Here is a 144,179-nt window from a genome sequence, read left to right on the forward strand (position 1 = left end):
CCCTTAGACCACCATGGTTACCTTAAGATGGTCATGTACGAGCATGTGCAGGTTGTCATCAGGTAAGAGGGTAGGTAGCAGGATTGGTAGTGATGGGTTTCTCAAACTAGACTTGAAGATAGTCCAGGAGTAGAGCCTGTTATGGGTCACAGAGCAATAGATAGCCAGCAGTTTGGTATTCCTTAGAGGTGGGCCTCAACTGTGTAAGGTGCTGTGAGTATAAGATTCTAACGCAGAGTTAACTTGTTTGCGTCTTTCACTAGGATATCAATAGGTACCACAGCTCTTAGACAAGTGGGCCATCCTGAGGCCAGAGGGTCCAATCATTTGGACAGGTATGTCACAGGGCATTTTCAATGGCTCCAAAGTTTGGATTAAGATCCCCTTTGCAATGCCTTTTGTTTTGTTAAAACAAAACAAAAATAGATTAAAAAAAAAAAAAGGTTTGAGACATCAGAAGTACTAGGGCTGGAGGCAAGGTCAGGGCTGTTTTTAAAGCATCAAATACTTTTTGTTCAGTTTTAGTCCAGATTAGCAGCTGGGTGCCCCCTGTGTGCTGGTATACAGAGGCTTTGCTATTTTTGTAAACTCTGGTATTCAGAGGCAGCAATGCTCAACCACAGCTAAGAATTCTCAAACCTGTCTCTTAGATTTTGGGGGTTGGGATCTGAAGGATGGCAGCAATCATACTCTGAGGCAAGATCCTTTTTGCCTCCCTTCATTTGGTAACCAAGAAAGGTAGCCTCTGAACTACAAAGTTGGGTTTCCTTAGCCTATACACTGTAGCCCAAGGTCTCTAACTTTTGCAGCAGTCCCTCAGTGACTCCTTTATGAGCTATTTTGGCCTCAGAGGCTAAGAGGAGGTCATCTACATACTATAAGAGTATGGTCCTGGGAAACTTCTGATGGAAGGGCAAAAGTTCAGAGCTTAGTGCCTCATCAAATAGGGCTGGAGAGTTTTTAAATCCTTGGGGCAACTTGGTCCAAGAAAGTTGCCCACTACAGCCTCTCAATGGGTCTGTCCTTTCCGAAGCAAGTTTGGGTTGACCAGCATCTCATTTCTCAGGTCCAAGGCAGCGTACATCTGTTTCTCTGGAGGAATCAGGTTTGTGAGTGTATAGGTTGAGGACCGAGTGGATGCTCTTGACCCTCTTACTCACTTCCCTCAGGTCTTGGACTGGTGTATAATCAGAGGTCAGAGGTTAAATCACAGGCAGGAGAGGTATATTCCAGGGTGACAGGTTTCAGGTTAAATCACAGGATGTCTGTCTTTACAAGTTGGGCAAAATTCCCCTTTTTGTTTCTAGAGTCACTGGGTATGATTTGAATATGGACCATGGTAGCTGAACTAGTGAACAACTGTGGGAATTTGGAGTTGGGGCAAGCCCAGGGTTAATTTTTGCCCATACTTCCAGGAGTCTGTTGTAAATCTGAGAGCTAGTCAAGCTATTTGATTGTTGGTAGGGCTTTCAGCTAGAGGATTTTTTTCTCACAAAGTACAAGACACCAACATTTTGCTGGGTATTTATATGTCTGGGTTTGATCAGAGGTGATAGTGATTTTCAGTTTATGTAAGAGATCTTATCTCAAAAGGGGGCTGGGGAAATCAGGCATGACCAAGAATGAGTGGGTTATTGTAGAGAGAAACTCTTGTGCTCTGTAGGGATGCAGAGCCTGTTAATAAAATGCTGATTGACCTATAAGCTTAGGCAGGAAATAGAAGATGGGACATCCAGTGGAGAGATTGAATTTTGTGGGGGTGGGGTGGGGGGAAGAAGCACAGGGGACTTGTCTTGGGACATGAAGGAAGACAGACACATGAAAGCTGAGCAGCAGTAATGAGTCACATGGCAGAACTTAGATTAGAAGAAATGGGATATTAAGTTATGAGCTAGTCAGAGAACTACCCAAAACGTATGGCCAAGGTGTTTGTAAATATAGTAAAGCCTCAAGTCATTTTTTCCTGGGAACAGGGGCACAGCAAACAACCACAAGAGGTTACTATCCCCTTTCCTAGTGTTAGGGGAATAGGGTTGTCCAGAGATTCACTGGTGAGACCACGAGCACATTTTAACAAAGAGGAGGCTTTATTTAGATATGGGCACCAGAACTACATGTATGTTTGGGTTTCTCAAGATGTAGGTAGCCCTGAGCCATATTAGTCAGGAGTTTATAAAGGTAAAAACTATATGGTTACATTCTGGTTACCTGTTAGCACATATCTTGCCTATGTGCTAGAATTCTGTGTGTGTAAGCAGGAGCTCAATTTATTAAACAGTTGTCCTGCAACTTTGATTATCTTGAGCAAGGAAAGCTGGTTTACAGAGATGGAAAATATGGTTAGCATTGTGGCCTGTTACAAGAACAATAGTTTCTGTTAAATTATACAAGACCAAGCAATTACAGGAATACTTAACATTCCAGGAAGTTATTTGTTTTTGAGCATAGCTTCTTCAGGCTAGAGGTATTTTTATTTTCGAATCCCTTATAGATAGTAAACTTTAAGCATAATGTAAGCATCACACTTCTCGAGTCAAACTCTCGACTCTGTGTGGGTACCTGTTTATATTGGGATCTAATATACCCAGTTAAGGCAATAATTAGCCTGAGCAGAAGGGCTATAGGCACTGCTATGGCTGGCAGTATACTTATTAGCTAGGAGGATCCTGAAAATGAGAAGCGGAATCATTCTTTGTTTTCCCCGATTTTGGGTTCTTTCTCTTTCTGCAATGTTTTTATGTTTTTGTTTTTTTTTTCCTTTGGAGTGTAACCAAATTATCTCTAATGATTCCCGAGTGGTTTGCGTAGAAATGACACTTTTCTCTTAACCTCCTTGTTCTGCAGTTGGTTGAGCCCCCTGCCATACTGCAAAACCACATCAGCGAATGATTCCTCCTGTTCTTCCACTGTGTTAATAGATTTTCTAATGTGGATAGACCCTGTTCTATTTGATGTCCTAGGCTTTTGAGAGAGGTTTTGCAACTGCAGAATCAGTTATACAGATTAGTAGTGGAGAACAGAACATAAATTATCACAGACTGAGGGAGTCTCCTGCCTTTCCTATCCTGGAAGAGCCCCATACTAGAAGCCTCCCTCAAGGTGAGAGTGGCAAAAGATGAGGCTCCTGGGAAGGATCATGAAAGGGAGGGTCGGGGTGTCCTGCAGCTGGCAGCCCAAGGAGGCCTGGTGTGCCTTTAAAAGAAGAGCAGGTGGGGAGGAGGCCTCCAAACGGGAGTCAGGAGGGGACTGGGGGGTCAGAGTCAGAAATAGGAGAATGATCGGGTGGTTGGGGTTGATAAGAGGATCCGCTTCAGGTGTGAGCTGGGCTCAGCAGTGGATCTGGTGACATGTATTTTTGCCTGGCTGGTGTTCTAGGTGTAGAGGGTGGCAGCATAACTCCCTTGACGGTGCTGCTAGGACCAGAGGCCAACACTTGTCCTGCACCTTAGTTTCATTTACTTTCTCTGAAACAAAAATGGTGGTGTTGGGGGAGAGATCTGGTCAGTAAGTTTTTAAATTCTGGGATTTGGGACTCCTTCAGGCCAGAATGTGGGATACTGGTCCAGGTGTCCTGGTTTATTAGAGACCACACGTTGCCCTTTGTGCATAAGAGGAAGGCTGAAGTAGCCTTCAGCAGGCCAGCCCACCTGAAGTGAAGACCAATCAAGGGTACACAAAGTAGTTAATTTTCCCGTTGAGATCTGTTCTCCAGACTCGTGAGCTTTCCTCTGGAGACTCTTAAAATGAGAGTTCATCAGATTCAAGGGGTTTTCTGGGTAGAAGAATTTTGACCCATGATTTTAAATTTCTCAAGAACAATGAACAGCACAAGCAATCTACACAATACAAAAATAGGACAAAGTTCTCAAATCTGGTAGCCCCCCCACCCCCACAATCCTGACCTAACAGCGTCCTGGAGGCCCCACCGACTCAGAAACTGACACTGCATTTAGCTTTTCCACAAGTCCCTAGGATTATTAGCTACAGATAGAGAAACCTTACCTGAGGTATTCAATGCTTTCCCCCACCCCACAATCTAGGCATCCCCAGTTCCCAGCCTTTCTGATTGCTCTCTCAGCTCCCAGGTCACTAGGTACTGTCAGTATCCCAAGTTTCACCTTGTGCAGTTTAGTCATCTAGAACCTGGCAGAGGCCTCCCAAGCACTGGAATTGCCTGGGAGAGAAACACTTATAACAGAGCAACCCCGAATGCACATTACAGAGAGTTTCTAGAGACAAAGAACACAGAAAACTCACATCCTAGCTGGCAGTTGAAGGAGGAAGCAAGCAAGTGGTTAAACAGAAGCCAAGGACACGAAGTTAGCTGGGGTATTTCTACCCCTTGCTTTTAGAACATAGTTAGGTGCTTTCCCACGGAAGGGCTAGTAAAAGTGTGTGTGTTTCAGCTTAAAACAAGGATGGCTCCAGCTGAAATAAGATGAAGAAACCTTTGCCCTGTCACAAAAGGATAAACCCAAACTTCTCTAGTTAATCCCAAACCCAGCCTCCTCCCATGTTTTATTGTTGCTCTGATTGCAATCAGAAGCAGGAAGGAAGCGGGTAACCTGGGTATGGAAAAGCAGGGGGAAGCCCAACACAGTTAAGTAAGCCTTGGTTTCTCGGGTCCACAATGGCTTGGAGTTTAGAGGTCGAATCAGCCTTTCCAGCCAAGAGGAGGATCCGGCTCGGGGTTGCTGCACTAAGAGCGCTAGCAAACTTCCATCCTAGGCTGGGGCTCAGCTGAAGTTAGCTCTAAAACCTGTTCTTCCATCCCCGTGTGGGGGACACCTCCAGGCGGGACCCGTGAGGTCCCCACGCATCTTCTCCATCAGAACACCAGGCAACCCTCAACATTCCCGAGCAGGGTCCGGCACCCAAGGTCCAAGCTCTCGGCGGAAGAAGCCAAGGCACCAGCTTCCTGTGGCCTGTCTCTCACACTAGCCCCGCTTCCGATTGGTCGAAGCCTCGGGCCGGCCCTCCCTCCGGCCCCGCCCTCCCCGCGGATGGACAGGCCGAGGAGGCGGGGCTGCAGCGGCTCCGCCCCTCGGCCCCGGGCGGGCGGGCCCGCCCAGCTGTCAGTTACGGGGGCGGCCCGGCAGGCGGGCGCTCGCTGGCTCCCTCCTCGCTGGCTCGTGCTCGTGAGCCTCTCGCCGCCTGTGGGGAAGTCGGGGCCGCCAAAGCCGCGTCCACCGCCGCCTCTTCCCCGCCCTCCTCCCTCCCGGCTCGGCTGCCGGCCCCTCGCGCCCTCCAGTCGTGAGTAACCCGCATAAGGGCGCGGAGAGTCCCCGCGGCGGCGGCGGCGGTGACGGCGGCGGCGGCGGCCGGCCAAACCATGTTTCGAAGGATCTTGCAGAGGGTAAGAGTGAAACCGTCCTTCCGGCAGCACGTGAGCGCGAGCGTCCGAGCCCGGCCGCGGGGCAGCCCGGGCTGGAGGGCGGGGGCGCTCAGAGCTCCGCTAGGCCCGGTGACAGCGTGCGCCGAGGCCTGCTGGTCCTGCCGGAGCCGGGCTGCGGGTGGGGCGGGGCGCAGGCCGGAGCCCGGAGGGCCTCCAGCCTCGGCTCCCGCGCTCGGGGCTGTCACCACGGGCTGGAGGGTGTGGTGCCCGCGCGCGCCCCTCCCCGCTCCCCGCTCCCGGCTCCGCGCCCGTGGGTGCTCGGCTGCGGGCGGCTGCGGGGCCCTTCCCTGCCCCAGCGTGCCACCACCTTCCCACGACACGCACCTGCCTGTCTGCCTCCTTACTCATCTATCTGCACGGTACAGGAGGGTCATGGGAGACCCGGCCTAGTCCTGGGACTTGAAGACGCTGAACTGCCAAAGTCGGTGGAGAAGGAAGATATTACTCACTGTTGGAAAGTTTCTTTTAAGAATTACAAGTGCATTTTCCTCTCCAAGACCCAGAACCTCATTTTAGTTATCCAGGACTAAATGGCTCAAACGGCAGATACACTCCAGTTTAGTTTCCACCAGGGCTATCTCAATGTAAAATCTGGGAAATCTTGAGGGTAAAAAGGTAAGAGCGTTGGAAAGCCGTAGATGTTTTGTTTAGGTACCAGTTCCTAGAATAACATAATTAAAATCGCTTCTAATAAGAGTTGCCTACTCAAGTGTTTTGGATAGCTTCCATTCGCTCCCTTCTGCAGCTGGTTAATGTAAAGAGATGTTACCTAGAGAGTAGGAGAATTAGTTCAAAGGACAAGAACTTACTGAATGTGTAGCATTTAGTTAAGAAATGTGCCAAGGAGGGTTGAGTCAGCCAGTACACAGGAAGGGAAGATTCTGTTTAGACAGCTTCTGTGAAACATTGAAGTCATCTGGTCATACATCAGAGGAAACATAGTTAACGTCTGCTCTGGCCCTCTGTGGGGACATTGGATTTTTTTTTTTTTCCTTTTGCAATCGTTTTTGGTAGTTTTTTTGAAACTTTGATAGAGCTGAACCTTGGTAGCAAGCAAGGGCATACCCTTTACTCTCCCCATCAGCTGCTTTGTTCAACAGCAAAGGCTTCTGTGCATGATTGATGGCTTGATTTGCTTAAGAGAACTGATTACCTTAACCTCAGGTTACACACGCACACGTGAGTGCACCCCCTCCCCCCCCATACAGTTACCCAAGAGAAAAGGAGTTTGTGGTTTGCTTTTAAGTTTATCAACAATGTTTTCTGATTTGGGAGTTGCTTCTGGTGGCAACAGTTTGGCTTTCAAAAAACATGGGTTTTTCAGTTCTGAAGACCTGGGATTGTATGACGATCATTCTTCGTATTGTTGTTTGTTTATCTGATCTAGAAGTTTCTGTCAAAATGGAAACATGGTATTTACTGTGGTTATTGCTGAAATATATTATTGAATCATCATATTTGAATACATCAGATTGACAAATGGGCTTCCCAGCCTTGGAACTAGAGATACTTGTGAGTAAGTCGTTCTATCGTAGGGGTGGCTTTGTGCATTTGTCAGTAGCTAAAGTCATCCATCCCTTCTATTGAGTAAATGATAAGCTACATTCCTTCTAATATTGTACCTGCTTCAGGCAAGCAAAACTATCTCCAGACCAAATGTTCTCTAGGGGCTAAATTGCCCCTAGTTGAGATCCACCATGGTATGTATATGTATATACATATACACATATATATGGATATATGGATATATCTATCCTTCAATAGGAAAGTTTGAAATGTCTCTCATAGTTAATGTTCTCGTCTACAGTGGAGAGCTTCAGTAGGATCCATGTATAATGCTAGGAGCTATGAAATGGTTTTTAATAAGATGTAGCCCTCCCTTTAGAACTCGGAACTTGGTTGGCGGGGTGAACATGAAAAAGTAATTACAGTGCTGTGAACTGGAAGAATGAGGAGTGCTCTGGGAGCTACTTTGGAGGAGGTTGTTAGGCAGTTATGATAAGCTTTGGGAAGGAGGACATAGTTATAGCTTGAGAGGGAAGGACATGCCAGGAAGAGGGAATAGCATTTATAAAAGTATGGGGTCATAAAAGGAGCAAGGGATCCTTGGGGGGGATGAAGGGTTAAGTTTAAGAGGTGAGACAGTATTCAGGGATGGGTGGGAGATGAGGCTACTCTAGTGGGGAGTGACTAAGTTAGGAGAGGACCTTGCATCTCTTTGAAGTGTTCAAGTTTGTCTTGTCCATGTGTCTGTTTTGAATGCTTAGCATTTAATAAGAGTATTTTGATGATGCTAAGACTTGTGATTTATATTACTAATTTAGATCCTATAATGTGTGTTTTTATTAACTCAACAGGTGGTTTTTGCTAACAGGCATAACGTGAGTCTTTATTTTGTAACTGTCAATCCTTTTTTTTTTTTTTTTTTAACCTTACCCTGTCAACCTTATTTCTCAGCAGTGGAACTATGATACAAGATTAAAAGTACACATACTGATTTGGAGGGTTGCTTGAAGGGTCCATGCTTTTAACTGTACTTCACTTCTCTTAACATTCTGTTTTTAGATGATCTTTCATTTTGACTATTATAATTTTCTTCTGATTAGTATTTTTTAGATAACATTTTGAAAGAAGAAAAGGACATTGCATGTATAATCAATTCTGACTTCATCTTTGAACATTACTAATAAGTCCTTATGGTACTTCACAGATATTTTATTCTTCCTCTTCTTTTGTTAGCTTACTAAAAGAAAGGTGTTATTGAGGGTTAGAAATGCCTGGAAAATGGTAAAGGTGATTAAGACACCCTGATATGTATGTAAGGAATATTTTGATTAAGGTATAGCCTCATTGCATTTCTATTCTGTGGTAAACATCATGAACAAGGCAACTTATAAAAGAAGGTGTTTACTTTGTGTCTTATGGTTTCAGAAGTTAGAGTCCATGATGGTGGAACAAAGGCATGGCAGCAGGAACAGCTGAGAGCTCGCATCTTAGTGCATAGTTTGGAGGCATAGAGGGAGACACTGGGAATGGCTTGAGACTTTTAAAACCTCAAAACCTGCTCTCCACGCCCCATACCTCCTCCAAAAAGGTCCTACCTCCTAATCCTTCCTAAACAGTTCTATCAACCAGGGGCCAAGCATTCAAACCTATAGCTCTGTGGGGCTCATTCTTTCTTCATAGATCCTTTGAGAAATACTTGAACTTAAGGCTCTCAGTGGTCAGAAAGATGATCAGCATTACTACAGTAGGCAGTTTGCAAACTTTGTGAGATTTCTTTCTTAAAGAATATGGTATAATTTAAGAATATTACATTTTCTTTTGCTGATAAATATAAAATATTTCTAAGAAAGAATGTATTTAATTCAGAATGTAAATGGAAGGATTGTTTTGCTGGTCACTTGATTTATCTCTGGTCTTACAAATCAGAAAGAAGAAGGTAAATGAGATACCTTGATTATTTATCTACATCTGTGAAGTTAGTCGATTCCAAAGACCACTAGAGACTAGAGCCAAATTAAAAAAAAATACTTATTTTACTTATTTTGGTTCAACTTGCATGTATGTATGTGTACCATGTTCATACCTGGTGCCAGTGAAGGCCAAATGAAGGAATTAGAGTTACAGGCAGTTGTAAACTGCCATGTAGGTTTAGCAATTGAACCCTGGTCCTCTCAAGATCAGCAAGTGCTTTTAACTACCGAACAATCTCTCCAGTTCCTATGGCCAAATTCCCAGTCTGTTCTGTTTTCAAGAACTTTGCTTCTGCCTTCTCCTTACTGATCATTTTGTGTGGTTAGCACTATGGAAGAGGCAGGAGAAATGTGAGACCCAGTTTCTCTTTCAGGGACTGTCTTTGTGAAATGCTAAAGTAAATTATAGAGTCATTAAAGAATAATGTAGTATAGAGGAAAGGTCACCTTGGAAATACTGTCTTTTAGAGGGGGAAGTGAAAAAGGCTCATGGTCAGGGAGAAAAAGTTTTATGGCAGGAGAGGCGTTATTATGATCTAAGCAATGATTTAGAAAGGGTGGTATTTCTCTCTCCTGCTGTTATTCTTCCTTAGAAGAATACCTTTAACATGAAAACAATAAGTAGCAGTACTTATAACACTTGTTATGTGCTAGATACTCAAGACAGCAGTGAATGGGCACATAAGTTGCTTAAAACCAAATGTCTTAGAGATAGAGGTGTATTTAAAGCAGAAAGATACTGAGACAGAAGCTTGTAAAGTAATGTGAAATCCAACCCTGAGGGTTGATGTCTGGGTCAGCGTTGTCCAATGCAAACATGAGTCATTTGTAAGCCAAGAGTGGAAGTAGTCATATTTTAAAAAAGAGTTAAACAGATTTCTGTAAGAAGTTGGAAGCATTCTTTTAAGCTAGTATATTTAAAATATTTAGATGTGAACCATATAAAATTATTAAGACTTTGCATTTTTTGTTTTTAAATCTTTGGAGTGTGCTTAACTCTAATGGTACACCTTAACTTGAACTAACTGCATTTCAGCCATTCAGGGATCTTGTGTAATTAGGGGCACTGTTTTGAAGAGAATGGGTAGTTGCATATCAGTATACTAGATTTTTAACTTTTGATTTGGGACAAATTTTGAACTTAAAAGAACTTGTGAGAATAAAGTAATATGAAGAGCACCTTTGTATTCTTTACTTTGTGATGGCTTGAATGAGAATGATTTCCATAGGCTAATACTTTTGAATGTTTGGTTCCCAGTTGGTGGACTGTTTGGGAAGGACTAGAAGGCGTGGCCTTGGGGCTGTGGCACTGGGGGTGGGACTTGAGGTTTCAAAAGCCAACACCAGTCTTAGTTTCTCTGCCTCCAGCTTGCTGATAAGATGTAATCTCAGCTATTGCTGAGTGACATGCCTACTTGGCTGCCCTTGTGCCCTTACTGTGATGGTCATGGACTCACCCTCTAAAATTCTAAGCAAGCCCTGGATTAAATGCTTCTTTTAAAAGAAGAAATTGTCTTGCTGTGGTGGCTCTTTAAAGCAATGCAATAGTAGCTAAGACAACCCATATCTGACTATTGCTAATATTTAACTTGATTTGCTTTAACATTTGTTACTTCTCTTACTTTTGTCTCCTCTAGTTTTTTCTTCTATTTTTTTTCCCTCGAGTCAGATGAGGCCTGGCTTATCAACTCTGCTTCAATGAAGAAAAGAAATATTTCCTAATATTGATAATGTCTTTTGTAGTAATTCCCCTACTCTTGTTACAGATCTGGAGTAAGATTTTATGTCTTGATGGTTTAAAATGTTTCATTGTTGCATAACTTTGACCTCTTTCATTTAATTTTTACACTTACTTATTTATAGGCCAGAGGTCAACTTGTGGGAATTGGTTCTCCCCTTCCACCCATGTGGGTCCCAGGGATTGAACTCAGGTCATCAGGGTTGGTGGCAAGTGTCTTTACTACCAAGCCATCTTTGCTGGCTCTACTTTGATTTCTTTTAGTCTGGGTTATTACCCCCTCCCCATCTTAGTTGTAACAAAATAGTTTATAAAGAGAAATTTAGTGAAAGAATCCAGGTGGAGGGACATCTGATGAAGGCTTTAGCTTTGTGCTGTCCCATGGCTGAAGTGAAGAAAGAATGAAAGAGTGAGGGAGGAAGGGGGAGACCATACCTTTTGTAACAACTCATTCTTTTGCAATAATGACATCAATTCTGTTGATGAGGACAGAGCCCTCATGATGTATTGGCTTCACCTTCAGGTATTGTACTGTAGTTGAAGTTTCTATGTGAACTTTGGTGAACACATTCAAGCCTTAGTACCTTCCTGCATGTATTTCTTTTTCGCTTTTCTTCTTTTTTTTTTTTTTTGTTTTTTTTTTTGTTTTTTCGAGACAGGGTTTCTCTGTATAGCCCTGGCTGTCCTGGAGCTCACTTTGTAGACCAGGCTGGCCTCGAACTCAGAAATCCGCCTGCCTCTGCCTCCGGAGTGCTGGGATTAAAGGCGTGTGCCACCACGCCCGGCTGCTTTTCTTCTTTTTAAATTGGGTTGTCTTCATGTTTACTTTACTGTTTGTGTTTAGATTACATTTTCGCATTGATTACATCTTGGAAAGGGGACTGTTGTGCTCAGGAATGTTGTGTCCCCAGGTTATCACGTTGGAGGTTCATGGTCTCTCTGTCATTCATAGGTAATCCTAATTTTAAAAAGTACTTATTTGCTATTAAGGCTCTAACTTAGGGGCAAGTGCGCTACATTTCAAGCCTCAGGTGATTTTTAATTTAGATTATGTGTCCAAAATGTTGCTAGTTGTTTCTACTATATGACACTAATTATTCTTATTTTAAAACCAATAGGTAGTTTGGAGGAGACACTTTAAGACTTTGAAAGTATTATCCTAGTCAAAAGTTTCCCCTAGACTTAGCATATATTGCTGGTTCTTGTATGATCTAGTCAAGTATGATGCTTACAAAATAATAGTTTTTCTCCTCCCCAGCTTTCCCCACGTTTGTCAGCTCTCCTTGCATTTTGCCTCCTTTATGCTTCCTTTTCTTTTCCTTTCTCTGTCTCCACCCTTGCTCCTCCTTTCTTTTTGACATGAACTACTGAGCCCAGGTCTGTAGCAGTCTCCCTCTCATCCGTGTACTGGTTATTTTGATGCTTTGAAACATTTGGAGTGACCTAGCCTGCATAACACTTGTTTACTTTCTGGCATAGAAAAGTATTCCAGGTTGTTCCAGTCCCTATCCTTTCCTAGTCCTGAAATTAGTACTACCTCTGAGGATACATGTTTCTTGTAATGGGGAATTTTCTCTGAGTTCAAAGTCTTGAGTTTCTTTGCTTGTTTTTCTCAGTATACAATTCTAACTGAAATGATCAGTTTAATTCTCTAAGAAGAGGAAGTCAATATTTTATTAAATGGGAAAAATATACTTGGGATATAGTAGCAAATTAATATTTGTTGAATAAGCACTAAGAGGATTCTTTTAGGAACTTGACTTTGCTGGTGTTGTATGCACATTAAAGTTATAGGAAGATAGCAGCAGAAAGGACAGAGTGATTCCTAGCAGTTTAGGCAGGATTTATCATTGCTTTAGGATGGTCACAGTGTGAGGAGAAAAGAGGTGATGCACTGGAGAGGCCGTCTTCCGGACGAAGCTGTTCTCTCTCCTCCTGTAGCCTGCCGTATATGGCAGGTAGAGATGGCGACAACAGATACGAACCTGTGTGGAATTTGTTGTGTATTGGAGGAGAGAGGAATTTCTTAAAGAATCACTAACTGATGTTGCATACTTGGATAAGCACAAGGAAGGACGGCGTAGGGAACCTCAGCATACACATTTAGGGCACCATATTTAAAGTAAGCATATTTAAAGCCAGCTGGAGTTTCTCAGATCAGCTGGGGGCTTAAGTTTGATGAGGTTATTACTAATTTATTGAAGTGAATTTTAAAGAGTAGTAACTATGGAATAGTTTTCTTTTTGTGTAGTTTTTGTTATATGTATGTGTACCAGATAGTTGAGTTTTTGTTTGTTTGTTGTTTGTTTGTTTTGAGACAGGCTCTTGGTCTGTAGTTCAGGGTGGTCTAAATCCTTCCTTCCATGTTCTTCTTTTTCTCCTCTTCCTCTGCATGTTTAGAATATAGAAGATATTAATATCTTCTTATATATTAATACGTTTTCTTATTAATATAGGAACAAAGCCTTCTCTTCTAATCCCAAATTAATCTCTTCTAATCTAGTCTATTTGAATTAAAGGTGCAGTATGATTCAGTGATCAGAATGTGAACTCTGAGACTGAATCACCAACCAAAGAGTGAGCATGGGCTCGCTTAGGTTCCCTGCCATATGTAACAGATGAGCATCTTTGTCTTCATGGCGTCCTCCAACAACAGGAATAGGGACTGTCCCCAAATCTGTTGCCTGTCTGTGAGTCCTGTTCCCCTAACTGGGCTACCTTGTTAGGCCTCAGTGGGAGAGGATGCACCTAGTCTTGCAGAGACTTGATATGCCACTGTGGTGTGTGTGTGTGTGTGTGTGTGTGTGTGTGTGTATGTGTATGTATATGTGTGTGATACCTAGATGTCCCCTTCTCAAAGGAGAAGGGGAGGAAAGAATGGAGGAGGATCTTCATGAGGGGACACTGGAAGGAGAGAGGGTGCTGATATTGGGATGTCAAGTGAAAAAATAAATAAATTTAATAATTAAAAAAGAATGTGAACTCTGAACCAGGACTTTGTGTGCAGTCTAGACAACATAGACAACATCTCAAGTATAATAAAAAAGCGTGTGTTGGGTGGTGAGAGGGGATACTATGAGCTCTGATGTCAGCCTGCCTGGGTTGATATCTACCCTACACCTTAACTGCATGGTTTGGGGCAGGTTAACTGGATTCTTCTGAAATGTTTTGTACATATTAGCTGTTGCTAAAATATTGTTTTGTTGTTATAATTATACATTCCACAATTTTTTAGAGAACAGTAAACAATTGTTTTGTCTTGTAGCTTGCTTTGCCCCTACCAACATTAATTCTTTTAAATTGTGTTGGATTTGGGAGGCTCGGTTCTAGGGAAGTGATGTGGTAACAGGAGCACTGCCATCATGAATTGGCTAATGCCTTTCTCAAGAGGCTAGGCTGGGCGAAGCTTGTAGGCCCAGGCAGGAGGACTGTGTGTCAGCTCAGCCTGTGCAACAAAGTAAGTTAGAGAGTAGCTCTGTGTTGCATAGTGTGAGCCTATATCAGAAACAGAAACAAAAGCAGGAGCGTGGGGTTGGGATGTCAAGTGAATGAATGAATGAATGAATGAATGAATACATACATACATACATACATACATTTAATAATAATAAAAAGAATGTGAACTCTGAATCAGGACTTAGGGTGAGCCTGGAGTTTCCCTGGCTGGAGTGTTCTCATGTGGTCTTTCTGCAGGCAGGTGGGCCCTTCTGCTGTTCTGGTACATGCTGGAATAGCAGGGGCGCTGACATTTTGTTCTTGGACTTACAGAATCTCAAGACAGATCCCAACCTCACTCTTTTTATTAAAGTATTTAGTGTGTGTGTGTGTTATGAAGCATCACAACACATGTGGAGGTAACTTTGGGGAGTAGATTCTCTTTCTACCATGTGGGTTCCAGGATTGAACTCAGGTAATCAGACTTGGTAGCAGGCACACTTTCTCTAGCCTCTGAGACATCTCTTTGCAACCCCAAACCCCTTTAAAAACAAATTACCCATACTCAAGTACATTAACAGAACATAGACTAAGATAGTGTCTTTTTTTTTTTTTAATTTTAGATGATCAGTCAGGCCATTGGCGTTTGCGTAACATACTGTTAAATATTCACTCTTTGCTCTAACAACTATGCCAAGGCTTACTGATAAAGCCTGAGATGAAGAAATTGATTTTTAGTGGAGGAGAACGGCAGTTTAGTAGTAACAAAGCAATGTGTGATAAGGGAGGGTACTCAGAGGAAGGATTGGAAGCATGAGAGACAAAGTAATGACACGGTGCAGGGGTTAAGGTGGCAGGGAGAGCAGTGGAGGTTGTTGAATCTTCCCGGAGATTTCTCTGAAGGGAGAGAATCAGGCATTTCCAAGAGTCTAATATAGCCTAGCACAGAGTAGGAGTGTGTTCCTGCATGCAGATGGAAGTAGTGACAACAGTTAGCCTGGGAACATGAATGAAGGGGTTTTAGTCTTAGACTAGTGTCTTAGTTAGGATTTTATTGCTGTGAAGAGACACCATGGCCAAGGCAACTCTCATAGAGGCTAACATTTAATTGGGTCTGGCTTACAGTTTCAGAGGTTCAGTCCATTGTCTGAGGTGGGAAGCATGGCAGTGTGCAGGCAGACATGGGGCTAGAGAGCTAAGAGTTCTACATCTTGATAAGAAGGCCGCCAGAAGGAGACTGTCTTCTGCTGGCAGCCATGAAGAGACTCTTCTGCACTGGGCAGAGCTTGAACACTAGGAGACCTCAAAACCTACCCCGACTGTGACACACTTCCTCTAACAAGGCTACAATTCCTCCAATGAGGCCACACCCCCTAATAGTGCCACTTCTCATGGGCGAAGCATATTCAAACTGCCACATTCCACTCCCTGGCACCCCATAGGATTGCTCAAACATGTGAGTCTATGGGGGCCATACCTACGATAGCATAATGCAAAAAACAATTACTCCAACTTCACAAGCTCTCATATAATCTATAGTGTCAACAATGTTTAGAACTCCAAAGTTCAAAGTCTTTTCTGAGATTCATGCCGTCTCTTAACTGTAATCCCCTATAAAATCAAACTCAAAAAGCAGATCATATACTTCCAGCATCACAGAATATACATTACCATTCCAAAATGTCATAGTAAGGAAATACTGGACCAAAGCAGAAAAGTACCTATGCAAATTCTGAACTCCGCATCTCCAGATCAGATGTCAAAGCACCTTTCAGATATCCAACTTCTTTCATCTTTGATGACCGTAACAAACTTCTTTCTCTTAAGCTGGTTTCACTCTCTGTTAGCAGTGTTCCTTGGCAGGTATCCCATTGCTCTGGCATCTCTGACATCTTTGGGGTATCCAAGACAACTGGTGGCAAAATGCCTAAGAAAATTAACATAAAGGAGGAAAGATTTGTTTTGGCCCACAATTTCAGAGGTGTAGGTCTTGTCAGTTGGCTCCATCACTGTGCATCATGGCAGACATGGCTTATTGGAGCAGAGCTGCTTGTTTCATAGTGGCCAGTATGCAGAGAAAAAGAGAGAAAGAGTCAGAGACAGAAAAAGTCCAAGGCTAAGACATACCTGTCAAAGTATACCCTCAGCAACATATTTTCTTCAGTTAGGCTCTACTTCCTCATAAACCCTTCAGCTGTCAGTTAATCCATTGATAAAGTTAGTGAGTGAGACTTGATCTAATCACTTCTAAATACCACCACCAACTGAGGACAAAACAGTCTTTGCAAGACTGTCACATGAGTCGTTTTGCAAGACACTTCATATCCTGATCCATAAGTATGTCTATAGGAGATGTCTGTAAAATAATAAGTTTTTTTTTCCTCCTGACCACTCAGTACCCAACAATAATGATGCTGAGATTAATTATTTATTATTAATTGCCTAGGCCATAGCTTTGACTCATTTCCGGACTAACTCATACTTTTTTAACCCGTTCAAACTATTCTGTATCTAGTTACCTCTCCTTCACTCTTGGCATGCTTCTTCCTTAGCATCTTCCTCAGCAATTCTCTCTGAGTCTCACTTGAATCTCTCCTTTATAGCTTTCCTATTTCCCAGAATCCTCTCTTCTTGACAATGCCCCACCTCCTGTTTCCTGCCTCAGCTCATTGGCCATCAGCTTGTTTTATTGACAGGTGATGCTTTTAAGAGATTCTCGATACAGATGTCTAGCCTTTTAATTTTGCATACAGGACCTTAGTGCTCTGGCCCTTCATATCACTTTGGATGCTCTCTCTGCTTACCTTTCTACACACAGAGGCCTGACCATTTCTCACTAATTATTTTTCTCACAACCCAGATGATTTCTCAGATATCCTTCCCCCTTTTTTTCCAGTCAGGTAATACAAGGAGTTAGTTTTAGTTTTATTCTCCAAAAGCATCTCATAGTACTTAACTGTTATAATAGAACAGTAATAATTTAACTTTTGGGTTGCTACTTATGAGGGTAAACTTGGTATAAACGGTCAGACTTCCTGATAGCCAGTTGGTGTATCTGGAACTTGAACATAGTACCTACTTCACATTCTTACATAGCACCAAGTGAAGTAATGTTTGTGATGTGCTCACCATGCTATCCAACATTTTGACAAATATTATGTAATTTTGGTTATATTATGCATCTTTAGTGAATACATTTCTCCTTTGCTTCCCGTCCCTCATTTTCTTCTCTCCAACTTTATTCTTTTCTTCTTCTTTCCTTCATGGTTACATAGCCCAGTCTGGCTTTGTTCTTGAGGTCTTCCTGCTGTATCTACCTAAGTGCTAGATTGCAGATCACGCCAAGAATTACTGCACTGTTTTTGCAGTTTATTTATTCCATTTCTCCCCTCCTAAATTTTGGAGTGCCTTAGTCTGGAGATTTTTGAATAGCTGAGATGATAGTTGAATAGGCAAAGGTTAGAAAGCAGGTTGAAGTATATTTGAGAGGAAGATGATCTGTGAACAGCTGGAATACATATATATTTTGGAGAGAAGTGGATAGAAGTATTAGATGTATATGAATGTTGAAGGGAAGTCAAGCTCCATAAGGACTGAGAAATGCTACTGAGATACTTATATTCAGACACTTTCAAAAGAATCTTAAAGTTGGCTAATAAATGAATAAGGAAATAGAAACAAGCAGCACAGACTAGTAGTCCTCTAAGTATGGAGGAAAGGAAGTGCAGAGTAATGACGTATTACATTCATGGTAATTACCTGTCATCTTTAAAGCATGTTTTAGCATCTTTTATTTGATATTTATTAAAAAGCTTTAATTTCAAAGAATTTTAGAATGGGTTTTATATGTGTGTGTGTCTGTCTGTGTATGTCTCTGTGTGTATTTGTCTGTGTGAATGCATGGGCTCATATGTGCATGTGTGGCTGTGGGATCCAGAGGAGGGTTTTGGATCTCTTGGAGCTCGAGTTGCAACTGTTTGTGAGCTGCTCAGCTTGAGTGCTGGGATATGAACTCTAGTCTTCATGATTGAGCGACTAGTGCTTTTAACTGCTGAGTCATTTCTTTAGCTGTTCTATTTCGTTTTTATTTTTTAAATCTGTCTTTATCTACTATCTGTCTATCCACCTATCTATCTATCTATTAATCTATCTATCTATCTACCTACCTATCTATCTATCTATCTATCTATGAATGAGAGGGAGAGCAAGTGCATGCATGTGAATGAGCTGTGGTATGCATATGGAGGTCAGAGGACAACTTGGAGTCAGTGATCTTCTACCATGTGTTCTAGGGATCAAACTCAGATTGGCAGGCTTGGCAGTGACTACTCACTGAGCCATACTTCTGGCCCACCTTGTTTTAAAAAATTATTAACTATGATGGTTAGTATTGTCAACTGGGCACATAGGAGGAAAGCCTTCTAGAACAGCTTTGAGGAATTGTTTGGATTAAGGTTAGCCTTTGAGGATGTCTACAGGGGATTGTCTTGATTAAGTAAATTGATGTGTAAAGACCCATTTTAATTGTGGGTGGGATCATTCACACGGTAGGGGATCCTAGACTGTATAAAATGAAGAGGGCAAGTGGAGCTCTAGTGTGCATGGCTAATTTTACACCATTCATACCAGGAAATGTAAGGTGCAATTCAGTAAAAAGTCAGATACCTTTCTCATTGCAGTTTTTAATATCAAGTCATGCTTGAGTATTATATAAGTGCAAATGTGTAAGTTTTCCAGGTCTCCAGTGGTACTTTATTTGAGCTCTCATAAGTAAATAATATTTTAAAGTATTTTAAGGATTTATAGCTTTATACCATTCTACAGGTTGGTTTTGTATGTCAACTTGACACAACCTAGGCTCATCAGAGAGGAAGTAGTCTCAGGCGAGGAAATGCCTCTGTGAGATCCAGCTGTAGGGCATTTTTTCAATTAGTTGTCAATGGGGAGGGCCCAGCCCTTGGTGGGTGGGGCCATCTCTGGGCTGGTAGTCCTGGGTTCTATAAGAAAGCAGGCTGAGCAAGCCCTGATGAACTAGTCAGTAAGCAGCTCTCTTCCATGGCTTCTGCAGTGCTCTTGCCTCCCAGGATCCTGCCCTGTTTGAGTTCCTGTCCTGACTTCCTTCAATAGAAGTATAAGTCAAATAAATCTCTTTCTCCCCAACTTGTGTTTTGGTTATGGTGTTTTTGTTGAAGCAGTAGAAACCCTAATTAAGGTAGCCATTCTGTGCCAAAATACATTTAAGTGTTAGCTCTTATTATTAACTAAAAACAAATATTAAAACAAAATAAAAACAAATCCCAGACTCTCACTTTGTAGCCTAAGGTGGTTTGGAACTCACCATGTTGTCCAAAGTAGCTTCAAATTCCCAGCAACTCTGAGTCCTGGGATTATAGCTGTGAGCCCTCATACTGGTTGCTAAAATTATTTTAAATAATAAATCTGTACTTTTCATTTTGAGAATAAGTGATAGGAATCAAGAAAAATTGAAAACTTCAAAAACTTTAGAAGTAGTACAGGGATGTGATATAGAGCATGCTTAATATTTAAGACACAAATATTGAAGCCAACTGGAGGCTCAGCCCTGCTTATTATTGTGTTTGCAATTTTCATTTTCTTTGGGGAGTCAATACTTTGCTTCTACTGTGTTTCAGGGATTTAACTCAGGTCAGCAAGCATCTTTAACAACTGAATTATCATCCCTTTGGCCCTGTATTTGTGATCTTAACAACTAAACATTTCCCCACTGATGAAGTGAGACCCGCCCTTTGTTTTTACTCAGCATTGTGAGAATGCAGTGATTTAAGAGTATTTGAAGCTGCGATGTTAGAACTGTAGTACATTAGCTGTTGTTAGCTTAATACAAAATACCCCGTTGGGTCAAGTATCCCTGACATTTATTAAGTATAAAACAGTTTTTTATGTAAATAATTTTTTAAAATGCAAATGATCATAAAGGAAGTTGATATTCTGTGCAATGTAATAAAAATCTTGCTTCCAAGTTATTTTAATTTCATTAAGCTTTGATTTTAAGCTCAGAGAAAGCAGAGCCATCACTTAGTTCTGGTTCTACCTCTGCTACCAATATGGTATTAGAAAATTGCTCATCTTCTTTTCCCCTGTCTGTCCAGTGAAGGTACTGCCTGGCAAATCTCTTAAGTAGTTTTCAGGATAAAGTTTTAGTTAAAAACAAGGAAGAACTGCAATTTTTGCTGACCATTTGCAAATCTACAACATAGAAATTTTGATATGTCATATATAAAAATTTTGAAATGTTTTGTTCTTTTTTGTCACCTTTGTTAAGAAAAAGCTACTGTCTTCGAAAAGCATGGATTCAGTGAGAAAATCTGATAGCTCATATCAGATGACTGTTGTAGCATCTGCCCTGTAGTAAGTTTCAGAGATGTGGGCCTTCTTTTCTAACTGAGACTCCCCTTTTCCCCCCCGTACAGCTTCCTATGGTGTCCCATAGTAGTGTAACACCTGCCTCTCCATTTAGTTGCCCAGAGTAAAGGCTGTGAATGACTCCTAACGTCTCTCCCCTCCCTCCCTCGCCCCCCCTTAGTTCTTGGGTCTCTCAGAGCAAACAAAAGCAGCCCTCCAACCCCACAAGATTATATCCTATTTCCGGGAGCAGCCTACATTTTGTTATTGGCAGATGTGAAGGATACAGAGAAATAGCCCTTTGCTTTATTTAGTGAGGGACTGATCTGAAGGACTGTCCCAGCTTCAGAATGTAGAAGGACTATATGCTCCAGCTGCCAATGCAGATCTGTCACTATTCAATACTCTTCAGCCTCTCCCTTTACCCAGTCATACTTCTTTGCTGGTGTACACAGGTGTTGCCCTTGAGATCACATCCTGATGAAGTTCTTGCATGGAGAGTTCACTCCAAGTGCAGCTCCTTGGGAACAGGAATTATGACAGCCACCTACAATTCTGGTAGATATTGATTTTATGAGTTTTGTGTTCTATTTTTTGAATTTCATCTTTTTTTTAATACTAAGGATTAAACCCAGGGCCTCATGTAACTGAAGAAGGTGTCCACTGAGCATTGCACTCTTACATTGAAACTGACAGTCTATATATCTTTTATACAGGTGTCTGTAGCCAGTAGATTAGAATGTGTTAGGTTATAAAGTATTGTGTAATAGTCTTCAGTTTCACAAGCTGAACTTTGAGTAGACACATACATGTCATATTCTGAAAATTTTTGTGTGTGTGTGTGTGTGTGTGTGAACATGTGCATATGCATGGGTGCCGTGGTGTGCATGTACAGGTCAGAGGACAACTTGTAGGTGTTGGTTCTCATCTTCCATACCATTATGTGGATCTCAAGTATTGAACTCGGGTTGTTAGGTTTGGTGCAAGTGCTTTTACTCTCTGAGCCATCTTGCTGGCTTCTTTAATCTTTTTTTTTTTTAATTTTTAATTTTTTACTCCAGATTTTATTCCCCTCCTGGTTCACTCTCTGACTTTTCCACATCCCATACCTCCTCCCCACACCCCTGTCTCCACAAGGATGTCCCCACCCCCACCCCACCAGATCTCTAAACTCCCTAGGGCCTCCAGTCTCTTGAGGGTTAGGTGCATCTTCTCTGAGTGACCTGGCAGTCCTCTGCTGTATGTGTGTTGGGGGCCTCATTTCAGCTGGTGTATGCTGCCTGGTTGATGGTCCAGTGTATGAGAAATCTCGGGGGTCCAGGTTAATTGAGACTGCTGGTGCTTCTACAGGGTCACCTCCTCCTCAGCTTCTTCTAACTTTTCCCTAATTCAACCACAGGGTCAGCAGCTTCTGTTCATTAGTTGGGTGATAAATGAAAGCAGGTCTTGGAGTCTGGAAGCAGTTGAAAGTATGGATTTCCTTCTGCAGCCCAGTGAGTGCAGAGACATGGAGGCTGAAGCCATAATGGAACCCTCTGCCCCTAGCCACTGAAGGGAGCTCCCTAACCAGGTCAGAAGCTTTAGGCTCAGGATCTTCCTGCCTGGCCAGGCTGTAAGAGAGTTCTTTCCTCTGAGGAGCAGGAGTGCTGGAAGCTGAACTCTGCTTCTCCTGAGGAGTGGAGAAGTGTCTAGGGTGGGGCTTCCTGCTGTAGCAGAGAGCTTGGCTTTCCTCCTTTTTCTCTCTTGGCCCCTGAATCAGTTCTGGCTCTGTAACTCTAGAAGGTCCAAATTTATGGCAGTACCAGGGTGCCTGCCAGGCCTTGTTTAGTTGAATGTGGGCATGCAAATGTGAAAAAGTAGGATCAAACGGGAAAGAATTGTCAAACATGATGGGGGAGGGAAGAACCCTGAGTTGTCCCAGAGTTTCTGAAAATTCACAAGCAAGCCCTGTGATTTTTGTCTGCAGAGGTAGAGACACCTGTTAGAAAGTTTTAAACTGGTTAGTTCATAATGTTGTCCCACCTATAGGGTTGCAGATCCCTTCAGCTCCTTGGATACTTTCTCTAGCTCCTCCATTGGGGGCCGTGTGATCCATCCAATAGCTGACTGTGAGCATCCACTTATGAACTAACCAGTACCCCTAGAGCTCTTGACTCTAGCTGCATATGTATCAAAAGATGGCCTAGTCGGCCATCACTGGAAAGAGAGGCCCATTGGACATGCAAACTTTATATGCCCCAGTACAGGGGAACACCAGGGCCAAAAAGTGGGAGTGGGTGGGTAGGGGAGTAGGGGGGAGGGTATGGGGGACTTTTGGGATAGCATTGGAAATGTAAATGAGGAAAATACCTAATAAAAAATATATATATATAATATATATATATAAAGAAAGTTTTGAACTGTTCTTAGTTGCTACAATGACTTTTGCTAGCTGTCTGTTGCTTCCCTGCAGGGAGAGGGAGAGGGAGAGGGAGGAAAGAGAGGTAAGAGGAGAAGGGAGAGGAGATGAGGGGAGGGGAAGGGGGAAAGAAGGGAGGGGAGGGGAGAGGAGGGGGAGGGAGGATTGCACATGCACACATGTGTCTGTGCTTTGTGTGGTTGCTGTGACTGCACTGACATTTATCAGCACTCGGCTCTCTCTGGCTCATTTGCCCTCAGAACTTCAGCCTGCTAGTTATCAGAAAACTATATGAGGGCGCTCGAGCACACATACACACACACACTCACACACACACACACACACACACACACACACACACACACACACACACATACACACACACATATACACCAGTCCTTGAATGCATATTTGTAGTCTTCTTGTGTCTCATTGGCTGTTAAACTGTTAGCTGAAGCAAATTGCATAGACAGCCTAGAATTAATGAGAGAAAGGCTTATATATAAGAGAATTACAAGAACATTAAAACACAGATGAGAGGCTGGGTGTGGTGGCACACACCTTTAATCCCAGCACTCGGGAGGCAGAGGCAGGCAGATTTCTGAGTTCAAGGCCAGCCTGGTCTACAAAGTGAGTTCCAGGATAGCCAGAGCTATACAGAGAAACCCTGTCTCAAAAAAAAAAAAAAAAAAAAACAAAAAAAAAAAAAACAAAAAAAAAAACCAAAAACCAAAACCAAAACAAAACAAGAACACCGATGAGATCCATATTCTAACACCACTCTCAGGTTAGTATTTTAAGTATATCTACAGAGAAATATAAATAAAGTACATATTGGAATTTACAGAATGGAAGTGTTTCTTAAAAAAAATATGTGCCTAAGTGTATTGTTTGCATATGTTTGTGCAACACATGTATGTATGGTTCTGTGAAGGCTAAAAGAAATCATCAGGTCCTATGCAAATGAAATTAAAGATGGTTTTGAGCTGCCCTGTGAGCCCTCTTGAAGAGGTGCTTTTAACCACTGAGCCATTTCTCCACCCATGGAAGTATTTTCTCTAATGGGGGAGAGACAGAGGTTTTTTGATGTCATTTGAGTCAGAAAGACTAATTTCACCATCAATTGCATTTTAGAAATTTTCATCCCTTCTATATCTATCAAATGAAAACTTTATTTATATAAAGAAACTTGTATTGGGAAGCTGAGGAAGGAGTATCATGAATTTAAGGCCAATCTGGAATATGTAGTGAGATCGGCCTCAAAAAGGAACAAACAGAAATCCTTAAACCAAAAGCCAAACCAAAACAATGAAAACCACCTTTTACCAAATGTTAGAGCTGATTTTTATCCCGAGTTTCACTGTATCCCAGGAAGACAGAACAAATAATTTTTCTTCATTAATTAATGTATTCACTTTACAACTCAGTCACAGCCCCCTTCCTTCCAGCCCCCCCCCACAGTCCCCTGCCCCTCCCAGCTCTCCTCCCCATCTCTGAGAAGACAGAGCTCCCCCACCATACCAACCCACACTGACACATCAACTCACAGCCCAGTTAGGGAAACAGGATCCACAGGCAGGTAACAGAGTCAGGGACAGCACTCACTCTAGTTGCTGGGGGACCCGCCTGAAGACCAAGCTGAACATCTGCTACATATGTACAGGGGCAGGCCAAGGTCCAGCCCATGTATGCTCTTTGGTTGGTAATTCAGTCTCTGGGAGCCCAAGGATAGAAAAAATAATTCTTAATTATTAAATTTTGGATAAGAATTGGTATACTAACTTCTTGGTGCTGATCACTTATTTTGTTTTTCTATCCTTAAGAGAATACTTTTTTGTTGTTGTTGTTGTTAAGTACTCTATTTTTTATTATATTTTTATTATATTTTTTTAATTAGGTATTTATTTCATTTACATTTCCAATGCTATCCCAAAAGTCCCCCACACGCTTCCCCACCCACTCCCACTTCTTGGCCCTGACATTCCCCAGTACTGAGGCACTGAGGCAGATAAAGTTTGCACAACCAATGGGCCTCTCTTTCCAGTGATGGCCAACTAGGCTATCTTCTGATACATATGAAGCAAGAGACATGAGCTCTGGGGGGGGGGGGGGTAACTGGGTAGTTCATATTGTTGTTCTACCTATAGGGTTGCAGATCCCTTTAGCTCCTTGGTTACTTTATCTAGCTCCTCTACTGGGAGCCCTGTGATCCATCCAATAGATGACTGTGAGCATCCACTTCTTGTTTCCTAGGCCCTGGCATAGTCTCACAAGAGACAGCCTATCTGGGTCCTTTCAGCAAAATCTTGCTAGTGTATGCAATGGTGTCAACGTTTGGAGGCTGATTATGGGATGGATCCCTGGATATGGCAGTCTCTAGATGGTCCATCCTTTTGTCTCAGCTCCAAACTGTGTCTCTGTAACTCCTTCCATGGGTGTTTTGTTCCCAATTCTAAGAAGGGACAAAGTATCCACACTTTGGTCTTTGTTCTTCTTGAGTTTCATGTGTTTTGCAAATTGTATCTTATATCTTGGGTATTCTAAGTTTCTGGGCTTATATCCACTTATCAGTGAGTACATATTGTGTGAGTTCTTTTGTGATTGGGTTACCTCACTCAGGATGATGCCCTCCAGGTCCATCCATTTGCCTAGGAATTTCATAAATTCATTCTTTTTAGTAGCTGAGTAGTACTCCATTGTGTAAATGTACCACATTTTCTGTATCCATTCCTCTGTTGAGGGACATCTGGGTTCTTTCTAGCTTCTGGCTATTATAAATAAGGCTGCTATGAACATAGTGGAGCATGTGTCCTTTTTACCGGTTGGAACATCTTCTGGATATATGCCCAGGAGAGGTATTGCGGGATCCTCTGGCAGTACTATGTCCAATTTTCTGAGGAACCGCCAGACTGATTTCCAGAGTGGTTGTATAAGCTTGCAATCCCACCAACAATGGAGGAGTGTTCTTTCCCCACATCCTTGCCAGCATCTGCTGTTACCTGAATTTTTGATCTTAGCCATTCTGACTGGTGTGAAGTGGAATCTCAGGGTTGTTTTGATTAGCATTTCCCTGATGATTAAGGATGTTAAACATTTTTTCAGGTGCTTCTCAGCCATTCGGTATTCCTCAGGTGAGAATTCTTTGTTTAGCTCTGAGCCCCATTTTTTAATGGGGTTATTTGATTTTCTGGAGTCCACCTTCTTGAGTTCTTTATATATATTGGATATTAGTCCTCTGTCTGATTTAGGATAGGTAAAGATCCTTTCCCAATCTGTTGGTGGCCTTTTTGTCTTATTGACACTGTCTTTTGCCTTGCAGAAACTTTGCAATTTTATGAGGTCCTATTTGTCAATTCTTGATCTTACAGCACAAGCTATTGCTGTTCTATTCAGGAATTTTTTCCCTTGTTCCCATATCTTCGAGGCTTTTTCCCACTTTCTCCTCTATGAGTTTCACTGTCTCTGGTTTTATGTGGAGTTCCTTAATCCACTTAGATTTGACCTTAGTACAAGGAGCTAGGAATGGATCAATTTGCATTCTTCTACATGATAACAGCCAGTTGTGCCAGCTCCATTTGTTGAAAATGCTGTCTTTCTTCCACTGGATGCTTTTAGCTCCCTTGTCAAAGATCAAGTGACCATAGGTGTGTGGGTTCATTTCTGGGTCTTCAATTCTATTCCATTGGTCTACTTGTCAGTCACTATACCAGTACCATGCAGTTTTATCGCAATTGCTCAGTAGTACAGCTTTAGGTCAGAACCAGAGGTTCTTTTATCCTTGAAAGAGTTTTCGCTATTCTAGGTTTTTTGTTATTCCAGATGAATTTGCAGATTGCTCTTTCTAATTCGTTGAAGAATTGAATTGGAATTTTGATGGGGATTTCATTGAATCTGTAGATAGCTTTTGGCAAGATAGCCATTTTTACTATATTGATCCTGCCAATCCATGAGCATGGTAGATCTTTCCATCTTCTGAGATCTTCTTTAATTTCTTTCTTCAGAGACTTGAAGTTCTTATCATACAGATCTTTCACTTCCTTAGTTAGAGTCACTCCAAGGTATTTTATAGTATTTGTGACTATTGAGAAGGGTGTTGTTTCCCTAATTTCTTTCTCAGCCTGTTTATTCTTTGTGTAGAGAAAGGCCATTGACTTGTTTGAGTTAATTTTATATCCAGCTACTTCAATGAAGCTGTTTATCAGGCTTAGGAGTTCTCTGGTGGAATTTTTAGGGTCACTTATATATACTATCATATTATCTGCAAAAAGTGATATTTTGACTTCTTCCTTTCCAATTTGTATTCCATTGATCTCCTTTTGTTGTCGAATTGCTCTGGCTAGGACTTCAAGTACAATGTTGAATAGGTAGGGAGAAAGTGGGCAGCCTTGTCTAGTCCCTGATTTTAGTGGGATTGATTCCAGCTTCTCACCATTTACTTTGATGTTGGCTACTGGTTTGCTGTAGATTGCTTTTATCATATTTAGGTATGGGCCCTGAATTCCTGATCTTTCCAAGACTTTTATCATGAATGGGTGTTGGATTTTGTCAAATGCTTTCTCCACATTTAAGGAGATGATCATGTGGTTTTTGTCTTTGAGTTTGTTTATATAATGGATTACATTGATGGATTTTTGTATATTGAACCATCCCTGCATCCCTGGGATGAAACCTACTTGGTCAGGATGGATGATTGTTTTGATGTGTTCTTGGATTCGGTTATCGAGAACTTTATTGAGGATTTTTGCATCAATATTCATAAGGGAAATTGGTCTGAAGTCCTCTATCTTTGCTGGGTCTTTCTGTGGTTTAGGTATCAGAGTAATTGTGGCTTCATAGAATGAGTTGGGTTGAGTACCTTCCGTTTCTATTTTGTGGAATAGTTTGTGAAGAACTGGGATTAGATCTTCTTTGAAGGTCTGATAGAACTCTGCACTAAACCCATCTGGTCCTGGGCTTATTTTGGTTGGGAGACTATTAATGACTGCTTCTATTTTTTTAGGGGCTATAGGATTGTTTAGATCATTAACCTGATCTTGATTTAACTTTGGTACCTGGTATCTGTCTAGAAACTTGTCCATTTTATCCAGGTTTTCCAGTTTTGTTGAGTATAGCCTTTTGTAGAAGGATCTGATGGTGTTTTGGATTTCTTCAGGATCTGTTATGTCTCCCTTTTCATTTCTGATTTTGTTAATTAGGATGCTGTCCCTGTGTCCTCTAGTGAGTCTGGCTAAGGGTTTATCTATCTTGTTGATTTTCTCAAAGAACCAGCTCCTCGTTTGGTTGATTCTTTGAATAGTTCTTCTTGTTTCCACTTGGTTGATTTCACCCCTGAGTTTGATTATTTCGTGCCGTCTACTCCTCTTGGGTGAATTTGCTTCCTTTTGTTCTAGAGCATTTAGATGTGTTGTCTCCAGGGACACACTTCCTCCAACAAGGCCACACCAACCCAACAAGGCCATACTTCCCAATTCTTTCAAATAACGCCACTCTCATAGTGCATAACAGTGAACTTATGGGGACCATTTTCATTCAGACTACCACACTGTGTATAGTACATGTCTTTTCAAGCTTTTGAATTTGTGAAATAATTCTTAATTAGTTTTTTCTTTTTATTGATTTCTTTCATTTTCTATTTCTTTCTTGATTTCTTTCCTTCTCCCAATCTCAACCCTTTTTGAGTCAGGGTCTCACTGTGTAGCCCCGGCTGGCCTGTATGTGAACACCAGGATGGACTTGAAGCCACAGAGATCTGTTTGCCTTTGCCTCCATAGTGTTGGTATTAGAGGCATGTGCCACTGTGCCTAGCCTAATTAGTTTTTATGGTGGAATGATGAAGAAATTTAAGTAGCAAGATTATTGTTAAAAGTTTCATTTTCTAAGAGATCCTTATGTCATTTAATTTATTTTTTTTAAAGATTTACTTACTTTATGTGTGGGAGTGTTTTGTTTGCATATATATGTGTGCACTGTGTGTGTGTCTGGTGCTTGATGGTGTCAGAGGTGTTGTCCAATCCCCTGAAACTAGTTACAGGCAGTGGTGAGCTGCCATGTGGCTGCTTGGAATTACACCTCGGTCCTGTGAAGGAGCAGAGGACTTGAGCTGTAAGTTTCTGATCTTTATAGAACACTCAACCTCAGATGTGTTGCTACAGCCTAGGTTACTAATTCAATCATAAAGGCGACCATCATGGCTTAGTCAGCCCCTAAAGATACTAAATTTTAACCCTATTATAAATTTTGACATACACATTTTCAGCATACTATTTAGACCACAGCAATATCTGTGTTTTTCTAAGATTTTGAGCATGCTTACCTTTTTGTGAGGTTTGTCTTTCATTAGCTTGGCTTCTGTGGGGTTTACTTGGTTCTTTAAGATGACAGGATGTGAATTTGCTGAATTAATGTTTTCTGCATGATAAACAGTGTTGTAGTTACCATCCATTAGTTTCTTTGCTTCTAGAGTAGGCAAGACCTTACTTAGGCAGTTCTGCATCAGGCAGTTCTGAATCTTTTCTAGAAATTGAGACTGTAACATGAGTTAAGGATTTTCCACTCAAGAGCGTGCTTTCCTCTGCTTGCTATTCTCTAATGTAGAATCATGTGCAGAGTTAGGGGTATTGTATGGGGACCTAGGGAAATGTGACTCAGAATCACCAGCTACTAGAAAATCTTTTTATATATACATAAAATATTTGTATCACATACCCACATACTATGAGATGTTTGTTCCACTTCTGTCAGCTCTTTGTTATTAGATGGAGATTTTCAGCTGTGTTTGGAAGCTGTAGCTATTGGTTTATTTTTTATTTTTTATGATAACTGCCAACTACACAACAGTCAGAGGAAGTCTCCATAGAATCTTGATTATTTCTCTGGGGGTAGAATAATATTGCAGTGCCAAAAATTTGCTGTAGTAAACTATAAACATGTTCAAAGAGGTTGAGATAAAGGAAGAATTTTAAAGGCAAAAAAAGCACTAGGAAGATTACACAAGATATTTTGAAACAAGAGTTATTGGCTACAAAGATTATTAACAAATGTAATTTCAGACAAAGTTGCTGGGCAGATGTTCATGCAGAGGCATTTTTGCTTGTTTGTTTGTATATATAAAGTTGTGCTGATCTTTGTGTAGTAGTTCTTGAAACCTTTTGCGATAGTTACCACTAGTTGTGTGAGAATTTTTCTCACAGCTTTATTTTTCCTTAGGGTTTATATAAGTGATTCCATTTTGATTCTGATGACTTTCTCATAGCAGTGCTAGTATGATTCTGTCATGTAGATGATGTATTTGTATTTTTCAATGCTTGGTCCTTAAATATGCTTAGGCAAGCACTCTACTGTTAAGGTCTAGATAAAATATGAAGGCCTCGATGACATGTTAAGGTCTAGGTAAAAATGTTAAGACCTAGGTAACTCCTACCTGACTAGCCTGCCATTTTGTGCGTCTACTAGTAATTATAAGGAAACTTTCTTCATGTTGTATTTTCTATTTCTAGGAGACTTTCTTATGGCCAAGTTGATTACATACTCTGTTATGTTCTGTGCCCTTGGAAATCAGTCAGGAGAGAAGTCAGAAGAATTGTTTTGTATAGTTACCTTCGATAGGCTTGGATCCAACCCCCCCCACCCCCAGCACTTCCTGTGCCTGTGTATACGCTTTTACAGGATTTGCCTTTGTAAGCTGCCCCTGGGATAGACCCCGACATAAGAGAGATAGCTGCATCAATATAAGAAACTATTTCGAGAAAGACTTCCATTTTGAGTAGGGGTTGAGTAAAGTTTAAGTTTTCCTGGGAACTGACATGCTACTTGGCAGAAAGAGACGTGTATGTAGGTAATTGACATCCTGGTTGGCAAGTTAAGACATGAATGTTAGACAAGTGTCTTCCTGGTTGACAAGACAAGATATGAGTGTTAGACAAGGCAAGTCCTCTGCTACAGTTGAGCACCCCAACCAACGGGATCAGGATGAGTGACAACAAAGACATGCTCCTAAGGAAGTCCCCTATCCCTAAATCCTGGTTGGTGGAATAACTTGGCACAGATGTTTGTAGATTTTAGGTTTAAAAACCCTGTAGGATCTTAACTCAGTGTCATGGTTCAGCTCCTAACCTGAATTGTAGCCCTGATTGATCAGTCCTGGAGCATGTACTCAATAAACTATCCCTGTCCGACTGAGATCCGTGTTCATGTGGGTTGTGAGATGACTGCTGAACCCCAACCCTACCATTGATTGATATCTTCAGCTCAGATTATCTAAATTTCATTCAGTAAACAACTAGGCTGAACTAGATCAACATTTGTTTCAAAGAAAACCTCTGCTTTAACCTTTCAGGACAGCAGTTCCTTTTAGGTGTTATGTACAGAGGATAATGATAGCAGCACTGTTTCTTTTTGGCCAACAAAGTGCTGATTTTTGTTTTGTTTTGTTTGTTTTTGTTTTTCAAGTTTGTGTTTAACTTAAACCTGTTTTGCAGGGACTAATGGTGCATTATCTTAATTTTTAGTAATACCAGCCAATTGTATATTATTAATAATGTAGGATAGTCTATATATTATACTTGTTATTTGTTTAGATATCATAAATGTTTTTGTTTCCTAATTGCAGTTATTGATGTTATTTGTAAGAAATGTATGGTTGAGTCCTTCTTATTTGTGTCCTTATTTGGCACAGACTATTAAAGCCTTTGGGATTTCCAGGAAGAGGAGTGAGAGCAGCTTGGTTCTTGATTTGTAGTAACCCCCCCCCCGCCCCCCCCCCCCCAATTGAACCTAAGGCCTTGCACATGCCAGGCAAGTGTTCTACTACTGATCTCAAACCCTGCCCTCCTCCTTTTTAAAAGTTTTATTTTGAGACAAGATCTTGCCTGACAACTCAAGTTGGCCTTGAATTTTCTCTGTTGGTAAAGCAGGCCTTGAACTTGGGGCAGTCCTACCTTACCAGGTCCAGCATGAGGTGATAATTGATGCTTCTCTAATCGTCTCAGATTAGGGACTAGATGTATTACTGGAATGAGTCTGGCTGCTAGCATGACAGGCTGGGCGGTAAAGTGAAAAGGTGTTGAAAGGAAGGGAACTTTAATGGGAAAGCTGCTCAATGAGAAGATAGAGCTCTGGTTACTAAAGTCTTGCTACGGAATTAGCCGCGGAGCTGGTTTAAGGGTGGTGTGCATGGGGTAGTTAATTGCTTTTTCCTAGCAGGTGGGCCAGATGAGGCATATTTGATTCATATTACGTAGTCATGAGATAAGTTTCAGTCTTTCAGGTTTTTGGAACAGAGATCATTTCCCCAGGCTATTCCTGTCACGTGTTAGTATGCCCACTGTGCAGTTGCATATTATACAAGGGGTAGGCTAGAGTGGGTGGCTACCCTGAGGCTCTCTTGCTGATCGCCACATTAACAAAAACACCCATAATTCTCTGTGTCAATTGCCAGAAAAGCTGACCAAAGACTCCCGTTTGGAACTTTGAGCTACACCTTCAATCTCAGGATGAAGAGGGGCTAGAGGTTGAGTTAATCACCAATGTCAGTGATTTAATCAGCCATGCTTAAATAATGGAAGTTTGGAGAGTGTCTGAGTTATTGAACACCTCCATTACTTGGTAAGGAGGCATATTCCATATTCCCCTGGGGCAAGAATGCCTTAAACCTCTCTTCATGTGGCTGTTCCTTTGTATCCTTTATAGTAAAAATAAATCAAATGTTTCTCTGGGTTCTTTGAGCTCTTATGACAAGTTACTGAACCAGAGTCTGGGTTGTAGGAGCCCTTACTTATGGTCAATAGACAGAAGTTTGGATAACTTCAGGATTTGTTCCTTGGAGAAAGGGATGGGAAATCTTATGAAACAGACCCTTTAATCTGTGCAGTTAGCAGAATGCCCCAGCAGTGCCAGATTTTAATAAGTGGTAGGATGTGGCATTGGTACCCAGAGAGAACTGAAGCTTGGTTATAAAAAGCCTACCCATTTGGCTACGATCAATAGTGAATAGGAAAACAGTTTTATTTTTTTCTTAGTCTATTTGTTATTAATGATAGATGTTTGCCAACTATAATTATCTGAATTTTTTTATCAGGCTCATTTTGGAAGGAATTATCTTTAAAAGGCTTTCAAAAGTATTACAACAGTACTAGTAACATGTTGGAAAGAGGGAAATGGTTTGTAAAAGCATATTAACTCAGTCTTTAGGTAAAATGGAAGAAAAAAAGAACACCTTAACATGAAGATCATCATCTTACATGATCACCTTTTAATTTCTGTGTGTTTGCATTTTTATATCATTGAAGCTATGACATATAGACATGGTACTTTATGCCTTTTATAAACTCACAACAGTATCATCCATTCTTGTTTTTATATAATCTTTATATTAGTTTAAAAATCTTAATCATATCTGTGTTTTGAATATAACGATAAAAAACATAAAAGTTTTCACTTTATAGATAATTCACTGTATGGAATGTACTTTCTCTGGATCCTAGAAAAGTTTTAATCAAACTTCAAGCACAAACATTGACTGGACTTACAGTGTTTTCAAAAGTTTCTGTTTATGGCAAAGAACAGCAGCATTGTCCACTTTCTCAGGTCCCAGTGGGTCGATCTTCTTTATCTACCATCTTGTGTCTACCATCTTGTGTGACACTTTTAGTCCCCAGTGAAGAATGTGATTGCAGTTATCTGTTTTTGGTCACAGAACCCTGTATAATTTCTGTTTGTTTTTTATTTTTGATGATCTGAATTCTTACTTTGAAAACAGTTTTTCCTTTTTAATATTTCAAAGTCTTTGCATTACTGACCTGTGTTTGGGACAGAATTGTCTGGTTTCCTCTTTTTACTCTTAAGTGCTGTTTGGATCAGAGCTCTTAACATGCTTCTTTTCATGACACCTCTGCTGGCTTTGACCTTTTTATTCCTTTCCTCAGCCTCCCAACATAGTAGCATGACAGGCATGTGTGCATCACCAAACCTGGTTTTTTGGGTATATCATTGTGGGAAAAAATTTTTAATTACTTTTTGGATGAGTCATTAACAAAACATAAAATAGAAAATTAAAAGCTTGAAAATTATACTTCAAATGTAAATATTTCATGGGCAGTCAATGAATACAGTAAAGACATACTCTGAATAAGTTTAGACAGTTTTGGAAAGTTAGGTTTTAACATTTTTAAAAAGGAGATCAAAGTCTATTCCTTCATTGTACTAGGAAATCAGAGATCTCGAGAGCAAGTCCCACTAAGTGAAAATAAGACCATTACCATAATTTCTGAGCCAAATTTAAAACAAGCTTTAGTAAATACTGTTCAGGATGATGGACACCAGTCAGGTCCATACCCAGGATTTCCAGAGAATGGCTGCAAGTCATATTAGTCTGGTACTTATAAAGGCAAACCCCACAAGGCCTTTCCTGCCTTTGTCCAATCAGAGGCAGGCATACATCCTGATGTACTTCCTGTCAATACACCTCCAGCCTATGTGTGACCAGGCGCATCCTGTACAGCTGTGGCAGCCAGCCATACTTACAGAAGTGCAAACATGGGCCTTGTTACCTTCTAGGATCAGTAGCCCCTGGCATTCCTGGAAGTTTTCTGTCCTTGGGCAAGCAGGGCTACCAGGTTAGAGACATTTTTTTTAAAATAGGTGTCTTAAATGTAAAGCACCACCACTTTAGCCCTCATACAAGGAGAGCAATCTGAGGCTTCTACTTCTGAAAAATTTCTACCTCTTTCTCATAAGTCCAGAATAGAAGAAACCTTAGATCAATATACCATCAGTGGTATAGGTCAGTGACAATCTCTTTCCCAATACTTATCGCTGAATACTTGAACCTGTTACCAACTATTCAAGATATAGAGGAGAAACTCCATCATTGGGAGAACAATCCTTTGAAGAGAAGTTAGGCATCATCATTAGAGCCATTTGGAAAATCACCCGTCATATGGCTGAGGTTTCAGAAGAATCTGCTCTGTCTTGGTCCAGACAAACCCACAGATGCCTCAGAAAGGTCATAAAGACAAAAAGAAGGAGACAAGCGAGGAGAGAGAATGAGTGCAGACCTACGGCCACCCTCCCCCCACTACTCCAGTGCTGCCTTAACTATGCAGAATGAAGACCCTAGATCAAAATCTGACCCTGCTCTCTACTCAGGAAGATGAGCCCAACTTTTGCCCAAGGACAGATCTTGAGCATCTGAAGTGTCAGTGAGACATATCAGAAATATCAGATGGAGTCCTAAGGGCTTTCAAGAGTCCTAGGCGCTCTCTCTCTCTCTTCTCTCTCTCTCTCTCTCTCTCTCTCTCTCTCTCTCTCTCTCTCTCTCTCTCTCTCTCTCTTCTTTGAAGTGACATCATTGTCATCAGCACCACTCTATTTTGGTCATTCCCTAAACTATATTTAGCTGACTTTGTCAGGGTAATTTCTCAGTAGAAAGGTAGCCTTCACACTGGGGACAAAGATTTAAGGCCCAGTCTGCTGAGCCCTGTGGGCAGAAAGAAACTGGAGATGTCAAGTGGAATAGATACAGATGTCCTTTATTGTGTCTACTAGTTGAATTTAATTTTATAGTTTTTCAGTGTGCTATTGTTTCTACTAGCTGAGTAATTTTGTCAGAGATAGTTGTGTTTATTCTGAGAACTAGCCTGAGGAGAAAGTGAAAGCACCGTGGTTGTTATCTCGGCCCTACCCTGCAGTGGAGTCGGCTCCCTACCTCCTTTCTCTATGTTTTCCTTGCCATTTGCCTGGCTTATTGGGAATGGAAAGTACACAAATAGCCATCATTTTGGATAGTGTGTCTTGGTACTAATAACTAAATGGATACACCTTATATAGCTCCTCTCATTTTCTTTTATCTTTGGCCAGAGATTAGCTTTTAAATATTTTGTCTTTAACATTTTTTTTTTTTTCAAAATTCTGTGTTTTCTCAATTGGTTGGATAGGCCTCAGGGTACAGTAGCAACTCTTCTCGTATGGCCCACTCCTGCCCTCTGCTTTATCCTTCATGCCACCGTTAGGGTGTTCTTCTGAATTGGGTTGGTATCTTCCTGCTCTCTGTGTTAAAACAATAGTTAAACACAAGACGATGACTCTTCCTTGTCATTCCTTAGCCAGACTGTCCCAGAACCTGGAATAGGTTCTGAGGATGCTAACAGAGGTAAGTACAGGGTGAATGTCTCCTTTTGAAAAGGCTTGAGATTGAAAATGTTTGGGGTTTCAGATTTGCTTATATGTAAATGAAGTGTCTCGGAGAGAAGGACAAAGCCTAAGCATGAATTATAGTTTATGTACACAGTATACTGTTAAACTGAGGGCAGTTCTGTATATCATTTTAAATAATTTTGTGTGTGGAATAGTTTTGTGAAATTTTATACTTTTCCCTTGCTATTCTTTTAAATTTCTCTTTGAATAGAATCTAATATAGCCTAAGTATGCTCCTGCCTCAGCCTTCCCATTGCTGGAATTGCAGGCTTGTACCACCATAGGATTTTAGAACATCCAGATTTTAACATTAGGAATGTTCCTCTTGTATTTTTTTTTTAATTCAAGCCATTCAGTTTCCTCATTGTTTATTATACTTATTTTATGTGTATGAATGTCTGCATGTATCTATGTGGACTGCATATGTGTTAGAAGCCTGTGGAGTTACACATGGCTGAGAGCTACCATGTAGGTGCTGGGAACTGAACCCTCGTTCTCTTCGAGAGTAGCAAGTGCTCTTATCTGCTGAGCTATCTCTCCAGCTCCAGTTTCCCCACTGTTATCCAGGTACATTTGATTAATCTCTTCCCAGCATAGAAAAGAAAAATTTAATGTCATGTACTACTTTGAGTGACAGTGTTTAAGAAGAGAGTGGGGATTTCCTTATGACTTTAATTACCTTTTGTCATTTCCTGCGTGTCTCAATTTATATAAGAACAAAAACTATAAATAAACATGTGAAGTATAAAAATAAGGAAATAAAAAGGAATGTAGACTGTCTGATTAGTTTTAAGTATAATACTATTAAATATAAAAGTAAGTGTGATTAGAATTGTGAGAAACAATAGCAAAAACAAAAGTTGAGGAAACTAAAACCTAAAACCCTTGCAATTGTGTCTTGTTATGGTAATCGTTATTTGCATTTTGAAATATTTTTAACATTGTTATGTAGATCTTATATAATTATAATGCATATGAATAAGCATATTTATAAAATAAGAATATATATTTATATATATGTACACACATACACACACATGCACACTCATGGAGAGGGAATGTGAAAATGTAACTGAGGCTGACCTGTACGTTGCAGTAACCCTGCCTCAGCCTCTTGTGTGCTGTGATTTTAGTTATGTGCCACCATACCTGCTATCTTATGCTATCTCATTTAATTTTCAGGTTGACAGGAGTTTACTTCTGATTGGTATTTAGGTCAAATATATACTGATCATGTACAATAGACAAGAAAGGAAATAAAAAGTAATGTGGACTATTTGGTTTGTCTTATTTTAAGTATAATATTTTTATTTTTGTGTATTGAAGCAAACATGTAGTTAATCTTGGGTACTTGTACATTTCCATAGAGGTTTCTAAGAAAGAAGCAAAGCAGTATTAATCAGTGATTCAGAACCTCATGGTTCCAATGAAAACCTTTCCCTCTATTTATTAGTCAACTGACTTTGGCAGGATTCTTAGCCTCTGTGCCTTCTTTTAGGCTTGGGTAAAGTGGGAAGCATGTATTATATAGTGTGTGTGTGTGTGTGTGTGTGTGTGTGTGTGTGTGTGTGTGCATATATATATATATATATATATATATATATATATATATATATGAGGGCAATTATCAAGTAGGTCTTGTGCTTTGAATCTTGTTTTAAAGCGTTTTACTAAATTTTAAGTCCATTTACAAGTAGGTATTAATAGATAACAATGTTAGAGGGTAAATGCTGCTGGAATTATGAAGTGTGTGCTTTGTGGTATCATAGTACGTGTCAGAGGCATCTACCTTTGGCCTGAATAGTAGATGAATATAGTGGGTGACTAGATGATGTGGGTCACATTTTCCTTCACTCCTGTACTTTCCAGTTCATGCAGGAAACAGCAATGTAAGAGCAATCAGAAGATCAGCATTTTAGTTCTGCATCTGTTTTGCTTTTTGTGTTTCTTTATTTCCTTTTTTTTTTGTTGTTGTTATTTTGGTGGTGGCTGTTAACATTACAAGTCATTTAGCTGCTTTAAATGTTTTCTCTATAGGGACAAAATGTTTTACCTGTCTCAGAGGTATCATTGTGATTAAATATGTTTCATGAAAGTTGATTAAAGGTTATAAAGTATTATATTTATAAGCTTTATTTAAAAAGAGTAAGAATTGAAAATGCTTATAGTGATCCTAATATGTACAGAATGATCGTCAGTATCCTGTAAGGGTCACTGTTGGTACTACTGGCTGTTGTGAAGACACTTACTTTTCTTGTGTGACATTGTTTATGTTGTTGTACAGCTTATGAATATATCAACACATTATATTAATATAATATATTAACTTTGATTTTTCTTTCCTCTCTGTTTCAGACTCCTGGGCGAGTTGGCTCTCAAGGTTCTGATTTAGATTCATCAGCAACTCCTATAAATACGGTGGATGTCAATAATGAAAGTTCTTCAGAGGTATGAAAATTTAATAGAGAATAAAATTCACTGTGATTTAATAGAAATTAGAAAATATAGTAATGTTTGGAAACATTATGCTCATAGGGAAAGTGTGACTTTTGAGTTATCTTTATAGAAGCATACCAATGTTTGGTTGTAAGATTGAAAAACTGTATAGTAAGATTGAAAATTAATACTACCAGTTTGTCTTTTTTGTCATCATCTGAGTTTAATGAAGAATATATTAATCTTTTGTATATGTATGTACTGTTATAAACTATTAATTAACTATTATATATCACATTTTTCTGGTATTTTCTGATTTTACTTTGGACCTGTTAAATAGTAGAAATGTAAATAAGCTTAAAATTTCAATTACAAAGCCTTTTAAGTTGTATTACTACACTTATTTTAAGAAGTATTTGTTCATTATAGAAAAAGAAGACATAAAGAAATCCTATGTCTATGTCACTTAGTGGTAAAACCCTAAATGCTAGGATAATCTTCTAAGTCTAGGAACATAGCAGTTGCCTGCTGTCCGCAGTTGCACTAAATATCACTACAGTGCATATCACTACAGTGCATATCACTACAGTGCATATCACTACAGTGCATATCACTACAGTGCATACGCTGCCTCGCTGTCTGCTCTCTCCTTTCTCCTCCCCTTCCCCTCAAATGGATCTTGCCATTGCTGAGTGCTTTTTCTACATGCATTGACATGTTGATATGACTTTTCTCTTGTGTTCTGTGATAAATTACATGCACTTAAAACAATATTGTTATACCTTTGTATTCTTAGGGCAAATTCACTTGATAATGATGTGTCGTTACCACTATTTTAATGTGTTGCTAGGTTTTACTTGTTAATATTTTGAGGATGTTCACCTATGTTCACAATACTGATTCACTTTTGTTGGAGACAAATCTTACTTTCTGCCCCTGGCTGGCCTTGTATTTGCTATGTAAGCAGTCAAAACACAAAACATTCTCAGAATGTACCAGGGTAGATATGCGTGTTACTAAGAGAAATCAGCAGGAAAGAGTGAGTAGCGCAACTTCATGTAGCTGCAGTTGTAGGTAGTTGTGGTGGTTTGAGTATGCTGGGCCCATGGGAGGAACCACTAGTAGGAGGTGTGGCTTTGTGGTAGGTGTGGCTTTGTTGGGGAAAGTGTGTCACTGGTGGGGTGGGCTTTGAGGTCCTATGCTTAAGCTTTACCCTTTGTGGAAGAGTTTCTTCCCGGTTCTTTTGGATCAAGATCTAGAATTCTCAGCCCCATGTCTGCCTGGACAGTCCCATACTTCCCACCATGATGATAATGGACTGAACCTCTGAAACTGTAAGCCAGCCCTAATTAGATGTTGGTCATTATAAAAGTTGCCTTAGTCATGGTGTCTCTTCACAGCAATGAAACCCTAACTAAGACAGTACTTATCACCGAAGATTTTTTTTCCCCCAGTGCAAAGGATGGTTATGGCATATCTTAGAACTGAAGAGGGTGAAGAAATGAGCCAAGGCAGTTTCTGAGGCAAGTGATGTAGAACACTGGAAATGTTTGAGCAAAGAGCATGTCTGGCATGGTGACAACAAGCTAGGAGGCTAGTGAGCTCTAGAAGGATGAGCTGAGTTCTGTCACCAGAGTGTTAAATGAAATGGTTGTGACGTGTGCTTGTAATGCCAATATTAGGGAGGTAGAGAGAGACCCCTGGAATATGCTAAACAGACAGCATTGTCTGAGTCTGCATGGTGTGGTCTAGGTTGGTGAGAGACCTTGTCTCAAACAAACAAAACAAAACATGACATGCACTTAAACATATATGTATGTGGACCACCCACATATCTATCACACATGCACCCTTCCACTTAGATTTATGCACCCTTTCTTTCACACATGTTCTCTCTCTCTCTCTCTCTCTCTCTCTCTCTCTCTCTCTCTCTCTCTCTCTCTCACACACACACACACACACACACACACACACACACACACACACAGCATGAGTAAATAAATAACTAGGAAGTGTTCATAAATGCCTCCTTTGTACTGGGCATTTTGTGTGTTTTACACGTTGTGTTAGCTTTTCAGCACCTGAAACTAACAAAAGAGGGATGTCTTAGTCAGTGTTGTATTGCCTTTAATTGGGGCTTCCTTCATTAACATCATGGCAGGGAGTGTGATGGCATACAGGCAACGTGGTAGCTAAGCATTCTATATCCAGATCCACAGGCAGCAATAAGTGAGAAACACTGGCCTGACTTTAGCCTTTGAAACCTCAAAGCCCACCCCTAATGACGTACTTCCTTCAACAAGGCCAAAGGTCATACCTCCTCATTTCTCTCAAGTGCTGCTATTCCCTGATGACCAAATATATGAGCCCATGGGAGCCATTATTGTTCAAACCACTACAAAGAAGAAGGGTTTATTTTGGCTTATATTTTAGTGGTCTCGCTCCATGAGACCTTTAATGGGGCTTGTGTAAGGTATAACATTGTGTCATGGAGGGGGTTACTCAGGAAAGCTGATTACTGCATGGCATTTAGAATAAGAGACAGAGACAGAGAAACAGGAAGGTACCAAGGACAAGACATACCCTCTCAGTCTTGCCCGAAGTAACCTACTATGACTTTGATCAGGTCCCAGGGATCCAAGTCTACATTTGTTTTTACAAAAACCTAAGTTCTAAACCTTTGTTCCTACTGTTGTGTTTTATCTACTTTGTCCATCATATTCCCAGCTCCTGTAAGTTCTTATCCTTTCATCGTTCTTATCTGACATGATCTCAAGCCATACATCAGTTCAATAGCCCACTTTTTAAAATGTAGACATTTTTAGACAATTCTTTTGTCTTAGTTACTTTCTATTGTTGTGAAAATTACCATGATTGAGGCAATTCTTAGAACAGTTTGAGTTTCCATTGTTATGGCAGTGGCCATGGCAGCATCGGGCAGGCACTGGAACTGTAGCTGAGAGCTGCAATCTGATACTTAGGCAAAGACATAGTGACTGAGCCTGCCATGGGCTTTTGAAATCTCCTAGCCCACCACCAATGGCACACTTCATCCAACAAGGCCACACCTCTTAATCATTCTAATCCTTCTCAAATAGTGCCATTCCCTGATGGCTAAGCATTCAAATCTATGAGCCTATGGTGGCCAGAGGATCAGAAAGAAGCATCAGGAATTGGGGATTACAGATATGGGAAGAGTGATCTTCACTGAGTGGAACATAGTAAAGGCTAAAGATTACTTTGATTAAGACAGCTTGTTTGTTGAGAACATAATTCACGTAAAGATTACCTGTCTTACCTGTCAGAAATAAAACCTAACTTGCCAATACTGGGTTTCAGATAACTATGGACAAAGTACCATAAACAAAAAATAGTTTAAAGTGCATAAAAAGAGAATTTGAGCCAAAGCGGCTACCATACGAACAAGTAAACCAAAGAAAGTTTATTATGTGAAGATGGGGACTAAATTTTAAAGTTCTGCTTCAGTTTATACCTGTTGGAGATTGGTTCTAATGCTTTAATTAAATCAGGAACCTGTGTGCCCAAACACTAAAGGGCTTTGTCTTCAGTTGGTTTTTGATCGATCAATAAAGATGCCAGTGGCTGGGCATAGGGCAGAGCAAGGACGCCGAGAGGAAAGGGAATGGGAGAGAACCACCATGACTTGGGGTAGAAGTGTGGGACACTGGAGGGGCAGGAAATAAAGCCAGCCAGCCATGTGAGACTTCAGGTAAGCGGTCACTGACCACTTTCCAGATTGGGCCAGGGATAGCAGGGGAGGTTTAGGAGTGCCTAGCTTTTGAGGTAGCCAAGACACTCGAAAAACAAAAACAAAAACCAAAAAAAAAGCTGATGTATGTCTTTCATTGGTGGATCCAAAGATAGCTTCTGGGCAGGTGTACATGTGCAATCTGCCGGGAGCCGAAGAGGTATAGCAAAAATTCACCACTACATATACCTTTCACCGTTTCCAGATATACCTTGAAATTTCCCTGACCCATACCAAAAAGAGATTGGTTAATTTCTTCCTATAAATGTTTGCATGCTCATGTTTTATTTTATTAAAACAAAAACTAAAAGTTGTTATTTCACAGGGTTTCATCTGCCCATTGTGTATGAAAAACTGTGTATCTGCTCTTGACTTGTCGGAACATTACCAGGAAGTGCACACTGAGCAGGAGACAAGAGGACAGGAGCTCGTTAGTGGCTCCAGTGTGACTGTGGGTCCTCTATATTTTGTTTTGGAAGCTTGGTTATGGGTCGCCCAGAATAGCTTTGTTTTCCCATCTTGGTGTTGGTTCCCTTCTATGCTCTAAGGGAATATGGATTGCTTTAATTATGCATGCTTAAGGGAAAGAATCAATAAAGAAAAAGGCTCTTGGGTAGTCTGCTTGGTTTCTCCTAGTGTTTCCAGCTGTCTTTTTATGAATTTGTAAATAAATATAAATGCCTTAATATGTTTACTTACATTTTGCCATGAAATTTGAAATATAAAGTGTTATTTCAATATCATAGGATTATCTATTTATGCTTTATTAATGAATTATTAAAGCATTTAGGTGAAAATGATTCTTGCACAGAAGGGTTTTGTATGTTAACAGTGTTAGAGCCTGACTCTCAGACTGTTTCCATCTTCGCTTTGGCTCTCCAGATCCACTGGAGGTGGTGAATGCACATCAGCAGCCATGTGGACTGTGCAGCCTGTCTCTGGGGCAGTGCTTCTCAGCCTTCCCAGGGCTGCCACTCTCTAACACAGCTCCTCAGGCGGTGACCCCACCAGAAGATTATTTCACTGCTACTTCATAACTATAATTCTACTACAGTTATGAGGCTTAATGTAAATATCCGTGTTTTCTGATGGTCTTAGGCAATCCCTGTGAAAGGGTTGTTTGGCTCCAAGAGGGTTGTGACCCACAAGTTGGGAACTGTCGCTCTGCAGGGCATGCTGGTACCTAAGGCTGGTACATACCTAAGGCTGGGTGGGCAGAGTGTTAGGGCAAATGATTCCTAGGCTGGAAAGAATCTTCCCAATGATTTTGTAATGTGTTTCTTCTTAAAATTTGCTTTTATAAAAAAGTTAGGAAATCCTAACTTTTTAAATTCCTTTAAAAATATCATAAAAGAATGAAACTTGGTGCTGTGAGATGCTAAAAGTATTACTATTTTTCTATGATGTAGTCATACATAAGAAAATAGCCCAGCAAACTCACTTGATGTGTTTATGTAATGCTTTACCTAGAGCAGATGCTTAAGTTATAAAGGAGGGAGGAGATGAAGCAGGAACACTGGGAAGTCCCTGTGATAGATGTTATCTGTGTAGAGGACAGATGGCCAATTCAGGTGGGGTAATCTAACAAGAACAGCTAGACTGTACAGTAGTGTGACACTGGCTGAGCCAGTTGAAGCAGGACAAGCAAAGATGGAGGCAAAAAGGTCTTAGAGATGTGTTTAGTATGTTTTTTGTTGTCCAGTAGATGTCCAGTCAGTTTTTCTTCTTTGTATTTAAGTGACAGTGACAATCGTAGGCACTTGCCACATAAGAGTTTTCCTTACGACTAAAAGGACCCTTGGTTCCACAGGAGTACCTTAAGTTAGGGTAAGTCTTGGCTGCACTGGATCCAGAAAGGATTGTAGATAACAACCCTTGAGCAAAGAACGTATTGCTTTTAACCTTAAATAAGTCTATTTTTGCTAGTGAATATTTCTCTGCAGTTTTATCTGTCTAGCACCCTTGGTTCCTTGAGTGTAAATTAGAAAAAAATAGTCTCTTGTATTTAGATTTAATATCAAACTCAGGTTCATTTTTGGTTCATTCATGGACAATTAGTAGAAGCTAATTATATTTTAAAGTGGGTATGTAGTTTTAATAACCTTTTTATTACTTTATTTCTATATATGTCATATTAATAATTTTTAGAAATGACATTTGAAATATAAAACAAGGTAAAAAAGTAGGTTACAAGAATGAAAGAATCTTGCTAGAATTAAGAGCAGAAGATACTAGTTGACTTAGGCTTATGCTGTTAAGTCATCATGCAGAGATTTAATGCGAGTTAAGAAAGTGGGCAAATATATTTACAAAGATTTATTTTTCTTGCAGCTATGCCTTAAATTTTATTTAAATATTCAAGATAAAACCACAAGGAGAATTCATGAATTTGGAGTACTGCTTCTAAGGATTTCTCTTAGGAACGAATCAGTTCTTTTCCGAGGGACTGGCCTGGAATAGAAGTTGTAGGTGCATGATGGCGTGCATCAGGTCGTCGCTACTCTTCTGGGGCTTCCGGTTGCTAGAACTCGTAAATAGTCAAACATCTATGGTTCACGCAATGTAATCCTAGCATTCAGGATGCTGACTGTGAGTTTAATGCCAGCCTGAGTACAGTGTGAGAATTTGCCTCAATAATAACACAAAGCAACAACAACAACAACAACAACAACAATAAAACTGAAGTTGTAAAGGGTAAATAATGTAATTGGAATTTAAGTTTTCAAGGAACACTATACTAGCTAACAGTGGAAGTTATGGTCCAAATAAGAAATGACAGGCTAAATATTATTGTTATTCATGTGCTATTTTATACCTCAGGCATGTAAGCCAGTGTCATATAACAGTTATTGGACAGGCTATAAGCATGCTAACTTAATCATAAAGTAGATCCAGTGTGAAATATGGTGGTAGACAATAGGTAGTTTTGAAGAAAGAGTAATCTCAGCTACATTATCATAAAAGGTTCTTTTAGAGTTCAAAATTAAAAACCTAAATACATTTGGAGCCTAACTGCATTATTCGTTTTCATTCTTATTCTGTCTTCTCTGTCTCTCAGTGTGTGTGTGTGATGCCAGGGATTGAACCGAGTATTCTGCATATGCTAGATGAGTGTTCTTCACCCATGCCATTTGGCTACTAATAGTGTTAATTCAGTGTCCAGAAAGAGTATACTCGCACTACCACTTTAACTTTTTGTTCATTTCAGTAGTTTCACAGGATCACTGCCTTATTCACCTGCTCAGCCCCTGCCCTTTACTAGAGCACACTGAAAGCCCTGCTTCCTCCACCAGTGTGCTTCTCCACCAGTGCTTCCTCCATCAGTGTGCTTCTCGCCATGGCCCTTCCTACGTCTTTGTTAGGGCTTATGCATTTCCTCAGAGGGTCTGTCTTTTATTTTTGTCAGGGAACACTCATTCACTTTTAAGAACCTGATCCAAAAATCTCATGTGAGCGATATTTTTGTTTGTTTGTTTTTTTAAACAAAATCTTAATTGTTAAATTTTACCAATGAAGACTCAGGAGCCAAATGCTGGGGTAAAAGCTAGCTGTATGGTTCAGAGAGGCAGAGAAGGCACCCAGCTGACCTCCCCTCTCAGCCCACATCCCAGCAGCAATGCCCCTCTCTCACACAGGCTCAGAAAACCTCCTCCAAACTGAATGTCCCTCCCTTCTACTTCCTGTACGCTTCTCTGTCCGTCCTCCTGACTCCTTCTTACTCGCTCTTTCTTTTTCTTAACAATCCATTGTTCACTCCTGTGAACTGATTGCTTGCTCCTCCTCTTGACCTATGGTTGATTTTATTTAATCCTGTTTTCAATAGTCAAGCAGAAAGCTCTTGGATTAAAGGTGTGTGCTAAGGCTTAGCCACATCACAACTAGAAACAGTTTTTTTTCCAGTAAACAACACAATCTCAGGGTTCAACACAATATTTACATGAATATATTAATACATATTGGATGAAGCTTCAATAAGATAGAGATACACATGTTACATTTGTCTTCCTATCAGTGAGCTTTGGTTTTGCCATGTTTTACATTATATATATATATATATATATATATATATATATATATATATATATATATATATATATATATATACATATACATATACATATATATATGTACATATATATATATATCCATATATATACACACACACATATATGCATATATATATATATATATACACACACACACACACACATACATACATACATACATACACACACACACACACATACACACAGACAGAAGTGACAAGGTCTTGTAACCTAAACTGGGTTTGAACTCAAATTTCCCTTTGTCTGCCTCTCAAGTGCTGGGATAATAGGTATATGCTATAATAGGTATATGCTATTGTATTTGACTAGGTGATACATTGTTTTACATCAATACCCAAGAAAAAGAGAAGTTTTAAAAAATATTTTTAGTTTTCACATGTTGAGAGACTATTATTTTACTCATTCCGCTTTTGGAAGCTTTTATTATTTGAAAGCTATTAATGGCCTACTGTTAAACCAATTTCTTTATTGTTAACCTTATAATTTAATTATTATAAGTGTGTGTGAGTTTGTCTATCTATCTATCTATCTATCTATCTATCTATCTATCTATCTATCTATCATGAATGAACCACATTGTCCATATAGGAGCATAGAGTTAAAAAGATCTAATATATTGTTAGAGTCAAAGAACTTGACAAGTTAATGGTGTTGTTGGAGGACATAAAAGTATATGTAAAGGCACAGAGGGCATTTGTGCTCAGGGACACAGGAATGCTACTATTGTTGAAGTATGTGGGATAGATTTAGAGGGGTTTGAACATCAGATCTTATGAGTCATTAGCAGAATGGCCATGGAGAACTTGCGGGTCATGTGGATGATAAAGATTGGTGAAGAGTATTGAAGAGTCTGTTTTAGGAAGATGCTTCTGGCAGCTGTGTGGAACATCCATTGGTTAGAAGAAAGTAGGCTAGGTATAGGTACACTGTTTGGAATATTACTACATTTGTCAGTACAATAGATAGTAACTGAACAAGAGATGCTGCAGAGAGGGTGAGAGGAAAACGTAGAAGGGAAGAGTGCTTAGGTGTGTTGACTTAATGACCAATGAGGTAGAAGAGCTGTTCATAATTCTTAAGTTTATAGTTCGTGTTGAAAGGTGAAAGTTAATGAAAAGAACTTTGGAAAACAAGTCAAGGCTTGGATTTACTGTTTGTGAAATGCCTGTGGAATGTAGGTAGGGATATATGTTCCGGCACGTATGTATCCATAACTGCCCTGCATAGTATTGGCTTGATATTTGGATTACATGTAAGAGGTAGCTGAAACCATTTGCATTATTATATACTAGGGAACAAATGTCAAGGAGAGCATACTTGGACAGCTGCATGTGTGCCTCACTGCTTGGGTGCCAGAGTGCTGCCAGCAGCTACTCGGGAAGGAGAACAGTCTGTAATAGGAGCCCCAGCCTGTGAGATCTGGGGTGGATGCTGTGATTCTCAGCTTCCTGTGGACCAGAACACTGCTGTGGACTGCAGGGAGTTGAGAATGGAGTTCCTATGCGCCATGTTGGAAGGGGATGACTAAGCCTGGGACTGGGAGGCATCCCGTTCGGTTCCAAGTAAAGGAGATGCTCATTGCTTGTCCAAACTGCATTGTTTTTATGGTGGATGTGAACACATGTGTTTCACTCAGGGTAAATCAGGGGTTAAATACCTTTTGCAGTCCTGGGCTTTTTGTTATTACAGATGAATGTGAGAATTGCTCCTTCTATCTCTGTGAAGAATTGAGTTAGAATTTTGATGGGGATTGCATTGAACCTGTAGATTGCTTTTGGTAGGATGGCCATTTTTTACTATGTTAATCCTGGTGATCCATGAGCATGGGAGATCTTTCCATCTTCGGAGGTCTTCTTTGAGTTCTTTCTTCAGAGACTTGAGGTTCTTGTCATACAGATCTTTCACTTGCTTAGTTAGAATCACACCAAGATATTTGATATTTGTGACTATTGTGAAGGGTGTTATTTCCTTAATTTTTTTCTCAGCCCATTTCCCCTTTGAGTAGAGGAAGTCTACTGATTTGTTAGAGTTAATTTTATATCCAGCCACTTTGCTGAAGTTATTTATCAGCTGTAGGAGTTCTCGGCTAGAATTTTTTTGGTTGCTTATGTATATTATTATATTATCCACAAATAGTGATATCTTGACTTCCTCCTTCTCAATTTGTATCCCTTTGATCTCCTTTTGTTGTCTAATTGCTCTGGCTAGGACTTTGAGTATTCTATTGAATAGGTAGGGAGAGAGTGGGCAGCCTTGTCTAGTCCTTGATTTTAGTGGGATTACTTCAAGTTTCTCTCCATTGAGTTTGATATTGGCTACTGGTTTGCTGTATATTGCTTTTATTATGTTTAGGTATGGACCTTGAATTCCTGATCTTTCTAATAATTTTAATATGAAGGGCTGTTGTATTTTGTCAAAGGCTTTTTCAGCATCTAATGAGATAATCATGTGGGATTTTTTTCTTTGAATTTGTTTATTTAGTGGATTACATTGATGGATTTTTCACATGTTGAACCATCCCTGCATCCCTAGGATGAAGCCTACCTGATCATGGTGTATGATGGTTTTGATGTGTTCTTGGACTTGGTTTTCAAAATCTTTATTTAATATTTTTGCATCAATATTCATAAGGAAAATTGGTTTGAAGTTCTCTTACTATTCTCAACAGTAAACGAACTTGTGGGAGAATCTCACCAACCTCAAGCTGTACTACAGAGCAATAGTGATATAAAGTGCATGGCATTGGTACAGAGACAGGCAGGTAGATCAGTAGAATAGAATTGAAGACCCAGAAATAAACTCTCACACCTTAAACACATCAGCACAGGGGAAGATTTCCTGAACAGAACATCAGTGACCCATGCTCTAAGATCAACTGTTGACAAATGAGATTTCATGAAATTGCAAAGCTTCTGTAAGGCAAAAGACGCTGTCAATAGAACAATGGCAACCAACAGATTGGGAAAAGATCTTTACCAATCCTACATCCAATAGAGGGCTAGTATCTGATATATACAAAGAACTCAAGAAGTTAGAGTCCAGAGAATCAAATAACCCTATTAAAAAATGGGGTACAGAGCTAAAAAAAGAATTTTCAACTGAGGAATATTAAATGGCCAAGAAGCACCTAAAGAAATGTTCAACATCCTTAGTCATCAGGGAAATGCAAATCAAACTGACCCTGAAATTCCACCTCAGACCAGCCAGAATGGCTAAGATCAAAAACTCAGGTGACAGCAGATGCTGGCAAGGATGTGGAGAAAGAGGAACACTCCTCCATTGCTGGTGGGATTGCAAGCTTGTACAACCACTCTGGAAATCAGTTTGGCAGATCCTCAGAAAATTAGACATAGTACTACTTGAGGACCCAGCTATACCACTCCTGGGCATATATCCAGAAGATGTTCCAACTTGTAATAAGGACACATGCTCCACTATGTTCATAGCAGCCTTATTTATAATAGCCAGAAGCTGGAAAGAACCCAGATATCCTTCAACAGAGGATACAGAAAATGTGGTACATTTTCACATTGGAGTACTACTCAGCAATTAAAAACAATGACTTCATGAAATCTGCAAGCAAATGGATGGAACTAGAAAATATCATCCTGATTGAGGTAACCCAGACACAAAAGAACACACATGGTATGTACTCAGTGATAAGTGGATAGTAGCTTAAAAAGCCCAGAACACCCACAGTACAACCCACAAACCATAAGGAACTTAAGAAGAAGGAAGACCAAAGTGTGGATGCTTCAATCCTACATAGAAGGGGGAACAAAATAATCACAGCAGGTAAAGGGACGGAAGGATCTGGGAGGGAGAGAAGGAGGGAAAAAATTGGGGCAAGATCAAGTATTGGAAGGAACAGGAGAGAAGTACAGAGGGTCAGGAAATCAAATAGAATTATGAAGCAGTGGGTTTGGGGAACTGGGGGTAGCCACTAGAAAGTCCCAGATGCTAGGGAAGTGAGACTCTCCCATGTCCCAACAGGGATGACATTAGCTGAAATACCCAACAAAGGGGAGGTACAGCCTGTCGAGACCACCTCCAGTAGATAAGTCCCTAGTTGAGGGATGGGGCTTCCCACCCATCTCAAAATTTTAAACCCAGAAATGTTCCTGTCCAAAGGAAAGACAGGGACAGAAAATGGAACATAGACTGCACGAAAGGCCATCCAGAGACCGCCTTACCTAGGGATCCATTCCATTCGCAGACACCAAACCCCCACACTATTGCTGATGCCAAGAAGTTCTTGCTGACAGGAGCCTGGTATGGCTGTCTCCTGAAAGGTTCTACTAGCACCTGACCAATACAGATACAGATACTCACAGCCAGCCATTGTACTGACCCAGGGGACTGCAATGAAGAGCTAGGGGAAGAACTGAAGGAGCTGAAGGGGATTGCAACCCCATAGGAAGAATGACTTCAACTAACGGGACCACCCAGAGCTCCCAGAGGCTAAACCAACAACCAAGGAGTACACATGGAGGGATCCATGCATGGTTCCAGATACATATGTAGCAGAGAATGGCCTTATCTGACATCAGTGGGAGGAGAGACCCTTGGTCCTGTGAAGGCTTGATATCCCAGTGTAGGGGGATGGTAGAGTGGTGAAGCAGGAGTTGGGAAGTGGGTGGAAGAGCACCCTCATAGAGGCAAAGGGGACAGGGGGAGAGAAGGTGGGATGGGGGGATTTATGGAGGGGTAACCGGGAAGGAGAATATCATTTGAAATGTAAACAGATAAAATGAGTAATAAAAAAATACCTTTGCAGGAAGGGGTACCCAGGAAGGGAAGCTCATTGGTTAAATACTTGGGGCCTATCTGGAGCACTAGCATGGAGCACCCCAGGTTTTTATGCTGTCTGATTGGTTGTCATGGTCCTTTCAGTACCTGTTCTTGGATACGTAGAGCAGGCAGGGAGCTGGGTCTATGCCTGCTGTTCACTACTCTGAAGTTTTCTGGGGCTTTGAACCTGTTTCGACCTTACCAGTTCTTCTGTCTGGTGGCACGGTCTTCTTCCTCCACAATTACATTTTTGTTGTTGTTGTTGTCACTGTTGTTGTTGTTGCAATATGGCAAGGACATTTTCTTCAAAAAGAAAGTGATAGTTTCGATTAGATATTGTGCAAGACACCAGTGCACTGCTTGAGTGAACATATTCATGGACAACAGTGATTTTTAGAGGGAATTGTCCTAGTGTTTATAGAGTGAAGAAAAGATGGCATTCCTACATCCCTATGAAACAAACCTTAGTTTTCATAGATGTTTCAAAGTCAGCACGTACTTATTTGTTGCTTGCAATGCAGATGTGCACTGAAATGTGTGGTTTTCACCGTTGTGTCTGAAATAGAGAAACAATCCAAAATTACCGTGCACGTGCTAAACTTAATTCAGATTTATTTTCTTGCCACCAAATTAGCAGAATTATACACTTAAAAACTTCATGAAGTTTTCACTGGTACTTTATCTTTGTTTCAATAAACTTAAATATTTTGTGTATAGGACATACCCCGGCAAAATCAATTGCATGGGGATGTTCTTAAAGGCTAGAGGGAAGTGTAGGTTGAGTTGGTGGGGGCTGGGAGTGTTTTCAGAGTTGATATGCTCTGGTAGTTTGTAAAGGTAAGGATTTGGAGTAAGGCATCCTTGGAGCTCTTGGTGAGGAGTGTTTGGATGTGCAAACTATTATTCATAGAAACGTTTTGTTTTATTTTGTTTTGAGACAGGATTTCTTTTGTCTTGGAACTTATTCTTTAGACCAGGCTGGTTTCAAACTCAGAGATCCACCTGCCTCTGCCTCTTGAGTGCTGTGATTAAAGGCTGCCCGACTTCATAGAAACTTTGAATATAAAAATTTAAGAGACTAAAAGTGAGATTTCTTTTGTATATTAATTAATTTTGCTGAAATAAAATGCAATACTTTGTATGCTACTTACAACTTATATACCTCTCAAACAAATAATTTTTAGAGGATCATCAGACCACTAACAAGGGAGTTCTTATAGCCTTTGACTTGCTTTGACTTGCTAATACAGTTTGTAGTTAGCTAGCCATACATTGGTCAGTTTAATGCCATTTGGTTAACCATTGATTCCATTCCACAAAAGGATGCTTTTCCATGCGTGCCATCAGTCTTTTCCTTTCTTTGTGGCCTGGGACTGTATTTTAAAATTTGTGTCTTTCACAGAGCTGCTGCTGTTGTTGTTATTATTATTATCATTAGATGATAATAGATACCTGTTGAATAAAGTCACTGAGAAGTTAGAAGACCTATTTTAAGTCACTTTTAAGGGTTAAGTCAGCGAGCTCAAGAGATAATATAATATTCTTGAAAAATGGAATTTGCCTAGTAAATCTTAGTCATTTGTGACTTCAGTAAAGTCATTTAGTTTTTCTGAGTTTCCTATTCTATAAAATATAGTTAATAACACTAAATAAATAGGCATGAACTTTAAATGAGATTGTGTAGGGCAAATTTCTGGTGTGTAGTATGGATCCAATAGAAAACAGTTTTAGTTGTTCTAGCTACCTCTAACAGTTAATTTGTAAGGGCGTTTTTGAAATGTTTTTATTATTTTATTGTAATAAATACTTTTGTCATTGATGTAATAAAATGTTTACTATTAGTAAAATAGCTTCAAATGTATTTTGTGGAATATTAAAGCTATAGCCAAGTATGCTGATTTTATGATTCAGTCCTGTATTGTAACCCCAAACACAGAAAACATGAAATTATAGCAGAGTGCTTAACAGCATTATCAATGATAGTCATAAATCATATATTCTGGGATTATCGGCTGCTTATGTTTTATTAGACTTTTCATTAGCTTAGGGCTTTTATTATGTTAGCCTTAGGCTAGCAATTATTTATTTGTTTGTCTGTCCATTTAGTTTGAAGCAGGGTCTCATGTACCCAATGTTGGTCTTACTATGTGCTTGAGATGACTTTAAACTTCTGGTCCTTTTGCCTCTCTTTCAGGGTTGCTGAAATTATAGGTGTGCACCATCACTCTGATAGGTATTTTCTGCTTGCAACACTTGGCCAATAGAGCTCTGTGTGAGACACTTACGGTCTTGATTTTTCCCTTTGGTGACAAAATCATTTCAACAGCTTACCTTTTTTTTATATTCCTATGAATTAGATTAGAACAATTGTTACTTTAATGAGAATACACACACAGAAAAATTGTGGTGGAAAATGTTTTCAACTAATAATCTAGAACTTGTTGTCATGGCACACCCCTTAAATTCCAGTGCTCAGAAGGCAGAGGCAAGTAGAGCTCTGTGAGTTCAAGGCCATCCTGATTTACGTTGTGAGTTTTTGGATATGCAAGGCTACATAGTGAGACCCTGTCTCACAAACGAAAAAAAAAAAAAAAACTCAAACTAATGTCTCATTCATTTCTTTAGCCATTAATTTGGTACAGCCTAAAAGATAGCTGTGTTTTCTTTATGTTTTATATACTTTAAGCAGAACTGTTAGTGAAATAAATACCTTTGCTTGATAATAGAATTGTGGCTTATCATTATACATTACAGTTTATTTAATGGCAATTATGGTATGACTATGAAATTTGGCTATATTTCATAAATGCTAAGTGTTGTTCTTCAAAATTAAATAGTTTTTAAACTTTCTGGTTCCCCGTTTTATAGGGTTTCATATGTCCCCAGTGTATGAAATCCCTTGGCTCTGCTGATGAGCTTTTCAAGCACTATCAGGCCGTTCATGATGCTGGTAATGACTCGGGTCATGGTGGAGAGGCCGGTCTTGCTTTGACACGGTACAGTATACTAGTTTGAAATGGGATATTGTCATGGACTGCACATGTGATATAATTGCTATGTCAACATTAATTACTTTCTGGAAATTGTAATGTTCTCATACTACTTAATTTAAATCTGTCCTCAATTATCATGGTCTTCCTCCCTAGCTTGTCAGCTTACGTAACTTCTTGTGGGTTTGAGTCAGAAACAATCCAGTGTTATACAGCCAAGTGAATGAAGGGGAGAGTGACCAGGCAGGGGCAGATCATGCACATTTTACAGTACTGCTGGCAGCTTTGGATTTTACCCAAACTGTGTCAGGGAGCCATTCCTGAGTATTGTTGGCAACTTTGTTTCTGCTCTAGGCACTTGGTAATTAGCTTATTATTTGCTTGAGAATTGTTTGTGTTTGCAAACCATGTACTTTTAAGACTGAAATTATTTTTTCTAAAGGCTTTTATATACAGAAAACATTCAGTGTTTTTAAAATAATTGAGAAAGCTATAACATTAAAAGTTTCTGATTATCACTTGCTAAGCTCGTAAATTAAAAGACCTTTCCTCTCTCCTCATGCATCTTTAGAGATGACATAACACTACTCAGACAAGAGGTCCAAGACCTACAGGCCTCACTTAAGGTAAAAATAAACATGCTAATGATTGTTTATTTTTAGAGTTTCACATTAAAAACTGCTTTAAAATTTACTAATTAAAATCTTTCTTATCAGGAAGAAAAATGGTACTCAGAAGAATTAAAGAAAGAATTAGAAAAATATCAAGGGCTACAGCAGCAAGTAATTGCACTTTAAATTCTTAAAGCATGTTTATTAGTTGTTTATTTTTATTGTTGAAAATTAAGCATTATACTCTTTTGTAAGGGGCTTGATATAAATACTTTCCTAATTTATTTTTTGTGTAACAGCCTATTAAATAATCTGTATAATTCTAATGAATTTGGGAACATATATGGAAAGCAAAGATAACCTTCTTAAACATGTGCCATTAAGAATTTGCTGTGTTAGGTATGATAGTGTGTGTGTAATCCCAGCACTTGGAAGTCAGAGGCCAGAAAATGAGTTCAAAGACAGTCTAGGCTGCATAGCAAGACCTTGTCTCAAAAGAAGTGAAGGGGCTGGAGAGATGGCTCAGTAATTAAGTGTGCTTGCTGCATTTGCTGAGGGCCCAGGCTCAATCCCCTGCACGCACATCAGGCAGCTCCCAGGTGCTGGTAACTGCAGTTCCAGGGGATCCAGTGTCCTCTTCTGGCCTCCTGCATACATGTGCTTATGCATACACACAATTAAAAATTAGACTACTATTTATCTACCATCTATCTATCTATCTATCTATCTATCTATCTATCTATCTATCTATCTATCTATCTATCATCTGTTTCTATCATATATCGTCTATCATCTATATCTATCATCAATCTATCTATATCTGTCTGTTTATCATCTATCAATCAATCATCTATATACATTGCTTTAAGAGAGAATCAGTTATCAGTTTTTAAAACATCAAGGTTATGTTATTCTATTTTTCTGACAGTATACTTAAATGGCTTAAAAAACTGAGGCTCAACACAAATTATTGGCCTCTACTTTCTCATCTCATCTCACTGAAAAGTCTAAGGGCAGTAACAATGGAATTGTCATTTCTTGTGATAACAAGGCCTTCTGGAAACTGTCCTTCAAGATCTGGGACATGTGCCAGCGTGTCATATTTCATAAATACATTCTCAGTAGTGTAAGTTATAACTTGTATTTCCAGTAAATTCCTGTTTAGAAGCAAATACATTTTAAATATTTTAAGCCATCAATATGGAAATCCTTTATTCTTTGACATGGACTTAACTCTTTAAAATATTAAAATATGTGAAAGTTATTAAATTTTCCCAGTACCTGGATGACTTTAGCCCTAAAGAATATGGTAGTGGTAGTGGTTGTCTCCTCCTCCTCCCTTTCCCTCTCCCCCTCCCTTCTCCTCTTCTTCCTCCTCCTCCTCTTCTTTCTCTCTCTCTCTCTCTCTTTCTTTCTTTCTCTTTCTTTCTTTCTTTCTTTCTTTCTTTCTTTCTTTCTTTCTTTCTTTCTTTCTTTCTTCTTTCTTCTTCTTCTTCTTCTTCTTCTTCTTCTTCTTCTTCTTCTTCTTCTTCTTCTTCCTTCTTCCTTCTTCCTTCTTCCTTCTTCCTTCTTCCTTCTTCCTTCTTCCTTCTTCCTTCTTCCTCCTTCCTCCTTCCTCCTTCTTCCTTCTTCCTTCTTCTTCTTCTTCTTCTTCTTCTTCTTCTTCTTCTTCTTCCTTCTTCCTTCTTCCTTCTTCCTTCTTCCTTCTTCCTTCTTCTTTCCTCCTCTTCCTTCTTCTTCCTTCTTCTTCCTTCTTCCTTCTTCCTTCTTTCTTCTTTCTTCTTCTTCTTTTTTGTGAGACATGGTCTCTCTACATAGCCCTGACTGTCCTGGAACTCACTATGTAGACCAAGCTAGCTTCAAACTCTCAGAGGTCTGCCTGCTTCTGCCTCTGCCTCTGCTGAGAATAAAGGCATGCCTGGTATTTTATGGGTTAAAGTATGTCTGTGCTTCACATTTATTTATTGTGCACGTATGTTTGTGTGTGTGTGTGTGTACATATATGTGGGTACCTTCTTGCATGTAGATAGAGGTCAGCAAATAGCGTGTGAGAGTAGATTTCTTTTCTTGGCCCAGGAAGGTGAGTTCAGGTCCTAGTGAGAAGTACATTTCCCCACTGAGCCGTCTTGTGAGCCCTTCCTTTATTTCTCTGTTTGAGATGATTGATGAGCTCAGGGACCTGTGTACTAGGCAAGTGCTTTCCTACTGACCTGTGCTCCAGTGTCTAACCGTTGCTTCCACTCTCACACAATAATACCCTTCTTGATTGTCATAGTGGATGGCATATATAAGGTTACTAATCTTTAAATAGTTTTGGTGTTTTTATGTATATAGTAAGGATATGTTCAATGTATTGATCTCTTAGATCACATATCTATTGCTACTTATTTTCCTTTAAATTCTAAGTGCTTAAAGGAGAGAATACAGTGAACAAATTTCACAGAGAAGACATTCAATAGATGAGTTACATGAACAACTTAGTGAATGCCACAGTTATTAAAGTCCATTAAAGTCTCAACTGTAGTAGAATCAGTCTCTCATGCTAAGCAAAATCTCATTAAAATTTAAGGTGCACCTTTATAAGTGGTTTCCTGAGAGTGATGCTTTCCAGAGAGCTATGTAGCAAGGGTCACTTACTGATAGAGTGCACTGTAGGTGGTGGGGCGAGATTTGAGAAGTAAGGCTAAAGGAGTGTGACCGAGCCTGACACAGCGTGAGCTATTGGTCTGGAGAGATAGATAGCGGTGCTGCAAGCTGTGCGGTAGGCTTGTGTGCTTGCAGCCCAGCAGTTGGTGCCAGGAGCCTGTACGTGGAGTGTGGGAAGAGCTGATGCTGGGTTCTGGAGACAGAGGAAGTGCTGTTATTACTTTATTGCTGAATATATGGAATTGTGGATGTCACCTGTTGCATGACACTGAGGTTTCTACAAACATAGGAAAGCCCTTGGACTGGCAGACTGCAGTGAAATGACGCCAGCCATCTAATGACAGCTTACAGATCTGAAAGGAGGAGAACCGTCAGATTCTGATCTTAACCCAGATCCTCTTACTTAACTTGACAGACATGGCAATTGTATAGAGTTTTCTTCTCTTTTTACCACATTTATTTATGTGTTCTGTTTTAATTAAGGAGGCTAAATCTGATGGATTGGTGACTGATTCGTCAGCAGGTAATTAAAACATTTTTGTTTTCATTTTTCTTTTTTTCTCATCCTTTTTAAAATTTAATAACTGATAAAGGAGTTTTGTTTATGTTTATACATATTTGTAAAACGGTAAAATTATTTTATTTGTGCGTTCTGTTTAGATAGTTACTTGTGTTACAATTTAGTCAGTTATCTAGTTCATTATATTCTGAAGATATGAATAAACCTCTAGAATGTTACCCCAATGATTTCTTAAAGTTCAGTCTACATTAGGTAATGCTATGTCTATACCTCTTGCAGTAAATGATGAGATGAACATCTTTGTAGCTGCTGTTAAGTGGGTGGATGTTCAGTGACTAGTCCAGGTTAGACTCAGAGTAGAAGTTGTAGTTAAGGGATTTCTCTCAGGATGAAGCAGTAGTGACAGACGTTGACTGCACATTTTAACTAATGTGTTTTAAGGCCATTGTTGTTCTTAGTTATTTCTAAATTCACTTTATAATGTTTCTGAACAACACAATACATTTTAAAATGGGTGTGATGGTCTATGTCGGTAATACTAGCATGCAGGAGGCTGAAAAAGGAGAATCACAAGTTCTAATCTAACCTTAGCCATAAAGTAAGATCTTAATTTTTTTATTACGTATTTTCCTCACTTACATTTCCAATGCTATCCCAAAAGTCCCCCCTCCCCTCCCCCCCCCCCCACTCTCCTACCCACCCATTCCCATTTTTTGGCCCTGGCATTCCCCTGTACTGGGGCATATAATATTTGCGTGTCCAATGGGCATCTCTTTCCAGTGATGGCCGAGTAGGCCATCTTTTGATACTATGTATCAATGCAGCTAGAGTCAAGAGCTCCGGGGTACTGGTTAGTTCATAATGTTGCACCTACAGGGTTGCAGATCTCTTTAGCTCCTTGGATACTTTCTCTAGCTCCTCCATTGGGGCCTTGTGATCCATCCAATAGTTGACTGTGAGCATCCACTTCTGTGTTTGCTAGGCCCCGGCCTAGTCTCACAAGAGACAGCTATATCACGGTCCTTGCAACAAACGCTTGCTAGTGTATGCAATGGTGTCATCGTTTGGAGGCTAATTATGGGATGGATCCCTGGATATGGCAGATCTTAATTTTTTAAATCTTTTATTTCTTTACTTTTTTACACTTCAGATTTTATCTTAATTTTTAAAAGGCAAAACTAAACCTCTAAGCAAATATTTATAGATATTTGGAGGTTATTCTAATTATTTTTTATTTATAAATCAAGTTTATAAATTGTGATTTTTACCTTAAATGATTCAAATATGCTCAATATTTTGAAATGTGAAAATAATCTTATAGATGGATTCACATCAATTATTATTACATGATTATGATATAAGTAATAAAAATTTAGTGTATATAACTGACATTATATTTAACATACTGCTATGCTCTCTTCTAGAGCTACAGGCTTTAGAGCAACAATTAGAAGAAGCACAAACAGAGAATTTTAATATTAAGCAAATGAAAGATCTGTTTGAACAGAAAGCAGCCCAACTTGCTACTGAAATTGCAGGTATATTGAATCTGAATTTTTTAGCCAATAAATGTTCTTACCTTTTCATCATTATATGTCTTAGAAAACTAATGTTTTAAGTGTATTAAAACAGTTTTGTAAACTATAGAAGTGATTAATGGAGTTTAATAATATGAATTGCTGTATAAATTATTTTATTTGTCCTTCAATGTTTTTTCTTTAGTATTTTCTTCTTGAAATTTAAAGTTAAATGTTCTCTTTTGATATTCTTGGTGATTAAAATGTAACATTTTAAATAAATTGATTGTATAATATATTAGAGATTTAATACTTGGTTATACTATCAATTAATTATTCATAATGTATTTTGTTTCAAATTATGTGCTTTTTGGTAAAACATTTTATGTATGTAGATTAAAGTACTAAGTAGTCTACTGTTGGTTGGAATTTAACATGATTATAACCTTATGGGTATAGTTATGGGTACTTAAGAAATGTGAATTAGACTTAAGTGTGTATAACCTTGCAGGTTAATATATGCAGACTTATAAGACCTGCCTTCAGGGTTAATATTTTGAAATCAATATATGTATTGCTATTTTTAATTAGATATAAAGTCAAAATATGATGAAGAAAAGAGTCTCCGAGCAGCTGCTGAACAAAAAGTGACACATTTGACAGAAGACTTAAACAAACAGACAACTGTAATTCAAGATCTGAAAACTGAACTGGTAATTTATTTATCATCATTATGTTAATTTGTACCATCCTAATTAAAATGAAATATATATGATAACAGGCATATGGCTAAGTGATAGAGAACTTGCCAACAATGTATGAAGTTTTGAGTTAAATATCCAGCTGAAGAAATATTTAAAAAATAGTTTAATGAACTGGAGGCAATAAAAAAGATTCCATATATCCTTCTACATATATATATATATATATATATATATATATATATATGTATGTTTGTATGTATGTATATATATATATGCCCTATGATTTTTAAAAGTAAAAAAGATGTTATAAAAATTATGTCATTTAGCTCCTTTGATGATATTGTTGTTTCTGTTTAAGTATAAATTTTTGTTTTGTTTTTAAAATATTTCCTCTATCCACATCTCTGAAACTCTCATTTCCTCCCATTGTAATGCTCTTTTGAGACAGGATCTCACTGTGTAGCCTCAGCCATAGTGGAACTTGCTATGGTAGACAAGACTGGCCTCCAACTCAGAGAGATCCTCTTACCTCTGCTTCCTCAGTGTGGGGCTAAAGCTGTGCGCCAACGTGCAGACTTTTTCCTTACACTTCAGTTTCATAGTGCATCAGGTTTAGCATTGCCTCCAACTGGAAAGAAATTTTATTTCAAATTCTTCAAACATAAAATTCAAGTCAGACTTGTTTGGTGATGGTGTTTGTCAGTAGGTACCATGGTTCAGTGTTTTCCTTAGGGTTTACAACCCTGGACCTATCTTTGATATCTTTATTTATATAGCATTCAATAAATACATGAATAAATGACTGAATACAAGCAACCGACTGGAAACCCGGAACAAGCTTGCATCTTTTCTTCCTTATTTAAATTTTGTTGTTGTATCACCATGGCTCCGTGCTAGGCAAGAGGTCCCCTCAGAGCTCACTTCTTTAGTCCCATTGCCTCCTCCTCAGCAGAGGGAAGAATGCAGTCTGTGAAGTCGTTGTTAGGATCCATACACAGTTTGTTAAGGGAAGCCAAGCCAAGGAAATACTTGGGTAGTTGTGAGTTTGCTAGTGTGCAGCTTGATGAGACTGTAAGTACAATGAATGGAAAGGGCATTGGTTTATTGAGGCAGGAATCAGTGTTTGCGGTTTAGAGTCTAAAAATTGGTAATAATGTTTGTTTTTATTTTGATCTCCTTTTAGTGACTTATTCTAAAATGTATATTATTTTAGGTTTTTTAACTGTAATATTTATTTAAAATGTGTGTTTCACAGCTTCAGAGACCTGGTATAGAAGATGTTGCTGTACTAAAGAAAGAACTGGTCCAAGTTCAAACACTAATGGATAACATGACTTTGGAACGTGAGAGAGAATCTGAAAAACTTAAAGATGAATGCAAAAAGTTACAATCAGAGCATGCTCATTTGGAGGTAATGACACTGAGTGGAATGCTTCCATGATAGATTACTATTCCACCTAATAAATGATGCATATATGCAGTAGATAATTAAGGCCAGTTGGTAAGTGATAATTGAATTTATCTTAATTTGGTTGCAGTAAACCAAGTCTGATGTCATTTCCTATAGTTACTTTAACAATATTGTTTTGGGAAAATATTTAGAAATAATTGCTTCTTTCTTTGCTTTCTTTCTGGTTCTGTAAAAATTTTTGGCATGCAGTCTCACTATGGAGGCTCTTCTTAACCTCCTTGGTCTCCTGAGATGACAGAAATGTACCATAGTACCTAGCAGATGATGTGTTTTTTAATAGATTTATTTCTAATTGATAGGCATTGAATGCTGTAGCTGAAGTGTTGAATTGGTACTGCGGAGGGTGGGCTCAGCAGTTAAAGCACTCTCTTACCAGGATTTGGTTCCCAGCAACCGCAAGGCAACTCACAAACATCTGTAACTTCACTTCTCAGGGATCTGATGTTCTCTTCCTAGCCTCTGAAGGCACCCGGCACATACGTGGTGCACAGATGTACCATAGGCAAAACACTTACATGTACAAAATAAAAGTAAATAAATCTTAAAAAAACTGCTGCAACATACTACCATAACTTATCCAGTTTGTCATATGTTGTCACACACACATAGAATTCCAACATTTGGAGGCTAAGAGGAGGATCATGAGTTTAAGAGCAATCTTAGGTACATAGTGAGGGACCCTATTTGAAAACACACACACACACACACACACACACACACACACACACACACACACACACACAGACACCCCAAAACAGAGAACAACACAAAAACAAAAGCATTTGTTGTAGTGACAGTTTTTAGCTGGTGACCAAAATCCCACTCTGTTCATAAATAGTAACATGCCAGTAAATCATGGAGTAAAACTATTACAGCTATCCTGTGTCTGGTTCCTCCTGTGTTTCTTTATCTGTGTCTCATCAGTGGGAACTTACAAGAGTGTAGATGCGTGACACGAAGTTACCATGTAGATTCCCCGAAATGACACTTCATAACCGTAACCACACAGGTTCACAAGTTTCCAAATAGTTTGAGGGGGTTCATAAGTTTACCAAAGTCAGTTCAGTGTTGAGAGGTATTACTAATTAGACTGTAACTAATTGGCGGCTGGAGAGATGGCTCAGCAGTAAAGAGCATTGGCTACTCTTCCCGGTATCCTTCTATCCCTCCTGTTCCGGAGCATCTGACATTGTCTTATTAACCTCACAGGTGCTACACATACATGGTGCACACACATTCATTCAAGTAACACTCCTGTACACTTAAAAGATGAGAAGATGCTGAGTCAAAGTCGGATAAGGAAAAGGGTGTTTTAGATGACTTTAACTTGAGCAAGCCCAGTCATTTATTTCTGTACTTAGGACTAGTGTTGATTAGATCTGACTGCTGACTAATAACTTCTCAAATTATAACAGTAGTCTCTTCACTTAAAAATGCCATTGAATGTTGACATTTCCATATAAAAGCACATGGTGACTAAATGTTAATGGAAGTAATTAATGGTGGTTTTAGAGTATACATATTTTAAAGTGAATTTACTCTGACTTTTTTTAGTTGAGAATTAAAGAGTCATACTTGTTAATTAAGAATATTAGCAAAAGCCATGCCATAGTGGTATACACCTTCAATCCTAGCACTCAGGAAGAGAGGCAGGTGGAGAGGTTAGCTTGGTCTACAGAGCAAGTTTCAAGACAGGGAGGACTGCACAGAGAAACCCTGTCTCAAAAAACAAAAATAAAAACCCTCTGCCCCTTGACCCCCCCACCCCCAAAGAAGTATTATCAGAGTCACACTAATGCCATTAGACAGATTTTTTTTGGACACCACTAGGTTTCTGATACTCCACCAGGTCATTTTGAGTACTGTGTTAGCTTTAAAAGTTTCTCATCTGATCTTATAAAGTTATGAGGAATCTGAGGCTCAATTAGGTGTAACCGACTTTCAGTCGCTTGTGTAAAACTGAGAACCTGGGTCTTACTCAGGCCCAGCACCCCTCCCTTAGTGCCTGTCTTCCATTTAACTTGTCTCATAATTGCCTCATGAGTGACTGGTGCTGCTAGGCTTTTTGTTTGCTTGTTTTCTGTTTTTATTTTGAGACAGTGTCTCATCTAGCTGAAGGCTAACCTGGAGCTCCCTGTATAGCCTTGGCTGCCTCAATCTCTCATATGTGACTCTCCATGCCTCAGCCCCCTAAGATGGAATTAGGAGAGTGAGCTACCATGCAAGCTTTTTGTGCTACTAACCTTGTCCCAATGTTTATTGCTACTTTAGTGTTTTGCCAAAATTGTATGTTGTTATGTATTGAGTAACTGAAAATATTTTCAAGTTTATCTAATACTGTTTCCATAGAAACATTAGTATAATTGATTGTTTCATCTCATATACTTGTTTTTTACTTCATTTGGGTTTTTTGTTGTTGTTGTTGTTTCTACTTACTATGAATATGTAACGTGTTTAATTAAAATTCAATTCTAGTTGTTTTTATCTAAGTATATTAGTGAATTACATCATTTAAAAATTTACTAGAATCAAATTATTATAGATGTGGTTACTTTCTCTTAATCAGAATCAAAACAAATTAAAAGCCATTAGAGAAGCAAGAAATATAAGGATTTATCAAATGTTTTCTAGTTCGGATTGGTGATATGTATTCTGGAACATATTGTTAAATACAACTTTAGTTTATTCTCCTTGAAACTTACATACCTTATGAGCTTACTGCATTTTCTATATATTTATGAAAGTATATTTTTATTCTAAAGCATTTGAAGTACTTAATAAGTAGTTGGAGATTTTATAGATTGAAGATTGAAGGTTTCAAGATTTAAAATTATTTTGAAAATGCTTCATCAAGGTAAATATTAAAGAAAGCTGCAATGAGTTTAGATATATTGTGGTATTTAATGGAAATGTTTTTAAAGAATCTTATTTATATTTTAAGTAATCTTATTTGGATCTTAATTTTAAGAGCAAAAATGTTTATACAAGTATGGACTAAGGATGATTATAATCAGACATAGCTATTTAAGATTATTTAAGCTATTTATGAATATTTCAATATTAAGTATGTTAGTTTAAGAGATCCCATTTGTAAGTATGTTTGGACATTTTTATTGTGTTCTCAATGTGCGCCTTGTCAGTACTGTCTTCCACCTTTCATCCACCATTTTATTATTTTTTTTCTGCTTTCTAATGGAGATGCTTAAATTTGAGGTAATGTGCTTCGGGACACTTGTAGCTTTGGTACTGTCTTTATCCACCGCCTTCTATTGTCCTGTGTAGTTTTGTGTGATAGGGCAATCTTAGAACTTCATAGACATGCTCATTTTTGTTTTGTTAATCAGACGAGTTCTCATCCATTTTAAAATGATTATTTCTTAATAGTAGAAATTCAGGCAATAATTATAGTTCTGTAGCACTAGCAGAACGTCAAAATATTGTTTCTTAGTTATTTGTAACTTAAGTCCTACTAAAAACCTAATATTCAGTTTAGTAACAGCATCAAGGACAGTAAAGTTTTGTTAGGGTCTCATTGTTCTAATGGGTATAAATAGCTATCAAATCTTTGAGGGGATGATCACTCACTGGGGAGTATATTTTGAATAAATGCTAAGCAGCAGGAACAATTCTAAGTTTTAGGAATGCATCATTAAGTCAGTGCCTGCTCTTGTAAGATTCATATTCCTTTGTGGGAATGAAAAATGTGTAACAAAGCCAGTCTTCATTTGTGTTAGTTAGTTCTTTATTGCTGTGAAAGTGGCCGGAGAGAAACAATTTCAAAGCATGAAAGATTCATTTTGCCTTCTGGTCTTAGTCCAGGTTTTTCTGGGTTCTTTCCTTTAGAATGTCATGGCAGCCAGGAACTGTGGCCTAGGTTGCTAACTTCTGGTAGCCAGGAAGCACACAGCAGGGACCCGGGTCAAGATGCCCCTGGTGACTACTTCCTCTCACTGTCCCTCACCACAAACATTTCATCACCTCCTACTGACAGGATCAAATCACAGTTACTCAATGGCCAGAGCCCTCACGATCCAGTCCACGACCTCTCAATGATTGGATCAACTGGATCAAAGCTTAAGCACAGGAGCCTTTTGAGATGTTTCTATAATCAAACCGTATCATGGTAGGAAGTGAAGTGATAGCAAATTCTATGAAGAAGAAAGAAAAAAGTAGGGTGTGTGTGTGTTGTGGTGGAGCCAGAAATAATGTGGGGCAATTTTACTGGCATGGCAGAGGAAGATCTCAAGGATATGAGTGAGGAGGATATTGTAAGTGGGAGTCACCATGAAGCTCTGTAAAGAAGAATCCTGGAAAGAGATTATAGAAAGCGCTGACCTGCAAGCCATAGATGGAGTTGAGCAGATGGCAGGGAAAGTTACCACAGAAAGAGAAAAACATTGGAGTGTCAACTGTGATACTATCTGAAGAGAAAATATATTTTATACCCCTTAATTTTTTTCTTTATTCATCATTTTTCCTCAAATCAGAACAATATTTTATGGTTTTAAAAGCTAGGAATGATGATTGGTAATGTGCAGCAGAGAAAAGGAAAGTCATATAACCACTCTTTCCTGAGTCTCCTACATCTAATGTCCTCCTTTCTGGGCATACTCTTGCCACATCTCTTGTCGTCCTGACCAAACTTAAACTTTCAAGTGCTCACATTAATCTAAACTTTCAGTCATTAATGTGTTAAATTAATTTCTGAAAATTGAAGCCATTGTTTTTCTAAATGGATGAAGACACTATACCTCTGAAAGTACCTCAGAACCTAAGTTCTGTGTAGTCCGGGTTCCCAGAGAGTCACTACAGTGTCTGAGCAGTGTCATTGGGTCACTGCAAACCAGATCCTCCCAGGTCTCTTCTGTATGACACAGGGACTGATTTGTAACACGTGGTTGGGTGCTAAGAGCAGAATTCTAAATGTATGCATGTCCATGCTGTAAAGTTTATTCAGCATAAAGAATGTGTGCAACGGAAGTGACTGACTTCCAGTATGTAAAAAGTAGAGCCAGCAAGAAATATTAGAAATACAAAGTTCATTTGTTAATATCATTTGTAGTAGCTTTCTAGTGTTTGAGCTTTTGTGTAATAGAGGTATGGCTTTTTAAGATACTTGCCCACCTGGTTTTCCCTTTCATTAGTTTTAAGCAATCAAACTATCTAAACAATAAACATTAATTTATTGTTATTAAAATGTTTAAATTCACTAGCATGTTTCTATTCAACTGTTAATGCTTGACCATAAAGTAGCCTTGGTTAATGAAACTACATGGGACCTTAGCTTGGTAAATTGTTTTGATAAATATACTCTCATTATTTATCAGAAAGGTGATTCACCCAAAACAAACCAGATTGCATATGTGAATATGCTGTGGAAGGTTGAAAAATCTCTAGATATAACATGGTTTTCCTGTTTGGATTTAGGAGGCTCAAAGTATAGATTTAAAACCATGAAATTAAAAATTTGATGTTACCTCAGATAGATGAAGATGGCAGCATTTCAGCTGACATATAATTTAACAAATGAATCATGCATCTTGGATGTATTTTAACAATTAATTTTAAGCAAAAAAAAAAAAATTAGGTGGGAGTATTACTGCTATCAGAATAAAGATCAGGTTGTAAAGAGTCAGGTGTCACTTCAATTTAACTGCCCCGCAGCAGAGCCATCATTTCTTCAAATCTTTGTGAGCCTGCGTTCATTTGCTTTAATTGTTACTTTATTTTTCAGGCTACAATAAACCAGCTAAGGAGTGAACTTGCCAAAGGCCCCCAAGAAGTTGCAGTATATGTGCAGGAAATACAAAAACTTAAAGGTTCAATTAATGAATTAACACAAAAAAACCAGGTAAGAATTTTAAAGCGACATAGAGTGGTGAATAGATTTTAATTATTAAATTTAATCATTAAAATTAATTTAATTTATATAGTAAGATAACTCACTCATCCTTCCTCATTCCTCCCTCCCTCCCCCATGTATGTATGTATGTATGTATGTATGTATGTACTAAATGTTAAGTATATCCACATGGGGTACAAAACAGCCTCTAAGAATTCTTTGTGTGGCAAAACTGTGTCTTATACCCAAAGAACAGCCCTACCTACTGCACCTTCCCTGAACTCCAGCCAACCACCATGTTCTCTTGTGTTTTTAATACTTTTACACACCCAAGTCTTTTAGATAAGTGGAGTCATAAAGTATTTGTGGATTTGTAACTGACATTATTTAACATAATATCCTGAAAGATTCATCTGAGTCCCTTACATCAGCATTCTGTCTTTATAGTTGAATGATACTATATCATTTTAAGTTTGAGATATACATCCACCTGTCAATAAATACTTGGGATGCTTTCTTCTTTCTGGTTATTTTGAATATCACTGCTTAGAATTTGTGTATATAAATATCTTTGAGACCCTGTTTTTAGTTCTTTTGGCTCTATCCAAGAATCAGGTTGCTGGATTGTATTGTAATTCTATTATGTATCTATACTTACATATACACATTTATAAGATTTATTATCTAAAAACCTTACAAATAAAAATATTACAAACAAAAATTATCCAGATCCAAAGTTTATACAACTCAGTGAACTACTATACAGCTAAGCATTCAGACTGGATGCTATGAGCTTCATATTAAATTTTACACATTCATTATCAACTGTATCTTGTGTGCTTATCCACTACCAAAAAAACTCATTACAGAATAGCTGGGATTAAAGGTGTGTGCTACCACCTCAGCTTGATAGATTAATATTTTAGGACAAGTAAGTTTTAAATAGTCAGTGTTTTCATGTACTTTTGACCTCTTAACGAGTCAGGACATCTGGAAGACGTGGAGAAGGGTGGATCACTCCGGGACTTTATAAGTAAGCCCATGGGAAAGAAGAGTCACAAAATAGCCTTAATTTGCTACCACATTTACAACTTACATGCCATGCAGCTGCTCAGGATCTGTGAGCATGGGCTATACTATGAAATTTCAGTCCCTTACAGTCTTTAAAAATGATTTGTATAGATTAATAAGCAGATTTAATTTAGGTAATGAATCAAAAATGTGAATTTTCAAAATAGTTCTGAATGTGACATTATATAAAGATCATTACTAATTAATAAGACGCATGTTATTAGAAGATTGTCCTATATGCTATTTAATCATAAGGGTAATTTCTCCTCTAGTCTTTGGTCTGCTTCTTTGGGATGTTTTTACTGCTTGGTTAAAGCACATACTGTCGACTGACTGTTATACGTTTCTCTTCATCCTTTTCGGAGTTTGCGGTTCATCCTCATCATAGTTACGGTTTCTACTGCTGTGATGAGACACCATGCACGATGAGATGATAGTATATCTAAGTGACTCTAAAAACTCCACCAGAGAACTAAACCTGATAAACAGCTTCAATGAAGTAGCTGGATATAAAATTAACTCAAACAAGTCAATGGCCTTTCTGTACACAAAGGATAAACAGGCTGAGAAAGAAATTAGGGAAACAACACCCTTCTCAATAGTCACAAATAATATAAAATACCTTGGCGTGACTCTAACTAAGGAAGTGAAAGATCTGTATGATAAGAACTTCAAGTCTCTGAAGAAAGAAATTAAAGAAGATCTCAGAAGATGGAAAGATCTCCCATGCTCATGAATTGGCAGGATCAATATAGTAAAAATGGCTATCTTGCCAAAAGCTATCTACAGATTCAATGCAATCCCATCAAAATTCCAACTCAATTCTTCAACGAATTAGAAAGAGCAATCTTCAAATTCATCTGGAATAACAAAAAATCTAGGATAGCAAAAACTCTTCTCAAGGGTAAAAGAACCTCTGGTGGAATCACCATGCCTGACCTAAAGCTGTACTAAAGAGCAATTGTGATAAAAACTGCATGGTACTGGTATATCGACAGACAAGTAGACCAATGGAATAGAATTGAAGACCCAGAGATGAACCCATACACCTATGGTCACTTGATCTTTGACAAGGGAGCTAAAAGCATCCAGTGGAAAAAAGACAGCATTTTCAACAAATGGTGCTGGCACAACTGGCTGTTATCATGTAGAAGAATGCGAATTGATCCATTTCTATCTCCTTGTACTAAGGTCAAATCTAAGTGGATCAAGGAACTCCACATAAAACCAGAGACAAATTCCTGAATAGAACAGCAATGGCTTGTGCTGTAAGATCGAGAATCGATAAATGGAACCTCATGAAACTACAAAGCTTCTGTAAGGCAAAAGACACCGTCAATAAGACAAAAAGTCCACCTACAGATTGGGAAAGGATCTTTACCTATCCCAAATCAGATAGGGGACTAATATCCAATATATATAAAGAACTCAAGAAGGTGGACTCCAGAAAATCAAATAACCCCATTAAAAATGGGGCTCAGAGCTAAACAAAGAATTCTCACCTGAGGAATACCGAATGGCTGAGAAGCACCTGAAAAAATGTTCAGCATCCTTAATCATCAGGGAAATGCAAATCAAAACAACCCTGAGATTCCACTTCACTCCAGTCAGAATGGCTAAGATAAAAAATTCAGGTGACAGCAGATGCTGGCGAGGATGTGGGGAAAGAGGAACGCTCCTCCATTGTTGGTGGGATTGCAAGCTTGTACAACCACTCTGGAATCAGTCTGGCGGTTCCTCAGAAAATTGGACATGGTACTACCGGAAGATCCAGCAATACCTCTTCTGGGCATATATCCAGAAGATGTCCCAACCGGTAAGAAGGACACATGCTCCACTATGTTCATAGCAGCCTTATTTATAATAGCCAGAAGCTGGAAAGAACCCAGATGCCCCTCAACAGAGGAATGGATACAGAAAATGTGGTACATTTACACAATGGAGTACTACTCAGCTACTAAAAAGAATGAATTTATGAAATTCCTAGGCAAATGGATGGACCTGGAGGGCATCATCCTGAGTGAGGTAACCCAATCACAAAAGAACTCACACAATATGTACTCACTGATAAGTGGATATAAGCCCAGAAACTTAGAATACACAAGATATAAGATACAATTTGCAAAACACATGAAACTCAAGAAGAACAAAGACCAAAGTGTGGACACTTTGTCCCTTCTTAGAATTGGGAACAAAACACCCATGGAAGGAGTTACAGAGACACAGTTTGGAGCTGAGACAAAAGGATGGACCATCTAGAGACTGCCATATCCAGGGATCCATCCCATAATCGGCTTCCAAACGCTGACACCATTGCATACACTAGCAAGATTTTGCTGAAAGGACCCAGATATAGCTGTCTCTTGTGAGACTTGCCGGGGCCTAGCAAACACAGAAGTGGATGATCACAGTCAGCTATTGGATGGGTCACAGGGCCCCCAATGGAGGAGCTAGAGAAATTACCCAAGGAGCTAAAGGGAACTGCAATCCTATAGGTGGAACAACAATATGAACTAACCAGTACCCGCGAGCTCTTGTCTTTAGCTGCATATGTATCAAAAGATGGCCTAGTCGGCCATCACTGCAAAGAGAGGCCCATTGGACTTGCAAACTTTATATGCCCCAGTACAGGGGAACGCCAGGGCCAAAAAGGGGGAGTGGGTGGGTAGGGGTTGGGGGGTGGGTATGGCGGAGTTTTGGGATAGCATTGAAAATGTAAACGAGGAAAATACCTAATTAAAAAAAAAAAGGAAAAAAAAAAAAAAAAACCAGGGACAGTGAAACACATAGAGGAGAAAGTAGGGAAAAGCCTCGAAGATATGGGTACAGGGGAAAAAAATTCCTGAATAGAACAGCAATGGCTTGTGCTGTAAGATCGAGAATTGACAAATAGGACCTCATAAAATTGCAAAGCTTCTGTAAGGCAAAAGACACCATCAATAAGACAAAAAGGCTACCAACAGATTGGGAAAGGATCTTTACCTATCCTAAATCAGATAGGGGACTAATATCCAATATATATAAAGAACTCAAGAAGGTGGACTCCAGAAAATCGAATAACCTCATTAAAAAATGGGGCTCAGAGCTAAACAAAGAATTCTCACCTGAAGAATACCGAATGGCTGAGAAGCACCTGAAAAAATGTTCAGCATCCTTAATCATCAGGGAAATGCAAATCAAAACAACCCTGAGATTCCACCTCACACCAGTCAGAATGGCTAAGATCAAAAATTCAGGTGACAGCAGATGCTGGCGAGGATGTGGAGAAAGAGGAACACGCTTCCATTGTTGGTGGGATTGCAAGCTTGTACAACCACTCTGGAAATCAGTCTGGCGGTTCCTCAGAAAATTGGCCATAGTACTACCAGAGAATCCTGCAATACCTCTCCTGGTCGTATATCCAGAAGATGTTCCAACCGGTAAGAAGGACACATGCTCCACTATGTTCATAGCAGCCTTATTTATAATAGCCAGAAGCTGAAAAGTACCCAGATGCCCCTCAACAGAGGAATGGATACAGAAAATGTGGTACATTTACACAATGGAGTACTACTCAGCTATTAAAAAGAGTGAATTTATGAAATTCCTAGGCAAATGGATGGATCTGGAGGGCATCATCCTGAGTGAGGTAACCAATCGCAAAAGAACTCACACAATATGTACTCACTGATAAGTGGGTATTAGCCCAGAAACTTAGAATACCCAAGATATAAGATACAATTTGCAAAACACATGAAACTCAAGAAGAACAAAGACCAAAGTGTGGACACTTTGTCCCTTCTTAGAATTGGGAACAAAACACCCATGGAAGGAGTTACAGAGACAAAGTTTGGAGCTGAGACGAAAGAATGGGCCATCTAGAGACTGCCATATCCGGGGATCCATCCCATAATCAGCCTCCAAACGCAGACACCATTGCATACACTAGCAAGATTTGGCTGAAAGGACCCTGATATAATTGTCTCTTGTGAGGCTATGCCGGGGCCTAGCAAACAAGAAGTGGATGCTCACAGTCCGCTATTAGATGGATCACAGGGCCTCCAATGGAGGAGCTAGAGAAAGTACCCAAGGAGCTGAAGGGATCTGCAGCCCTATAGGTGGGACAAGAATATGAACTAACCAGTACCCCGGAGCTCGTGTCTCTAGATGCATATGTATCAGAAGATGGCCTAGTTGGCCATCACTGGAAAGAGAGGCCCATTGGTCTTGCAAACTGTATATGCCTCAGTACATGGGAACGCCAGGGCCAAGAAGTGGGAGTGGGAGGGGGGAGGGAAATTGGGGGGGGAGGTTATAGGAGACTTTTGGGATAGCACTGGAAATGTAAATGAAGAAAATACCTAGTAAAAAAGGTGGGGGGCGGGTGAGAAACACCATGCACAAAAAGCAAGTGTGGGAGGAAAGGGTTGTTTTGATTAATACTTCCCCATCATAGTCCATCTGTGAAGGAAGCCATGTCAGGAGCTCACACAGGCCAGGAACCTGGAGGCAGGAGCTGATGCAGAGGTCGTAGAGGGTGTTGCTGACAAGCTTGCTTCCCAGGTTTCGCTCAGCCTGCTTTCTTATAGACCCCAGGACCACCAGCCCAAGGATGTCACCATTCACCTTGGGCAGGGCCTTCCTCATCAATCACTAAATAAGAAAATTCCCTACAGGTGTGCCCTCAGGTCAATGTTTTGGAGGCATTTTCTTAATTAAAGGTCCCTCCTCTTAGCTGTCTTTAGCTTGTGTCAAGTTGACAGAAAACTACCCAGCAGAACTCTTTTTCCTTTTATATACACTTACTTTTCTAGATGCTGCTCTTTTTTTTTTTAATTTTTTTTCTGACAATCACTATAACTTACTTTTCTCTTGGGTACATGTTCCAGAATCTTCACTGTGTGTTGGTATCTAGGCTTTTCTCTGCCATTCCCACTGGAGTTCAAGGCTTGCTGTTACTTTGCCTGTATTTGTTTCCTTATGTCTTTTCACACACATGCATACTTCCTTAATTCTTACAACCTCAAACTGCGATCTTCTTAACTGCCAGCTTCACATGACTTAAGTTACTATCTTTTTAAGTTATTATTTAGCAGTCCCCAATTGATACATGTACAACATTTAACCCCTACACGTAAGGCTCAGGGAACATCATGAAAGAATGACAGAAAGATTGTAAGAGCCTGTGGACCAGGACATCTACAAGGTAGTGTCTTCTATATATTACAGTGACTGCACCCATGAAATCTTAACAGTATAGTCACCTAAAGATGTGCATAATGACGTCTCCAGTTGACAACCATCACAGGTAGGGAAATCTCATAAGATCCCATTGCCAGTAGAAGAGGTACAACCAATAATGTATGTCTTCTGAGAGAGGAAAATCAACCTCCAGAGGCCAGCCATCTGATAGGCTGCATAATGCCATGTGGTCAGCCCTAAAACACATGTGCTTCCAAACACTAAATGCACTCAGCAGAGAGAGAGATAGAGAGAGAAAGAGAGAGAGAGAGAGAGAGAGAGAGAGAGAGAGAGAGAGAGAAAGAGAGTGTGTGTGTGTGTGTGTGTGTGTGTGTGTGTGTGTGTAAATCAAAGAAGAGATCATGACTTTGAAAGTTAGTTGGGGACCACACAGGAGGAGTTGGGGGTGTGGGATAGAAACAAATGATGTTACTAATGGGTTAAATATTCAGAAGTTGTAAAAACAAAAATTGTTCTCTTCCCTTCTCCTTCTCTTTCTTTCCCTTCCCATGGCAACTGACTTGGCTTCCTGCATGCTAAAATGTGGTATGGTCACAACAGATGACATCTTAGCCCTTTTGAATCTGTTTCTGTTTATGAGTTACTTAGCTGTTTTAGAAAGGCTATTTTCAACATATCTGTCTTCCTTATACAATATCTGTTTAAGATTTGGAGGCTCTGATAGTCCTATGTCTATACCATCTCTCCTTGTGCAGTGAATAAGTAATGTCCACTGACAGATCAGATCCTGTCTATAGTTTCTTCTTAGCTTGTGTGCTTTTCTTAGGGAAGTTAAAATTTTGTTTGTATTTTATGTGATTTTAAAATATTCAGTGTCAGTTGTAACAACAGTATTGAGACCAGCGTTGGAATTCTGATTGATTGATCCAGATCTGTGGTTGATGGTATTATTTTTATGTCTTGTTTTGCTAGTTTGAGTAAAAAAAATTATGAAGTAGCTAAACATTATCTTTAGATCATTTCTTTATATACCCAGAAAGAAATTTGAGTTCATTTTAGATTGTAACACTGAAAAATGGTCTTTATACAGAAGGGAAGAAAAAAATTCAGACAGTAGGATCAGACAGGAGAAGGGCAGGTGACACTGCTGTGCTCTGCCTGCTGTCAGTGCAGCAGTGGAAAGGCCAAGGCTTTCTATAGAATGTTAGTGTTCAGAGTCATTTTTCTGAATGAAAAGTAGCTTTCACTTTTTAACTTAAGCGGAAACCCTAACTGCACTAGCAGGTTGTACTTGTGTGTGTATGTGTGTGTGTAGGTTATGGCAGTATTTTCTTGGTAATTTTTATTTTGTATCAGGATAGTTTAATCATGATGACCAGTAATAAAATTATAAGTTGGTATGCCATAATTCTCCCTAAAGTATTTCCTACAGTTTTACACATGGTAATATTGGTTGCTCGAAAGATAGTTTGAGGCACTGGAATAATTAAAAAGTATTAAAATATAAATTTTAAACTTGATATTTCAGAACTTGACTGAAAAATTGCAGAAGAAAGACCTAGACTACACCCACTTAGAGGAGAAGCACAATGAAGAGTCAGCAAGTCGGAAGACTCTCCAGGCATCCCTCCACCAGCGGGACCTGGATTGCCAGCAGCTTCAGGCAAGGCTAACTGCATCTGAAAGCTCACTCCAGAGGGCCCAGGGAGAACTCAGTGAAAAGGCAGAGGCTGCTCAGAAGCTCAGAGAAGAACTGCGGGAAGTAGAGAGCACGCGCCAGCATCTCAAGGTGGAGGTGAAGCAGCTGCAGCAGCAGCGGGAAGAGAAGGAACAGCACGGGCTGCAGCTGCAGGGGGAAGTCAGCCAGGTGAGACCAGCGGGCACGTTCCTACAGACCACCATGGGGTTACGCCTGACAGTTAACAGGAAGTGCCCGGGACAGGGTGCATAGGAGCTTGTAGCAGTTACAGTTAATTCAAGTTGTTCTCTATTCTTTAGTTCAGTATGGTCTGGGGGCTGGAGACCAGGTTCAGTCATTAAGAACACTGCTTGCTCTTCCAGAGGACCTTGGTTGGGTTCCCAGCATCCACCTGACAACGCACAACCACCTTAACACCAGTTTTAAGAGATCCGATACCCTCTTCTTGCCTCCTGGGCACCAGGCACACACATGGTGCACAGATACACATGCAAGCAAAATAACTGTACGAATGAAATAAAACTTTAAATAATAATTTTAAAAATATAATTAAAAAAATTAAGTCAAGTGTGGTAGTTCTTAACTATGGAAAAGTAACAAAAATCGTCATGGGAAGTTCAAAGGAATGTGTCTAAATGTGCCTTGAATGTCATAATTTTTAAGTTTCATTTTATAACTTAAATCCCTCACCTTGATCTCCTGTATTTTTAAAAATGTATTATTATTCGTATATGAGTATTTTGCTGGCACAAGCGTGCCTGATACCTGTAGGGTCCAGAAGAGGGAGTCACAGATGATTGTCAGCTGCCATGTGGGTGCTGGGAGTCAAACCCAGATTCCTTGGGAGAGCAGACAGTGCTCTTAAACTGCTCAGTTACTACCGCCTCAACTCAGGACTGCTGTGTTCTCAAGGGAAAAGGAAAACAGGTACAAAATATGCACTGCTTGCTCATAATTATATGTGACTTATTGTCATTTATGTGACTGGAATTCAGTTGTAGTTTTAGTTATTCTGTAGAATAAGATGTGAAGGGATATACAGTGGAAAGATGGCATACAGTTACCTGGTGAAAAATACCGTTTAGTAAGGTGGGTGGTGCTGTGTGTGTCCACTTACATATATGGGCATACTTCCACAGTTACACTGCAAACTTCTGGAGACCGAGCGCCAACTGGGGGAAGCTCACGGCAGGCTGAAGGAACAGCGGCAGCTTTCCAGCGAGAAGCTGATGGAAAAGGAGCAGCAGGTGGCTGACCTACAGCTCAAGCTCTCTCGTCTGGAGGAGCAGGTAAGCTAGCATCTGAAACTGAGCTGATATTAGCGGATGACTTAAGACGTGAAGTACCTTAAACATGGTGACATTCGTCTTTGCGTCAGGAACTTTAATTGTAATTGTTCACATCACAGCAGCATTTCTTTCTCCCCACCTAGAAGATCCTACTCACTCAGTACATTTTTAAATTACACATTTTACTATTACTGTGTTCCTCCAAGTTGTCCCTGGAAGTGCCCAAACTGTATTTTAGCTTTCATGAGCAGCGTCCTTGGCTGCTTCTCAGGCTGCTGTGCTCTTCTTACTAAGAGCCGCCTCCTAACGAGAGCAGCAGGTACCCAGTACGGGTCATTAGCAGCAGGTAAACACGACTTATTTTATAAATATAAATACGGTTTTATTTCTAATAGTTAACCATTTTGGGTCTGTAATATAGCTCAGTGATACAGGTTGCCTCGCATGTGTCAGGTCCTAAGTTCAACTCCTAACCTCGCAAAAGAAATGCCTCCAAATGATCTGTTTGAATGTTACCCCAGAAACATTTGTAGTTGCTCTAATGGCACCGCTATACGGTTAAAGTAAATGCTGTGATTGAATTTTGACTTTTATTGAATTGGACAAATACTCAGTTTAAAATTTGTTAATTCAGCAATAGATTTTTCTTTAGACAAAATGTCTTAAATGTGGTAACAGATTGTATTCCTTCCTAATATACCATAAATGCAACCATTAAAAAGTAAAAGAAATGCAGATACTTTGATTTAGGTTATTGTTACACATAGTTGTATATTAATTACTTTAGCATAGTGGTATACAAAAATTCAGTGGTGAACTAATGCCAGTCTGGAGAAAGATTTTTCTTCTTCTTAGGATGAGATTTAGTGGGTAGAGGATGACTTCTTAATAATGACATTATAATTCTATAATGAAAATCGAGAAACTGCTTTAAAGCTGACTTTTCCATATGGCTTGAATTTATTTTTTCTTTTCCAGTTTGAGAATTGACATAATACCAGATACTTATGCTTAATATGATCACAATATGTCTTAAGTTCTCACTCAGCTAACAGTCTACATTTTTTTAAGTTGAAGGAAAAGGTAACAAATTCCACTGAATTACAACATCAGTTAGAAAAATCAAAGCAACAGCATCAAGAACAGCAAGCTCTACAGCAAAGTGCTACAGCCAAACTCCGAGAAGCTCAGGTAAGTGGAAACTAAGGAGAGTGGAACAGAGCCTCAGTTCTTTTGTAGGGATAGAACTACATAAGGCAAAATACTTGATGATGAGTTCTTTTGATATTAAGTGATAGTTAGAACATACTCTTTATTTCTATAAGTAAAAATTAAAGTACTTTAAAATCATTGTAAACATTTGCTTTATATGCAATTCATAAAGTATTCAGGTATATTACATTTATTAGATAACATTATTTATTATATTGCCTAATTTGATCTAAAGATGGGAAATGGCTCAGCTGGTTAAGTGTTGTCTGTGCAAGCATGCAGCAGCTCCTGAAGCTTGAGCTCATACCCTGCTACCCAAGTGAACAGCCATGTGTGGTAGCATGCAGTTCACCTGTGGTTCCAGGACTGAAGAGTGGAGGGCTCTGGCCTAGCTAATCACTGCTCAGGAGAGACTGTGTCTCAAAGAGAAAGTGGTGAAGCCATGGAGGAAGACAGCCAGTGTTGATTTCTGGGCTCCACATGCATGTGCACACACATGTACATATACACTCATGCACACACAGTTTTGTAGTTCTACAATGTAATGTAGCATGTGTTGATCATACCTTTTACTTCTTAGCATTACCTGAACACTGGAACTAGGTAAAGAAAATATAATGATTGGATTAAATTAGTACAGATTCTATTATTACATGGCTTAGAAGGTTAAAGAAGTTTAGTTTTGTTTTGTGAGAGAGGATACAGGCTTGAAATGAATTTGCCTTTCATATTTGTTTATACCTTCTTTCTTTCATTTATTGGATATTACCGAGTGCTGGATGTCAGACACTGCTCAGTACCGAACATATAGAGGCACAGTGCCTGCCCTCTTGGGATGCAATCTAGTGGTGTGTGTATATAGGGATAATTGTGGTGTCTGTGGGGACAGTGAGGCATTTCTGCAGTAAGTAATCTTTCCTTTTTGAGTTTGATGAATGAATGACACAAGAGTCAGACAAAGAGAGAGACAGAATCCTGGATTCATGTATCCCTTCTGTGTTTAATCAGTAAATAGTATTGCCTCTATATGTTCGGTACTGAGCCATATTCTCAGCCAGGGAACTGATTCTGTGTCTATCTATGGCTGTGCATAAAACATACAAAGTGCCTGCTGCCGTGGATGCTTGCTGATGGTGCAAACAGCGCCCATGGTAATTAAGCAGGATGCACAGCTATCTGAGTGTCGTAGTCACATCCAGAAGGAGGGTCAGGGTGGGAGGCATGCAAGTGCTGTGTGAGGCTTACTGTGCATGCCAGGGTTGCTTGGTGTCTTAGTTTGGAATTCTAATGCGGCAACAAAACTTCATGACCAGAAAACACGTTGGGGAGGAAAGGGAAGGATGGCTAAGGATTTTTGCCTGGGCACCAGTTGAAATTGCTAGAATAAAAGCACAGATCTCCGTAGAGTGTCTGAGTTCCACTCGTCAGTAAGCACACAGAATCATCATCTCAGTGGGTTTTGTTGACATGACGTCCTCACTCTAACATTCTCAGTAACTACTTGAAGCTTCAGCATTCTTCCCAGCTCTGAATCCCTGCCTGGCTGATCCTGGCCTATTATTACCTACAATTACATCCTGATATGTGAGATTTTTTTCTTAAGTGATCTACCTTGACTTTCTATTCTTTTTCCTATTGCACCGTGTCTGCCTGTGCCCATATTTGCCTCCTCTGTCTGAATGTGACCCTTGACACTTCCTTCTGTCTTTCGAGCTTCAGTGGATAAGCCCACATATACTGCCCACTGTGGAGGTACCATAGTGTCTTATCATCTGATTCCTTTAGTCACTTATCTTCCAGCATTTTTTAATAAGTGTCATGAACAAGAAACCTATTCCTACATATCTCTTTATTTCTCAAAAATTCTTCCTAAACCAAATTTTCCTCTAGTTTCTACCCGCTTTTCATATAATTTACATTTAAGTTGTAAAAATAGTTTATATTTCTTTTCCTAGCTCAAGAAAACTGAGATACTTGTTAGATTTGCAACATGGAGGTTTTGGGCCTTGGTAAGAACAATTTGGCAGAGATGAACACCTGATAGGATTTCAAGGCGATGGGGGTTAAGCTGGATTGTATAACTGTAGGTTACCCTGGGATTTTACTGTTAAGAGTAGGAAAGAAATGAAAATGAAAACTTTGGTAGAGGTCAACAGCTAAGAGGGTTTTCTTACCTGGTGTCTCAGAGTTAACTGTAGGTGGAGACACAGCTGGAAATAAAACCACTGAGATGATTATTCTGTGTGGTTACTGGCGAGTGGAACTCAGACACTCTATGGAAATCTGTGCCTTTATTCTAGCACTTTTCAGAAGTATGGGAGGAAAGGGACAGATTGCAGTACTGATCTGGAGTTGGTATTTTGTGGGGTGGTTGTCTGGGGTATTTTGAGGTGACAGGAAATGAACTACAAGAAAAGTTTGAGGTTTAGAAAGAAAAGCTAGGCTAACATGAATCAGCTGGAAGGAGACTGAAGTGATAGGCATTGAAGATGAGGTCATGCAATCAGCAGATAGGAAGTTGTGGTCACTGAGTAAGACAGTCATACTTTTTAGTTTTCCTGATTTCAGACTATTGCAAAATCCTTGTGTGATTGCAGTATAGAATGAGTTCTGGTGAGGAATTAAGTTAATATGAATGTTGAGAGTGCACTGTTAATTCTGTCTGTGTTTTATATTTTGTGGGAAGTTTGCAGAAATTGAGAATAAGACAAAGACTAAATCATCAAGTCTTACTTCTTGAGTGACTTCAGGGATTTACAGGTAGCAATAAACTGTCAAGGGTGGCAATGCTGCAGACAGCCCTGGGCTAATCATAGATGATGGTAACTCCGTTCTCCTGGGAGGGGCTGTGAACAAGGAAGGAGTCAGCACTCAGGTGATTTCCTGTAAACCTGCTTCCCACCTTAATTTGTAAATAAAGGCTAGAGCCAGTGATTGGGTGGAGAGAGAGGGGAAGGTGGAGCTGAAGGTTTTGGGAGGAAAGGAAAGAAAGTGGGGATGACAGAGGAGGAGGAGGAAGGAAAGTGGAGCAGAAGCACCTGGACTGGAGAAAGCACAAGTTCTAAGGGGTCTCTTATATGGGGAAAATAGTAGTGAAGTGGTAGATCTGCCCAATCTAGGTGCAAAGCCTGTGTTCAGATTAATCGAGTTGTGTTTTCATTGCTTGGGCTTATTTGGGTTGGAGATTTACCACACTTCCAAACCAGCACAGGCTTATCTACGAGGAGGATGGCAGTGACAAAAGCAGGGGTAGGCGGCCTCCTCTGCTTGCCTACAGGACTAGTCTGATGGCCGGTTAGAGAGGGAGATGGGTAAACAGGATCCGGGAAGGGAAAACCTGATTTCAATGGAGAATGAAAACCGTGACTTCTGCAGAAAGCTTTGCCCTGGGGAACTTGGATGCCAGAAGAGTAGTCAAAGGTGGTGAGAGGAGTTCTTGGTGGCCGGAGCAAAAGCTGAGAGCAAGTAGGTGGTGTCATTCTTCATAACTGAAGCTTAGAGAAATGAGAAGCCCACTTGACAGTGATCAACTTTTAAATCATTCAAGATGCTGGTGCCTACTTGCCGCTAACACTGCATGGCCTACCTGTAAAGCTGGGGCTGTATTCTGGGTAGAAAGTAGATGTTGCAGATGTCATCTATTGCAGGATATTGAGGAAGAAGAGGGCTTTGCTGATTTAGAGGAGTCCTACTGGGCATAGAAGTAAGCTTGCATAAGTATATATGTGTGAGAGTGCAGTGATGTGGGGGTGGGCCGGGGGAGGGCCAGTGTAAGACAGGGTCTCTGTGTAGCCCTGGCTGTCCTGGTACTCACTCTGTAGACCTGGCTGGAACTCAGAGATCTACCTGCTTCTGTGTCCTAAGTGCTAGGATCAAAGGTGTTTGCCACACTACACCCAGCTGCACTGGTTGTTTTCATTCAGTGTTTATTTCAGAGCAACAGTGTCATGTGTCTTGGATATATACTAATGAAGAAGAAAGACAATGTATTTATATTCTGTGCCTTATGTTGTAGTGGGAGGTAGAAGGAAGTAAATAAACATGAGAGAAATAACTAAGCTCTACTGTGCTGAGCTAAGTGCAGTACAGTAGAGAAACCAGCATAGAGACTGTTGCAAAAGGCTACGGGTGGAAATGCATGGGCAGGACAGCTCCACCTAGAAGGTGACACTTGAGCAAACATTTGGAGAGGAGGGAGGGAATCACTTGGGTGTTAGGAAACATTTAAGGCAGTGGTCACTAGTCCAAAGGCCCGGAGGTAGGAGTGAGCCAGGGTTGTCACTGAGTGAGTCCCATGTGTCTGAAAAGGGCCAGCAGTGTAGGAAATAAGGTCAGAGTCTCAGGAAAAGGTGGTGTAAATGGTTTTGCTAAATTTATGCTTATAAATAATGTAGACTTATTAAATACGTGGTTTTAATTAATTTGCTACAAGAAAATGTAATTGTTTTAAGATGTAGGACTAATACTTTGAACAATTAAATTTACAATTAGTCATTTTGTGTTTAAGGAATAACTTTTTAAATTTTCCATTCTTAAAATAGTAATTTTAACTCTTTTAGAATGATTTGGAGCAAGTGTTACGTCAGATTGGAGATAAGGACCAAAAGATCCAGAACCTTGAAGCCTTGCTGCAGAAGGGTAAAGAAAGCGTTTCCTTACTAGAAAAGGAAAGAGAAGATCTTTATGCAAAAATCCAGGCCGGTGAAGGAGAGACTGCTGTTCTTAACCAGTTACAAGAGAAAAATCATGCACTGCAGCAGCAGGTATGCTTGTGAACTTGACGGTTCTAACTTTACCCTAGTCCCCGGGAGCTATGGCAGCTGTTTGTCAAGGAAATTCATGATCCTGACCTTTCTTACTTGTTTTAAAATGTTATTTTTTATATCATATATTTATCATCAAGGTAGGTCACTATGTATTGAAGGCCTGTACAGTGCTTTGATAAAAGATGTGTGTAGTTCATGTCCTAGGATGTTTAAAAAAAGAAATGAGTGATGAATTAATAAGTTAAATGTTAGAATCAAATGTTTGCTATTACTGAGTATTGTATAATATTTAAAACTCAATGGTTATTTATGTTTTGATAATGTATTTGTCTTTGGATAATATAAAGCTTCCTAATAGTTTTAATAAATTGTTATTCCAAAATATATAAACAGTTTAATAGAAATATATAAAAATCTTAACTGAAGCGGGGTGCAGTGGTACACATATTTAGTCCTAGCACTTGGGAGGCAGAGGCAGGCAGATCTTTGTGAGTGCAAAACTAGGCTGGTCTACATATCAAGTTTCATGCCAGTTAGGGCTATCTAGTGATATTTTATTAAAAATAGGTAAATAAATAACTGAAAATATTTTATATCTGATGTTTTGGAAAAATTAAGTAATAGTAGGTGCTAATTGGGGAGCTAGAGTGTAACATGAATTCCTGCCACATGTCCTGTTTAGTTGTTTTCTTAGTTTCCGTTTTGTTTTAAGACTGAGATCTCACATACAAACTCAGCTGATGAGGCCTCATCAGACAAGTACTTTACAATACCTTCTAGTGATTATGGGTGTGAAGGACAAACCATAATAATGTGACTAGAAGTGGGCATGAACTATATATTCTATATGGGCAGAACACCCATATAGAACTGCTAAAGATAAAACGGGTAAAATACTTGAGTAGAAACTAACACTGGAAAAAGGCATCAATGAACAGAAAAGCAGGACAGTTGGAAGCATTCAAAATGAAGCAGAGAAGAGAGACCCGCGTCTCCGTGGGGCAGCATCTCATAGGCTGGCTGAGAGTAGTGAGGAGGATGACTCATTAAAATGCATCTGTAGATTTAAAAAACCTCCCATGTACATGAAAGGAAATATCAGATGAATTAGGTTTCATCTACATTTTTAAAATGTATGCTTTTGAAAATACAACATTACAAAGGTAAAGTCAACCTAAAAACAGTATAATTTGTCTGAGAGCTTAGAGATACTGACAGTGGCAAGGAGCCCTTTGTTATCAGGTCAGTGGGGAGCTGCGGGGGCGAGGGTGACTACAGGGCCCATGTGAAATAGCTTTGTGTAGGGGAAACATTCTTTACTGAGTGTGCACCTTATCAGATCTCAGATTTGATACTTAAGTTAGGTGAGTTTTATTGCATATAAACTCTAGTTAAATAGAGATTATCTAAAAATAATAATATCTAGCTGAATTTGATGTTCCTAGGATTTGGGCTTATTATACTGGCTTGTTATGAAAGGTTTGAACATTTTTACTTGAAAAACCTTGCAATTACCTGTTATAGGGCAATTCAGAATTCTGAGGGTAGTTTGGTTTGAGTGTCTTCATTTTTGTTGTGGTTTGCAAACTTTGTAATTAGACTCTTGCATGTGTACTAGCTAACTCAACTGACGGAGAAGCTGAAGAATCAGTCGGAAAGCCATAAACAAGCCGAGGAGAACTTGCATGACCAGGTACAGGAACAGAAGGCACATCTTCGAGCTGCACAAGACCGTGTTCTTTCTCTGGAAACCAGTGTCAGTGAACTAAGCAGTCAGTTAAATGAAAGCAAGGAGAAGGTCTCGCAGCTTGACATACAGGTAATATGCTGTGCCATGAGTTTGTATGTATAAAACATCGTTTTAGACCATACACGTGTTTTTTGCATACATTTGAGTGGAAAATGACACAAATTAAATTATGTAGTTTCTTGAGGTTTTCTTTGTCCACAGATATTTCTGTTCTTTCTCCCTATGGACAGGTGATTTCTGTAGTGTAACTTTTGATTCCTACTTTCAAGGTCCTCCCTGGTAGGACTGTCAGCACAGTGTGAAGGTAAGTTAGCACATGCAGTGTCTGCGAGTACCCAGGAGCCTGTTGTTAGAGCGAGCTTACTGTGGAAGGGCTTTAATGCCTACGTCCAACAGTGTAGGCTGCAGTAGTAGCCAGGTCTCCACTCTTCATGAATGTAAAGGGCCTGGAGGTGGGTCTTCCTCCCATCCTCCCATCCTCCCATCTTCTGAGATGATGGTGCAGCCAGTACTCAGCTCCCTTACGTCTTCACGGATTACATGATTTTGGAAAATATGCCACATATATATTGAAGCATTTCATGATTTTTAGTTTATTGGATAAATGAACTGCTATATGTAAATGAAGCTGATTGCACAAAAATGAGTTCTTTGTCAGTGAGTTGATTACTTCTGTTATTTTAAGTATAGCTTTCTTTAGTTTTTAATTTGAACTCAGTATAGAGATATACCTTATCCAACATTATTTCTGCAGACTAAGTATTGAGATATTAATTATTTGAAGTTTTTTTTCTGCTTAAAATTACCCTTAACATGGATAGTTTACATCTTTTGTATTCACTTAGCTAAATGAGTATCATTTTCACTCTGCTAAAAACATTTTAATTTCAGATATATTTATATCTTTTCTACTTTTTGCTTTTTTTATTAGAGGTGACTTGTGCTAAACTTATTTCAGTACTTATTACTTTTAATAAAGAGAGTATAACTCTTAACTCCTTTGATTCTTGTTCAAAGTAGAAAGCCTGACGTTTTCAATATGTAATTTCTTGACTTTTAATGATCATCAAAGGAAAACTCTTTATATGAGAAGTTATCTGGAAAGAGTACATTTTAAATGTACTTTTAGTTTTATTGTTTGGACTCCATACTGAAACCCTTGATCTTTGGAGCCACCACTTGAAATGGCGTAGTTCAGTTGATTGTGATACTGGTAGACGTTAGATGTGTCCTTTTGAAAAATAATTCAGAAAAAAATATACAAGTTATTTGTCTTTTAGAGATAGGATCTAAGCATGTAACATAGACTAGAATAGAGCACATAATCCTTTTGCCTCTGCCTCTAACATGCTTGGATCACAGCCTAGTATCCCAACTCCTGGTACTGTTTCCTTCACAAGGGGCAGAGCACTGTGGGTTGGTGTCACAGGAACAGCTTCCTGCTGTCAGGTGGCCATCACTAGGAGTCTTCTCCCTCACCCACTTCTGTTTAGGAGATTTCACATATGTGCTTTTCAGTGTCTCAATTATTACTTTCTACTAATGCACCTAATTTTTAATACTTTTGTGATAAAATCAATATGTCTTAAGAAAGGAAAGTCAACAATTAAATATAGAATTAAAAATTTGTAAACTTTGTTACAGATTAAAGCCAAAACTGAATTATTACTATCAGCAGAAGCAGCAAAAGCTGCTCAGAGAGCTGATCTTCAGAATCACTTGGACACAGCTCAACATGCGTTACAGGATAAACAACAGGTAGGAAGACTGGTGATGTTTTGCTTGGTGTACACATACTAATACTTCCCTTCATACACATGAAATCATACGTAAGTAACTATGGTACTTGCATGTTACTTACATCTGGAAAAATGTTTGCATGTGATCAGAGTTGGAAATGATAATGTGAAAATATTTATAAGAGCAACCACATAAAGGTGTGCTCTTTATCTGTCTAAATATTACTAACAAAATTCCTGAGCAAACATCAAAAAGATGAAACAATAAACAATTTCTAGCATTTGCATGATGAGGATTTGTTAATATCCTTGTTATTTAAAACTTTGTAAGCAGGAAGTGGACCACTAAGGAAATTCAGGCTGACCATTACTTACCCAAAAGATCTGACATTGAAAATATCCCCAATACAAAACTTTTTGAGTAACAATGACGGATTTAGAGCACATGAAATCTTAAGTTTCTGATTAAGGGTTATTAACCTGTGAATTCTATATTCCAAAACCTGATTTTTCAGATTTTGTGCTCTGGAGCATTTCATATGTAACAAAGACTCCATTTGTATACAAATATAAAACTGTGCTAGAAACCATTCAGGATCCTTAAGAATCAGTTACAAATTGATACAATATTGAGATACATTTGTCACTATAGAGGGAAACTCAGTGTGTATGTGTTTGTGTGTGTGTGTGTGTGTGTGTGTGTGTGTGTGTGTGTGTGTGTGTGTGTGAGTGAGTGAGACGGGGCTGTTTAAGGATATATATATATATATATATATATATATATATATATATATACATATATATATATATATACATACACACATATATATATATACATACACATACATGTATATATGTATGTATATGCATGTGTATATGTTTTAAGAATTGAGTGGAAAATGAGGGGCAAGAGTCTTGAAGGATGATCAAGAAAAGTATTTAAGAAAATGCTATAATGAAACTATTTCTTTGCTAATTAAAAATAAAATAATTTTTAAAATTTAGAATTTCCCATATTTTATAGTGTTTTATGCTAAGGGAATAATAACTATAAATAGTGTATTTTTATCTCTGGTACTAAATACAGAAAGTATAATAGTGATCTAGGAATTTAAAATAGATTAGTAATAAGTTGAATAGCTAAAAAAAAATGAGTTATACCAAAAAAGATGGGAATTTATGCAGCTGCATATAATCTAGAGAACTACTAGAAAGTTTTATGGTAAATTGTTGTGATAAAATAAAGAAATTTAAAATAAAATAGTATGCAAGTAGGATCTTATTTTTATATTATTTACATAATTATTTATTTACTATAATGCTGGAGATCGAATCCAGGGCCACTCTCATTCTAGGAATGCTAGCTCCTACAGAGCCTCAGCCTGTTAATATCAGTACATAAAACAAGTAGAAGAGAAATTAATATACAGAGAAGACTAGCAGGAAAGTTATCAAAACATTGACACTGAAATCCCATGGGTGGCAGATGTACTAGTAATTTTTATTATATTCTTTCTATGAAACTGGATATTCTAGTGACTTAAGCAAGTGTCACAGATGTAACAACTACAATATTTTTGGAATATAATTTCTAGATAGTGCTTTGAAAATTGAAAACATTCAGCTACAGTATAATAGTTACTTCTATTAACTTGTTTAATGATCTGCCATATGTTTTAGCCTTTAGATAATACTTCTAGAAAAGTATTGAAACTCTGTTAACTGGCTGTGGAAGTAGCTCAGTGGCATAGTTTTTACCTAGCATATATGAGGGCCTGGGTTGGCTGTAGCTGTGGAGGGCTGAAGAGTTGGCTCACTGGCTAAGAGCCCTCATTGTTCTTACAGAGGACCTGGGTTCAATTCCCAGTGCCCACATAGCATCTCACAACTGTCTGTTGACAGTTTCAGTGGATTTGATACCCTCTTCTGACCTACACTGGCATATAGGCACAGAACTTATATGCATAAAATAATAAAGCTAAAATATTTTCAGTTAGCTGTTACACAAATTAGCTTGGTATCTAACAGTATGTACAACTCAGTCTTTGTTAGTAGATAAAAAAAATGGCTGATAAGTCACTGAATGTATCTGAAGGCTTATCGAGATATTTTCTTATATAAAAATATAATTTTCAGTTTTACTTTTACTGAATATTGGATTGGTACAAATTTACTTCCAATGTGTTTTTCTGCAGGAGTTAAATAAGGTCAGTGTGCAGTTGGATCAGCTCACTGCAAAGTTTCAGGAGAAGCAGGAGCATTGCATTCAGCTGGAAAGCCACCTTAAGGATCACAAGGAGAAGCACCTCTCTTTAGAACAAAAAGTTGAAGACTTAGAAGGCCACATTAAGGTTTGTGTAAAACCAGTCGGATTTGTCGTATTTTCCACTCAACAGCTTTGGGGTTTGATGGCCTTTACAGATTCAAAGATTGTTAAGTAAAAGAGAAAGACAAAAGGGTAAAAAATGTAAAAATTACTTTATCAATTAATATATTTCCATCTTTGTTTTCAATTCCTTCATTAATGGGTGGCTTTTATAAGTAAAAATTAACATAGTGCTAGTTTATTGTAAAGGGAAATTGTATCCCAGGAGACACCAAACAGTATAAGTCTTGTTATAGAATGTCTTCTCCCCTTTGATTTTTCCATTTCCCTACATATTATTCTAATCTAACATTTCTTCTATGGTGTGGTGTTTATTCTTTTTAAAACTTTCCATATCCTTTGGACTTTGCGTCTAATTTAGTAATGCATTTTTGACAATCATAAGCTCAGCCTTTCTTTAAGATAATTCTAAGTGCGGTGCTGGTTTACTAAAAGGTGAAATAATTGGACAGATCAGGGAAACTTTAATTTTGTTCTGGAAATACTAACAGTTAAACAACAAAAACCCTTAGGTTTATTATACTTCCATGATCAGTTGATGCAAGCTGTATGATTATAGAATTATGAGATGAGTGTTCTATATGGGCATCTACACCAGTATAATATAAAAGAATGGCTTTTACAATTCTATTTATGGGTGGTTCTTTTAAAATGCCAACAGCAGTAGTAATGACAGATTAGATCTGGTTCAAAAGAATAGGTGATAATATGTTACAGAAAACAGAGTAAACAGAGATAAGTCTTACTTGGGCCCCTTTCTGAAATAGTTGTAATCAGAGCAAGAATCTCTGGGGTGCTGTTGCACAGTACTAGATTATAGATAACACCTTATTCTATACATTTCAAAAAGGTACGAAAATGAGTCTTTGAAAGTTTTTAGCACAGAGCAAAGGTAAATGAGATATGTCTAACTTGATTTAAGCATAACACTATAGGTACCCCACTGGCATGTATAATGTCTATGTTTTGGGGGTTCATTTTAAAAATACTTAACTGAGGTCTCGGGAGATTTCTCAGTCAGTAAAGCCCCGCCGTGTAAGCAGGAGGACCCCAGCTTGGATACTTGGTACCCACATAAGATGTCAGGCATGATGGAAAGGGCCTGTGGTGTTTGTGCTGGGCACGCAGAGAAAGGAAGATCCCTGGAACTTCACGTTTGGCCAGCCTATCTGGATCTCCAAGCGGGCTTCAGTGACAGGCCCTATCTTAGAAAAAGAAAATGGAGAGATTGAGAAAGACACTCAATTTTGGTATTTGTCCTCCACCTGTAGACACTCCCCAAAGGCACACACATGAGAACACACACACACACACACACACACACACACTGATGAAATGAAAGCACATTGCTTCTATCTAAAACTATATATAGTAGCTTGATTTTATAAATTTAAAAAATCAGACATATAATATGTATGAGATGCCTGGTACAGTATAAACAACAGTGATATAATTAACAAAAACACTTAATAAGCAAAGTCAGGAATTTTAAGTGTTGTATATTTAAGATCAGTAGGTATAAGTTTGAGGAGTACATGACAAATCCATTCAATTTTATTTTAAATATCTTGTTATTTTTGTAGTTGTTAACTGCATATACATAGATAATATATCTTAAGTGGATATGGGAATAACCTGTTACTTAGTTTTGTTTTTCTAACTTAAATTGACAAACATTTGCATTTTTAATATTTATGTTTAAATTGATTCTCTTATAATTAATTTTAAAAATAACCACTGATTTATGTAAAAAGCCCATTCTAGATTATCTGACAGACCCTAATTAGAACCATTTTCTCATTCAGTGGTGGTTTCAGAATGGATTTCTATAAATGCATTATAGCTATTTTGTATATTGTCACTAACAATTTGTATGCAGACCAAATGTTATAATAATCATTAGGCATTGTCAAAATTCAAATGAATGCTGTACTTCACCCACAGAAACTAGAAGCTGATGCTCTTGAAGTTAAAGCCAGCAAGGAACAGGCTTTGCAGAGTCTACAGCAGCAGAGGCAGCTGAGCACAGACCTGGAGTTGAGAAATGCAGAGCTGAGTAGAGAGCTCCAGGAGCAGGAGGAAGTGTAAGCTGGCCTCCCACTGTACATCCCTAAGGTGTTGGTTGTTCACACCGACTTTAGAGAGTCACCAAGTGTGGTTTTGTTTCAGTGTGTGTGTGTGTGCGCGCGTTGTTGTAGACCCTCTAGGATTTGTTACCTGAATTTCTCTGATGAGTAAATGGTGGTGGTCCAGACTTGATTAAGTTAGGAAATGTCACTAACTTGGCCCTTCCTGAGGAGACCGCGTGCATCTAATGAGATGTCTTAAGGCAAATTTCAGTGTTTTTAAAATTATTTTACTTTTTCTTCTGAACCATATTAAAAATTCAAGACTCAGTAATCACTTATAAATAATTTTGGTTGATAAATTTTATATTACATTAATTTTTAAAATTCTTTTTTAATCCAGAGTATCTTGTACAAAACTGGATCTACAGAATAAATCTGAAATCCTTGAAAATATCAAACAAACCCTCACCAAGAAAGAAGAAGAAAATGTCGTCTTGAAACAAGAATTTGAAAAGTTAAGTCAAGATTCAAAGACACAGCACAAGGAGCTGGGGGACAGGATGCAAGCTGCGGTCACAGAGCTGACAGCAGTGAAGGCACAGAAGGACGCACTCCTGGCCGAGCTTTCTACAACAAAAGAAAAACTGTCAAAAGTTTCGGATTCTTTAAAAAACTCCAAAAGTGAATTTGAGAAAGAAAATCAGAAAGGAAAAGCTGCTGTATTAGATTTGGTTAGTTGTTACATTTCTTTTCTCAGGTAGAAGTCATTATCTTATTTAAATGCCATAACTGGCATGTGTGTAGGGGTTGGTTTAGTTCATTCTGTTTTTCTTTTAAACCGATAAATCACTTGTAAGTCATTGCAGATGTTTTCAGTGTGATGTTTCTTTATTAGGAAAAAGCTTGTAAAGAATTAAAGCATCAGCTTCAAGTACAGGCAGAGAGTGCCCTGAAGGAGCAGGAGGACCTGAAAAAGTCACTCGAGAAAGAGAAAGAGGTACGTGCTATTTTACTATAAGCATGTAGAATATAATAAAAGAGGTACACATTGTTTTACTATAAATATGTAGAATATAAGAGAAAGAGGTACAGTGTTATTTTACTACAAATATGTAAAATATAATGAGCTTTTGTAGTTTCAAATTTTTCTCACCTCGATACAGAAATCAAGAGAACATGGGGCCGGAGAGATGGCTTAGCAGTTAAGAGCACTGACTGCTCTCTTCCTAAGGCCCTGAGTTTAAATTCCAGCAACCACATGGTGGCTCACAGCCACCCGTAATGAGATCTGAGTCCTTCTTTTAGAGTGTCTGAAGACAGCTACAGTGTACTTACATATAATAAATAAATAAATAAATAAATAAATAAATAAATAAATAAATAAATAGATAGATAGATAAATAAATCTTTTAAAAAAAGGAGAACATTTATTTCTATTAAGTAAAATGGTTCATGTGTTTATTTTTAAATTGTTATTTGTGTTCTGGTTATCACTAACAATCATTTAAAATGTAAGGGCCAAATAAAGAAAAATATAGTTAAGAAAAAGAGAAAACTGAATCAGCTAACTGTAAGAGTTTTGATTAGATAGGGTTAAAGGACATTATAATTGAAAAAATAACAGCATCTTAAACATGACTTGTTTCGTGTATTTGCCGAGTTTTCTTTTGATTTATGTGATAAAACATTGACCAAAGACAGATCGGGAAGGAAGTGATTTATTTGGCTTACGTATCCCATCGCAGCCCATCATTGAGGGAAGCTGCAGCAGAGTCAGTGGAGACGTGCTCTTCTCTGCTTTATCCCAAAGTTTGCTCACTTTGTTTCTGACATACCCAGGACCACCTGGCCAGGGTGACTGCACCCGCAGCGGGCAGGGCCCGCCCACAGCAGTCGCAGTCAAGACAGTGCCTCCCAGACTTGCCCACAGGCCAGTCCGGAGGGAGTTCCTCAACTGAAGCTCTTCTTCCCAGATGAAACTCCAGCTTAGGTCAACCTGACAAAACCTAACAGCACATAAACAATGGCGGTGTTAGTGACCAGGAGATAGATATTCCTGAGCTGCTTCACAGTAACCAGCTAGCTCATGTCACTAATTGCTACGAGATAAGCCATACTTAGAAGGTGGCCAAAGGCTCAGTAATCTCTCTGAAAAGTACTGTGTATCTTATAGCAGATACTCAGAAAATGTGTTTTCAATGAATAAATGAGTCTGACAAGTTTCAGTTTCTTTCAGACTTCTCAGCAGTTGAAGATAGAACTCAATTCAGTCAAGGGAGAAGTCTCACAGGCTCAAAATACATTAAAGCAAAAGGAGAAAGACGAACAACAGCTTCAGGGGACCATAAATCAGCTAAAGCAATCAGCTGAACAAAAGAAAAAACAAATTGAAGCGCTTCAAGGAGAGGTTAAAAATGCTGTTTCACAAAAGGTATTAATAATAACAGTCTGCTCCTATAGAAAGAAATATGTGGGCATTCAGATAATATTAAAATGAGAGTTGCATTATAGATAACTTGTACATATTTAAAATTATGTTAAATATAAAGCCTATATTTGATACATGGTTTAAGACTGAATGTTCATTGGAATTATCAACTAATTTATTATTTAAATTTTTGATAATCATTAGTCTAATGCATAGAAGTGATGTTTACTGTTGGGGCAATTACTTAGGTCACATTTCTACTGTCTTAGAAGAGTTTAAGGACAGTGCAGTAAATCATTCTTACTGTGGGGAAACGGTGACAAAACCATGAAGTGGGATGTATTTAAAAATGCAGCAAGGTCGGATTTCCTATAGTATATTTGACATTGTATATTAAATCAATGCTTTTCCTTCCAAGAATGAAGGGACAATTTATTGATAATATGCTGGTTTTCATTCTTAAACATGTTCCCATCTTGTCCAGAATGAGTTAACAGAATAGGCTGGTTTTAGTATAAAACATTTGAACAAAATAAGATCTTTCTCATTGTTCGTTCTTTTTTTTTTTAATTAGGTATTTTCTTCATTTACATTTCAAGTCTCCCAGACCCTACCCCCATTCCCTCACCCCATTCCCTCACCCCATTCCCTCACCCACCCACTCCCACTTTTTGGCCCTGGTGTTCCCCTGTACTGAGGCAGATAAAGTTTGAAAGATCAATGGGCCTCTCTTTCCACTGATGGCCGACTAGGCTATCTTCTGATACATATGCAGCTAGAGACACGAGCTCCCGGGGTGGGGGGTGGGGGGGTACTGGTTAGTTCATAATGTTGTTCCACCTATAGGGTTGCGGATCCCTTTAGCTCCTTGGGTACTTTCTCTAGCTCCTCCATTGGGGGCCCTGTGATCCATCCAATAGCTGAGTGTGAGCATCCTCATTGTTCATTCTTATAGATGGTCTTTAGAGAAGAAGGTGCAATCCTTCAGTCTACAGATTAACCTAAACAGTCATGTCATTAGGAGTCGGCTGCCAGAAACTAGAGTAAAGAGAATAAAGATCGGAAACAGCACACATGCAGCTTCATCTTTAGCAGGTGTTTGTTATGCTACATTCCATACAAATAATTTTCTAAAAACAAGGGCCATGGAGAGACATTAGTCTTTTTGTGCTTTCATATGTAATCGGAAATTGGAATATAATTGTCATGGTGTAATTTCTGTACATTTTTGCTAAGTCCTTTTTACTTTTCAGCAAGTGCAGTTATGTATATGGTGCTCTTGACCATGCTTAGATCCCTTGTTCTCTTCCTCCGACTACCACCACGCCCCACCACTTCTGTTTAAGCTCTTACACTACTTAACTTTTTTTCCTTTTTTTATTTTTTGAGATAATTACAGCATCTATTCCCCTTCATTTCCTCCCCCAAGGCCTCCCATATATACCTTTTTGCTCTTTTTTTCATTTGCTCATTTTTCATTATATGCATCTATATATGTAGCAACATTAATGAAAGAAGACATCATGTCTCTTTTTTAAAAATGACTTCTGAGTTTAATTAGGTTCCTGGCATAAACTTGAATGTGGAATTACTGGAGTGGAGCAACTCACCAGTAGCTATTTAATTAACACACTACATATATATTCATAGGATGGATGTAGGGATAATTCTATACTTGTGTACGTTTTTTTTTCCTTTTATTGGAAGTAGCTTTTTTCTCACATAATATACCCTGATTGTTGTTTCCCTGCCCTCTACTCTTCCCAGCTCCTTCCCACCTCCCTCCCCTCCAGATCCACCCCCTTTCTGTTTCTCATTAGAAAGCAAACTGGCTTCTAAGGATAATAATCAAATATAAGATTAAAAACTTGTATACAATTTTTAGTGATGAAATTAGAGATATTAGCATTTCTGTTTCCTTTAAGCATTTCTTCATGTTGAGAGCTCTAAAGTCCTTCTTTATGTTCTAGTTCTTTGTAAAAGATACAGTACATTACCATAATTCACAGTCCTTGGGGCTCGTTCCTCCTAGTATGTCCTCCTTGGCATCGTTCTCCACTCTCTTGTTTGTCCCAGTGACTCCGTCCTCCTGAGCCTGTCACAACTGTTAGCAGAGGTAGAATATTTATTTTTAAAAAGCCAAGCATGTTTTCCCATTACATAGGCATATTTTAAATATGTCTTATTTTTTCTTAAGATTTATTTACTTGTTTTATGTATATGAGTACACTGTGGCTGTCTTTAGACACACCAGAAGAGGGCGTCAGATCCTATTATAGATGGTTTTGAGCCACTATATATGGTTGCTGGGAATTGAATTCAGATCCTTTGGAAGAGCAGTCAGTGCTCTTAACCACTGAGCCATCTCTCCAGCACCAATATGTCTTAATTTTATATCTCTCCCACATATTCTTGAAGATAAGTTGATTTTAGAGTACTTTGAACTTATGTGAAACTTTTATTTTCTGTCCTGATATTAATAAAGATGACTTATAGAAGTTCCCAGAGTTACTTTTGCGTTTTCAAAAGTAGAAACTACATATTCAGGTCAGCACAGTAGTGGCTTCTTAATTTATGTAGAAGTTCTCTTAGTTCAGCCTTAAAATGTCACTCAGGAAATCTAGCACTGTGTCTTCTGTCCCAGCATCGTTGTTCCTGGCTTCCGAGAGCACAAGCCCCTAGTACTGCCTCGGAGAACATCTCTCTTTTCTTTTGATTGCATTTGCATTTTAAATAGTATGGACTTCTTGGTTTGGTAATTCTCTGACTTTTTAAATTTAAAATATGTTGCTCTGTATTAAAATATAATTTTTGGCCATAAATACAGTGTAGTGGGTTTCTCAGATGTCTTAGTTGTATAAGTTTCATCTTATATTTGACTGACTTCTTATTTGCATTCTCCTTTAAAAAACTACTGATGTTTTAGACAGTGCTGGAGAATAAGCTGCAGCAGCAGTCATCACAGGCAGCCCAGGAGCTTGCAGCAGAGAAAGGAAAACTGTCAGCGCTGCAGAGCAACTACGAGAAGTGCCAGGCGGACCTGAAACAGCTGCAGTCCGACCTCTATGGCAAAGAGTCTGAACTTCTAGCCACGAGGCAAGACCTTAAGGTATTGTAAACTGTTGTATGGGATAAAGCTCAGGAAATAATTCCCTTGCCTAATGAGCAAGGGAAGTTAATATCTGTGAAGTATTATATTCTATTAAATTACCCCTTTAATGTTCCTTTTTAAAAATTAGATTGTTTTATGACAAAAATCATGAGATGAGCTATAAATATATACACACATATGTATATATACACACACATTAAAAACTCAGTGAAATAATGTGGGCGAATCTTATGGTATTAGCTTTTTAAGGCCTTTGAAGCCTTCATTTGAGAGTACCTTTGGAGAGAGGCTGGTTATAAGCCAACTCTGGGAAATGCAAGTGCATTACTATGGTCAAGCTCTTAGTGCTATATTTTTGTCAGCTTTCTAATTTACAGGAATGCTTAATGATTAAAATCAGGCCAATTAAATATAGCCTTAATTAATAATACTGTATGGTCAAATAAGGTATCATGTTGATTAAAATGAAAGGTATAAATAACAAGGTAGCAAATTTTATACAACACTGGCATATCCTTTCTGTAAAGGAAAGCGAACATTGTGTTCCTACACACAGAGGACCAGCACCTTGCCTCTTTCCCCCAATATTTTGTCTCTGCCCCTGTCTCTCTTTCCTCCCCTCTCACCCCCCACCCTCTTGTCATGGTAATATATGCTATCTCCTTTTTTAAAGTGCACTACTGTAAAATTTATGTTTGTAAAATGTTGTATATATTTTGTGTTGTATTCATGGGCTCTTGTGGGCAACCAGGCCACTTAGATATGTGAGTAGATCCTGAACTATAGGTAGAATTTGGAAATACAGTCTTTACAAGGATGTCTGGTGATAGGAGGAACTGAACAGAGCCAACCAGGAGTGGAATTTATGTTTAAAAAATGGAGGCTCCAAATTGTTAAGTATACTAAATGCTTAGTGAAAAACAATTGGATTTTATATTTGAGATAAAAATAACAACAGCAACAAAGCGTACAACAGAGAGGAAAAATGAAATTTTAACCTGGACATCTTTAAAGAAGCTTAGATCGCTAGTAGGGATATTCAGTTAAGCATTCTCTCTCCTCTAGGAGATCTGCTTTCCTGTAGGACTGTGATTCCCATTAGCTGTGCAGGCACATGTGTGTGAGCTCACACAAATAAAAATCATTTAAATTAATTACAAAATACCTTTCTCCACAAATTCTGGTAACTGGGTGTGAGTTGGTTGAGAGGATAGAGTTAAGAGAATGGAAGGTGTAGAGGGCAGTTCCTAAGTTCTTAGCAGGCCCAGGGGAGGGCAAGGGATCAGTCCACACGGACACAGGAAACTGGGGGAAGCAAAGGAAAGCAACAGGAGGCAGGTTAGCCAGGGGGTGGGGTCCGGTGTGGAGGCAAGGGTGCTGGAGAGGTGGCTCAGTGGCTAAGGATACTTACTGTGTTTTCCAGAGGACCTAAGTTTGGTTCCCAGCACCCACATGGCAATTTACAACTGCCTGTACATAACTTCAGTTCCACGGGATCTGGTGCTCTCTCTGACTTCTGTGGGCTCCACGCGCATTTGATGTTAAGGCATACATACATACATACATACATACATACATACATACATACATAGGCAAAACATACATTCACATAAAAAATGAAAATAAATCTTTAAAAAAAGAAAAATTAGAACTGGTCATTTTATTACTGTTAAATTGCTTGTTTGTTTGTTTTTCAACAAGGCAGGGGAAGTTTGCAGAGAAGTTTGCATGTAAGCTGAAGGCAGTGAGGAGCCACTGAAGGGCTTCCATGTAATCTGCACAAATGAGAAAGCATAGGGCAGGCCTAGGGAGCGTTTCACAGCAGGCGCGATGGAGCCTCTGCTGTGACACTCCTTTGGCAGGTGAGGCAGGCCGGCTGACAGCAGAGCAGAACCGTGACTGGAAGAGCTGTTGGTTTACTCGAAGCCCTCCTTCTTTACTATTCACCAGATAACTATTTTTGTCAGCCTTTTTTCTCTTTTGCTTCAGTGAGCTGATCTCAAATGTGAGAGCGAAGGGAGACAAGAAAGCATTCTACAGCGTGACAGTTGCCTGTGTAAGGCTTTCTGTCATAGCTGTTGTAGCTGTCAGTGTATACCTCAGCCTTACAGTGTCTCCTCGGACACCAGTAGGGTTGACCAGACTGGCCTAGTCTGTGCCGTTAGCCCCATCTGCTGGATCATTTATGAAATAGTTTGCTCACTGGGTATTTCTGTTGGCTATAATCTATGCTATTATTTGTCCAGAAAAATAGAAGTGGAATTCACTATTCAATTCAAATTCATAATATAAATGTATTTCTGAAGTGAAGTGAAAATTGTGGGGTTATACAGAATTAAGCCTAACTCTTCTCATCCCAGTACTTTTATGCTATTTTATCAGACATCAGAAAAAGTAAGAGCTAATATAAAGGCTTTGTTTGAAAGGAGTATGGGAAGGCTTGTTTAATAAAAATAATTGGAACCACAGGGATTTTAGAATTTTATAATCGTGTCAGGGCTGGTAATTGATCTACTCAATGATTCGCCTATTGCCATGTGTGTGGCTAAGATAAAGATAGGAAAAGAGGTGGACCAGGGGAGCATCCCTGGTAAGCAGTGCTGAGTGAGCGAGGCATGCACAGTAGTACAGTTTGGGAGTGTGTAAGTAGATGTCCAAACACAGGGCACAGCATTGTCCCTTGACATTGTCATGAAGACTTCATCTGGTCTTTAAAGAACTAATAAATTAATGGACTTTGTACATTTAAAATTCTAGAGTCCATGCATTTAAAATCTTATAAAGCAGTAACACTTTGGTGGTTCTTACAGCATTTCTTAGGGGGTACTACTGCTTTCTTGGTTTTAGCAAGCCTGTTGAACCAGAACCTCTATTACACAATTATGGTTGCAGTAGATTTATACAGTAGTTTTTGAAACATGTTTATTTCAGTGCTGAGATCAAACTCAGGGTCTTATGCATGCCAGGCAAGTACTCAACACTAACCTATTACCACCCCCTCCCCCCACACACACCCAGGACAGTACATTTTATTGTTAAAAGAATTTTTTAAAAGTTATCTTGGTGACATCTAGGCCAGTTGCCATGTCACGCATTTTACAAAGGTCTTACATCGGTTTCTTGTGTATTTGGTGGTGCGCATTTGCTCAGCTGCCCTGTACAGTTTCTGCTGCACATGCCACTCTTCTGTGATAAGGACCATTTTATGCAGGGTACTGACTTAATACCGGCTGCCTGAGTAGCAGAGAACAAGTATGTGTTCTGTGCAGTCCTGACTGGCAGAGGTCCTTCCCTGGCTTGCATTACCTGGCTCCTTGTCAGGGGAAATGCGCCTGCAGTAAGAATTGGGGCCTCTCTTAGGTCTGCTGAACGAGTTCTCACTCCCTGCAGATCCTCAGCCTTCGTAGCTGATGGTGTCAGTTCCCTTTCCCTAGGACCATATCCCCAAATGTAACTAACAGGCAGAAACGTAGCCCTTTCCACTACTTCAGATCCTCAAATGTCTGAGCCTTAGAGCAGACAGTAACTATGATAGGAACTGACCCCACGTGTATTAGTCATCTTCCTCATTGTTGTGACAAAACATCTGACAGAAGCTCCTTGAAGAAGGAAGCGTTGTTTGTTTGTTTGTTGTTTACTCACAGTGAGAATACCATGTCTACCATGACTGGAAGCTGTGACAGTAGAGCTCAAGGCCACAGGTCACATGGTATCTGTAGAGACAGACCTGAGTGATCTGCCCTGCCTCCCTTCTGTTCCTTCATTCCAGGACCCCAGACCATGGAGTAGTGCAGTCCACATTTAGGGTGGGTCTCTCTGCCTGAATTATCCTAGTCTAGAAACTCCTTCACAACACAACCAAAGGTTGCTTCCATAGTCATTCAAAGTGTATTAGCATGACAGTGTTCACCACCACACAAGAGACTTAGAGCCGTCAGTAGCTATGATATTGACTTACATCACTTGTACCACTGAGACAGGAAGCTCAGAGGATGGGCCTATAGCTGGTCAGAATACAGAGTTGCATATAAGGCTAAATTTATTGAATGAATGATATTAACAGCTATGAAATATATCCTATAAGAAAACTCTGTCTTGTTTATCAAGGTGTTTACCAGGCCAGGGGACATTGATCCTAGAAAATGTGTGTACATATGTAACATTCAATTTTATTTCTTTTTAAATTGTTTTCTTTCATTTTTCCACTGATCTTTTCTCCAACCATATATGCATTCTCTAGATATATTTCATATAGTTGTTACTTACCTGATAGCCCTTCCTATTATAAGTAGATAAGTACTCAATAAATGGTTTTAGATTATTTCTAGGAAACCTTCAGCATTATCTTTCCTCACTTGCTCCCTTCCTTTTTCCCCATCAACCCTCTCCTGATACAAGATCTCACTAAACAGCTTGGGCTGACTTGTAATGTGCTATGTAGACCAGGCTGACAGCCAACTCACAGAGAGACACATGCCTCTGGCTCAAGAATGCTGGGATTAGAGGTGTAGGCCACCAGGCCCAGCAGCTTTAGCCTCTTAAGATCCTAATTGTGCTGAAAAGGTCCTATTGCCTAGTATCTTTTTCTGATTATTTCTACATTTATCCAAGCTCATGTACATACATATTCATCCTAGTGTTGTACCTGCCTACAGTATTTACTACTTGGATTTACTGTATAAGTTTGTAGCCTGAGGGCATTAGCTATACCAGATAGCCCAGGTATGGTGTAGGCTACAATGTAGGTTTGTATCATTCCCACCAGCGCCTGTCCTCACCATTGACATGTGATTATTTACCATTTCCTATTGTGCTTTTATTAACTGTTGTGCTTATTGAAATTTACTAATTATAATAATTTAAGGAAATCATTTTTTTGTAAGTCTGTAGAAGAGAAGCTCACTCTGGCACAAGAAGACTTGATTTCAAACAGAAATCAAATTGGAAACCAAAATAAATCAATTCAAGAATTGCAAGCCGCCAAAGCTAGTTTGGAGCAGGACTCAGCAAAGAAAGAGGCGCTGCTAAAGGAGCAGAGTAAGGCACTTGAGGATGCTCAGAGAGAAAAGGTACCCCCCCTCTTCCTTACCTCAGACTCGAGAGGATCTGAGACTGTGCAGTCCTTGTAGGTCCTGTGTCTCCTCACTACTGCCTTGCAGTGTCTGTCTGTCCGTCCAGTTTTCTTTCTGCATTTTGTGGTTTTATAAGCATGTTTTTCACACCATAGAACTTTCTGTTATATTCCAAAATGGAATTTCCTTTAATTATAAAAATTGTGTTTTTAGGAGTGGGGATTGTGAAGCCAGGATGGAATTTATGATTTATGGCTCAGATTAATTAAGACAATTCTGACATATGCTATTTAATTAACTGAAAGGATTTTAGCTTGGACACATCTTGTTTTAGTGTCAACTCTATCTCTAGTAGATGACTTAATTTTTAATTTTATTTATTTTTTAGTCATAAACTATAAATTGAAAAGTACTCAAAATAGAGAACCTTCTATAAAAGCAGTCATAGTAATAGAAGTTGTAAAATGAGTTTCTACAGTATTTAATCTCAGTGTTGACGTTATCACGGTAAACAGGAAGGGAAGATGCACAAACCTGCTAGGTAACCTCAGTAGAAGGTGCGAGCAGGGCCAGAAACACCAACGTTTTAGCTCACTAACTTTCAAGAAAGTGGATGCTTTGTATTTATTTATAATTTCTCTACAGTCAGTGAAGGAAAAAGAACTAGTAGCTGAAAAGTCTAAATTGGCAGAGATGGAGGAAATTAAATGTAGACAAGAAAAAGAAATCACAAAACTCAATGAGGAGCTCAAGTCGCACAAACAAGAAAGCATAAAGGTAGGTTAATGCCATAGCGTTCCCTCTCATCTGTTGTAATCCTGTCCTTTACATTTATGTGTATTACATAAGGGAGACTGTGCTAGACAAGTGACTTTATTGTTTTTAACAAATACTCTGGCCGAGTGCTCTTTACTGCATGATATTCATACATATTGAAATCTACTTTTATTCTGATTACTCAATAAAGCAGAGCGGCTGGGTAAGTTTAGATTGAAATAAGTTGTGATTATAAGTAATAATTTACAAGTTGCAAGACTTTAGATTTGATCTCATGGTTTAGCATTTTATCCCTTAGAAACATAGACAGGGTGTTGGCTGCAGAAGCTCTGTAAAGTGTTGTGCAGTTTCATAAGAAAGCTCCGGGGCTTTCTCTGGGGCTCCCCTGATAGCCTTTATATCTATGGGCATACTCACCATTCGCCTCCCTCACAGTTCATCTCGGATTCTTCTGTTCTTCCAGTCTGTGTGTGACTCTGTAAGTCAATATATACTCACAACATAGGACGATGTTTGATGACTAAATGATTACATGTTAAGTGAGCAAACTGGAAGAAAGGTGTAGAGCTAAGTTTTGGAAGCAGTAATTAAAACATAGGCGTTAGAGCATCACCTCAGTGAAGTTATTCGTGAGTAGGAAATAAATAGCTTGCATGTTAAAGAAGTGGTTTGAAATATTGAACTTAAAGACTCCCTTATATCTGCTGGTGTGAAAAGTTATATGAATTTCAGCTGTCATATTGAGTAAAAGTCTTAGTGTGCATTTTGTCTATCACATGCTGTGATAGAACACCATGACCAAAAGCAACCTGGAGAGGAAAGGGTTTGCTTCATTTTGTAATTCTCAAGTCACATCCTATCACTGAGGAAAGTCAAGGCAGGAACTTGAGGCAGGAACCTGGCAGCAAGAGAAGTGCTGTGTAGTGGCTTGCTCAGCCTGCTTTCTTAGAGCACCCAGGACCACTAGGCCAGGGGTGGTACCACAGTCAGATGGGCACACCCGTCAATCAAGAAGGTCCTTCTTAGGGTTCCCACAGGCCACCTGGTGGTAGCATTTTCTCCATTGAGATTCCTTCTTCTCTTGTGTGGAGTTAACAGAAAATTAGCCTGTACATAGGGGTGATTGCTTTCTGGCTTCTTTCAACAGGAAATAACAAATCTCAAGGATGCCAAGCAACTTTTGATTCAACAGAAATTAGAACTTCAAGGCAGAGTGGACTCACTGAAGGCAGCTCTTGAGCAGGAGAAGGAGAGTCAGCAGCTGATGCGAGAGCAGGTGAAGAAGGAGGAAGAGAAGCGGAAGGAAGAGTTTTCTGAGAAGGAAGCGAAGCTGGTCAGTGAATTAACTTAATAGCAGAAAATGTGTTTTAGAGTAGAGCTTTGAATCACTCCAGTAAGATTTTTTTACTGAGAGACTCTGAGTAGAGTGTGTGAAAACTGGCAACAGAAACTTTTGGAATTACAATGACTGAAGCCTGCTTCTCCTTCCCTGCATTGTGTTGACCTCGTAGGAAACATCTGGCTTTTCTTTATTGAACTGACTCCAATCTCACCGAATAGCTTTGCAGCATGTTATAGGCGATATGGAGGTTTGCGTTACAGCTCTGGTGGTTGGAAAGTGTAGGGAGAGGGCCACTGAGGCAGATCAGCTGAGCTGTGCCGACAGGACATCTGATTCCTCCTACCTGCCATGTGCATCTTCCCCAGCACTGGCACAGGGGAATCTCACTTGTGTCACTTTATCTGTTTGCCGAGGACCTTACAGGCCCTCGTTTCTGCATCTCGGCTTTTGAGCAAGCCTATTTAGATCACACATTTGGGTTGCAGAATCAGAATTGTGGTGTTTGAGAAAAAAGTCTCCCACTGCCTTTCCAGAAGAAGCAATATGATTTATAGCTTTGGCATCTTAATTTCAGTGAGTAAAATATTATTTTGTACTACTTGTATAATAGCTTCTCCTTCCCTATTTTTTCTTAGCATTCTGAAATAAAAGAAAAGGAAGCGGGAATGAAGAAACACGAAGAAAACGAGGCTAAGCTTACTATGCAGGTCACAACATTAAATGAAAACTTGGGTACTGTGAAGAAGGAGTGGCAGTCTAGTCAACGGAGAGTCAGTGAGCTTGAGAAGCAAACGGATGACTTACGGGGAGAAATTGCTGTCTTAGAAGCAACTGTTCAGAATAATCAAGACGAAAGAAGAGCACTCCTAGAGAGGTGATTGATGTCTGATGAAATTAGTATTTGCAGGGCATCGTGGTGGTTGTGGTGGTGGTGGTGGTAGTGTAGGTCCACCTTTAATACCAGCCCTCAGGAGGCAGAGGCAGGTGGATCTCTGAGTTTGAGGCCAGCCTGGTCAACAGTGAGTTCCAGGACTACACAGAGAAACCCTGTCTGGAAGATAGATAGATAGATAGATAGATAGATAGATAGATAGATAGATAATCGATCGATCGATCGATTGTATCTATTATAAATAATAGGAATATTGTCATTCTACCTTTTCCCACTCGACCAAAAATTGAGGAAAGTGTGTAACCCCTGCAGGTATGTAAGCAGCCATTAAAAAAGTCAGACTTAAAAAAATTAAATAGCTGAATTAATGTATTTTGTATAAAATTACCAAAGTATTCCTTTACCTCTATTCTAGAAAGGTCTTTAATAATTTCCTAAATATTAACTTTGTGTGTGCAATCTGTTCTGTAAGGTGTCTTAAAGGCGAAGGTGAAATAGAAAAGCTTCAGACCAAAGCCCTAGAGCTGCAGAGAAAGCTGGATAACACAACTGCGGCCGTGCAGGAGCTGGGCAGGGAGAACCAGTCTCTCCAGGTGAGGCGCCTGCTGACTCCGGGCCTTCTTGTCCTCCAGTTTCCCTCTCAGTGAAATGCATTTTTACCTTTAGGAAAAGCCTTCAGGGTTGAGGTTGTGCTTCGGTGGTAGATAACTTTCCATATGCAAGGACCTGGGTTCCTTCTCCAGTACTGAATAACACAGAGAAAACCCATGCTTAATAAATGCTTTCAGATAGACACTGTCGGCCAAAGACCAGCCTCTGCCTGGTCAGGGGTCCTGAGAGAAGGGGTGTCTGGGAGTGCAAAATGAACGACTTGACATCAAATCGTGGGTCCAAGCTGACAGCCTATGTTCTGCTCAAGACGGCTCTGTTCCAGGTGCAGGAACCATGTCATTCTCTCCCTTATATGACCTACAGAACGAGGCAACTGTCCTTGTAGAGATATTTTGTAGATTTTATAAGTAATTATGTGAAAGATAAAAAGGTAATTGTTTCAGGGACCTCTTGTTTGAGAGTGACATCATTCTAGGTTTGTCACAAAGAAATTTCAAAAATTCAGGAACACTAAGGAATAAATAAGTTACTAGGTATTTAAAGAAATGCTTTCAAGCTAGGCATGGTGGTACAGATCTTTAAATCTAGTACTACGAAGGAAGAGGCAGGGAGATCACTTCAAGTTGGAAGTCAGCCTGGACTACAAATCAAGCCATTGTTTCAAGCAGGGTAGGGTGGGGTGCGGGGAGCGGGGCAGGGGAGCTAGCAAAAGCAAACGTGAACAGAAAGTGAGGTGATTTAGAAATGTTCTCACAGTCATGAGGAAAAATTTGCTGTTGTGATACAATAAATGTAAAATTGCCATAAGCTTCAAAATTGCCAGAATTTTGTAATTGCCAATGCCTCTGAAAAATAAAAATTTATTTAATTTTGTTTTGTCATTCAGATTTATGAATGTAGCTATTCTGACAAATCAAATAGTATTTCTGACTTTAAAATTTTGTTTCATATAGTGTAAAGTCAAAATTTTAGAAATACTTGCAACAAATAACCAGTTCATTCTATAAAATGTTATATAGTCTAACATATCAAACCTTTTTAAAAACAGATCAAACACACACAAGCATTGAACAGAAAGTGGGCGGAAGACAACGAAGTGCAGAACTGCATGTCCTGTGGGAAGTGCTTCTCCGTCACCGTGCGGCGGGTGAGCAGGCAGCCCTGGCTCCTGAACAGCAGGCCACGCAGCCTAGACTCTGCGTAGCTTATGTGTTTGAGTTTCAGTTTTAAATTCAGTCCCTTTCTTTGTACTGACTATTCTCTAGAGCAGTTGTTTTCTGAAGTAGTGAATAAATACTCACCTTGTGTGTTTTCATTATATGCGAATTCAAAGGCAGAGTGAGTTAAAGAAATGTACTATAGAAATGTACTATTACGTTTAAATTCCAGGTGAAGACGGTGTTCCTGAGCTTTTGGTGAAAGGAAGAGTTTTCTGTTTGATAGGAGCACTTGTAGTGATTTTAAAGAAGGGTTTCCGAGAGCTCTCTTGGGAATTGTAGGATAGAAGCAAAGCCCATGTAAAAGGTTCCCGCAGTGTTTGATCAGTTAGTGAGTTAAGTTACACGGGGGATAAACTCAAGCACTCAGGTATCATCAGACCCTCACCCCGTGCTTTGTAACAGTTGTGTAGCTTTATAAAGCTGCTGCTATCGAGTCTGTGCTTGAAACGATTTCATTTTTGTCTCACCAGCATCACTGCCGACAGTGTGGGAATATCTTCTGTGCCGAGTGCTCAACCAAAAATGCCTTAACTCCTTCTTCGAAGAAGCCTGTTCGTGTCTGTGATGCATGCTTCAATGATTTGCAAGGATAACGGGTTATCACAACTTCAGAGTAGTATCACACTAACGTTAGACTTTTAATAAATTGATTTGGACTCTGGTTGCATACTAGGCCAAATTGGAATTCGTATATTTTGGAATGTTACCAGTATCAAGTAAAACTCTTCTATTTTTGTGAGACTTGGGTTCATCTTTAATTACTTTTTCCATTAAACCCCTAAAACAGCTTTCATGCCAAGGTCAGAATTAGCCAATGAAATGTAAATAATCTTTGGACAGAAAATAGCAATGTATTTTTTTAAATATAATTTAATTATTCACAAATGATGACTACAATTCCTTAGCTTCTTCCTCTCAGAGTAAATGTACAGAATGTCTGGACGGCTCCTATCATTTGTTGCGGTTTTGTTGCACAACGACACAGTGATTCTATTCTCTTGGTGGAGTCATGCACAGGAATGTAACACTTTCTGTTTTTTCCTCTATAGGTCTGTAGCTCAATTATGTTGTTGTGTTATACATATTACTTGAGTGTTCTAAATGCAGTGTATGCTAAATGATGTGTTAACCATGAGTTTGCGTGTGGGTTTTGTTTGGGCAGTATTGATTAAATTCTCAAGTAGATTTGATAAACTCCTATGTAAAATTTATGGTACTTCTGGGATTGTATTTATGAAATGAGTTAATTTGCATTTCTCTATCTTATTTCTGACACCCACACACTGTCCCCTAAAACATTGTATGTAACTTCCCTTTCTGAGCTGGAGGGTGAGTAGTAGAGCCGTGTGGTGGCTTGGTCTTGGTTTTTGCTGGTGGAAAGTTTTCTGAAGTGATCTCACAGCGCAGCCTCACTCCCTCAATTTCAGCATCTTTAGGAAGTTTGCTTTCCAGCCTTCATAAATGTAGCTCAGCCTCAGTGCAGTTGTGCTTGCAGTAGGGCCTTTGTAAAGATAGGAACGGACACTGCTAATGTCGCATCTGTACCTGTGAAGACTAAGTCAAGTGGTAAGGAAATAGTAGCCTTCTTCTCGGTACTTCCTCTAACCAAACAGGAAAGACTAAATACAGCGACAGAAAGCTGGCGCCATGTCTCTGATGAGGGGCCCATATTAACTTGGGATCTTTTAACTTTGAAAAAATAGTGCTATGAGATTACACAACCGCTACAGAGCAGAGTCCGTACAGCCCCACCTCCATATACCTAGGAGCTCCTAAATGATGATAAAAAGGAAAACACTGGCTGCTGCTCGACCCCTTAAAAGTCATTTGTCTACCAACCAATAAACTTGTTCTTAGAAAGCATCAGAAGACTGAACTTGCCACATACTAGTTTTTAAATTATCTTTCTGTAGAAGAAATATAAAGTTACACATCGAATCATTACAGTCATTTAGTGATAATAGCAGAGAAAGATAAGAGCTAATATTTCATTTGCAAGAAAGAATTTATATTACACACTGCTGTCAGGAGTATGCTGGAGTCTTCATGTTTTTATGACATACTTACAACATTACACAAACAAGAGACTGACATGTAATTTTTAATCATTTAGCAAAGTTAAGCCCTGCTTTCAGTAATGACTAAGGACACTGATTACATCCCAGGACTTGGATAAGTATATCCTTGAGCTTATATACTGAAGTGATACAATGGCTCTATATTAAAAATAATAGTTGGGTAATATAGACTGAGCTGTTTATGCTTTTTATATAATTGTGAATCCTTTCCGGTAGTCCTAATTCTACCTTTTTGGTTTTTGCATATAAACACTTTGACTATGTTAAAAATGCAGATATTCACAGCACTACTTTGTGAAAATTCTGGATTAAAATATTTGTTCATTTCATCCTTTAATTGAAGACACTGGAGACTTTCTTTTTGTGCATCCTCACTTCACAAAAAAATAGAAGTGGCTACAAAGAAAACCCGTATGTGTTTATGGTAGGTTTCCTGTTCCCCCAATAATCTTATGCCACAGGTCCCAAATAATGTCCCTATCACACGCCACTTTACTGATGACACAATGAAGCCAAACAAACCACCGTTCCTCTTAACTATTACCAATTCAGAATGGACTGGACACAGAAATGTAAGATTTTTTTTTTCTCGTTTAATGAAAAAGTCTTGTGAATTCTTTTTGGCTGTACACTTAGCTGTTTGCTAGTAGTATTGTACTGTCAGTGGGCTGGAGCTGCCGCATACAGAGTCCCAGGTCTTGGCTATCATGCACAGTTGGCATCAGGTGTTGGCAAACTGCACACCCCAGCACAGAAATGGGAGCTGAAATGAGGTTGTGCTGGGTTGTGCACAGTAAACTGTATGTAGAGAGTGTCTGTAGTAGGCAGCAGGGGAAGCTGCTGATACAGGACTTACTTGTTTTGAAGAAAGGAAAGAAGGAGACAAACACACAAACCTCAGTGCAGTGTACAAATAAACATTTTGTTCAACTACCTCTTAAAGTGGAGTTAGCTAGTGTAATGGTTTCCTTATAGTAATAGTCAATAGCAACTGCCAAATTTACGTTCCCATGCCTCTTAAAAGGTCTTCATGATTACTTTCTATAGCTTTGAGGTCCTTCCTTGTGGCTACTTTTTTACTCTTGCATTTGCATAAGATATTACCCTCTAAGTGGAAGGCAAATGACAGCCGTATATTTTGATATTTGTGACCTGTTTAATTATAGCAGTTTTTTTAATGCACTTTGGCTATAAAAACTATGGGTAACTTGATCTATAAGATTTAAATGTGCCATCAATTTAGTATTCCTAGACATAAGCTTGATGAATGATCTTCTATAATTATAATGTGCCACATTTTTCTGTGTCTTAATTGCCCTTTGCCTGAATTTCAATGATCAAAATGTTATTGTTGCACATGTGAATACTGTGTATAAAACTTCCTAAATTTATGTAAAGTTGTATAATATAGAATAAAGAAATCCCACTGTGTTCTCTCTGTAAGAAGTAATGAACTTACTGTAACATGGTCCAGCCACAAGTCTGACATTTTATGCTCTCTGAAGTGGATCATATATCCATAGCCTCTGTACATACTTTTGCATGAGTATTTTCTCTGTTAGTTTTTGGGTTCATTATTTATATTGTGTTTACTACTTGTGATCATGTAGTTGTGCCTTATTTTTGTGAAAGAGTTTAGCTCAGTAAATACTGTAATTTCTAATCCCAGTGATTAGAAAGTTACCGATTATAAATAAATAACTGATAAATTATAAGACAGCATTTAAATCTGTATAAAGAACAATGGAAGGATCCTTACTGAATTGCCACTTCTGTTTTTTAATATGTTAAAGATGATATTAAAGACCATTTCTTTCTAGTAGATGTTATCCAATGACTATGATTGGTTTGCTTGCTTTAAAGGAGAACATGCTATTAGCTGTTTTTTTTAAAAATTCACCAAGTATTAGGGCTTTGCCCTTGGATACAATAGTGGCCATGTTTTAATGTTATATACCTTAAGATAGTAATTAAGTTCCTGATCCCAAGAGAATTCATTAATGCCATTTTGGTTGAAATGTCTCCTCTTCATCCTTCAGACTAAGTTTGTAGAAAATGAACAAAACTAAAAAGAAATATTAAAAAACAATCAATCCGACCTTTCATTGTATATATACATTTAATACCCACTTGGCCATTTAAAGATACTTTTGTGAAGATTCAATACCCACATGATTTTGTTACCTTTTTCCTGTAGCCTACGGTTCCAGAATGAATTGTTTATTTCCCTATTTGACTCAAATATTCATTAAACTCTGAGCAATTTAATATGCACATTCTTAAGCATGTGACATAGCACAGAGTAGATGCTATTCTGTGTGCTGTGTATATAAAAAGCATAATTCTAAGTGACCTGTCCTAGAGCTATTTGTATTTTTTTCTCCTACTTTTTATGCTAACATTTCCCTTAATGATATTCACAGAGAAGACTAGTTCTTATGCATATAAATGTGATTTCTAGGCTAAAGGAATCCAGAAAGTTACCTCATCTAGTTTATTGCTAAAACTCCCTGAAAAGTGGACATCAGACTTCCTTCTTAAAACCAACTTGTATAGCCGGAAGTTTCTCCATAACTCTTACCTTACAAAAATCTATTTAGCCTTTTTTGGACATAATTACTTTTAGTTCTATATAGATGCCATCATTAGGAATTCACTAGATGTATGTTCTTTGTCTTTCCTCTCCCTGTTTATTACTTTTTTTTTTCCTGTTTTTAAGCTAGCATGGAAATTAATGGGTTTCACTGTGGTGTTTTCATACAGGCTTGCCTTTATTCTTACCATCATTCACTCCTGTTCGCTTGTACACTCTAACAAGTTACTGTTGCCTTTGTGTCCCTCTCTTCTCCTGTACTTGTCAGGACAGCGTGGCACTCCTGTAGACACTGCTGCTCCCCTGTAGTAGTGCCTGGTCCTTTCACAGCAGCCTTTCTGCTGCTGCGGCCCAGGTGAGTAACTGTATATAGCTTCCTCCAACATAAGTACTCCATCCTTCACTTCTGCTTAATTAAATACATCAACTAAGGCTTTGGCTGTCTTAGGCAAATTTGATAAACTTGTTATTTCCACTCTGTAAATTCCAAAAGGTACCATGCCTGAAACTGAAATTTGTAGACCTACACTGGTATATTCTGACCCTAAGGCCATTTCCTTGAATGAAATTAAGAGTATATTCCGTCACAATAAATATGTTAGTTCAAGTTGATTTTCTTGATAATTCTAATGAAGTTTTAAATTCTGCCAGCTGCAATTAAGTGACTGCAGTGTTAACACATGTATGCAGTCAAATCCAGAAAATAATGTTTTGATAAACATCATTCTTCAAACAATGAAGCCAAGACAACATACCTCACCGTTGGAACTCCTGCGACAAAGTGCTACGTGGTAAATGGAAAATAAATACTTATTTTCTTTCTTAAAACAGTTTAGCTTTCCCTTTGAGTTCTCTACTTCCATGTTAGAACATTGTAAAAAGACCTAAGATAATTAAACTGACTTGGAGAAGAGGGATTTTTAAACGGATATTAAAATATATACATTTATTTCTTGGTCCTTTAAAAGAAATGAAACCTAGTATCAGACATCTTTACTGTGTTTGAGGTAGGGCTATAAAGCAAGCAGTTTACAAGTGACACAGGAAAACTGATACCATGGGTGAATGTGTTCAGAGTATGATGCTAGTTCTGGTACTTCCTTCATCATCCACCCTTGGCATGTGTGGCACCCACTCATGCTTCTCAGTCTACGTCAGACTGAAGCACTGAAAGAGAGTCCCTGCAGAGTTCAGTCTGTTACCGTCATTATTCCTCTAGACTTATGTCCCGACCCGCAGGACAGTTAATCAGGGTCATTACTAGATAGACAAGTGCTTTAAAAAGACTTTAAATAAACAAGCACCGTAATCCCTAACCTGCAAAACAGTTTACCATTTTAGGTTCCTAAGCTTCAGGGGATTGTGAAGGTGATGTAAAGAAAGTCACTTCCTTGGCTTCCTGGCTCTCTTGGTTCAGCCAGAGGTCAATGCTGTTACTTCCATGTTTTCTGTGGAAAAGAATATATACATATATTTGAATTTTAACTGAAAATTTCTCACATTTTTATATTAATAGTCCCCTTTGTAATTGTTGACTTTCTTCTGATCAGACAGGAAATTCCAAATGGAGTAAACTAGTTTGGTGTGCAAGTTGGATAGACAGGCTTGGGCAGTCAGATAGGAGCTGCAGTATTCAGAGCTGAGTAATTAGAAATATTGGTACTGATAACTTAAGTCCTTAGAAAGCTGAATTTCTTGAATAGTAGTGAAAAAATAGTTTGTTAATTAATGGCATAGTTTTTAAAACACTCTGTGGGTGTGGGTGAACTAGCAGATTGAGTTCTTAGGGTTAATGAACACATGTAATTGTAGAACTTGAGAGTCGAGGCTGGAGGATCATGAGTTTGTGTAGGGCTGTGGGTGTGGGGGAAGGGAGAGAGCCTGTGTCCGGCCAGAGTTCCTGTGCTCTGGGCAGGCAGACACGGAAGAACTGCTGGACGCTTTCCACTTGGTCCCGGGTGGGCATCTGGCTGTGTGAAGCCACTGGACCCCACTCAATAGGGGGATGGACAAGGGGCAGCCCCCATACCAGGGGCCCTGGGGCGACACTCTTGACCCTGGAGATAAGGGAGAGAGGGCTGAGGGAGAGAGTCCTTAGTCTGGTCTGTGGCTGGAGCACAGGAAGGCCTTCTGATGGGAGATTAGGCACGGCTCGTTAAGAGAAAGCCTATCCCATCGTCCAAGCACAGTGGGCCTTGATGAACAGAGACAGTCTATGGTTTTAGAGCTTTATTGTAGAAAGGCAGGGGGAAAGGAGAGAAGGTGGAAAGAGAGAGAGAGAGACTGGCCATGGCCAAGAGGAGGGAAGGGGGAAAAAGAGATAAGAGAAAAGGCTAGGGAGTAAGAGGTTAGAGAGAGTTAGAGGGAGAGAGTAAGGAAAGTAAAAGCTTAAGAGAGCAAGGAGAGGCCAAACAGCCCCTATTATAGTGAGCTGTTATCTTGTTGTTGCTAGGTAACTGGGAGGAGTCTAGCCTGAAGGTCAGAAGCTTGGAACATTGTCTGTGTGTCTGCCTGCCACTGCTTCTCCTGTGGGGACTGTGGGGCGGTAACTTCAACAGGAGCCAGGGATCCAGGGGACATGAGGGAACACCTTCTGTCCCATGTAGGTGGGAATTACCACCACTGGGTTCTACCTCAGCTCGACTGGAGACCGGACTGTGTATAGGCCATTGCCCTACAAGTTTGAGGCCAGCTTGGGCTACTATCTAACAAGTTTCATATCTCTTTGGCCACGTAGTGAGACTAGGTCTCAAAAAAAAATCATCATCATAATAAAAATTACACTTATCTGGTCATTGTGGCCTTGATGGAAAAACTTGCAAGAAGAACAATGACAGGAACCTTTAAGAGATAACCAGGTTGGGGTCAGTCAAGTGCTCATTTTTCTCCACATCTTTAAGAACTGTGATCTAGTTTCAAAGACCAAAGAACAGGCTTGGTATAGATCATTTTGCAGAGCTCACTACATTAGAGCCTCACATTACACGTTGGAGCTGACTACACCTTATTTCTGTTTAGCAATTGATTGTCATGTCTAAAAGGTGACTTAATATGATCCAAAGCATTTGTTTCCCTTATGAAAGAAGCCAAGACACTGAGGCAGCCGTTGGTTGTGCAGCATGCGAAAGCAAGAGAGGCTGTGTGCTCTGCCAGCGAGGTTTCTGAGCAGGATGTGGAACTATGTCTGCTCTTCCCAACATCTACCTTCTCCCCTTTCACCTGTAAGAATCAAAAGCTTGCGAAATGAAAAGACAAACTCAGATGTTCCCCGTGTGGGCTTGTCAATAGAATGCCGCTACACACTGTCAATACCATTTTATATTATGTTAAAAAAAAAAAAAAGTGTTTCTCAGCCCCAAACTAGAAAACAGTATTACCAAGACAGGAAAATCATTTAATACGAGCTCCAAACAGCTTCTTAGTACAAGAAACTGGGATTTCCCTTTTACTTGGATCTGCTTTGTTTCGAGATCAGGTGGCTCATGTAGGATATGGTAAGGTTTACCCTTTAGCTTGGCATGTGCTTTAATAAAAATAGTAGTTGATAGAGGAATGCAGCTGGATTCAGCGATAGAAAATGGCCTCAGAGAACAAGCTAAACATGATGGGGGGGGGGTTCCTGTTTGCATATGTAAATTTAGATAATAAAAATATAAGAATTAGTGCGATTTCTTTTACGCCCCTACCGTTCCCTTTAAAATGTTACCCTTCAAAAAGAAGTCCTAATGAAACAAGGCTTATAAATAGGATGCTGGAAAAAACTAAAACCACTGGACACTTCCCAGTAAGTCAAAGAGCCCCAGAACTACTGGAGTCAAGTGCAATGCATTAGTTATAAAAGTAGATGAAATGTGACGCAGAATGAAAAGAAAGGCAATTTTGTGTTTTAAAAGCAGTCCGTTCTGACATTTTCTGACCAGTCTCAAGAAGACTGAAGACACTAAGACAACAGGACAGAATCTTCTGTTTAAAGCAGGGTCTCCCCAAAGTGGAGGTCTATTCCCTAGACTATTAAATAGACATAAGAGGTAAAATTCTGCAGCTTGTACATTCTTTATATATTTATTAGTCTTCAAAGAACCATAGCAGGGCCATTTCTTGGTCTCAGCAAGTCCTGAATAGAAACAACAAGTGACATATTGCTGAATCTCTTCAGGGTCAATGCTGCCTTAAGTTTGTAAATTTACCTCAGCCCTAACTGAGGTAGGTTGGGCTTTGTTTCTGAATCAAATGAATTTGAGACTTTTCTTACTAGCAGGAACGGAACGGCTTATGCAGGCTTTGTCCGACGTGTCCTAACCAAGCCAGCTCAGTCAGTCAACAGGGTCTCGAGGGAGGGAGGGAGGATTGGAAAAGAAGAACAATTACACAAAGCTATAACGTGACTCCAGCCAGAGCTGAGGCTGAAGCAGCTCTATCCTTTCCCAGTCTGCTTTTATATCAATCTAGGAACATCCAAAAATCATGGTCAGTTCTTAGATCAAAGACACAGTAATCAAGCAAAGTAGTAAACGAGATCACACAAGGTAATGACTAAGTAAAGTAGTAAGCAAAGCTCACATAAGGTAGTAACTAAGTGCCCTGGCTGGTGGTGGGTGCTCACATAAGGTAGTAACTAAGTGCACTGGCTGGTTTTGTGTGTCAACTTGACACAGGCTGGAGTTAGCACAGAGAAACGAGCTTCAGTTGTTGAACTGCCTCTATGAGATGCAGCTGTGGGGCATTTTCTCAATTACTGATCAAGGTGGGAGGCCTCTTGTGGGTGTTGCCATCCCTGGGCTGGTAGTCTTGGGTTCTAGAAGAGAGCAAGATGAGCAAGCCAGGGAAAGCAAACCAGTAAGGAACATCCCTCCATGGCCTCTGCATCAGCTCCTGCTTCCTGACCTGCTTGAGTTCCAGTCCTGACTTCCTTTGGTGAGAACAGCATCGTGGAAGGGTAAGCTGAATAAACTCTTTTCTCCCCAACTTGCTTCTTGTTCATGATGTTCGTGCAGGAATAGAAACCCTGACTAAGACACTAAGCAGAGTAGTGAACAAAGCCCCATGGTCACTGTTTCTGATAGTCTTATCTGAGCCTACTTCCTTGTCTGAGTCCAGTGACAAATGCCAAATTCCTAGAAGGAACACCAAAGGCTCTCAACAGCATCCTATTCTGTATTTAGATGTTGGCTGTCCCCTGTTGCTCAAATGTCAAAGACTTGATCCCTAGATTGGCAGCTGGAGTTGGAGGGTAGGTGAACCTTTAAGAGGTGGGACTTGGTGGGAGGTCTTTAGATTGATGTCTGCCTGGAAGGGGATTGTGAGACCCTGATTAATTCATATTCATTCTCTTCCCCCTCTCCCTCCAGTGAGATGAATGGTCTTTGATTGCGTGTGCTCTGTCCATGATGCCTACCACTACCACCAACTACCAGAGGGCTGGAAAGCTGACTAACCTTGATAGACCATCATTGGTTCCAGACAAATCAAACACAAAAGTTCTTATACCTCTTAGTGGCATCTTTCAGTCTATGTTACTGATAGTATGACACAAGGCATGAGCCTCCCATTATGGAGCCTCTCTACTTTGGGAGGAAGGGGTTGCATCCCATCAGGAATTAGTGAATGGGAGACATTTGAGCATACTGCTCCGCTACGGACCATAACTGAATGTACTTGCTGTGTATTGATTAGTCATCCCTTCACTGTTCAAGATTGTTCTGCTATACTTGGGCTGGTTCGCTACCACAGGGGTGGAAATTGATGGAATTCTGCTTCCTTCTCTTCCCATGGTCAGGAATTCATGCCATGCCAAAAAAATAAAAAATTAAAATTAAAAAAAGGAAAAAAATGATATGAGGTTGGTGTCAAAGAGCATTGCTGGATGATGTGAATTCACACATACCTAACTTGGAAGGGATCAATGCTTTTGATTATCTGTCCAGTGGGATGGGCTGATCAGGCATTGTGGATTTTACTATAGCTTGCAGGTCAGGAGTAAGTGAAGGACACATTAAGCCTCCGAGTTTCTAAAAACCAAGATGAACAGAGTGCAGTGTATCAGGAGCAAATATAGATGCTCTTGCCTAAGGTTCACATAAAACAATAGATGCTTAGAAGCAAATCTGTTGACATCCAGCATAGTACTCATGGCAAATCTTGAACTTTCTCAGAGCATGGGGATTTAAAGCAAAGTGCTTCCAATTCCTAGGTCAGTTACTTGACTGAACAATGATTGTCATCCACAATTGAGAAACAGGCTCACCAGCATCACATCATTTAGATGGTCTTCATTTTCAGGACTTTAATCTACCTCAGAGGAAGTAGGTAGAAGAGTCTCCTATTATGCCTATGCATGGGATCTAATATGAAATTGTAAGTAGCTTGCATGCCCTAGGGCATTAATTAATTAAGCAATTAAGTAATTGAAAGAGCCTTGAATACATAAAATGCTAGTTTTTAAAAAAAGGTGTGAAGATTGTGAAAACCATTCATCACTTAGTACTAGATTGACTTGTAGGTATCTGTCTCATTATTGCTTAAAGGTTCTGTCCATCTAACCATCTTTAGTGTCTTGAGGCATTAGACTTAAGGCTTAAGGACTAGTGAAAGCAATTGTGTCATCACAATGATAGTAACACTGACACTGAAAGGAGGGAAAAAATGCTCACTCTGGTTCCTAGTTAGGTCTGTGCTGCATTTTGTCCCTGGCCCAGCAGTACACTGTGAGGGCTTCTGCACTTCTCATGAAAGCAGGCACCAAAGGATTAAGCCCTCATGCCACCCCCAACATCCTGCTCAAAATTGTAATTTCCCAATAATGTTCTGAACTCTTAAAGTCATTGTGAACACGTTAAATCAGAGTGAGCAATGGGTGCTGCTTCCTTGCTGTGCGGCTGCACACAGATTATGGCCTTCCCTCTACTCTAGTAGACTTCTTGCACTGGCCAATATGGACAAATATGGACAAAGGAACCATGGGTTCTGTTGAGTTGGTGGGCCAGGCATAAAGTTCTAGAGATTATTGGACTTACCTTAAAAGATTACAGACTGAGTTGTTCTGAGATGGACCTCTGCCTTGCTGTTCTTGAGAAACATAACTTGTTGGTTGTTACTTTGATTTGCAGTGCATGAGATCCAACTTGATGTTCGAGAAGAGCAGGCAGCTCTGACAGAAGACATGTGAAAATATCTACAGCCTCATTCAGAAGCTTGCTTAGAAACTATAGCATGTATCTTTTTGTTGAGCCTAATTTTTGTAATTAAAAGGAAATCATCAAAGAGGAACAGGTAGACATCCAGGGACCTTGTGTTTTCTGAAGAAGGAAAGGAGAAAAGGGCATTGAAACAGTAAGCAGAACTTTTATTTGTTTTGTTTTTATGATATTTAATCAATGAGCCTTTCATAAAACAAGAGGGGAAAAGGCTGGCGTTTCAGGGAGGTTCTGTCAGCAGAAAACTGCCTGCTGATTTTGAATTGATTTCTCCCTAAAGCACAGCTTCCAACCTGAAAGATGCCGTATTTCTGGTACATTTTCGGTGGGTCTAAGATAGCTTGTATAGTTTTTGAAGTGGCTTTCTGTGGGACTGTGATAGGCAGCATATTTTGGTTAAATTGCTCTGGTGACCCAATAGAGAAATCTACAAGGGACAGAAAGGTGAGCCACGTTCCCAGAATCAGGTACCTGTCAATAATTCTGTGACTCAGTCAAGCAGACAATGTCCCAAGCTTCTGGCATTCTGGCTAGACTCCACCCCTACAGGTACCTGATTTTAGCCAGGTGTCCTTCTCCCCACAGTTACCTGGCAATAGTAAGAGAGCCCAGACCACTATAAGAGGGACTGCTTGGCCCCTCCTCGCTCTCTTTAGCCCTCACCTCTTTTACTCTCTAGCCCTCCTTCTCTCTCTCTCTCTCCCTTCCCCCATCTCTCCACGTGGCCATGGCTGGTCTCTCTCTCTACTTTCTCTCCTTTCATCCTGCCTTTCTACAATAAAGCTCTAAAACCATAGATTGTCTCTGATCATGAAGGCCCGCTGTGTTTGAGCAATGGGATGGGCTTTCTCCTAAGGAGCTGCATCTAACTTCCCACCAGAAGGCCATCCTGTGCTCCAGCCACGGACCTGACCAAGGACTCTCGCCCACATGGGAGCCATCCAGTGCCCCATCTCCCCTGACCTCTCCTCCCTTCATCCCCAGGGCCAAGTGATGCCTCAGGGCCCCTATTCTGTTCTCAGCTCCTCCGCTGTATCCAGTGTGGGATGCCAGAGGCTGAGAACCTGGTACATGGGGCTGCCCCTGGTCTACCACCGGCTGTGTGGGGTCAGTGACTTAACACAGGCAGACACCCATCCGGGGGCCACGTGGAAAGCATACACAGTCCTCTCGTGTCCACCTGCCCAGAGCAGTAGAACTCTGGCGAGACTCAGGTTCTCTCCCACTCCCCTCTTTCCCCCACACCCACAGCCCCACAGCTTTTGCTAAGCTCAGGACAAATCCATCAGCTAAATGAACCTGCAGCATTTAGCATCTTGAAGCATCTTTCTGGGAGTCACTGCCAAAGGCACACATTCAACACACACAAAGGCAAATGCACACAAAATTGTGGTTTCTATGCACCAGACTTGAGCCCCCATTCATACATATCTAGAAGCTCCTTCTCTCAGTATGGCTGCATCTGAAGTAAGGAAATAATTATGGCAAAATGGGGTCATTGGGGGGACATGATCCCAATGAGTCACTGGAAAGCTCTGTGCCTTATGGGGACACAGAAAGATGGAAGCCAGGAAGAATACCCACTAGTGAGAGTTGGCAGGTGTCCTGACCTGCCTTCAAACTGCCAGAAACTCGGTCCTTTGAAGTACTGTTTTCCTGCTGTTTTGTACGACAGCACTCATTGACTACAGTGGCCATGTCTCATACTCTATGATGTCTTTTTGAATGTTTAAGTATTCTCTATGCAGCTTAGTTTTAAACTCTATTTTCTGATACCACATTTGGTAGTCACTTTGGGGAAATGAGCCTTTCTACTTCTCCCAAAGACTGAAACAGTGGGAGAAGAGACATTAGATATTGCAATCAAGTAGTAATTAGGAAGAAAACTGAATACACTTGAATGATTTAGCAGGAAAGGTATTCTAATTAGAAGTGGGGTGTGAAATAACTAGAGCAAACATAAGGAAACATAGCAAGCCTTTTTAGTTTTTAATTTGTTATATGTGTGTGTTGTTCTATGTGGTAAGCCGCAAACGCCATTACAAGATGGCGCTGGCTACCACTGGCCACTGCCCATGATTATGGGTATACAACCAATGTGCGCATGTGCATAAGAGTTTTTTGCTGAGTCACTGCCTGGCCCGATGCATATTAATGAGGTACTGGTAGCATAACCAATCAGGTATGGACATGTCACTCCTAGGCCTATATAAGCAGCACCATTTCTTCGCTCGGGGTCTTTTCGCCTCTGTAATTGAGCTCTCCCAATAGACGTGTGCAGAAGGATCCTATTGTGGCATCATTTTTGCTGGCGAGTCGGGCACTCACAGTTCTAGGTGTTATTTTTTTACATGCCTTAGTCCCAGAAGTGAAGTGGCAAAGTCTGAACTAATACCTAAACTTTTAGGATTTAGTCATAACCCCTTCAGATTAGAGGAAAGACTGCAAGTACATAGAAAACATGTTTTATTAGACGTGAATCATTCTAGAATTTTAAAAGAGGCATATACCATAACTATTAGATACTGTCCTTTTCTTAAGTCAGATGATGGCAAAAACTACTGATCACTCCTCAAAAAACATTATGTCCTTGGTTGTGCCCTTCCCCCAGCCTTGAGCAGGTTAAATAGACCTTAAGTGTTTGCCACAGTTGGTCTTCTGCCTTGCCACACCTGCAATTTCCTACAGGAGCAGACTGCCTGCTGAATTTGCTTTGCAACTCAATCCAGCTGAAACAAAGGATGGGTCTGTGGCTTTTCCTTATATAAATGCAGAGCTGAAAATTAAACTTTGAGCCTTGATCAGAAATGTTTGTCTTGACTTCATCTTTCTCTCACTCCACAGTCCTTTTTCATTTCCAGCCTCTCTTTCAGGTACCCAGTTCATCCATGGCTGCAGGACACCTACACTTTAGTATAAGTAACCTTTATGAAATTTTGAGGGCACATATTCATGTTGAACATATTCCAGCTTCCCTTGCAGCTAAATTTTAACCTGTGGAATATGAACATAAATCTTTAACTTCTTAATCATCTTCATTAATACTGGGCTAAGTGCTTTTATTCCTGCTTTCTCTTTCCCTGGGTTGACCATAGACATAAAATGTTATCATTTTTGGGGGGGCACACAGAAGATGCAACAAAGCAAAGGGGACCTGTGTCTCTTACCGCTTCATAAAGTAGGCCAAACATATGGCTCAGAATTTAACCCAAGAGAAAAAAAAAAATCAGTGCTTCTCAACCAATGGGTCATGATCCCTTTGTGGGTTCCATATCAGATATTCTGCATATCAGATATTTACATTATAATTCATAACAATAGCAAGATTACAGTTATAAAGTAGCAATGAAATAATTTTATGCATGGGGGCTCACTACAATATGAAGAACTATGTTAAAGGGTCACAGCATTATGGAGGCTGAAAACTATTGCTTTAAGTAATTATATCTATCTCTGATTACTGAATCTAGATACCAGTAGATCTTTGTCTTAGCTTGGATTGACATAATAAAACGTCTTAAACTTGGTGACTCAAACAACACAAACTCATTTCTCACAGACAAGGAGGCTGAGAAGTGGGCCAAGCACTGGCCCACAAAGTCTCAGTGAGGGCTATCCCAGAGGATCTTTCCCCTACTCCAGCTCTGTAACAGCCTGAACAGCAGGGGGTGGTGGGCTCAGGTACAACAGCTCTTGTCCAACTGCTTGTCTGCAGGCACTTAATCTTCTGATTAATAATGCCAATCATAGTTCAAGGCCAGTCTGGTCTACTCTACAGAGTAAGTTCCAGCACAGCCAGGCTACACAGAGAAACCCTGTCTCATAAAAACCAATCAATCAATCAATCAATCAATCAATAATACCAATCATTCTGTTGGTAACAGTATATGTAACCTGTGTATGGTCTGAATTCCAATAGGGACGATTATGTTCCAAGTTAGGAAAACTACCTTCTGGGAAATTAAAAAAAAGAAAAGTGTTTATTTGGTTAGAATATTACTTTCTTTTTTAACACTGAAAGAGATTTGGACTCACAATCTGAGTCTCAGGTTTGAGCCAGGACTCAGCTGTTCGCCTACCATGTGACTTTGAACATGAAATGAAGCCTCCCTAAAGCTAAAGTTCTACACCTGCAGATGATTTTAAACATAACATCTCTATATTCCTCCCAGGAAGGAGACAAGGTATGGAATTCTTTGATACAAGACACTGAACTTAGCATTCTGTCCTCAGTATTTCATAGCTGTCAAGTACTGACACTAACACCTGTTAGCGCTCTCCCCCCAAAGGACAACAGATCTTCAGTGTGTGTATTGAAGAAGGCTAATATCTCATAAACAGGCACCATTGTAGCCCTGAAGGCTTCATAAACACAGTAGGCACCCAATGAAGATTTCGTATGAAAATGAATAAATAGGAACTCTATTTCTGACAGATGTCTCTCTTTCTCTCTCTCTCTCTTTCTCTCTCTCTCTCTCTCTCACCACACTACTTATGGATCAGGGACTTTGTGTCCATAATTATTTGAAGTATTCATCCTTACATGAAGTTACTCATTCCTCACCACAAAGAGGGAAGATTGAAACAGAGAGGGGCCTAAGGTTAGGCCTGTGGAAAGGCTGAGGTATGACTGGGCTGGGCAGTCGACAGTGGACTCTATTCTATGCACTCTGTGGAGAGTCTGGTCTTAGATGGTATCTGTCTAGCTTTCCTGTCTTCTTTCTTGACTTTCTGCCATCCCATGCTTCCTAATTCTCAAAGCTCACTTTTGCCCCTGTTTTAGCCTGAAGCCTTTGGGTAGAGTGTTCTGAAGGAAAGACTCTTGGATTTTTACTGCAGTCTGATAATTAGAACAGACTTCCCAACTAGAGGGAAAGAATCACATAGCGTCATCATTTTATATTTTTCAGAGGTTTCTATTCAGTCCAATGTGTGGTATTTAGTGGTCCTCAACAAATATTTGCTAGCTTGATTGCTCTGTCACAGGGGACACACACACACATACATACTCATTGCTGACCCAAGTGAAAGTTTACTACATGTCACACTTTGAGATGAGTTCTTCATGGATGTCATTTTCTTTTGGCAATGATTTAACAAACTAAATATAAAAAGTGAAGTGTATACACACTGTGAAGTCTTTTCATGATGGACTTTGTCTGATTACTACCCTCCATCACCTTGGAACAAAGTTTAGGTTCAAAAGTTCTCCTGTCCGTTAGCTTACAGCCATTGATAAGCAAAAATGTGGCTAAGATGTTGGGTTTTAAAATAAGTCATTTATCTGTGGGGTTTAATTTCCCTTCTTAGAGAAGGTTCCTGTTGTCCATGACAAGTGATTTTCTGTCTGATGTTCTTTGAAAATGTGATTCTTCAAGCCCTGGCAGAACAAGGGAGAAAATAAAAGAGATATTTAGGAAATACTTATTTAGAAAATAAAAGAGATTGCTAACAAATGGAAATGAATGTTCAAGGGGCTGGGCCAGTGAAGTCCATCACTGGAGTTCACTTAGAAAGTCCAAGATACTTGGATATTCTGGGTAGGTGGACATGGAGATGCGAGAGACTGGGAACTTCTCAGAAGGAAGAGAATGCATAATGACAGCTCTGTCCCTATATCTAATGCCACTGGGGGAAGACTTTACCTTTGATGGGTTTAAGGAGACAGTTCTTTAAGTGGACAGCTGAGGACATTCAAAGATGGGTTCCCACCTAAATGCTGGATTTCAGAGAAAGGTCAGGAGTTCAACTGATCCCTTTCATACCTATGGAACGAAAATCCTTTTGTCCTAATCCCAAAGTAGAGGCCATACTATAATCTCCTGTGGATGTCTAAACTTTTGGAAATTGTCAAGCCAGCTCACGTTTCCTTCAAGATCCCTTAAAAGACAAGGCATACCCAGTACCTAGTGTGTATTTTTTGTGTCTCTCTTTTTATTAAACTAATTAAATTTATTTTAAGATATACAACTTAGTATTGACATTTTTTTAAAATGCCAGATGAATCCAACTTTTTACTTTTTTGTTTGGATTGTTAGTTGATTTTTTTTAAAGATTTATTTATTTATTATATGTAAGTACACTGTAGCTGTCTTCAGACACCCCAGAAGAGAGAGTCAGATCTCATTATGGATGGTTGTGAGCCACCATATAGTTGCTGGGATTTGAACTCAGGACCTCTGGAAGAGCAGTCAGTGCTCTTAACCACTGAGCCATCTCACCAGCAGTATTGACATTTTTTAAGTCATCAAAATAATTTATGATAGTTGAATGTCTCTTAAACATACATGATATCTTCTGAAGCTAAAAGTAATATGCACTCAACCAGTTTTTAAAATCTATTTGGAACATTAAACATGATAAAAGAAGAAAAGTATCTCTTATGAAGTCCTCTCTGAAAGGAAATTGTGACAAGTTCCTGATTAGACAGAAACTATTCCATCTCCAAGACAGAATACGCATCATAACTGTGGCTTCATAGAATGAATTGGGTAGTGTTCCTTCTGTTTATATTTTGTGAAATAGTTTGAAATGTATTAATACTAGATCTTCTTTGAAGGTCTGATAGAATTATGCACTAAACCCATTTGGTCCTGGGCCCTTTTTTGTTGGGAGACTTTTAATTACTGCTTCTATTACATTAGGGGTTATGGGTCTGTTTAGATGGTTTATCTGATCCTGGTTAAACTTTGGTATTTGGTATCTTTCTAGAAATTTCTCCATTTCATCCAGATTTTCCAGGTTTATTGAACATAGGCTTTTGTAGTAGGATCTGATGATTTTTTAAATATCTTTGGTTTCTGTTGTTATATCTCCGTTTTCATTTCTGGTTTTGCTAATTTGGATACTGACTGTGTGCCCTCTGGTTAGTCAGACTAAGGGTTTATCTATCTTGTTGATTTTCTCAAAGAACAGCTCCTATTTTGTTGATTCTTTGTATAGTTCTTTTTGTTTGTACTTGATTGATTTTAGTTCTGAGTTTGATTATTTCTTGCTGTCTACTCCTCTTGGGTGTATTTGCTTCTTTTTGTTCTAGAACTTTCAGGTGTACTGTTAATCTGGTAGTGTGTGCTCTCTCCGGTTTCTTTTTGGAGGCACTCAGAGCTGAGTTTCCCTCTTAGCACTGCTTTCCTCGGGTTCCATAAGTCTGAGTATTTGTATCAACATTTTCATTAAATTCTAGGAAATCTCTAATTTCTTTCTTTATTTCTTCCCCAATCAAGTTATCATTGAGTAGAGAATTATTCAGTTTTCACGTGTATGTGGGCTTCCTATTGTTTTTGCTGTTATTGAAGACCAGCTTAGGCCATGGTGATCTGATAGGATGCATGTATTATTTTAATCTTCTTGTATCAGTGGAGGGTTGTTTCGTAACATATAACATATAACATATGGTCAGTTTTGGAGAAGGAACCATGAGGTGCTGGGAAGAAGGTATTATTCTTTTGTTTTAGGTTGAAATGTTCTATAGATACCTGTTAAATCCATTTGATCCATAACTTCTGTTAGTTTCAATGTGTCTCTGTTTAGTTTGTATTTCCATTATCTGTTCATTGAGGAGAGTGGGGTGTTGAAGTCTCCCACTATTATTGTGAGAGGTGCAATGTGTGCTTTGAGCTTAATAAAGTTTCTTTTATGAATGTGGGTGCCCTTGCATTTGGAGCATAGATTTCAGAATTGAGGGTTCTTCTTGGTAGATTTTTCCTTTGATGAGTATGAAATGTCCTTCATTATCCTTTTTGATAACTTTTGGTTGAAAGTTGATTTTATTTGATATTAGAATGGCTACTCCAGCTTGTTTCTTAGAACAAATTGTTTGGAAAATTGTTTTCTAGCCCTTTAGTGTCTGTCTTTGACACTGAGGTGCATTTCCTATATGCAGCAAAATGCTGGGTCCTGTTTATGTATCCAGTCTGTTAGTCTATGTCTTTTTATTGGGGAATTGAGTCCATTGATGTTAAGAAATATTAAGGAATAGTGATTGTTGCTTCCTGTTATTTTTGACGTTTTTATGCTTGTGTGGGTATCTTTTTGGGGGTTTGTTGAAAGAAGATTACTTTCTTGCTTTTTCTAGGGAATCGTTTCCCCCTCCTTGTGTTGGTGTTTTCCATCTATTATCCTTTGTAGGGCTGGGTTTGTGGAAAGTATTGTGTAAATTTGGTTTTGCCATGTCATCTTTGTTTCTCCATCTATGGTAATTGAGAGTTTTGCTGGGTATAGTACCCTGGGCTGGCATTTGTGTTCTCTTAGTTCTCTTATACTTCTTACAGAAGTATAACGTCTGTCCAGGATCTTCTGGCTTTCATAGTTTCTGATGAGAAGTCTGGTGTAATTCTGATAGGTCTGCCTTTATATGTTACTTAATCTTTTTCTTTTACTGCTTTTAATATTCTTTGTTTTGTGAATTTGGTGTTTTGACTGTTATGTGACAGGAGAAATTTATTTTCTGGCTCAGTCTATTTGGAGTTCTGTAGGCTTCTTGTATGTTCATGGGCATCTCTTTCTTTAGGTTGGGGAAGTTTTCTTCTATAATTTTGTTGAAGATATTTACTGTCCCTTTAAGTTGGGAATCTTTGCTCTCTTCTACACCTATTATCCTTAGGTTTGGACTTTTCATTGTGTCCTGAATTTCCTGAATGCTTTGGGTTAGGAGCTTTTTGCATTTGGAATTTTCTTTTACTGTTGTGTCAATGTTTTCTATGGTAACCTCTGCACCTGAGATTCTCTCTTTTATCTCTTGTATTCTGTTGGTGATGCTTGCATCTATGGCTCCTGATCGCTTTCCTAAGTTTTCTATCTCCAGGGTTCTCTCCCTTTGTGATTTCTTTATTGTTTCTATTTCTATTTTTAGATCCTGGTTGGTTTTGTTCAATTCCTTCACCTGTTTGGTTGTATTTTCCTGTAATTCTTTAAGAGATTTTTGTGTTTCCTCTTTAAGAGCTTCTAGCTGTTTACTTGTGTTCTCCTGTATTTCTTTAAGGGAGGTATTTATGTCCTTCTTAACTCCTCTATCATCATCATGAGATGTGATTTTAAATCAGAGTATTGCTTTTCTGGTGTGTTGGGGTATCCAGGGCTCACTCTGGTGGGAGAATTGGGTTCTGATGATGCCAAGTAACCTTGGTTTCTGTTGCTTATATTCTTGCCCTTAGCTCTCGCCATCTGGTTATCCCTGGTGTTAGCTGGTCTTGCTGTCTCTGACTGTGGCTTGTCCCTCCTGCAAGCCTGTGTGTCAGACTAGTTCTCTGCAGGTGGAATTTGTGTATAAAGAGCTATGGCGCAGGGTCATTTCCAGGGTGCAGACAGAAACCAGAAGGATCCTATCCCCGGCTGTTCCTTGGTTCCTGTGTCATGTTGGTCCTGGGAGGGTCCCTCTTGGACCAGGAATTTGAGCAGAAGTGGTGGTCATACCTGTGCTCACAGGTGTGTCAGCACTCCTGGGAGACCAGCTCTTTCCCAAAGGTATTTGGGTATGGAGCCCCGTGGCACCAGCACAGAGGAAACTGGAAGCCCAGTGTATTTTTTAAGTGCATGTAACGTCAGAGCATAAATTCTAACACATATGGACAGTCATTATTTAGAAGTACGACTTGCCCCTAGAGACAAGCCATAATTTAGGTTCATTAGCATTATTCTTTCTTGCTTACATTTCTTAGGAAACTTACTGAATTAAAACCAGCTTCTTCTGGAGAAAAGCAATACCAATAAAACCTCATCGATGTCTTTATAGATTATATCACAACAGCCTGGAAAGGGGATGGTGTAAAAAAAAAAATTAATGGACTAAAAGGGACAAACACAGCTTTTGATCCCAGTTGTTAACATTGAATTTTATCCTAGTTGGTTCCTGCCAGTCCTTTGTAGGCATTCCTCTGTTTTGTGTCAGATACTTCAATGTACCTTGCCTGCTGTGATATCCTACTCCTTTGTTTTCTGTATTATATAAAACTGATGCTCATTTTGAGACAAAATACATTCAGACTCAGCACAAAAAAAGAGAGAGAGGGAGAGAGAGAGAGAGAGAGAAACACAACATTTTTTCCTAGCCTCAAAGACTCCTCCCTTTATGACAAGGGCAACCAGCTCTTTTTTGGTAAGAACTCAAACTTTGAATAAATTTTCCAAAGCTTTCTAACAGAATGTTGCTTTGAGGTTTGATTCTGGAAAACATAGGCATAAGCCATCAATCTGTAGAGTTCCACAGGCAATAGAAGGCTTCAAAACTAGTTGCATTTCAGACCATAGACTTAAAGTAGGCCACTGAGAGAGCTTACCCTTTTTACAATGAGAATCTTGCATTGAAAATTCTTCAGGGAACTCAATTTTATCTGCCTCTCAAACCTAACCAATTGCAAAATTGAATTTGGGGTTGGTTTTTTTGGTACAATGATAGAGTCAATTCCAAGTCCTTAGATAATTTGGGATTTGAATCAGAGATTGCAACAGAGAAAATAATCCCCTCTCTAAGTAAATGGCTCTTTGAAATTTGCAAACGAACATAAATATATCATTATTGTTCCACTGATATTTATCAAGTTATTCCCTATTTGATGAGCAATAGGGTTTATTGGGTTTTTATTTTTGTTTTATTATTTTATTTTTATTGCTTTATGAATCTAAATCATGAACTTCTTGAGTTCAGTTTATGCAGAGACACATAAATAAGCTGTTCATCATAGCCTAAAACTTGCAGTTGGCATTATTTTTACAATGACTCTTCATTCTAGAGAAGTTTTTTAAAAAAGGGAATGGCAGTTTATAATTTGAATAGGCTTCCCATTTCCTTTTTATGGTGATGGGCACTGATGTTAAAGACAAAAATGCCCTCTTCAGTCAAGAAAAAGGGACATTTTCTTCCATGAACTCAGTTGTAAAACCATTGGAGATGGACCTGGATCCAGTATGAACTTGGTGTTTGTGTTTTATCCAATTGCCAAGATCTGACCAGAGCCCACTGATGTGATGTATGATTTATAATGCACTTGACCTTTCATCATGACCTCATGTCAGTGGAATTACCTTCTGAGATAGAAAGCCCAAAAGTTCTAGGAACCACAGAACACCCTGATATTTCCCCCAAGCTCACAGGTCACAGGGACTTACCGGTTGACTTCTCTACCTTTTCCTTAATGGAGTGGATTATAATCTTCTCAGCATTACTTCTGATACCACCTCTAAGTCCCCTAAAGGGGGGCATCAAATCAAGACTTACACAATGGAAAACTCAGTAACCCTTTGTCTTAATCCGAGTTTCTGTTCCCACACAAAACATCGTGACCAAGAAGCAAATTGGGAAGGAAAGGGTTTATTCAGCTTATACTTCTACATTGCTGTTCCTCACCAAAGGAAGTCAGGAGTGGGACTCAAGGTAGTCAGGAAGCAGGACAGAGGTTGCAGAGGCCATGGAGGGATGTTACTTACTGGTTTACGTCTCCTGGCTTTCTCAGCTTGCTTTCCTATAGAACCCAAGACCATCAGCCCAGGGATGGCACCACCCAGAGTGGGCTCTCCTACCCTTGATCACTAAATGAGAAAATGCCTTACAACTGGTTCTCATGAAGGCCTTTTCTCAAGGGAGGCTCCTTTCTCTGTAATAACTCCAGCTTGTGTCAAGTTGACATACAAAACCAGCCAGCACACCCCTCCCCAAAGTATTCTTTACATGTGGTTAGTAACACAATTTATTCATATACAGGTTGTTCATATTGAGAGTTCCATTTTACCTCTTCCATCTAGTCCTTGGTCCACAGGAGGTTTCTGGTTTCACCGTCTGTACTCCCATTCTTTCTGTGATGTACAGGAGAGGTGAGAACTGTGGTTGGAGAATGAGAGGGGCAAGAGAAGGAATTTTGTTTGTTGGATCAAGTCCTGACTGGGGAGGATTGAGACTAATGATAAAAATGAAAAGAAAAGGAAAACAGAAGTCCAAGAAGCTAATTGACTTACATGACATGGAAACTATTAAATTACAGAGCAAGCAGGAAGGAGGAGCAGGAGACACAGTTTTTACTTGAGAGAGTTTGAAATTGGTGTGTGGCTATTCCTTTTGTAAACCCTCAAGGCTCTTCCCCTCAGGGATCCTGCCAAGAATTGCCTTGCCCATACCCTGCACATGGACATTGGGCCATGAGTGCTGCTGGTACTTGAGGAACCAGGCTACAAGAAACACATTCCCTTCTGGGCCTCAGGTTCCTCCTCTGTGAACTGGCAAAAGGTTCTAGATCAGTGGTTCTCAACCTTCCTAACGCTGACACCCTTTAATGCAGTTCCTCATGTTGTGGTGACCCCCAACCATAAAGTTATTTTGTTGCTACTTCATAACTGTATTTTTGCTACTGTTATGAGCGATGTAATATAATATCTGATGTAATACATAATATAATATAAATATCTGATATGTAGGATATCTGATATGTGACCACCCCAAATGTGCTGCAACCCACAGGTTCAGAACTGCTGTGCTAGAGGATCCCACATTACACATGGCTGTACTCCTCCCTGCATTAGGAAAGGATGAAGAGGAAGCGAGAGCTTCAGGTGGAGAAGCCTGGTAGGGACAACAGTGGAGAGGTTGAGCAGGGGAAGTAGAGCTATGGCTACAGAACCTGGTCTTGATAGAATCTAGTGGGGAAACCCCCACTCAATTCCCGATTTGGCGTGCACCCAAAAAAATCACAAAGGACCATCTTGATGTAATTACATGAGGTCGTTTAATTATGGAGCTCCGGACCGACATGCATCCCACACAGGAGATAATGGATGTCGGCCACGAGGCTTGAAAGCTAGGGGTTTTTATGGGGTAAGGGGCTTAGGGGTGTGGAATTCAGCATAGCGACACACTATTGGCTTATTCAAACATCAGCAGAAAAATTACATGTACGTGCAGGGTGTCAGAGTTCTGTGAGTTGTTGACTCACTTCAGATAGCCCTGTTATGTCCTCACATTCCTCATTATCTTTAAGGTCAAGATGTTCCCAGGAATGTTTTAACTACGGGGTATATCCAGGTTTGTTTTTCTTTTTTCTCAGCCCCAGGAAGCTTCTAGGCTCACAAACAACCAGCAATTTCTGAGTACTTTATATGACTTACAGGTCTTGAAATTTCATCTTTCTTTCAGTCTAAGCTGCATTTTGGTCATACCTCTACTTCTACAGGTAGGCTGAAGAGTCCCCATAGCTTATTGTCAGCAGCATCTAAAGATCCCCTCAAAAGACACAGCACAGAGTCACAGGCTAAAGCATTCATATGCCAAGGAATAGCTCCCAACTTTGAGCATTCATTGGTCATCAGAATGAATGTGAAAACACTCTTCTTAAATAGTTATTAAACAAGCAAGGTAGATCAGCAGCAAACAGTTTGGATGATGGTTCATACAGGGACACCAGGAGCTACTGGTGTTTTGGAAAAGCCTGAGAACAGAGCAAATGGAATGGGTGACATTATGGAGCGAAGCTCTATGTTGTACTTTTATTTCGCTATTGGCTGGCTTCATTTCTCAGTTCCACTGGGGAAATCAAAGTTCTTCTCTGTCAAGAGAGACTAGCCATAAAAGACCTTGATATTGGTGGGATTAGATCAATGGAGACTATTTTTATCTTATAATAAATATTCAATGTTAGAGGAACAGTGAAAGAAGTTTTTTAAAAAAACCATGAAACAAGAACATTTCTATAATAAGTCTGTCTTGTTGGGACACAACATTGGACTGGACAAACCAGTCTGTGGGAAAAGCTGAGGAATTTGTTTAACCCTCTTCTACCATTATTACCAAATGTAGACAACAGTAATGGTCTCTTCCAATTGGTGAGAGGTTTGAATGAAACAGTCATTCCAAGTTTATGCATCTGTGGTGAGCAGATATGTGCAAGGACAGCCATGTCAAGGGCCCCAGTGCCTCAGACCCATAGGAATGGCAAAGCCTCCCCCTGGTCTGAGCACCAATACCTAGGAATGATTGGCTGTTAGCTAAAGCTGGCTTTTGCAGAAACTACAAAGCACAGCTTCCTCTTCCTGGATAACTGCAACCTCTGACAGACAGCTCTCTTACAGAGACCTCCTACTGAGATTAGCTAACCAGCCTCCTCCACGTGCTGAGTTGCTAGTGTGACAGCTTTTCTGTAGGTGTGCCTGTCATTTCTTCATCCCCCATCACCACAGCTAGGTCATACACCACGGCCTGTGACATTTCAGACATGAACAGTCCAGACCCCTGAGCTCTGGGGTTCCCAGCTACTGCCGGGTGAACTCTACTAAAGGCTGTGCCACAGAGGTCCTGGCCTCTCCTCTGCACTGTCCTGATTGATTCCAAATAGTGGGAAGCCTTACTGCCTGTGGGAGCCAGACTGACATCATACCACCCAACTTTACATGCGGGGAGCCCAGTGCTTCCATTCATAGTACAGTTCAAGGCAGGCAGTAATATGACATGGCTTACCATCCTCTAAGAGACTGCCAGCTTCTGATAGGACTGAATTAGAATTCTTCCTCATGCCCTATTACTGCCTGAACTCATCTAAGCCTCGGATAACAGAGGAAAACATCGAATTCCACAGAGCTCCCATGTAGACAGAGATAACAGATGACCGGGATACAGAAAAGTGCGGGATTCCTGGGTAAGGACAGTCATTGTTTTCTCTTGTGTACTCACTGAGTAGCTCCCCAGCCTCTGACTGATAGCCTTGTTCACGCAGATGATCTCAAAATTGAAAAAAGGAAGCAACAAGAACAAACTCAAACCAACCACCAAACCCTAAGGGCATGCATGTGAGAAAGGGTCTTGAGTGGTGGATGTGGCTAATAGGGGTAGCATGGAAGATTAGAAAGGATGGGAGTTATAATAATCAAAGTGTACTTTATAGACATACACACACACACATATATATATACATACAATCATATATACGCCATAGATACACAAATATCATATATATGAAATATCAAAGAGCAAATTCAATAGAAGTTATTTTTTTCTTTTTTTAAAATATTTTTATTACATATTTTCCTCAATTGCATTTCCAGTGCTATACCAAAAGTCCCCCATACCCCCCCCTTCCCTACTCACCCATTCCCACTTTTTTTTTGGCCCTGGCGTTCCCCTGTACTGGGGCATATACAGATTGCGTGCCAATGGGCCTCTCTTTCCAGTGATGGCCGACTAGGCCATCTTTTGATACATATGCAGCTAGAGTCAAGAGCTCCGGGGTACTGGTTAGTTCATAATGTTGTTCCACCTATAGGGTTGCAGATCCCTTTAGCTCCTTGGGTACTTTCTCTAGCTCCTTCATTGGGAGCCCTGTGATTCATCCAATAGCTGACTGTGAGCATCCACTTCTGTGTTTGCTAAACCCCGGCATAGTCTCACAAGAGACAACTACATCTGGGTCCTTTCGATAAAATCTTGCTAGTGTATGCAATGGTGTCAGCGTTTAGAAGCTGATTATGGGGTGGATCCCTGGATATGGCAGTCTCTAGATGGTAAATCCTTTCGTCTCAGCTCCAAATTTTGTCTCTGTAACTCCTTCCATGGGTGTTTTGTTCCCAATTCTAAGGAGGGGCATAGTGTCCACACTTCAGTCTTCTTTCTTCTTGAGTTTCATGTGTTTAGCAAATTGTATCTTATATCTTGAGCATCCTAGGTTTTGGGCTAATATCCACTTATCAGTGAGTACATATTGTGTGAGTTCCTTTGTGAATGTGTTACCTCACTCAGAATGATGCCCTCCAGGTCCATCCATTTGGCTAGGAATTTCATAAATTCATTCTTTTAAATAGCTGAGTAGTATTCCATTGTGTTAAATGTACCACATTTTCTGTATCCATTCCTCTGCTGAGGGGCATCTGGGTTCTTTCCAGCTTCTGGCTATTATAAATAAGGCTGCTATGAACATAGTGGAACATGTGTCCTTCTTACCAGTTGGGACATCTTCTGGATATATGCCCAGGAGAGGTATTGCTGGATCCTCCGGTAGTACTCTGTCCAATTTTCTGAGGAACCGCCAGACTGATTTCCAGAGTGGTTGTACAAGCCTGCAATCCCACCAACAATGGAGGAGTGTTCCTCTTTCTCCACATCCTCGCCAGCATCTGCTGTCACCTGAATTTTTGATCTTAGCCATTCTGACTGGTGTGAGGTGGAATCTCAGGGTTGTTTTGATTTGCATTTCCCTGATGATTAAGGATGTTGAACATTTTTTCAGGTGCTTCTCTGCCATTCGGTATTCCTCAGGTGAGAATTCTTTGTTCAGTTCTGAGCCCCATTTTTTAATGGGGTTATTTGATTTTCTGAAGTCCACCTTCATGAGTTCTTTATATATGTTGGATATTAGTCCCCTATCTGATTTAGGATAGGTAAAGATCCTTTCCCAATCTGTTGGTGGTCTTTTTGTCTTATTGACTATGTCTTTTGCCTTGCAGAAGCTTTGGAGTTTCATGAGGTCCCATTTGTCAATTCTCGATCTTACAGCACAAGCCATTGCTGTTCTATTCAGGAATTTTTCCCCTGTGCCCATATCTTCAAGGCTTTTCCCCACTTTCTCCTCTATAAGTTTCAGTGTCTCTGGTTTTATGTGAAGTTCCTTGATCCACTTAGATTTGACCTTAGTACAAGGAGATAGGTATGGATCGATTCACATTCTTCTACATGATAACAACCAGTTGTGCCAGCACCATTTGTTGAAAATGCTGTCTTTCTTCCACTGGATGGTTTTAGCTCCCTTGTCGAAGATTAAGTGACCATAGGTGTGTGGGTTCATTTCTGGGTCTTCAATTCTATTCCATTGGTCTACTTGTCTGTCAGTATACCAGTACCATGCAGTTTTTATCACAATTGCTCTGTAGTAAAGCTTTAGGTCAGGCATGGTGATTCCACCAGAGGTTCTTTTATCCTTGAGAAGAGTTTTTGCTATCCTAGGTTTTTTGTTATTCCAGATGAATTTGCAGATTGCTCTTTCTAATTCGTTGAAGAATTGAGTTGGAATTTTGATGGGGATTGCATTGAATCTGTAGATAGCTTTTGGCAAGATAGCCATTTTTACAATGTTGATCCTGCCAATCCATGAGCATGGGAGATCTTTCCATCTTCTGAGATCTTCTTTAATTTCTTTCTTCAGAGACTTGAAGTTTTTATCATACAGGTCTTTCACTTCCTTAGTTAGAGTCACGCCAAGATATTTTATATTATTTGTGACTATTGAGAAGGGTGTTGTTTCCCTAATTTCTTTCTCAGCCTGTTTATTCTTTGTGTAGAGAAAGGCCATTGACTTGTTTGAGTTAATTTTATATCCAGCTACTTCACTGAAGCTGTTTATCAGGTTTAGGAGTTCTCTGGTGGAATTTTTAGGGTCACTTATATATACTATCATATCATCTGCAAAAAGTGATATTTTGACTTCCTCTTTTCCAATTTGTATCCCCTTGATCTCCTTTTGTTGTCGAATTGCTCTGGCTAATACTTCAAGTACTATGTTGAAGAGGTAGGGAGAAAGTGGGCAGCCTTGTCGAGTCCCTGATTTTAATGGGATTGCTTCCAGCTTCTCTCCATTTACTTTTATGTTGGCTACTGGTTTGCTGTAGATTGCTTTTATCATGTTTAGGTATGGGCCTTGAATTCCTGATCTTTCCAAGACTTTTATCATGAATGGGTGTTGGATCTTGTCAAATGCTTTTTCTGCATCTAACGAGATGATCATGTGGTTTTTGTCTTTGAGTTTGTTTATATAATGGATTACATTGATGGATTTTCATATATTAAACCATCCCTGCATCCCTGGAATAAAACCTACTTGGTCAGGATGGATGATTGCTTTAATGTGTTCTTGGATTCGGTTAGCAAGAACTTTATTGAGGATTTTTGCATCGATATTCATAAGAGAAATTGGTCTGAAGTTCTCTATCTTTGTTGGGTCTTTTTGTGGTTTAGGTATCAGAGTAATTGTGGCTTCATAAAATGAGTTAGGTAGAGTACCTTCTGCTTCTATTTTGTGAAATAGTTTGTGCAGAACTGGAATTAGATCTTCTTTGAAGGTCTGATAGAACTCTGCATTAAACCCGTCTGGTCCTGGGCTTTTTTTTTTGGCTGGGAGACTATTAATAACTGCTTCTATTTCTTTAGGGGATATGTGACTGTTTAGATCGTTAACTTGATCCTGATTTAACTTTGGTACCTGGTATCTGTCCAGAAATTTGTCCATTTCGTCCAGGTTTTCCAGTTTTGTTGAGTATAGCCTTTTGTAGAAGGATCTGATGGTGTTTTGGATTTCTTCAGGATCTGTTGTTATGTCTCCCTTTTCATTTCTGATTTTGTTAATTAGGATGCTTTCCCTGTGCCCTCTAGTGAGTCTAGCTAAGGGTTTATCTATCTTGTTGATTTTCTCAAAGAACCAGCTCCTCCTTTGGTTGATTCTTTGAATAGTTCTTCTTGTTTCCACTTGGTTGATTTCACCCCTGAGTTTGATTATTTCCTGCCGTCTACTCCTCTTGGGTGAATTTTCTTCCTTTTTTTCTAGAGCTTTTAGATGTGTTGTCAAGCTGCTAGTGTGTGCTTTCTCCAGTTTCTTCTTGGAGGCACTCAGAGCTATGAGTTTCCATCTTAGAAATGCTTTCATTGTGTCCCATAGGTTTGGGTATGTTGTGGCTTCATATTCATTAAGCTCTAAAAAGTCTTTAATTTCTTTCTCTATTCCATTCTTGACCAAGGTATCATTGAGAAGAGTGTTATTCAGTTTCCACGTGAAAGTTGGCTTTCTATTATTTATGTTGTTATTGAAGATCAGCCTTAGTCCATGGTGGTCTGATAGGATGCATGGGACAATTTCAATATTTTTGTATCTGTTGAGGCCTGTTTTATGACCAATTATATGGTCAATTTTGGAGAAGGTCCCGTAAGGTGCTGAGCAGAAGGTATATCCTTTTGTTTTAGGATAAAATGTTCTGTAGATATCTGTTAAGTCCATTTGTTTCATAACTTCTGTTAGTTTCACTGTGTCCCTGTTTAGTTTCTGTTTCCACGATCTGTCTATTGATGAAAGTGGTGTGTTGAAGTCTCCCACTATTATTGTGTGAGGTGCAATGTGTGCTTTGAGCTTTACTAAGGTGTCTTTAATGAATGTGGCTGCCCTTGCATTTGGAGCATAGATATTCAGAATTGAGAGTTCCTCTTGGATGATTTTACCTTTGATGAGTATGAAGTGTTCCTCCTTGTCTTTTTTGATAACTTTGGGTTGGAAGTCGATTTTATTCGATATCAGAATGGCTACTCCAGCTTGTTTCTTCAGATCATTTGCTTGGAAAATTGTTTTCCAGCCTTTCACTCTGAGGTAGTGTCTGTCTTTTTCCCTGAGATGGGTTTCCTGTAAGCAGCAGAATGTTGGGTCCTGTTTGTGTAGCCATTCTGTTAGTCTATGTCTTTTTATTGGGGAATTGAGTCCATTGATATTAAGAGATATTAAGGAAAAGTAATGTTGCTTCCTTTTATTTTTGTTGTTAGAGTTGGCATTCTTTTCTTGTGGCAGTCTTCTTTTTGGTTCATTGAGGGATTACTTTCTTGCTTTTCTAGGGCGTGATTTCTGTCCTTGTATTGTTTTTTTTTTCTGTTGTTATCCTTTGAAGGGCTGGATTCTTGGAAAGATAATGTATGAATTTGGTTTTTTCGTGGAATACTTTGGTTTCTCCATCTATGGTAATTGAGAGTTTGGCCGGGTATAGTAGCCTGGGCTGGCATTTGTGTTCTCTTAGTGTCTGTATAACATCTGTCCAGGCTCTTCTGGCTTTCATAGTCTCTGGTGAAAAGTCTGGTGTAATTCTGATAGGCCTGCCTTTATATGTTGCTTGACCTTTCTCCCTTACTGCTTTTAATATTCTATCTTTATTTAGTGCATTTGTTGTTCTGATTATTATGTGTCTGGAGGAATTTCTTTTCTGGTCCAGTCTATTTGGAGTTCTGTAGGCTTCTTGTATGATCATGGGCATCTCTTTCTTTATGTTTTGGAAGTTTTCTTCTATTATTTTGTTGAAGATATTTGCTGGCCCTTTAAGTTGAAAATCTTCATTCTCATCAACTCCTATTATCCGTAGGTTTGGTCTTCTCATGATGTCCTGGATTTCCTGGATGTTTTGAGTTAGGATCCTTTTGCATTTTGTATTTTCTTTGATTGTTGTGCCGATGTTCTCTATGGAATCTTCTGCACCCCTGATTCTCTCTTCCATTTCTTGTATTCTGTTGCTGATGCTCGCATCTATGGTTCCAGATCTCTTTCCTAGGGTTTCTATCTCCAGCGTTGCCTCGCTTTGGGTTTTCTTTATTGTGTCTACTTCCCTTTTTAGTTCTAGTATGGTTTTGTTCATTTCCATCACCTGTTTGGATGTGTTTTCCTGTTTTTGTTTAAGGACTTCTAACTGGTTGTGTTTTCCTGTTTTTCTTTAAGGACCTGTAACTCTTTAGCAGTGCTCTCCTGTATTTCTTTAAGTGAGTTATGAAAGTCCTTCTTGATGTCCTCTACCATCATCATGAGAAATGTTTTTAAATCTGGGTATAGATTTCGGTTGTGTTGGGGTGCCCAGGACTAGGTGGGGTGGGAGTGCTGCGTTCTGATGATGGTGAGTGGTCTTGATTTCTGTTTTAGGATTCTTACGTTTGCCTTTCGCCATCTGGTAATCTCTGAAGCTAGCTGTTATAGTTGTCTCTGGTTAGAGCTTGTTCCTCAGGTGACTCTGTTAGCCTCTATAAGCAGACCTGGGAGGCTAGCTCTCTCCTTAGTTTCAGTGATCAGAGTATTCTCTGCAGGCAAGCTCTCTTCTTGCAGGGAAGGTGCCCAGATATCTGGTGTTCGAACCTGCCTCCTGGCAGAATTTGTGTTCCACTCACCAGAGGTCTTAGGATCCCGTGGGGAATCCTGTGTGGGCCCTTGCGGGTGTCGGGAGACTCTGCTGGCAAGGCACCCCGGTGCTCGAGTGGACCGGAAGGGCAATAGAAGTTATTTTTAATACCCATTAGCTATGTGATCTTAGCCAGATTAACCAACTATTCCAAACATGTTTTCTTGTCTGTAAACATCTCAGAAAGCTCACACGTGATGACAGCATGTCCCAGTTTCCCATCTCAAGAGCTTCTTGTGAAACGTTGTGGTACACTTGTTAATTGAAGGCCCTGTCTGAAGAGGCTTAGACACACCTGCTTCGCCAAAGACTCTCATGCCTTTGCTATGGCAACCATTCACCTTACCAGTGCTGTTCCATCAGCACAGGCTGAGGAGGCAGGGCAGTCACTGAGCAGAAGCTGATGGGGGTGAGGTCTGGGGGCTGCTTGTTACTGTGTCAACTGAATCTAATCTGACTGCTGCAGAACCATTTAAATCTAGGGGAAGTTTTTATAAACTGTGTTGCACATCTGTAACAGCACGGGACATCCACACTCGGGTTGTGCACAGACCCTTAGGAAAGAGTATGATTATATCTTACTCTTTAGAAGTCTATATGCCTTGATAGAAAACTTGTTTCTCTCCAGACTGTTTACAGATACTTCCAAAACAGCTTGACACCTCAGGAATGGAGAGATCCAGAAATTTGAGCTGATAGCCAAAATTTTTCTATTTTTCTCTCTTTGTCCCCAAAGCATTTTCTCTTTCTGTTTTGAAAGTTGACTGAGGGAGCTCTCCACATCCCACCTGGTGTCCTGCTAGCTTCTCCTCTTCCTCATCCCTTCCATTCTAAACCTTTTACCAGGAAGCATATGCTAATTGTCAGTGTGCCCCATCTCACCCTGCAGAGAGAAGTTCTGGCTTGGCTGCCATGGTATCTACATTCTTGATTTCCCTTATCTCAGGTCTTATCTCAATTTGATTCCATAACTATTAGCCTCAGTCTCTGATCCCCACAGGAGACTGCTCTCTTCAAGGGAGGGGTCTTGCCTAAGTTTATGCATAGATTACAGGGCATCATCCTTGGATGGAACACCTAGTAAGTGCTCAGTAAACCTCACAATGTTTTTGTTTGCTTGTTGTTTGTTTAATGCAGTGTTAAATGAGAACAGATAGGGACTGGATTATAAAGAGCACAGTAAAAGTGGTGAGGGAGGAGTTGCTGAAAGATGACAATGGGTGTTTACACACTTCCTCTTACAACTGACCATTACGTCATACTGAACCGACCAAAGGTCATGTGAAGAAAGAAGAGTATGAAATAGTCACAGGTCTGAGCCAAGCATGAGAAACTTAGGACTTTTGACTTTTAATACATCACTGTGGGCAGCAGCCGACTTTATCTCACCTGAGTTAAAACTCCTTCAGGTTTGCCAAGAGTTTCCAAAAACACCCACATCCAATAGATCGTCATGAATGCTTAGGTATTTCAGTATATTCCTGAAGATCTTTTAGAAAACACAACACATGCCCATTAGTTTTGGTTTTAAATATTCAAGCATGCCCTTTGCAAGAATATTAAACCTAAACCTCCTGGGAGTGATTTTACAGAACAGCATAGGAATCAGTCCTCCTGAGGTTTAAGCCCGGTTACTTGATATTACTCATTTCATAACACACACTGCAAATGAACTCCTCAGCATGCGGTCGCAGCTGCTTCTGTGAATCCTAACAGCGTGTCTCTCTATCATCCCCTCCAAATGTGCTTCCCGGGGCCAGAGAAATCCCAGAGGCTTGTCTGCCAACTTCACAAACTTGAGAACAAAACAACACTCAAGCTGTGTTCTCAAGGGTTTCTGCCTTCCTCTGCCAAGCCCGCCAAGCCCTTTACCTCTAGAAAGTTTAAAACTAAACAAAGGTTTTGTTGTGGATAAAGGCATTCACAGGTCACGAATGCAGAAAGGGGGCCTTGGGTGTGAGGGCTTGGTGTCACGCTTCACACATACAGGGGAGTTGGACTGTGAGTTAAGAAAACCACTCTCTTTTTTCGGGCTGCCTGCTGTTCTGTTCTATGAACTGAAGACAAAGTAATAATCAACTGTAAAGGGGACGAAGGGACTGACTCTTCCCAGAAGTTAAGGTGTGAAAGGACTGGACTTCTATTTAAGCTTCCTCCTCCTCCTCCCATCCCCACAGTATGTACTGAGGGCAAGGAGCAGGCAGGTTTTGAACAGGCATCAGAATTGCTGAATTCTATTAGTTAAACCAGAGTCTATCAGGTCCCCACCCTGGAGCTGGTATTTCAGTAATAGGTGGAGGATGGGATCTGGGGAAGAGCATTTTAGTAGTCCCCAGGGATTCAGATGCAGATGCTCTGAAGACCCATGCTGAGAACTACCGCCTCAATGCTTCCCCGACGCTGGCAGGTGGCATTGATGAGCAGGAATCTATAATATCCAAACACATTGAACAGACAGTTGTAAAACAACAGCAACAGCCACAAACAATAAAAAGTAACCAAGGAACCCCTGAATCCCACCTGCAACAATTTAGAAGATAGATCGGCATACCTGTCTTGCTTTGTAGAAATGTTTACCATTTTTAACGATACCAAGTTCTCTGATACATTTACTTTACTATTTGAATTATGAGTTTCCAGTTCACAAGCAACACTGGGAAACTCACAGTTTGTGCAAGGGGAAGTACAAGTGTATTGTGGTGGTTTGAATAGATACGGCCCCTTACACTCATACCTTTGAATGATTGGCCTGTAGGGAGTGGCACTGATAGGAGGTGTGTCCTTGCTGGAGTCATTGTGGCCTTGGAGGAAGTGTGTCACTATGAAGGTAGGTTTTGGGGACTCCCATGCTCAGGAGTCTGGGGCTCAAGATGTAAAACTCTCAGCTCCTCCTCCGGCACCAAGTCTGCCTGCATGCTGCCATGCTTCCCGCCATGATGATAATGGATGGAACCGCTGAACCTGTAAGCTACCCACAAGGAAATGTTCTTTTTTATAAGAGTTTCCCTGGTCATGGTGTCTCTTCACAGTAATAAAACCCTAACAAAGATGTGTACTTAAATCCACTGGAGCATATGGAAACAAATTCAATTTTCGTGAGTTTGAGGCTGGAATGGTCTACATAGGGAGTTCCTGGAAAGCTAGTGTTATATAATAAAACTTTGTCTTGAAACCAAACTAGGCATTCCGGTGTTGGGTTAACAGAGAAGTTATAGGTGAATTATTTATAGTGTAATTATTGCCTATAGTCTGATTAACTAACAATGGTCATCCGAGTTGTTATACGCGTATGCCTGGAGAATTGGAATTCTTGTTACTCATACTAACAGTGTTGCATCTATAAAGTTATAGATTAACCCAATTTTAAGTTTAGGAAGTTGGTGTAAGTTATGGAATTAATTGAAATTTTATGTTGAGCTTGAACGCTTTCTTTGTTGGTGGCTGCTTTTAGGCCTACAATGGTTAAAGGCTGTTTTGTTAGTTATTCACTATTAAAGGTTTTTTCCGTTCCAGAAGAGCTGTCCCTCTTTTGGCTATAATTTAAACTTGCTAAACAAACCAAACCAAACCAAACCAAACCAAACCAAACCAAACCAAACCAAACCAAACAAAACAAAACAAAACAAAACAAAACAAAACAAAAAACAAAAACAAGCAAACAAAACCAACCAAACAAACAAGACAGAACAAAAACATATCAACAAAATAGCTGGGATTCTAAGACTGAGAGCATTTGATGCTCCTGTGGGTTCAGTTCCCAACCCCCGTGGCACCGTACCATTACTCATATCTTTAATTCCAGGGGATCTGACAATCTTTTCTGCACTGCACAGGACTTGTATGCACATGGTATACACACATGCATGCACTCACGCACACACATGTACATTCACATACAAGTTTTAAAAAGAATAATAGACCTAAAGCAAAAGCAAGCTTGGGTCTCTCTTGATTTCTTATATGACCTCTCTATAAAATGTCCCCTGCCACGTTGGGATGTATCAAGAAGACCCTTGCCAGATGCAGACTATCTTCGACATCTCAGTTTCTGGAATCATGAGCCAAATAAATTTATTTTTATTATGCATATTCTATTACAGTAGCAGAAAAGAAACCAAGGCCTTAATTAAATGATGTTTGTCAATGCCAATTTTAAACATGGAGGCCTACCAGTTCTTGAAGTCAGAGTTAAATACCAGACTTGAACTCAGGATTACCCAACCAATTTTAAAGAAACAAAAACAAAAACAAAAACAAAACCCTGGAAGCACCCTGGAAGAGTTTAAAAGCAATACAGGCAGAGGTAATTTAGGATGCCACATGGCCCAGACTACACTTAGGAAGTGGCTCCCCACATCCATCATTGTATGTATCTTCTCTCTAAGAAATTCATTTCAACCTCTCCAGATCAGGCCAAATACACTGAGCCAAACTTCCAAACCTTGTTTCCATTGTGACTGCCCCATATCATCTGAGTATCCCAAGCTGTATGTGATGTGGGCATTGTGTCCCCCTAGCTAGTAAGAAACACTGTTTACGAGGGAGCAAAAACCTAGAGGAATCAAAGGGAAGAAGATGTTTTTCAATGATGGCAGCTGTGAGCTCCTTGGTGATACCATAGGAGAGAATGAAAGAGGCAAGAGCTGGGAGTTCTATCCAATTTTGGGAGGCTTTTTTTTTTTTTTTTTTAAACTAAGAACTGGATGTGAGCTTGTCATCTTAGCACTCGAGAGCCTGAGGCATGAGGCTCCAGACTTCAAGGCCAACCTGTGTACAGAGCGAAGCCCTATCTCAGACAGACAGGCAAATACAATAAAGTATTTGTTGCTTAAATAAAAATAATGACTACATTTCTTTCTCAAGCTCTGAATGAGCATACAGAACCTTAATTTCCTTTTGTTTGCATGGAAGAGAAAAAAATCACGCTCCCAAGGAGCCCAATTAATATTCCCCCAGGAACTGCAATTAAACACATTACCATCTGAAGAACCAATAAATGGTCCAAGAAATAAGTGCATTCGCTGGTGAAAAGTTCCCATGCAGTCTCTTGCTGCTCTCCCAAGGCCATCTGACCAGAGGGCGGTTTTCTTGTCATGGTCTGCACACAGAGGGGAAAGAGAACAACACATGACTCCTCATTTAGTTGTCCTGTCTGCTCTTTGCTTTGGCTGACAGTGTGGTGAGTCCTTCTGCAGGTTCCTTATTCCCATTGGCAGTGGTTCCAAATGTTATCCAAACCATAACTTCTCCCTGAGGCTTGTGTGTGTGGTTTGTGTGTGTGTGTGAGTGTGTGTGTGAGTGTGTGTGTGTGTGTGTGTGTGTGTGTGTGTGTGTGTGTGTGACACCTACTCTCCTAAAGCAAAGCGTTTGAGAGTTATCAGGAAAAGAAACCTGGGTTGTTACTTAGAATTGTGTTTGAGGATTCTGTGAGTATTGTCCAGTTTGTTTC

The 144,179-nt window shown here is 39.6% G+C and overlaps 1 protein-coding gene across 5 annotated transcripts; it reads left to right on the forward strand.

The window, feature by feature from the left end:
• The first annotated feature begins 5,046 nt into the window (after positions 1-5,046).
• Eea1 (early endosome antigen 1) lies at positions 5,047-109,902 on the forward strand. 5 transcript variants are annotated; one of them, XM_006513522.4, is made up of 31 exons: positions 5,048-5,356; positions 38,370-38,462; positions 42,545-42,670; positions 53,946-54,073; positions 54,639-54,693; positions 54,784-54,849; positions 57,808-57,847; positions 59,269-59,382; positions 59,953-60,074; positions 61,321-61,476; positions 64,735-64,749; positions 67,271-67,387; positions 75,159-75,497; positions 76,469-76,618; positions 77,690-77,809; positions 82,390-82,593; positions 84,215-84,415; positions 85,991-86,104; positions 88,281-88,436; positions 90,416-90,555; positions 90,941-91,271; positions 91,436-91,537; positions 92,777-92,971; positions 95,895-96,077; positions 100,964-101,149; positions 101,798-101,929; positions 103,077-103,262; positions 103,907-104,145; positions 104,636-104,756; positions 105,824-105,922; positions 106,466-109,895. In XM_006513522.4, exons 1-31 carry the CDS (start codon positions 5,333-5,335, stop codon positions 106,586-106,588), a joined length of 4,377 nt encoding a protein of 1,458 aa, XP_006513585.1. In that variant the 5' UTR covers positions 5,048-5,332; the 3' UTR covers positions 106,589-109,895. The 5 variants fall into 5 exon arrangements, with proteins under 5 accessions (NP_001001932.1, XP_006513585.1, XP_006513586.1 ...); XM_006513523.4 differs by lacking the exon at positions 64,735-64,749; XM_006513524.4 differs by lacking the exon at positions 42,545-42,670 and having other exon boundaries at positions 5,049-5,356.
• Positions 109,903-144,179: the final 34,277 nt, after the last annotated feature.

The sequence above is a fragment of the Mus musculus genome, chromosome 10 (assembly GCF_000001635.26).
Source record: "Mus musculus strain C57BL/6J chromosome 10, GRCm38.p6 C57BL/6J".
Lineage (NCBI taxonomy): Eukaryota > Metazoa > Chordata > Mammalia > Rodentia > Muridae > Mus > Mus musculus.

What these genes read in the sequence shown, in the direction of transcription:
- Eea1 (XM_006513522.4), top strand. Translation starts at nt 5,333, where the DNA reads ATGTTTCGAAGGATCTTGCAGAGG. An exon ending in TCTCGCAGCTTGACATACAG is followed by an intron (nt 84,416 to 85,990) that starts GTAATATGCTGT and finishes ACTTTGTTACAG; the next exon opens with ATTAAAGCCAAAACTGAATT. An exon ending in AAGCTGCTGTATTAGATTTG is followed by an intron (nt 91,272 to 91,435) that starts GTTAGTTGTTAC and finishes TTTCTTTATTAG; the next exon opens with GAAAAAGCTTGTAAAGAATT.